This window comes from Gobio gobio (genome assembly GCF_949357685.1).
Source record: "Gobio gobio genome assembly, chromosome: 8".
Classification (NCBI taxonomy): domain Eukaryota; kingdom Metazoa; phylum Chordata; class Actinopteri; order Cypriniformes; family Gobionidae; genus Gobio; species Gobio gobio.
The window spans coordinates 50,076,990-50,220,519 of record NC_137114.1 but is presented as its reverse complement, the minus strand read 5'-3'; the positions used below and the strand labels follow the sequence as shown (position 1 = coordinate 50,220,519).

At 40.6% G+C, this 143,530-nt stretch overlaps 3 protein-coding genes and 1 long non-coding RNA gene across 10 annotated transcripts; all 4 read left to right on the top strand.

Annotated features, from left to right (window-relative positions):
- Window positions 1-56,703: 56,703 nt before the first annotated feature.
- Window positions 56,704-62,580, top strand: LOC307130003. The gene is made up of 3 exons (XR_013816983.1): window positions 56,704-56,850; window positions 60,547-60,775; window positions 61,027-62,580. It is a non-coding gene; the product is annotated as an uncharacterized lncRNA (long non-coding RNA).
- An 18,106-nt stretch (window positions 62,581-80,686) lies between these two features.
- On the top strand, window positions 80,687-97,645 carry LOC307129951 (uncharacterized protein). Of its 5 annotated transcripts, none has more exons than XM_079822763.1 (5): window positions 80,699-80,858; window positions 87,950-88,172; window positions 91,541-91,763; window positions 94,428-95,505; window positions 95,680-97,645. In XM_079822763.1, exons 3-5 carry the CDS (start codon window positions 91,679-91,681, stop codon window positions 95,687-95,689), a joined length of 1,173 nt encoding a protein of 390 aa, XP_079678889.1. In that variant the 5' UTR covers window positions 80,699-80,858; window positions 87,950-88,172; window positions 91,541-91,678; the 3' UTR covers window positions 95,690-97,645. The 5 variants fall into 5 exon arrangements, with proteins under 5 accessions (XP_079678893.1, XP_079678892.1, XP_079678889.1 ...); XM_079822765.1 differs by lacking the exon at window positions 95,680-97,645 and adding an exon at window positions 81,578-81,627 and having other exon boundaries at window positions 80,706-80,858; window positions 94,428-95,614; XM_079822764.1 differs by lacking the exon at window positions 95,680-97,645 and adding an exon at window positions 81,549-81,627 and having other exon boundaries at window positions 80,712-80,858; window positions 94,428-95,614.
- An 88-nt stretch (window positions 97,646-97,733) lies between these two features.
- Window positions 97,734-116,856, top strand: LOC307129952 (uncharacterized protein). 2 transcript variants are annotated; one of them, XM_079822769.1, is made up of 4 exons: window positions 97,734-97,906; window positions 98,443-98,535; window positions 112,472-112,685; window positions 115,407-116,845. In XM_079822769.1, the coding sequence occupies exons 3-4, from the start codon at window positions 112,601-112,603 to the stop codon at window positions 116,486-116,488; spliced, it is 1,167 nt and encodes a 388-aa protein (XP_079678895.1). In that variant the 5' UTR covers window positions 97,734-97,906; window positions 98,443-98,535; window positions 112,472-112,600; the 3' UTR covers window positions 116,489-116,845. The 2 variants fall into 2 exon arrangements, with proteins under 2 accessions (XP_079678895.1, XP_079678894.1); XM_079822768.1 differs by lacking the exon at window positions 98,443-98,535 and having other exon boundaries at window positions 97,742-97,906; window positions 115,407-116,856.
- A 12,177-nt stretch (window positions 116,857-129,033) lies between these two features.
- On the top strand, window positions 129,034-142,347 carry LOC307129953 (uncharacterized protein). 2 transcript variants are annotated; one of them, XM_079822770.1, is made up of 3 exons: window positions 129,034-129,212; window positions 137,043-137,254; window positions 140,618-142,347. In XM_079822770.1, the coding sequence occupies exons 2-3, from the start codon at window positions 137,161-137,163 to the stop codon at window positions 141,697-141,699; spliced, it is 1,176 nt and encodes a 391-aa protein (XP_079678896.1). In that variant the 5' UTR covers window positions 129,034-129,212; window positions 137,043-137,160; the 3' UTR covers window positions 141,700-142,347. The 2 variants fall into 2 exon arrangements, with proteins under 2 accessions (XP_079678896.1, XP_079678897.1); XM_079822771.1 differs by lacking the exon at window positions 129,034-129,212 and adding an exon at window positions 129,435-129,482 and having other exon boundaries at window positions 140,618-141,898.
- Window positions 142,348-143,530: the final 1,183 nt, after the last annotated feature.

Below are 143,530 nucleotides of genomic sequence, written 5' to 3'. Positions count from 1 at the left end.
TTTAAAAATTAAAATAAAATACAACTTAAGATTTAAATAGATGTTTATATTATATTATTAAAACATGTCTTTACACAAACATGATGAATACAATTATTATTTTTTTTGCATTTTATAATTATAGCCAATTTAATATTTTCGTTTTCACAAACTGTTTACAGTTACAACTTTTTTTTAAACTTTTTAATTTGTTTGTGCTTGGAAATGACTGGAACTATTCTTAATTAGGCTGAACATTTTGCATTTTAGGCTCATTTTAAGCATGTTTTCTGCTAATGTAATTGTTTGTTTGGTTTTCATATTTGAGTTAACCCTCCTGTTACCCTCAAATCTAGTAACATTTGTTACCCTAGCAATTTAAACCTCCAGAATATGATTTTTTTTTTTTTTTTTTTTTTTACAAAAGTTTATGTCTCAGGTAATTTATGTCTAACAGCATATCTGGTGGACCCTGGAACCATTTTGATGACATTAGCAGCACTATGGCTACCCTGTCACTCACGTGGTGGGGCAGGACCATAATAACGTGAACTACTAGTGGTTCTCGCAATAATACAGGTATGGTTTGGTTAGGTTAGATTAGAGCCCTAAATCAGAGGGAAGTTGTTTGAATGTTACATTGAATATATAAAATTATAGCATGTTATAGTGACCTCAAGAAAACAACCTAAACAAATGGGTGTAACATTTTTATATGTCTTATGTTTTATACAGCTAAAAGAGCCTAGGGTCAAATTGACCCCAAGGAACACAGATGCTACAAAATGTGTACAGGACATTGGAAAAATATTATCGTGTTATTTTTATGTTTACAGAGTTGTCCCCATTAAATTAGGAAAAGTCATTAAATCTAAAGCACAAAAAAAAATTATGTCAATTGTGTTTTTACAGACGTTAAATATGAATGGGGTCAAATTGACCCCAAAGATAATTGGAGGGTTAACCTTCACAACATGATATAGTTAAGATGTGTGCTTGCACTGCAAATAAATGCTTTTCTTATTTAGAATTTGTCATTTCCAGTCTAAATATCTAAACAATTCTTAAATCAAGATGAATTTACTAGATAAGTGAAATGACATAAGATATTTGTTCTTGTTTTCTGGAAAATAACATCAAAATGAAAGCACATATGTAATGACCTGATCAATATCAGTCTTTTTGTTATTTTGTTATTTCTGAAATATGTGGGTTATTGTATTTTGTTTGATAAAGTGTTTGATGCATATGCAAGAAAATTTATAATTTAATTATTTTGTGCTGTTCAGATGTGCCTGGTAATTTAATAGTTGTTTCTTTAAAATGTTTTAAGGATGGTTCATTACATAAGAGAAGCTCACTAATCAATCTGTTAATGTTAGAGATTTAGTGATTAATAAAGTATCCTATTGAACTATGTGAAATCCCGCAAGAGACGAGAACGAAAAAAACGGGAAGGGAAAAAACGAAACTGAGCATGAGAGTAACCAGGACGGCTAGTCTGCTATTAACCCAGAGTTTAACGTTTTAAGTTGGACTATAATTTGTTGTATCAGAAACCGCGCTCTCTGCGTAGGAGTTTGTGACTGAGGGAAAGTGAAATACCACCGGAGTTTAGGTCTGTCAGCCTCTCTGGCTAAATTAGCTCGTGGTTTTGCAGTAACGTGACTGTCATACGGTCGCGGGAGTGACCGCATACATATCGTTTGCCTGCTGGACGAGAGAATCGAGAAGAGATTCACTGGCTGACGCAGATGTTTTCTATTTCTATTTTTCATTGTGAGAATGAGATGTCGTCACAACACAGTGCCCCGCCCCCAAATATCACGGCATCCTCCCCCTTCCGCCATTTTGGGAGGATACCTGTCAGGTAATGGATTCGGAAAGAGACTGGAGAAGAGATATTCTGATGATTATTATGTACATAGTTTTCCAAACTCAACTGAACATTAAGTTTTAATCCACCCAAGCCGATCTGAGAAAGCAGCGGCTGGTAAACGTACGCCATTATTTCACCACAGGGTGTCAGTCATGGTCTAAACTAACGATCGCGATGCTGAAGTGTGAGACACTTGATCAATACGAACCTTTTTTTATTTGTATTAAACATGTTGATCACTATTCTGTCATTTTTCATTGTCAGTCATTTTACTGTATGTTATAAAGATTTTTATGCCCAAAACGCTTAATTAATATTCAAGGTAGGCCTTAACTGTCATTTTCCTCTACTGTGATTAATTCAATATTTAACATTGTTAACGTTACATTCATTTAAGGCACGTACTGAGCATTCATTCTACTTAAGAAGGCTGGAATAAAAGCACCAGCGCACACAAACGATCATTTTAATTTTTAGTCAAATTCATTTAAAAATGTAAACTCAACAGGTATAAAATATGATCAGTAAGAGAAAAACACTGCTAATGAGGACGAGCACTGGACTGCTGCAGGATAGTGGGGATATATATTTATTTATTATTCAGATTGCACAGGAAATATATTTATAGAAACATTTCAGTGCATGGTGGTAAAGAGTTCGGAGTTCTGCCGCAGCAGCTCGTATGGGTCAACGTTTTTGATATCAGTCAGCTTCTCTAAATACTACCTCAGCTTGGCGCTGGTAGTAAGTTTCTCCCTGTAAGAGACCTCTTCTTCTCCATTTCTTCTAAGTTTTCTCGTAATTTCTCCGCTTAAACGCCGCAATGATAATTCCTCGAGCCGTCTTTCCTGCTCTGATCTCTGTATCGCTCTTACAATGTTGCCCCTGGCAACCGATAGCGCGGCATCCCAGAATGGTGGACGGGCTCAGGCTCCGCCCAATTTGTCACTTGACAGCAAGCGACCATGACGTATCTCCTCATTCTCAATTGGGGACCGTTTGGCTGGCGATGCTGGACGGATGATAACGATTAACCCTCGCTGTGCCGCTTGCAATCGGAGTTCGCCTGACGAGAGATAGTTACAATCGAGGTAGGATCCGGGTTTTTTTCACTCTACATCAGGAGGTATTGTTGCTTTCTTCATTTCATGAGCTCCAACATTAACTTAATGCAGGCCTGCTAAAAGAACTGGAAAATAAGAGTGCACTCAGTTTACCTATTGACTTCATTACCCAGGGTTTTTTCCTTTAATTTGGGTTTTGTTTTCATATTTGCTCTTTGCTGTTCAACTGTTGTGTGAGTTTCAATAATACAAAAAGAGGAAATTGAGCTATGGCACTCTTGTTGTTTATTCTTTCACCAGCCATTGTATTTGTGTAGCTCTGCATTTTCTGTGGTAATATTCTATGTTTTAAAACCAAGAATATTCTTTCAGGTACCCATTGATAAGCAAAGAGATAGTGAGAATCATAGTGTTCCTAGACAGGGTTATTATACAATGGAATGTCTCTTTCACCATTTTACCACGCATTAGGGTTAAGAGGGTTCAATACTTTATGCGCTGCTGTATAACGTGCCTCGTCACGAGCCTATGGTAGAAAGGGTTACACATACAAACAATATTACTTTAATTTAACATGAATATTTAGTAGCCTATGTTACCTTGAAGCCGATAACGTTTCATTTGATATTTGACAGCGTAGGTCACAGTGCCATCTGGTGGTGACCATTCTTCTAGAAGCGCATTTGTGAGGTCAGGGACTGATGTTGGACGAGAAGGCCTGGCTCTCAGTCTCTGCTCTAATTCATCCCAAAGATGTTCTGTCCACAAGTTTCCTACGCCCCATGAAGCCTTGCGTCAAAAGTGGGAGGGTCTTCCGGTTCGAAGTAAACAAGCGGGACTTTATGCATTTCCATCGTAGTTTATGCGCATGTTTTTGTATTGGATACACTGTAAAAAATACTGTGCCCGTTTTACTCAATAGAATTGAGGCAACTATTTGCATCAGCTTTTTGAGTATTTTAAACTCATTTTTTTGTGTTTATCCTATTAGACTTTGCATGTTTTCAACTTGGACTCTAGTAATAGCAGTAATAGCAATAGCAGTAATAGCAAAAGTAATAGCAACTCAATTTGATCAATTTAGATAAAATTATAGTTTTAAGTATATCCAATATAATCCTTTAAAGCTACACTGTGTAACTTTTTTAGTTTATTCTTAGCTAAAAACACTTAGTTCTTTCAAAAATATATGTACTCATTAATTAGGGGTGTGCATTGGCACTGCCCTCACAATTCAATTCGATTACGATTCACCAGGTAACGATTCGATTCAATTCGATTCTACGATGCATTGCGATGCATCAAAATTCTACTGCACACAACAAGGCAAATTTTTAATCAGTCATGAGGCAATACAAGCAGTCAGATATTGAACAACAGATTGTATTGGCTGCTATGTGTGTATTATCACTCTCCTGTATCTTTGACATAAATGTCATTAAATAAAATAAAATTGAATGGTACAGGGTATTGTATATGGCATTTTCAAACCTGAAAAACAAAACATAAATCACTGCTTTCAGTGCTTTGAAGAGAAATGTTTCTCTTCTCTCTGCTTTAGAACCATTTGAAATTATATAGAGCAATAATAACCAACTAAGCCAACTTTTTCCAGCAGTGAACATAAGTGGGGTTTTTTTACACACAGTAAAAAGCTCTAAGACAGGGCACTTCATGTACACCTGTGCAAATATGAATCCGTAATTACAGTCACGTGAACATAAGTGGGTTTTTTTTACACACAGTAAAAAGCTCTAAGACAGGGCACTTCATGTACACCTGTGCAAATATGAATCCGTAATTACAGTCACACTATTGTAACAACAACCACCACCCAGCAATAAAAATATTCAGTGCAACACACAGTAACGTTGACACTAGGGACTCGCCAATTCTCGTGCTTGATTTTAGTGTGGCAGGCGTGTTAGCAGGGCGTAAGCAGGGCATATTTTTTTCGGCGCCCATGTTAACAGATTAGAGCATTCACATCGCACGCAGAGGCGGCGCGGCAGCGCATCGCAGGAGCAGAAGCAGCAGTGCCGCGATCGTTTCGGCACCGAGTCTATTTTTGCTGCGCTGCTCACGCTGATTTAAAGCCACAGTGGATTGTTCTTGATCAAAACTGACCAGATTAACATGGAAATGGATGTTGTGTATTTGATGGTTTAGTCGCGCACACAAAGCATATGTGCAAGTCGGTCCGTTTCGCAGCGTGCGTACACCAGTGTTGTAGTCAAGTCACCAACTGTCGAGTCCGAGTCGAGTCTCGAGTCCCAGTGTTCCGAGTCCGAGTCGAGTCCAAGTCGAGTCACCATTACCTGAGTTCGAGTCCGAGTCGAGTCCTGTGTTCGAGAATACAGAAAAAAATGTAATTTTGTTATATATTATTACAATTTACAATATTTGGTTTTCAATTTATTATACTTTAAATTATCATTTATTTCTGTGATGCAAAGCAGAACTGTTTCCAACACTCATAATAAATCAGAATATTAGAATGATTTCTGAAGGATCATGTGACACTGAAGACTGGAGTAATGATCCTGAAAATTCTGCTTTGCATCACAGAAATAAATGATAATTTAAAGTATAATAAATTGAAAACCAAATATTTTAAATTGTAATAATATATCACAATATAATTTTTTTCCCCCTGTATTTTTGATCAAATAAATCCAGGCTTGATGAGCTGAAGAAATTTCTTTCAAAAACATTACAAATAGTAATGTGTCCAAACTTTTGGCCTGTAGTGTATGCCATGTCGGCAAATATATTTGAAAGGATTGTTTATTGCTGCTTCCATAGACACCATTGTGTATTTTACAAACTATAAATGTATTGTTTTGCTATAAATTATATGTATTTAAATATCTGAAATCTAAAATAAACATAAGCGGGATTAAGCGCTGAGCGCATCTGTCTTTGGCTCAGCGCCAGCCATTGCAGAAAGCACAGTTTGAATCTGGCAGTTACGTCACGTTACATTCGCTTCACTGTATGTAGACATCGCAGACGTCTGATGCCAAATAGGCAGACATCGCCCAACCCTAGCTTCCTCTGTTTATTATCATATATGCATTGGTCAATAATAGTTTTTTTAAAGCTAATGTTAGCCAATGGAAAGCATTTTACCTGCTTTTCTGGGTGCATCCGTGACAGATGTCTGTTAAAGTTTGAAGTTGTCCCAGTCTTTTCCTCAATTGTGCGATTACACACACAACATTTAGCGCTGCTCTTTTCAGCATTAGATGCAAAATCCGTGTAGGCAAACTTCACGACAAATGTCAACATTTAGCCTGCGAATAATGCACAAGAATGCGGCGTAAAGTGAGTGACGTCAGTCAGTGAGTGTGTTGTCAAGCAAGGAGAGCGAGCGGTAGCAGTGTCTGTGAGGGAAAACATAGATCACGGCCGGTCTTGGAAGCCCGAAACAGGAAAAGTGTAACAACTTATGTCAAATTTTGATAACCTATTTAGTCAGAAACAACGTAATTAATTTGATGAATGCTCAAGTGCGATTTTATATATCCTCGAGACTCGAGTCCAAGTACGAGTCATCAGTCCGCGAGTCCAAGTCGAGTCACGAGTCCAGAGAACGGAGTCTCGAGTCGGACTCGAGTCCAGAGAATAAGGACTCGAGTCCGAGTCCAGGACTCGAGTACCACACACACACACACACCCGCCTTGAACTTGGAAACAGCGTCTATTGCACGGATTATTGTGCTTTTCATTTAATCAAACACGTTCTGCAATTTAGCCGAAGTGGAGAGTGCATTTGACAACAATCACGGATTGTGCTGAATCTGACGTTAAATGTATGTTTGGCAGTCCCTCCAGAAAAACGCGATTATGCGATCGCGTGATTTAACGCATAATCAGCCAAAGTCCGCATATTCATGCGGGGGCCGCATTTTTTCAAATACGCCGCACTTTCGCCGCATAAATTGCCTATTTCCGCATGCAAAATATGCGGGGCTATCATGATTTCATAATCCCCGCATTTTCGTTGCAAAAAAAGTCATATATATTAGCAGAAAGTTGAAAAATTTTCGTTTACTTCACACAAGAGCCGCCATTTCCGCCTATTGCCATGGGAACGTTTTGAAGTGACGTGATTACCCGACGCGAACGTCATCGAAAAGCTTCAAACCCCGTGGAGAAACCATAGATACCGGTGAAACCATGATGAAGCACAAACTCCCATTGGCCAACAAAAATAACAGCAAAAGAGCAAAGCAGTTTCCCTGTGTGCTGACTGATTTCAAAACACAGCTTTGAAGCGTTATGAATCAATGAGTCGATTCAGCGGTTTGAAGCGTTATGAATCAATGAGTTGATTCAGCGGTTTGAAGCGTTATGAATCAATGAGTCGATTCAGCGGGTTGGATCGCCAAAGTCACGTATTTCAGCAGTTTGACACGCGATCCGAATCATGAATCGACTCGATGATTCATAGCATCATGATGCTGTGTTTTGAAATCAGTCATCACTATATAAGTCGTTATTTAGTTTTTTTTGCACACAATAACTATTATCGTCGCTTCATAAAGTTATTGTAGAACCACTGTAATGAGATGGACTTTGTAATGACGTCTTTAGTAGGCTACCTTTTATGGGTCTTGAGAGTGTACATTGTGCCAATGGAGGCCTTTCTGAGCCATCGGAATTCAACTAAAATATCTTAATTTGTGTCCAACAACATAAAGGGAAGTCATTAATGACAGAATTTTCATTTTTAGGTGAACTAACCCTTTAAGAGATTGCACTTTGTGCATTGGAAGCACTCAAATGTCTGTTTTGTATAGCGACATCTGTAAAACAGGAAGTTATTTATTAATTTTTTCAGAAGTTGTAGCATATTCCTTTTGTAAAGCTACAGAACTTGATTGACTAAATGTTTTGTAAATTTGAGCCATTATTAAGGTCTTCAATAAAACAAGATGAGAACTTAAATATTCCAGCACTTTCTGTGATGTAGTGCTTTTTTTCTCTTTCTCATCAAACCGCAGTTTTTGCAAGTTCCCGCAATTTTATCGCATAAAATTGCATAAATATCCCGCATTTTTCATCGCATGTTTTAAGAAAACGTGCCGCATAATCAAGGATTTTTGCCCGCAACAATCACAAAAAAAAGCCGCATTTTTCTGGAAGGACTGGTTTGGGGAGAAATGACAGCGCGCGCTGTGAAGGGAAGGAAGTTGTGCTAGACGATGCGCGAGCATAGTTTATAATAGTTTTACCTCATATCTTCTTTTTTTAATCCTTGGAAGCGAAAATAAAATAAGATTAATATCACAGCCCTGTGATATTGTGAAAGTGTAAGCAGACTACATTTTTGTTTAGTTCTCTGGCCATCGTCAATCTCTCTCTCTCTCCTTTACAGTGTGTAAGTGAATGTTGTGATATTACTGATCATGTGAAGATTTTGTAGTGGCGCTTAAAATCCAGCGGCGGCGCTGCGCCATTGTGAATACATTGTAGGGGAAACACTGTAATAAATGTACTAAATGAAATGTTTAGTGTGTCATTCTGCAAATGTTCAGGCATGTGATTGGCTAAGGACAAAAAAGCAGGAAAATATACTGAGAGCCCCCATCACCCCCCCCCCCCCCCCCCACGCTGATCAAAATGGTGGCAGATCAATATGGACAGTAAAGCAGGACCCATAACAACTTATTTGAACAAAAAAATAAATTTTATTTTATTGCTAGATGTGCAATGTGCAACTTTTTTTGTACAGTATGAAAAATAACAAATTATTTGGTGGATGCATTTTTACCCAACTTTAACAGCTAAATGTGCAGTTAGCACACTGGTTCTCTAATTTTGCTAAAGCAATTGAGTGAGAAAGTGTTTCCCTCAACTTGGACAGTATCCAGCAACCAGCTCCATTTGAACCGATTCTTGACCCCCTGTTCGATAGACTTTAATTCAGGGCTGTTCAGTGCTAGCTTGGCCATGAGTCTGTGTATGCTGGAAATCAAAAATAATGGAACATTTTCATTAGAATGTAAGAATCCATAGATCCAACCAAGAAAGGTTGAAAACTAGAGCAGAGGTGCGCGAGCGCAGAATGGAATAACACTTGCTATAGCTTAGAAAGTTAATACTTTCCATGTCTGCTCTGCCATTAAACATATTGGATCCACAGGGTCACTGGGCTCCTCATGTGAACAGACAGGCACAGAAGTGCTGCGCGATTAAACTAAAACACCAAATAGACTTATGTCCCTCACATTAACCCTTAAATGCATACCTCGGGTCGTTAGTATTTTTCAAAGTTAGACATCCACCTTCTTAGTATTCCTCAATCAATCCATTTTAAACAATATAACAAGAAAAAAATAATAGAATTATAATTGAATGCCTGTTTTTTCACTAGTTTTTTGTCAAAATGTATAGGATCGCTAATGATCCGAGGTGTGTAGGATTGTACATATATTTTTTTTGCACAATGATAAATGAATCTATAATGATGAAATAGGTGCAATTCACCTTTATTCCACAGGGTGGCGATGTCTGATACACAATGATGAAGTGACGTTTCACTCATAGTTACCTCTGACAGAAAACGAAACAATAATAATTATAATCTGCAAAACTTGAAATGGCTTAGTGATTTACTGCAGAGAGCAAGTGCTGAACACAATCAAATATTAGTATCACTGTCTCTGATGATGGATGTGGTCAAGAAGCTGTCAGTGAGCAAAATATTGATTTTGAAGACGTTGAAAATGAGTTGGAGAATAAGCGTGAGATCGCGAATATGAGGCAGATGCTGAATGTACTGGTAAACGAGCTCTGACGAGGACATGTGATGATGGTATTAAACATCTGCTCAAACTGAACCCTTCCAAGCTCCAAAAGGTAACGAAATACGTTTTATTTTATTCTCCTGTGGCTGTTACTCTAACATCAGGAGTTTTATATATTATCGCGACAGGTAGAGGTCTATCCATGTTAAATATAGATCCGGGTCGCTAACGACCCCAATATGTAAGAATATTTGGCGAAACATGCATTTAAGGGTTAAGCTATGGAATGGCTTCAGATGACTTTGTCACCCAAACTGACGTGAAAAAGCGGGGGGCGCCGAAAAGCGCGCTGTTTGCTATAGCTAGTGCTAGCAAATACAAGTAACGTTAGCTGCTAAGTTAATGTTAAATGCAGCTTAAACATCCTGCCATAGTGGAAAATCAATCAAAATCGATCATCTAATCAATCGACAACAAAGTCAAATTAGTAACTTATAGGTTATATATAGACACAAGCAATAATACATACCCAGATCATCCGATCCGGCGATGTTCTTGTCACGATACAGTCCTTGTTGCGCATCCCGTGATTGTGGTTCCGTCCCGGGTTACCATGGTGACGGCTGTGAGATGACGGCCAACCCCCTCACCCCCCCCCCCCCCCCCTCCCCTTTTTTTTTTTTTTTTACAGATCTGCATGATTCACGTAGGTCACATTTTCAGGTTGGAAAATCCGGAATTCCGGATTAATCCGGAAAAATCACATCCCTGAAATGTTGCTTCACAGTAACCTTCACTTAACCCTTGTGGCACCATCTGATTAAAAAAAAAGGTAAAAATTATCATTTTGAAACCATGTCAATGATCCGAAAAACATTAGCCTCTCCACTACCTAGAACACAAAATACCACTGGAATACTACTTCCGCCGCCTTACCGGAAGTTGTACCCACATTCTTTTTTACATTAGCGCCCCCCGGAAACAGGTGGATAGGGTTGAGGTCAGGACTCTGTGCAGGCCAGTCAAGTTCCTCCACACCAAACTCACTCATCCATGTCTTTATGGACCAAACTGTTCCCACAAAGTAGGGTTCCCAAAATGTTTCCAAAATGTCTTGGTATGCCAAAACATTAAGGCCGTTTTCACACCTGAAAGTCCGCACCAAGGTCCGAACCGAAGTTCATGTTTTGATACATTTGATACTTTCGGTTAGTTATGGTTTGGTTTCACATTGCAGTTATGCGAGCGGACTAAAGAACTTTACACGACACACTTACGTCCACTCGTCATCGTCTATGTGGGCGGCATCTGGACATTGATTGGTTTGTAAACGAACGTGCGTCTGACGTCAGCATTTTTGACAAGAATGAACGAACGGACACATATGGTTGCCACTATTGAACAGTGCGCATTGCTTGACTATTTTCTTTTTGTCATGTTTAAAAGTGGACATTTCAAGCTTTATATACACATATTTCTTATGTTTGTGAGACGAGTAGCCTGCTGAATTTCGGTTTTTTTGAGACGCGCTCCAGTTCATGTGCAAAGCATGTGATCGCTCCCGCGATTATTGTCTTATTTATTAAATCCAGGCAATTTTCATAATCAATGTAGCCTAGATGAAATTTAAAAATAACATTAAAATATTTAAACATAAACAGGAACTTCCTGTAAATGGTCTGAAAGTACGAACCATACAGAAAATGCTTTCACACTAGAACCGAACCGAACCTTTGTTCAGTTTGATCCGGACCGAGACTACCTCTTTTCGTCGGACCAAATCTCGTCTGTTTGGTCCGTACCGTGGTACGGGGGAGGTTTCACACCTGTAATTTTGATCCGGACCAAACTGAAAAGTCCGAAAAATCCGGACCAAACAAGGTAGGTGTGAAAGGGCCCTAAGAGTTACATATTTGCACATGTTTTGACAACATTCACTGGAGTGTAATATGATTTATGTAATGAAAGTTCAATGACAAAATATTTATTATCCGAATCACCAGATTCTCTTGTTTAATTCTATAGTTAACTTCATGTCTGACATATTTATGAATCGTTTCAATTAGTTTAAATTAGGGATGTTAACCGATGACCGTTTGACAGATGGTTGACCGTATCAACGGATCAAAGTTGTCGATTAAAAAAAAAAAGTGATCTCTAAATTAGGCTATTATAGACAGTGGACTAAACGCTAGCCATCTCATTCCAAAATATTTTTGTGTGAAGTGAACAAATCCCTCACACGAAATTTTTCATAACTCGACTGTTTGTACTTAATAAACCAATAAAAACATTTGGCGCGAGGTCACAGCGTTTGGGTTTGCACGCTCACAAGGTTTGCGGTTAGAGCCAGGGCAGACGACAGTATGAAGCGTGCAAAGAAAAGTAGTGTGTGGGACCATTTCACCAAAAAGAAAGACACAGATGTAAGTTGCAACTTGTGTGATACAGTGCTTAATTAGAAGGCACACAGTGAGTTAGACCTGCCTTGGCCGGTGCGTCTTTTACGCTTTCTGAAGGTGCCTGTTTTATCCATTGGTTTTATCGTGTTGCAGTCTATTAGACAACACTCCGCATAAGATGGGCTTACATTTGGAAAATATTACATCTACATTTCAGTGGTAACACATAAAGTGTTGATCATCATCTTTCTTTATTATTGTTAGCACTACCTCGAACTAAAGCGGCGTCTCTTCGGAGCAGTCATTTTCTTAAATGAGCCGCGGCAATGTTTCAAATGAGCTTCTTACGCTAGACAAATGCCTTTATTTTCAACGCGATCACCTTGTACCCAAACCATTTCGAAACTAAGGAGCCATTTGTCCTCCGATTACAAACAAGCTCCTCTGCGCCGTTTTTGCGGGACTCATGTTTCGCGCTGTAGGGGATTTTAAAAAAGTGATGTGAGTGGAAGGCAGGCGGCGGCGCCGGGACAGTGTGTGTGTGTGAGAGCGGGAGGCAGAGTGGCAATGAGATGCGACAGAGATACGAAATTGCAGGCGTGGCTCGCGGCTGTTATTTCAAATAGCACAGCATATTTTAAACTAATCGGTTAACCGGTTTCAACCGGCTAATGAGGCTCGGTGGTCGGTCAAGAAAATTTTTAGTTTTCGCCATCCCTAGTTTAAATGCATGATGATAATGTTCTGTTTGACTTTGTTTATATATTGTTTGATACCAATCTTAAGAAAAATATGCAAATAATCTAGGAATATGACAAATGCATTTAGATCATAATCTTGTACAGCAGTTTTGACAGAACTAACCTTTGGCTCATTATAGATCTGATAGTTGATAGACAGACACATGATTTCATGTGACATGAATTGTTTTCTGTTGTTAAATCAGGGTTCACTTGAATCTTCACATTTATCCTCCTTGAACTGATTTTATTTCAGACCCGATGGAAGTGAAAGAGCAAAGACAAGAACTGGAGTGACAATTGAAGGTGATGATCCTGTAGTTTGCTTCAGCCTGTTAACACCAATAAAATGAGCTTAATGTGCCAATTTACAGAAGATCTCAGACATCACCATAATGAATGAGGTGAAAACAGGGAACTTTTGGCTTTTCAGCAGCTCAGTTAAACATTATGGCCTGTACTTTTTAAATTCAGATTGAATCAAAACACAGTGATCACAGTTCACACCTGCAGTGAAGCCCCTCCCACAACAATTCACCAATAAATACTGGGAATATCCACATCATCCTACAAGAGAAGGACAAACTCCAGGTGTAGCAGCTGAAATCTGTGTGAGTGTTAAAGATGGAGTTTATTAAAGAGGAGATTGAAGACATGAGTTATCCAGAACCATCCAGAATAAAACATGAAGATACTGAGGAACAAACAGGTTGGTGTCCATTCTTGATTCTTCATTGTTGACTGCTTTGGTAGATGCGGATTAATGTGCAGTATATGGATGATAAATTATAGATATACATGCATCTCAATGATCATAACCTTGTATATAGCAGTTATCAAACATATTCTAACTATATTGAAAGTAAATGATATAGAACACAAATACCACATGAAAGGTCTGACACCTGATCTCTGTTGCTTTCTGCTATTAAATCAGGGTTCACTTGAACTGATTCTAACTCAATTTGTATTTTAGACCAGGTGGAAGTGAAACGGCAAAGACAAGAACTGAAGGAAGTGAAGGAGGAACATCATGACTTTAAAACTCAAAGAACAAAAGCCAAAAAGCTGCACACCTGCACTCAGTGTGGAAAGAGTTTAACATATAAAGGAAACCTTAAAAAACACATGAGAATTCACACTGGAGAGAAACCATTTAACTGTGATCAGTGTGGAAAAGATTTTATTTCGTCATCAAATCTAAAACAACACCTGCATGTTCATTCAGATAAGAAGCCTCATGTGTGTTCTCTCTGTGGAAAGAGTTTTTCAAGGCTGGATAATTTTAAACTGCACCAGAAAACACATAATGAAGTGAGAGAGTATATGTGCTTTGACTGTGGGAAGAGTTTTACTACAGCTGGCCAACTGAAACGGCACCAGAAAACACATAATGAAGTGAGAGAGTATATGTGCTTTGACTGTGGCAAGAGCTTTACTACAGCTGGCCAACTGAAACAGCACCAAATAATTCATACTGGAGAAAAACCTTACAAGTGCTCATATTGTGACAAGAGTTTCACTCAGTCTGGAAACCTGAAATCACACGAGCGAGTTCATACTGGAGAGAAGCCGTACCGCTGTACTCAGTGTGAGAAGAGTTTTAGACACTCATGTAATCTAGTGACTCATATTAAAAAGTGTTGTTCTGTGTCACAGTGAGCAAATGTTTTCTTCAGATCGAAAACATTCCAGTAAATCTGAAGTTAACAAATAAACTAGTGTTGCTGTGAAATGCCACAGGATTGGTGCTTTATTGAATTATTTGTGTGAAAATCATAGAAATATTCTTTGATTTGAATTTGATTGACTGGAAGAGACTGGAAACCAATTGATTTAATTTTGAATTCATTTAATCATATTTTAGTAACCTGGATTTTTTGTTTTAGTCGACTCAAATCTAATGAGTTTAGTTAAATTGTAATGCATTAATTGAGCGTTTAAGCGTTACATAACCGAGTGTTACTTGAATACATGTCAAAACTGACATTTTGACATCTTTGTGTTTTTGACATTAAAAATAAAGAGAACTCAATTCACTTTTTTGTTTGTTTTTTTAAATGCATCTATATAGTTTTTATAATTTTGTATTTCTGTTTAAGTTATTATAGTATATCAAGTTTAAGTTATTTTTATTTCAGTTAACATTTATTTTATTTCAAGTAATGAATAATTGTAAGGGTTTTAGTGAACTATTGTAACCCTGATACTTTATTGAATAATATGCGTCAATCACTGTTCTTAGTCTTTCCTCCTGACTATGAATTAAATGGGAATTAAATTAAATACTTCTTAATCACCCTAACATTTCAATAACTTGAAGCAATTCACCCAAGAGCAGAGCAACCATTATTTACTGATATTAAGCAGGAAAGCTCTAAAACAACATTAATCTGTTAACTCCTTTTGTTGGGCAATACAGATTCGGTTGAGCTGGAACAGGATCCCTTGTGGTGTCCTACAACAATCCACCAAATAGTTTTAATGTTAAACAGCTTAATCCTTCAATACTTTTTAAAACATTATGTTACAGGTCCCGTACAGAGGGCTGTGTTGGCAGATTAGAAAGTCCCTGTGAAGACAGGAAAATAAATGAGGAGACCGGAGTGAACGTGTGTGTGTCGTTTCCAGTCTAAATATCTAAACAAAAAAAATCTTAAATCAAGAGGAATGATGTTGGAGCACGTAATCTTAAGACTTTGGCTATGTTGAAGCAATCTGGATATTCACACGAAAACACCATTTTAAGACTCAAACTCTTCACTTCTTCACGTGGATTTCCTTCACTGTAAACAAAACGTCTTCTTTGGATTTCATTGGCGGTTGATAAACAACGAAACAGTGTTTTACCGCCACTGACTGGCATGGAGTGTGGATGAAAATTAATTTTTTCCTCCCTTTTTATTTCCTCTCCCACAAATTAGTTACTATAAGATACTGAAAAATAAAACGATAACATTCATTTCCTGAGTTATTTTGTCAAATATATCCTAGTATAAACTAAGGTGACTAGATTTCTGAAATGGACACCGGGGACATTTCCTATTTGAGTGGGTTTTATATTAGAGATTCTGTGTTAGGCTATTATTAACATGAATAATTATTCAAAACTAGTTTGTTTATTAGGATTTTTGGTTTGGTTTTAATACAAATCACCAAAAAAAAGTTAATAATAAACACGGTAAATAGCAGTTTAAACAATATTATATGATTCTTTTAAATGTATTTACATAAACATGATGGGATAACTATTTAAAAATATAATTTTAGCATTTTATAATTGTATTAAATATTTTCATTTTCACAAACTGTTTACAGCAATTACAACTTTTTACATTTTTCAAATGCTTTATGTTTGTCCTTGGAAATGACTAACTATCCTTATTTAGGCTTAACATTTTGCATTTTAGGCTCATTATATGCATGTTTTCTGCTAATATAATTGTTTTTGTTTTTCATACGTCACCACGCGATATAGTTAAGATGTGTGTTTACACTGCAAAAAAAAAATGCTTTTCTTATTTAGTATTTATGTCGTTTCCAGTTTAAATATCTAAACAAATTCTTAAATCAAGATGAATTTACTAGATAAGTGAAAGGACATAAGATATTTGTTCTTGTTTTCTGGAAAATAACATCAACATGAAATCTGAAATTAAATTATCTGCCAATGGGGTAAGAAAATAATCTTGTTTCTGTTTGGGACAGAAACATGAATCAAGATTTCAATCAGAAACAAGATTATTTTTCTTATCCCATTGGCAGATAATTGTGCTTTTTTTAAGCAAAAACTCAACAAAACAAAACAAAAAAAACTCAAAAAAGAAAGAAAAACAGACCATTATAGAACTCATATTTGATAGACAGACACATGATCTCACTTGTTTTCTGTTAGTAAATCAGGGTTCACTTGAATCTTCACATTTATCCTCCTTGAACTCATTGTATTTCAAACCCGATGGAAGTGAAATAGCAAAGACAAGAACTGAAGTGAAATCTCAAAGGTGATGATCCTGTAGTTGGTTTCAGCCTGTTAACACCAATAAAATGCGCTTAATGTGCCAATTTACAGCAGATCTCAGGCATCACCATAATGAATGAGGTGAAAACAGGGAACTTTTGGCTTTTCAGCAGCTCAGTTAAACATTATGGTCTGTACTTTTTAAATGCAGATTGAATCAAAACGCAGTGATCACAGTTCACACCTGCAGTGAAGCCCCTCCCACAACAATTCACCAATAAATACTGGGAATATCCACATCATCCTACAAGAGAAGGACAAACTCTAGGTGTAGCAGCTGAAATCTGTGTGAGTGTTAAAGATGGAGTTTATTAAAGAGGAGATTGAAGACATGAGTTATCCAGAACCATCCAGAATAAAACATGAAGAAGATACTGAGGAACAAACAGGTTGGTGTCCATTCTTGATTCTTCATTGTTGACTGATTTGGTGGATGTGAATTAATGTGCAGTATGTGGATGATAAATTATAGATATACATGCATCTCAATGATCATAACCTTGTATATAGCAGTTATCAAACATATTCTAACTACATTGAAAGTAAATGATATAGAACACAAATACCACATAAAAAGGTTTGATACCTGGGGCCCGTTCTTCGTACCTCGCTTAATACATCTGAGATGATTTGACAGATCCCAGATCTTTTAATCGTGATAACTGATGTCTGGCTAATTTGATTCTTCAAACGAATTTGCGGATTGGATTAAAATATCTGGATTAAATGATCTAAGATCACAGCGCGTTCTTGTTTTCCCTGAAGAGGGCAGATGCATCGATACTCGAAACCATGATCAGCAATGCAGCGATTGGCTGGCGTCAAGAGAGCAACGTAATGACATCATATAATTAAAAAAGCCACCTGGCAAAAAACTTGGCAAATTACACAAAAAAAACCACGAATATCTGGACCTTTATAAGGAAACAGATAAACGACCAAACCAACATAAAAGTTATAATAGATCAATGATAAATGTTTTTTTTTACCAATTACCAATTATTTATATTTTCGATTTTATACAGTATTTGTACATCCTTTACATTTTTATTTCAATGTTGTAATTCAATTTTTAATTCAATTTGAAGCAGATTTGTAACGTGACAGTATTAAAGTTTCTTAAGGGTCAAGATCAAATTCTCTGCATCTCCTGCGCTGCATCAAGCCATCCCATAATATCCGTCACTTAAATTAATGTACGGCTCAGATTAACTGTACAACATGTGTGCAAACTTCCAATAAAATTATAAAGTAATTATTCCATCACAAATAAATCGCTTAATCAAGTGGCTGTGTCTATAGTATTATACACAACATTATAATATTATATACATTCTCATATACATATACAATTTAAAATTTGTATATTATTATTATTTAAAATGATTATTATTACCCCTGGTTCAGTAATGAACTCTTGTAATAAAGTAGCAGTGGCTGGGACAGATTTCAAGTATTACCTCAAGATGCAATCTAATCCTGTTTACATGAAAGAAGCCTGCTCGCGAGCAGGTTTAAGCTAACGGACCTGTTGCTATGACAGCAAGTCCAGGATGAGCGTCGAAGAACCAAACAATCCAAGATCATGCCAAATCGTCAACAATCAAATCCGGCTAACTTAGTTAGCGAGGTACGAAGAACGGGCCCCAGATCTCTGTTTCTTTCTGTTGTTAAATCAGGGTTCACTTGAACTGATTCTAACTTGATGTGTATTTTAGACCAGGTGGAAGTGGAAAAGCAAAGACAAGAACTGAATGAAGAGGAGGAGGAACATCATAACTTTAAAACTCAAAGAACAAAAGCCAAAAAGCTGCACACCTGCACTCAGTGTGGAAAGAGTTTCATGCAAAAAGGTCACCTTAATCGACACATGAGAATTCACACTGGAGAGAAACCATATACATGCACTCAGTGTGGAAAGAGTTTCACAGAAAAAGGAAGACTTAAAAAACACATGAGAGTTCACACTGGAGAGAAACCGTTTAACTGTGATCAGTGTGGAAAATATTTTATTTCGTCATCAAATCTAAAACAACACCTGACAGTTCATTCAGATGAGAAGCCTCATGGGTGTTCTCTATGTGGAAAGAGTTTTTCAAGGCTGGATAATTTTAAACTGCACCAGAAAACACATAATGAAGTGAGAGATTATATGTGCTTTGACTGTGGGAAGAGCTTTACTGCAGCTGGCCATCTGAAACTGCACCAGAAAACACATGATGAAGTAAGAGATTATATGTGCTTTGACTGTGGGAAGAGCTTTACTACAGCTGGCAATCTGAAACAGCACCAAAGAATTCATACTGGAGAAAAACCTTACAAGTGCTCATATTGTGACAAGAGTTTCACTCAGTCTGGAACCCTGAAATCACACGAGCGAGTTCATACTGGAGAGAAGCCGCACTGCTGTACTCAGTGTGAGAAGAGTTTTAGACACTCATGTAATCTAGTGACTCATATTAAAAAGTGTTGTTCTGTGTCACAGTGAGCAAATGTTTTCTTCAGATCCAAAACATTCAAGTAAATCTGAAGTTAACAAATAAACTTGTGTTGCTGTGAAATGCCACAGGATTGGTGCTTTATGGAATTATTTGTGTGGAAATCATTGAAAAATTCTTAGATTTGAATTTGATTGACTGGAAGAGACTGGAAATCAGTTGATTTAATTTTGAATTAATTTAATCATATTTTAGTAACCTGGATTTTTTGTTTTAGTCGACTCAAATCTAATGAGTTTAGTTAAATTGTAATGCATTAATTGAGCGTTTAAGCGTTACATAACCGAGTGTTACTTGAATACATGTCAAAACTGACATTTTGACATCTTTGTGTTTTTGACATTAAAAATAAAGAGAACTCAATTCACTTTTTTGTTTGTTTTTTTAAATGCATCTATATAGTTTTTATAATTTTGTTTTTCAGTTTAAGTTATTATGGTATATCAAGTTATTTTTATTTCAGTTGACATTTATTTTATTTCAAGTAATTAATAATTGGTTTTAGTGAACTATTGTAACCCTGATACTTTATTGAATAATATGCGTCAATCACTGTTCTTAGTCTTTCCACCTGACTATGTTAATTAATTAAATGGGAATTAAATTAAATACTTCTTAATCACCCTAAAGTTTCCACAACTTTAAGGAATTCACCCAAAAGCAGAGCATCCATTATTTACTGATATTAAGCAGGAAAGCTCTAAAACAACATTAATCTGTTAACTCCTTTTCACGAGTTTGTGTGCCCATATAATCTTGGCAAAAGTGGTAAATGGATTTGGCTTGCTGTCTGCTATAGAGGGGCTCGGAGAGGATATTCTACCCGAGCTCCGATTGCCCCCCTATAACAGGCAAAATTGTTCAAAAGGGAGAAGCCGGGGAGGAGGAGGGATGCTGCAAGAACTAACAACGGGAAGAGTTAAGCTGCTGGCTTTATACCTTGGTATTAATTGGAAGATTAGATGGGCGTACTTCCTCCCGAAATTACGTTTAGTAACTTCACTTCACGAGTTTGTGTGCCCATATAATCTTGGCAAAAGTGGTAAACGGATTTGGCTTGCTGTCTGCTATAGAGGGGCTCGGAGAGGATATTCTACCCGAGCTCCGATTGCACCCCAAAAACATAAATGCATAAATAGACAGCAAGCACGAATTATGGGAATTGGAACAGCTCATGATTACTTAAGAATCTGCATAATTATTTCAATAGTCCAGAACCCCCCCAAAAAATGGAAAAAGATGGAATGGAAAAAATGCCACTGCAGCAGCATTGAGGTAGGCAGGTAACTACTGTGGCAGTTTATAAAACAGCTGAGGTGTTGCAGCGACTGAATGGGAAAGAGTGGGGCACTGCAGCGGCAGTCTCAAATTGGCGGGGCACTGCAGCGGCAGTCTCAAATTGACGGGGCACTGCAGCGGCAGTCTCAATTGGCGGGCACTGCAGCGGCAGTCTCAAATTGGCGGGCACTGCAGCGGCAGTCTCAAGCCAGCAGTAGTATCAAGTGAAGTGGAGCACGACACAGCAGCATCGATAAAACAAGGTTTGCAGGCACAAGTTGGCTTGAGTTTCGAAGGGCATCTACCTTAAAGAGAAGTGAGATTTAGATGGGCTTGTTTGATGAGGCTGAGGTCAGATCGAATGTAAGACTGAAAGGCGTCTTGATTTGATGGTCTGGCAGACCTTTTTGGGCTGCGGTTGTGGCTGCTCCAATACGAAAGGAGTGAGATGAAAACAAGTGAGCTTGGATACCAGAGGTGAGGATGTGTTTAAGCTTTTTATGGAACCAATGCCTGGTGACAGGAAGGTTGTTCTCATCAATGAAAAGTGGGTCGAGCTGAGAGGAGATCTGAGCCTCCCTGTGTGCAAGGAAGAAGGAAAGAGATTGATATGGCTGGATGGGTGTCGGGAGATTGAAGATATGGATGAAATGACCGTTTTTTAATTGATCAGTTTTGCTGTGTTTGATCAGGAAACGGATGGTGTCCTTGTCTAAAACTTGGAGGTCGGAGAAGGTTGGATGGATGGCTGGGTTGAATTTAGAATTGGTTGTGTATTCAGACACTCTGAGGAATCCAAAAAAAGCCAGGGTAAACATAGCGTCTAGAGTTCTTGCTGTTTCTGGGGGCATGTGACCAGAGCGGAGGAAGGTCAGACATTTAGCTAAAAGATCAATGGTTAGAGGTTGCCTGGAATCAGGATGAGTAGGGTTGGTTTTTTGAATTCCTTTGATTAGGAGTGTGATCTGGGGGTTTGTTATGGCAGGACATGGATGGCCGTAGATTAGTTTGAAGAAAAATTGAATGCCACTGAGATAGACTTTGATGGTACTGGGTTGGATGGACTTGATCTGGTGGAGATATGAGATGAATGAAGAAATTGAAAGGAGGGAAAAGTTGGGGAAAAACTGGTTGTAGGAGGAATGGAATTGTTTGAAAGCTCTCCAAGCTGTCCAGTAAGATTGCAGTGTTCTGGGTGAGAGAGCGGGAAATATCGAATCCAGAGATGAAGTGTGGAGGTGTTTGAGTGGGTGAGTTACTGGAATATCAAGTCTGAATAGGGAGGAACTGGGGTTGGATCTGGGTCCGCCTCCGGGGCTAATGCTCTGAATTTCTGAAAGAGAAAGCGAGAGAGTGCGTCAGCAATTTGGTTTTGGTGGCCTGGAATATGGACAGCTTTGAAGATGAATTGTTTACAGGCAGATAACCAGGTGAGGCGTCTCAAGAGGGGCATGATTTCAGGGGAATTTGAACAGCCTTTGTTGATGCAGTGTACAGTGGCTAGATTATCACAGTGGAATTCTATGTTTTTAGAAGACCATTCGTGACCCCACAAATATGCAGCTATGACGATGGGATAAAGCTCAAAAAGAGCTGAGGATGCAACATGTTGGTTTAACATGGAGAGCTCAGGAGGCCAGGTTGAAGCGAACCAATGAGTCTTGTAGAATCCTCCAAAGCCTACTGAGGGAGCGGCATCTGTAAACAGCGGGAGATCACAAGGTTGAGATTGAAAGTCATCGTAAAAGAAGGTAAGGCCGTTCCATTGTTTAAGAAACATGATCCATAGATTTAGGTCGGCCAGACCGGGATTAAAACCTTCCTTTAAACCTTTGAGAAGATATTGTCTGAAGTTTTTTAAACTTCGGAATTAAAAAGGGGGAATTAAAAAGGGGGCACGAGGAAGGCTCGTGTGTGGTGGAATTACACAAGACACAAGAGACACTACGGCAGCCCAGAAAAACCTTATTGTATAGCTCCAAGTCAAGAGCTCCCCAATAAGGACATTGATTCCACTGGGTGACTCGAGCTGTGCATTTGGCTGAAAAAAGCCTGTAATAAGTGAAGAAATAGGTACCGCCGAAAGTGTGTGACAGTTCTGCAATGATAGTTAAAAAGTCATTCAACTCCTTGCGTCTAGAGGGGAAGACAGAACAAATAATTTCTGTATATCTACCGAAAGCGATACAAAATTCAGCCATGGTGAGTGTGCGATTTGATTTGGAATTTGTGGTTTTCAGATTGATTGTCATAGGACCACAGTCAAGGGTGCGATGGGGTTCACTTATTGAAACAGAGGGAAGGAGGGAAGAGAGGTCAATGTCTGCACCTGCTAAAATCTGGGAACGTAGATGGGTGGAGATGGGTGGTGGATCCATAGCAAGGGCGTTGGAAGGAACTGGAAGAGCAGAAGCAGTTGAGAGTGTATATGTTGGGAGGCGAGGAACTGTTGAGGAAGCAGTGGCTGGATGAAATAAGGTTGGAGAATAGATCACTTGGGGAGGCAACCCCATGCTTGGATCAGCTCCAACGGCGGCAGAAAAAGGAACGAGAGGGGGTGGCAGGACCGTTTGCGGAGGCAGCCTCACGCTTGGGTCTGTGCCAATAGCAGAGGAGAGATTACTGAGAGGGGGGAAGGGAGGGGGGGGCATGACCGTTTGCGGAGGCAGCCTCACGCTTGGGCCTGTCCCGATAGCAGAGGAGAGATTAATGAGAGGGGGGAAGGGAGGGGGGGGGCATGACCGTTTGCGGAGGCAGCCTCACGCTTGGGTCTGTGCCGATAGCAGAGGATAAATTAAAGAGAGGGAGGAAGGGAGGGGGGGGCATGACCGTTTGCGGAGGCAGCCTCACGTTTGGGTCTGCTCCGATAGCGGAGGAGAGAGGAAAGTAAGAGGGGGGGTAGGGGGGAAAAGGTGGCATTTGCACAGGTAGCCTCGAATTTGTATTTATTCCATGGCTAGATGGATTTAACTGGGGATGAAAGACCGGAGGAACAGAAATGTTGGAAGCGTGGGCAGAAGAAGCTGTGATAGACTCACCTGTGGCAGGAGGAAAGGTAACAGTCACAGTTGGAGAGGCCGCGAAATTATCGCGGGCAACCGCGGAACTAATGTTCGCGGCCGCGATAGACGGCCGGCCGCAATGAGCGGCGGACGTGGAAGCTGTGGCAGCTGCGGCTGCCGGCTGAAACTGTTGCGGGTTGGAGGCGAACCGTATGGATCGTACGTTTGCATGCGTTGAGGCTTGCGTGGTGCTTGGAGGACGCTGGGTGTTTTGATGAGAGCGCACGAGCAGATCATGAAGTTGCGCTTTTGAATTCTTCCGGGAGAAATGGATACCCGCGTTGGATAACGCTTGCCTGAGCGCATTGACGGTCCATTTCTGGACAGGAGGGACTGAAGGGCTTGCTGCAGATGACGGTGATGCTGCTGCTGCTGCTGCTGATGATGATGATGATGATGATGTTGAAGGACGAGATGAATCACGGCGAGGATTAGCCGAGCCCCGTGATGATCTAGATGGAGGAGGAGAAAGAGGTCTCCTTGAGCGAGGTTTTTTATGCTGGTTTGTGGAGCGGAGAGACCGGCGACCTGGACGATCAACAGGTGAAATGTGCAGTGAAGGAGGATCCAAACTGTTGGGAGAAACGCGTGCAGGTGTTTCTGGCACGTTAGAAAGTTCGTCGTCGGAGGGAAACAATTCGATTTCTTGGAAGTCAGTCATGATGCGGTTTGGGCGGGTCAAATGCTGCAAGAACTAACAACGGGAAGAGGTAAGCTGCTGGCTTTATACCTTGGTATTAATTGGAAGATTAGATGGGCGTACTTCCTCCCGAAATTACGTTTAGTAACTTCACTTGTTGGGCAATACAGATTCGGTTGAGCTGGAACAGGATCCCTTGTTTTGTCCTACAACAATCCACCAAATAGTTTTAATGTTAAACAGCTTAATCCTTCAATACTTTTTAAAACATTATGTTACAGGTCCCGTAGAGAGGGCTGTGTTGGCAGATTAGAAAGTCCCTGTGAAAACAGGAAAAGAAATGAGGAGACCGGAGTGAACGTGTGTGTGTCGTTTCCAGTCTAAATATCTAAAAAAAAACAAAAAATTAAATCAAGATGAATTTACTAGATAAGTGAAATGACATAAGATATTGTTCTTGTTTTCTGGAAAATTACATCAAAATGAAATCTGAAATTAAATGATCTGCCAATGGGTTAAGAAAATAATTTTGTTTCTGTTTGGGACAGAAACATCAATCAAGATTTCAATCAGAAACAAGATTATTTTTATTTTTATTTATCTGCCCCCATTAGCAGATAATTGTGCTTGTTTTAAGCAAAAACTCAAACTTTTTTCACAAAAAGTGAAAAACAGTCCTTTATAGATCTAATATTTGATAGACAGACACGTGATCTCACTTGTTTTCTGTTATTTAACCAGGGTTCACTTGAATCTTCACATTTATCCTCCTTGAACTGATTTTATTTCAAACTCAATGTAAGTGAAAGACCAAAGACAAGAACGGAAGTGAAATTTTAAAAGGGATGATCCTGTAGAAGAATATTGAAAGGAGTTGAGATGGACAAACAGGAAATTGCAGCTGTTGGAAATTTTAACAGTATGGAAAATCGTGCCTTTAGTTGTTGTGTTTATATATATATGCAATGCATGAGCAGGTGAGAATTCATGCACTCTTTCTTAAATTTTACTTTTTTGACTGTGATGTAGGTCCAAAATTACCAAATGCCTTTCATTTTGCAGCTTCGGATGGCAGTGGCTCACTTCAAGAGCAGGTGAAGCAAGTTGGGACAATGTTGACGACGTTTGCTCGTACTGGGCAATCAGGTACAACTTGCAAACAACACCTGTGGTTGTTGGTTTAATTCCCACTGGGGCCACCTGTACATGTAGTAGACCTAGTTGTAAATGTCATAGTTTAGTAGTTGAGGGACCAGGACTGACTGCGTTATTCTTTTATTCTGTGAACCCCTGTCGGTGCAGATCAGACTCTAATGCTGCGATGTCTTGGAGAGTTTGGCGATGTTGTGCATAGCATGGACAACAAAATGGACACTATGCTGCAACATTTCAGTGCCAATGTGTCTTTTGGAGAGTTATCCCTGCCAGGGGGTCTGTTACTCCCCCTAGACAACCCATTTGGTGTTGCTTGACAACAGTTTGAGGCAGGATAAAGAGCTCCAAGAACAATTTGTAAGTGTGCTGATTTTGTTTGTAATGCTGTAGGGTAATCTAAAAAGTAAAATTTAAGATTGTACACTGCATATTCTACAGTCTGAATCCACAGCCTGTCACATTTTTATATTTATGTATGAGAAGCTTCAGAGATATGTAATTTGTAACACTTTTTTGTATTTTCAGCTTCGGTTTTTGGCAATCAAATGTGGGAGGGACCTAAAGACAACCGTGTGGCGAATGCTTCAGAGTATCTTCTCTAATCACCTTTCCATTAATACAACCTGGACGGGTGTAGGGGATAAAGCATGTTTTAGAGACATGTTCCTGAAGACCATTGTTCAAATTAATATATATAAATATATAAATTTGTTATATATTTAAGTAGATGTGTGTGGCCTTATGCCATTCAAATGGAATGACAGATCTGTATTTTCTACAGGAGCCATCCGGAAGAACCCGGCAACCCAGGATGCCACTGATGAGGCGGTCCAGGTTAACGTTATGCGTTACCTGAAAGGTGCATCTGATCGTGAAGGCGGAAAAAGATGCCGCACAGCTGAGAGGGACCCACAGCCGACCTCTTACACCTAGGCTGACTACTGACACCTGGAACCCTTTCTTTATCCTGCAGTCAGTAACATCAAGACCCCTAAAGAAGCCAGAAGTTTCAGGCTACACTCACCCAATCCACACTGTTCACTGTGGAAATTACTTTTTTTTTATTCCCTGTGACCCTGCCTTGAAGGCAGCTCCTTGGATAGATATGGGATGGCGAGGTTGTTTGTCCTTTATATAGGTGCACAAGAAATCACTGAAGATAAGCCAATTTGCGCTGCCTCATTCTGGAGGTCGGGGAAAACCGGAGAACCCCATAGTCAGGCTTGTTATAATGGTCTGTTCTACTACTGTTCTATTCTTCTCCAGAGCTTTACTCTAAATTATTACCATTTATCCTATTGTTAGAAATGGCTTGTTAAATGTGATGTTATACCTCAATTTATTTGGTATCCTGCACATTCTTTGGTACGAAATATCCTCATTATTTGATATAATGTTTAATGGTAATTCTTTTCATCCCAGAGCTGACCTCTTTGTTATTAACAAATATTGTAAGTGTTATAATTTGCTTGTAAGGCTGTTTTTTTTTTTAAACCAAAATTTAATTGGAAACATGCAGGTTCTTTAGTAAAAATGTTTTTTTTTGTGTTATTTATAGGCCTATTTAAGCTTATTTATTGTCTGTTATTTATATTTCATCTTATTTATATTTCATTTATATTATCTTGTATCATTGACAGTTACTGTACTTTGAAATGTGGAATTAAAATGCCAAATGGGAATTTATCTGGTTTGTTCAATCATTATCCATCATAAACTACATGTTACAAATATATGAATAATAAATAAATAAATAATATATATTTATTACATAATAAGCGGAGGCAGATCGCTCGAAAATAGCGTTTGCCTCCGACGGGCCGCCTTTTGGTATAAAGGCGGCGGAACGGCGGTTTGCCTGCGGGCCGGCGGCGGAACGAAGGTGGTAGGAAGCCGGCTGCCGCTTTTAAAAAGCGGCTGCCGCCGGCGGTGCGCCGTCAAACGTTTTTGCGATTACGCAATTCTGACGCTTCTACTGCCGTCGGATCACCGCCGGTGGTCCGCCGACTCATTGCTATCTGGGTAGTTTGTTTCAGTCTGTCGACACCAATAAAATGTGCTTAATGTGCCAATTTACAGAAGATCTCAGACATCACCATAATGAATGAGGTGAAAACAGGGAACTTTTAGCTTTTCAGCAGCTCAGTTAAACATTATGACCTGTACTTTTTAAATGCAGATTGAATCAAAACACAGTGATCACAGTTCACACCAGTCTCACCACAACACATCATTCTACAAGAGAAGGACAAACTCCAGGTGTAGCAGCTGAAATCTGTGTGACTGTTAAAGATGGAGTTTATTAAAGAGGAGATTGAGTTATCTAGAACCATCCAGAATAAAACATGAAGATAGTGAGGAACAAACAGGTTGGTGTCCATTCTTGATTCTTCATTGTTGACTACTTTAGTAGATGCTTTGGTATGTATCAGTAATCAAACCTATTTTAACTATATTAAAAGTGAATGGTATAGAACAAAAAATGCCTCATGAAAGGTCTGATACCTGATCTCTTTTGCTTTCTGCTATTAAATCATGGTTCACTTGAACTGATTCTAACTTGATGTGTATTTTAGACCAGGTGGAATTGAAACAAGAACTGAATGAAGTGAAGGAGGAACATCATAACTTTAAAAATCAAAGAACGAAAGCCAAAAAGCTGCACACCTGCACTCAGTGCATGTTCCGGGGCGCTGTTCGGCGGCTGACCCAGAGTCTCACGCATGTTTGTTTTGCTTTTTTTCTGTTTACGGTCTTGTTTATAGTCGTGTCTCGTTACATGTTTTAGTCTGTGATTGTGCGTGAAAGCTTCCTACACTGTGGACTATGGAGATAACTAGGAAATGGCTATTTCTGAATGCCTTATTTTTGCTGTTTCTCGTCGGAAACTCCTTGCCTGGGTCTAGGCAAGGTTTGACCTACTCCAGAGATCACTTGATGTCTCTACATGGATATGCAGGACAGCTGGACTTTGAGACCATAATGGGCGATTGCTCAGAAATCGTACGGAAACCCAAGTTTGTGGTGAAGAAGCAAAAGAAAAGGGGTTCGAGAGGTGGTATTCGGAACAGGCTCCGGAGGCGAGGTGCGCGTTTTCCTCTTCCCATGATAACGCTATCAAACGTGCGGTCGCTCAATAATAAGATGGATGAGTTGATGGTCAGGGCTAAAGTCGAGAAGGAATTTAAAATGAGTAACCTGATCTGTTTAACGGAGACATGGCTCAAAGAAGAGACTGAAGTTGCACTTCCTGGTTATACCATGATAAGAGCTGACCGGGATAAACATAAATCAAACAAATCAATCGGTGGAGGTATGTGTATCTTTGTAGATGGTAAATAGGCAACACAATGGTGCATTCAAGAGAAAGTGTGCACTCCGGACTATGAATTGCTTTCTGTATCATTCAGACCCTTTTATCTTCCAAGAGAATTTGGACAGATTACTATCATTCTGGTTTATATTCCCGGACCCAAATATGAGGAAGCTACTGGACGGATAACTGAGAGTTTTAACAACGCACTCTCTCGTTCTGTGGATCAACCTGTCTTCATACTTGGGGATTTTAATAACTGTGAACTTTCCGGTCATCTACCAACGTTACAGCACTACATAGACTGTCCTACAAGGCTTTCACGAACTCTAGATCAGTGTTACGGTAATATACCTAACGCTTATAAGGCAGTGTCCCGCCCACCATTGGGTAAGTCAGACCATAATGTTATTTATTTGCTGCCTACATATAAAGCCAAACTGAAACAAGAAAAGCCTACTGTAAAAGAAGTGGCGGTGTGGTCTGAGGACTGTAAAGAGAGACTGAGAGACTGTTTTGATGATACAAATTGGCACATTTTCTTTAATAATTGTGATAATGCAAATGAGCTAACAGAAACAATAACATCTTATATTAGTTTCTGTGAGAATAATGTAGTTTAAACAAAAATCGTTAAGATATATCCTAATAATAAGGTTTGGGTTTCGTATGAGATGAAGAAATGTCTAAGTGAGAAAAGGGTTGCTTTTGTTCAAGGTAACATGGCACTTTTTAAGGTTAAAAGAAGAGAACTTAGAGCGATCATTAGGAAATCTAGACAACAATATAAAGATAAAATGGAGAAACAGTTTGCTACTGGGGATGCTCGTAAAGCATGGAGCTGTTTGAATAATATGATGGGCAGAGACACCCAGAGACAACATAAGTATACAAACACTGGTCTATCTGTGAATGAGCTAAATCAATTTTACAGTAGGTTTGATAAAACCATATATCCCCATAGAACAAGCCAAGTGACTAGTTATGTTAGGAATACAATTATTCTCTCGGAGGAGGAGATAGCTGGCTGTTTGGCAAGGGTGAACCCCCAAAAGGTACCTGGCCCAGACGGTCTTCGAGGGAGGGCAATAGTAGGGTGCATCTACCAACTAAAAGGTGTTTCAACTAGATTATTCCAATTCCTGCTTGACACACATCCCTCTGTCTTGGAAAAAAACTACAATCATTCCTGTCTCAAAAAACAGCAAGCATGTATCACCTAATGATTTTAGACCTATTGCCCTCACCAGCATTTTAAGCAAATGCATGAAAAGGGTAGTGTTAAGGCATCTGCCAAACACCCATTTGTCAGATCAACTACAGTTTGCATATAAAGCACAGAGAGGCACTGAGGATGCCATTTTAACTTTGCTCCATACGATTAGCAAGCATGTACAGTATCCTGGCGCTTTTGCCAGAATTTTATTTATTGATTTTAGCTCGGCTTTTAATACTGTTAGGACTGATATTTTATTAGATCGATTAGTAAACCTTAATACCAATGGACAACTTGTGTTATGGATCAAGGATTTTTTAACTGACCGTTCTCAAAGAGTTTCTGTACACGGTACCATGTCTGACGAAGTTATTTTGAATACTGGAGTCCCTCAAGGTTGCATGTTATCACCTGAATTATTTTCCTTGTACATAAATGAAATGCAGGTTTGTGAAAGTAACTTTATGTTACATAAGTATGCTGATGACATGGCTATGGTTGGTCTTATGGACAAAGGAAATGGGGACTTAGAGAGGGCCTATTTTGACCATATAGCCCGCCTGGTAATGTGGTGCGAGGAGAGTGTGTCACGTTTAACACAAAGGAAAATTGGTGCGAGGACTCAAGTGCAGGAGAATAGAAATTTATTATAAAATAAAACATAAACTCAAAACAAAACCCACGAGGGGAAAAAAAAAAAAAAACATAACAGAAAACTGAACATACCAGGGAATCACAGGGAACGGAGGACGTAGACATTACAACGTAACCACAAAGACTGTGAGCACATGGGAACTATATAAAGGGGAAGAAATCAGGAGGGAACAGGTGGAGGAAATCAAACACTAATCAGATAACAAGGGGGAGGGATCAAACAATGACAGAGGCACATGGCCACACTAACAAAACCCACATGTGCACACAAGACAGGACAGGGATGTGACATAACCCCCTCTCTACGGAGCGGCTACCAGACGCTCCATCAGCCGAGGGCGGGGCAAGAAAGACAGACCAGGGAGGGACGGGAGGGACAGACGAAGAGGGACAGACCAGGGCGGCACGGGAGGAATGGACCAGGGCGGGACGGGAGGGACTGACCAGGGGGGGACGGGAGGGACGGACAGACAAGGGAGAAACAGAAAAGGAAGGGGAAAACAAGGGAGAGACGGGGATCACAAAAAGTTCAGGCGGCCGGGGGGGCCGGGGACACCAGCAGAGTTCAGGCGGCCTGCAGAGTTCAGGCGGCCGGGACGGCCAGGGTGGCTAGCAGAGTTCAGGCGGCCAGCAGAGTTCAGGCGGCCGGGACGGCCAGGGTGGCCAGCAGAGTTCAGGCGGCCAGCAGAGTTCAGGTAGCGCAGGAAGAGCAGGGCGCCGGGGCGGCGCGGGAAGAGCAGGGCGCCGGGGCGGCGCGGGGAGAGCAGGGCGCCGGGGCGGCGCGGGAAGAGCAGGGCGCCGGGGCGGCGCGGGAAGAGCAGGGCGCCGGGGCGGCGCGGGAAGAGCAGGGAGCCGGGGCGGCGCGGGGCGCCCAATCGGCACCTCAGGCACAGCAGAGTCCGCCGTCCCTGATACCACTGGCACGGGGACCACCGGCACAGGGATCACCGGCACAGGGACCACCGGCACAGGGACCACCGGCACAGGGACCACCGGCACAGGGACCACCGGCACAGGGACCACCGGCACAGGGACCACCGGAACACGATCCACCGGAACACGATCCACCGGCACAGAGACCACCGGAACACGATCCACCAGAACAGGGACCACCGGCACAGGGACCACCGGCACAGGGACCATCGGCACACGATCCACCGGAACAGGGACCACCGGAACACGATCCACCGGAACAGGGCCACCGGAACAGGGCCACCGGAACAGGGACCACCGGAACAGGGACCACCGGAACCACCGGAACAGGGACCACCGGAACCACCGGAACAGGGACCACCGGAACAGGGACCACCGGAACCACCGGAACAGGGACCACCGGAACAGGGACCACCGGAACAGGGACCACCGGAACACGATCCACCGGCACAGGGACCACCGGAACAGTCACGGAGCGTGCTTTCCCTCTCCTCCTCCGCTTACGGACCCCAGGGACAGGATCCACCGGAATGGGGACCACCGGAGCGTGGACCACTGGAAGGGGGTCCACCGGAGCAGGGACCACCGGCACAGGGACCACCGGCACAGGGATCACCGGAACACGATCCACCGGCACAGGGACCACCGGAACAGAGTCCGCCGGAACACGATCTACCGGCACAGGGACCACCGGAACAGGGTCCGCCGGAACCGGGATGGAGGGGAACTTTCTCCTCCTCCTTCGTTTCGGAACCACTGGAACTGGGTCCACCGGAACAGGAACCACCGGAAATGGAGCCACCGGACTCAGGGGAGGGGCCCCTTTCCTCTGGCCAGTGAAATAATCCACCGCCTCCTCGAATGTTGTCCCCTCCAGCGCTCTCATTACGATCCAATCAAATGGTTCGTCGAGGGCATAATTGAAGAGCTCCTTAAGAGACTCATCTCTGTATCCCAGTCCTTTAGCAGCCCTCTTAAACTCCCGTGCAAACTCTCATCTCAGTCCCCTCTTGCCGCATAGTGCTCAGGGAACTGAACTGGACTATGCGGTCCCAGAGGGGACAGGAGACAAAAGAGGAAGGTGCTTGCGGTGACCTCCTTCTCTGCTGAGTCCTCATAGTGGTGGTTACGTTCTGTCACGTTTAACACAAAGGAAAACTGGTGCGAGGACTCAAGTGCAGGAGAATAGAAATTTATTATAAAATAAAACATAAACTCAAAACAAAACCCACGAGGGGGGGAAAAAAACATAACATAACATAACATAACATAACATAACATAACATAACATAACATAACATAACATAACATAACATAACATAACATAACATAACAGAAAACTGAACATACCAGGGAATCACAGGGAACAGCGGACGTAGACATTACAACGTAACCACAAAGACTGTGAGCACATGGGAACTATATAAAGGGGAAGAAATCAGGAGGGAACAGGTGGAGGAAATCAAACACTAATCAGATAACAAGGGGGAGGGATCAAACAATGACAGAGGCACATGGCCACACTAACAAAACCCACATGTGCACACAAGACAGGACAGGCATGTGACAGAGTGCTTTGTTACTAAATGCTAGTAAAACTAAAGAACTGATTGTTAATACTAGGGAAGGACCATCTACACATCAGCCGGTTATAATTGGGGGCCAACATGTTGAAACTGTTAATAGCTTCAAATATTTAGGGATCATCCTATATTGTGGTCTTACTTTTATTGAGCACACAGACTACATATATAAAAAAGCACTCCAGAGATTGTTTCTTTTAAGGAAACTAAACAGTTTTAATGTGAGTAAGGAAATCTTTTTAGGAAGGAAAAGTTTGCTGGAAAGTATTATCTCATATAACAGCGGTTCTCAACCTGCGGCCCGCGGCCACGTTATGCCAACCACGTTTTAAAAATAAATTCCATTTTTACAATTATTTTTTTATTTTATTAAAATGCATGAAACAAAAATAAGTTTGAACTATAATGTCTGTTTGTTTGTTTTTTTGTCATATAAAATCACTTTGTTGATCATATATTATTTGCAGATCATATATATATATATATGCGCAGTACTGACGCATTTACGCAGTTAACGAACACTTACATGCGTGCGCTTTTGCAGAATTCCAACAGTATCAATAGTAGACATAATTTTTTTTTAATTTCGGGATCAAAATGGACAAATTTGTTATAAGAGGAGAAAAACGAAAGGAGGAACATACCAATGAAGGAACACATGCAAACAAGAAGAGTCGTGGCATCAGCAGTCAAGGTAGAAGAGTGCTGGAAGACTGGAGGAATCAGTTTGCGGTCAATGAACGAGACGGACAGCCTTTCTGTTTGCTCTGTAGTAAAGTACTAGGCATATGCAAAACTTACAACGTTAAAAGACATTTCGATACCACCCATCCAACATTTGACAAGAACTATCCACCTGGATCTGAGGCCAGAGCTCTCAAGATAACTAATCTCGAAAAAAATGCAGCTGCTGAACTGAATACAATGCATGCTAGCTTAAAAGTGTCCCAGGCCGTGACATTAGCAACGTTCAAAATTTCGTGGCTCCTTGCCACGGCAAACCATTCAGTGATGGGGAACTAGTTAAAAACTGTTTTCTGGAATCACAATGTCTTTTTGATGATCTGAGCAACAAGAAAGAGATAATCCGCAGAATAAAAAGTTTACAGCTCAGTAATGACACAGTTACGCGTCGAATTTCTGAAATGTCTGAGAGCTTGACAGAACAACTAAAAACTAAGATAGCCACTGCTTCAGCACTCAGTTTGGCTGCAGATGAATTGACAGACATCGGAGACGTTGCTCAGCTTTGCATTTGGGTGAGATGTGTGAATTCAGAAACTTTTGAAATCACGGAAGACTTATTGGCATTGAAATCGCTACATGAACGAACAAGGGGCGAGGATATTCATAGAGCACTCAGTGAAGCACGCAAAGACATGAACATACCAGCATCCTCAGTTGTCTCCATCACTACGGATGGTGCACCCTCAATGACAGGAAAACACAAGGGTCTTGTTGCTGAAATGCGAAAAAGCTCTCCTGACTTGTTGGCATTTCACTGTATTGTGCACCAGCAAGCACTATGCAGTAAGTTAGCTGATGGATACCTCACGAAGGTTATGGACACTGTAGTCAAGGTGGTCAACTTCATTCGCGCACGGCCCCTAATGCATCGCCGCTTTATTGCGTTGTTGGACGAATTGGATGGTGCCTACGAAGACCTCGTTCTGCACAGTGAAGTGAGATGGCTAAGTCGGGGAAAAGTCTTGCATCGCTTTCTGGCTGTACTCCCCGAGATAGTTCACTTTCTGGATGACATTGGTGAGGGAGAGAGATTTCCAGTCTTGAGAGATAAGGAGTGGAGAACTAATCTTGCTTTTCTTGCAGACATGACAGGTCACCTAAACAAGCTAAACTTGCAACTTCAAGGTGACGGAAAACACGTTGATGACCTGTTGGGCTCTGTTGACAGTTTTAAAATGAAGCTAGGACTGTACACTGCACAACTCAACGATGGCGATTTAGCTAATTTCCCACAACTGAATGACGCGTGTGAGGGTGTATTGGGCGTACAACAGAGAGAGAGATTTGTTACAACTGTCAATCAAATGAAAGAAAAATTCATCTCTCGGTTTTCAGATTTTGAGAAACTAAAATTTGTGGGACATTTAATCAGAGAGCCATTCACTTTCCCTGTGGAAAAAATCAAGGACTTGGCTGCAACTTTCGGTTTGCCCCGCCACTCTCTTGAAGATGAATTGATGCATGTTCAAGCAAGAGGAAACACCCATACCGTGCAGCAATCATCCTCAGTCACAGAAATGTGGCGAAACATCTCAGGACAGAACCTTCGAATATTAAGTTCGAAAGTGCTTTCCATATTCGGATCAACATACATCTGCGAACGCACATTTTCTGCAATGTCGCGCATCAAATCACGCTTCCGCGCACGTCTAACAGACAGCAATTTACAGTCACAACTTCATTGTGCTGTTACTCCTTTCGAGCCGAATTTCACCAAATTGGTCAGCTCCAGACAACATCAAGTGTCCCATTAATGGTGAGTAAAAGTACTGTATACTCTCTAATAATAATAACAATAATACATACCGTAACATAACATCTGGTTGATTTGCATGGGTGATGTCATATGTAAATAATATGCGGCCCGTGAGACTTGGACTTGGAACATAGTGTGGCCCAGTGGAAAAAAAGGTTGAGAACCACTGTCATATAACATCACTTGCTGGTGTGGAGACTTGGGAGCTAGAAGTAAAAGCAAGCTCACAAAGATTATTAATACAGCCAATAAGATTATCTTGCACCCCCAGAGGCAACTCAGGGAAATTTGCACAAATCAGTCCAGGAGGAAAGCTCTACAAATAACTCAGGACCCTACTCACCCTCTCTATTATGAATTTGAAAAACTCCCATCAGGCAGACGATATAGGGTACCCATAGCAAAAATAAATATTTTTAAGAAATCATTCATACCATCTGCTATTATTTTATTAAATAAATGACATATGTCTGTGTATTATGAAACTAAGGGTGCTTATTTTTTTCCTAGTAATTGCAGTTATTGTCTCAGTGTAATAAGCTTTTTTATATTTTTTTATGTGTTTTTTATGTGTTTGTAATTGTAGATCTGAAAATTCAGCTTTTGACCCCGTTATGATTGAATCACAGGACTGGATACCAGTTGCCTTGTCAAAAAACTCTTTATTGTAATATGTCTCGAGACACAGGAGAGAAACTTGTTGTTATCGTGCCAGCTGTATGTTTCTCTGAGGTTGTACATTAACAGTGAGCATTATATACCACTGACTACAGGATTTGCAATTCCTTACAAGGTAAAGAAACATGTTGGTCTGTTTAAAATAGAATGTATACTTCATGCTTACATCAGTTGATAATATAAGCTACTGTTACATCATCGGAAACAGGTGCTACATATACAGTAAGGTCCTTCATACAGTCCATGACAGAACATGTACACACATTCTTGTATGACCAAAATTATCTCCCTGTGTCCTTCTCCATGCCATATGACAGTAATATGTCATGCAAACTTCAGCTCATGCAGTATATAACTTTCTCATGCACTTAAACTTCACAAATACATTATAGATTTAATTATGCATATAAATAATATTAAAATAACAAATTTCTGATCTACAGCTCCCTCCATTGGATCTACCGGCCGTCAGTTCCACACCATCATCGCCACTTAATGGAGTGATAGTGAGGAGAGAAAAGCAAACCAAGAAACAAAAGACATACGAAAGACAGAAAAGTAGAAACATGAGGAATCGGGAATAGAATAAAACAAAACAAAATGACCCCAACCCATGATATGTTCCCGCATACTATGTGTGTAACTTGCGTCTATGTGTACGTATTTAAAATGTACCCCATACATCTAAGAAAGGAAACATTAATGAATCTTCACCAGTACCTGAACTCGTTCGGTATATATACCTGAATTCCTTCAGTTCCTGGCTTAAAATAACAAACTAAAACAAACGTTGATATTAAAGAATCCCATCCCTTGGGGTTGTAAATCAGTAAGCGGGTGTTGATTGTTTGTGGGGTTGTGTTTTGTAAGTGGTGCAATGTATAAGATATCCTATTTTACTCTGTATTTTCCATTTTCGGCTTTATCCATATAGTTAATCAATGTCAATGGAATTGATTCCTAAAATGGAAGCAGAGAAATCATTAACACCACTCCTTGTTACCCAGTCTTTAAAAGTTACTGATGAACATTGCTCATTTTCAGGCCATAAGCTATCGCTATCATTTTGTTCCTTCACTAAACAACGTTTAACTTGTGACCAATGATACCATCTATCTGTCCCTACACCCTTCCCTTTAAGACAAACACTCGTATCTGTAGTTAAGAGTATCTCATATGGTCCTTCCCATCTAGCCTCTAAACCTTTCCTAGCAATTCGTTTGACCATAACAAAACTGCCTAACTCGGGAATGTGTGGAATATCAGTAGTGGTGTGTTTTTCATCCCACTGCTGCTGAGCTTCTCGCACTTTCTGGTTGTTTCCTTTGGTAGCTTTGTCCAGCATAGTGAGATAACGTTTTAACTTTTCTTGGAACAGAGTGGAATCTCCTCCTGTTCCCGCAGGGGGCGGAGCATCAGGAGGTAGAACCATTGCTCTTCCAGTCATCAGTTCAAAAGGGGTTAGTCCTGTTACTCTGTTTGGAGTTGCTCTTAAGTTCCATAGAATGGCAGGCAATAACTTGTGCCAACCTTGGCCAGTCTGCAGAATAGCCTTGGTAAGTGCCGTTTTAACGAGCGGTTCATGAGTTCTACGAAACCCGAACTTTCTGGCCTGTAGGGGATATGGAACTTCTGTTTGATCCCAATCAGTTTCATTGCTTCCTTCATCAATTTTCCAGTGAAGTTAGTTCCATTGTCAGAATCAATTTCATATGGAAGGCCCCAGCGTGGAAAAACTTCCTCCACCATTACTCGTGCTGCAGCTTCAGCAGTGCAAGTTTTTGTCGGAAATGCTTCCACCCATCTAGTAAATCGATCTATGATTACTAGAATGTATTGGTATCCTCCACTGGGTGACAATGGTCCTGTGAAATCAATTTGGAGATATGTCCATGGCCCTGTGGGTCTGGGTGCATGTGACATTCTCACCTTTACAGATTTTCCCACATTTGCTTTTATGCAGATCAAACATCTCCTACAATAGTCATCAATGTCTCTCATCATTCGCGGCCACCACCAAGTCTCGCTGATTTGAGCTTTCATTGCTTTTGCTCCAGCATGCACTTTTCCATGATACAGCTGCATTAGTTCTTTCCTTGTTCCGATAGGCATTACCACTTGTCCTGTTGGAATTCTCCAGATACCTTGATCATCTTCTTTTGCTCCTGCTTTTTTCCATTGTTCTTTCTCTTCTTCTGTCTCTGTGTGATATGACAGAAGATGCAGCTCAGGACTATCTTTTCTGTTTTATTGAACCAAGGTAACAGGAGTAGGGGAAAGTAAAGCCGCTTCTCTGGCTGCCGCATCAGCTGCAGAATTTCCTTTGCTTTCCTTGGACTTGTCAGATTGATGTGCTTTTACTTTGACCACAGCTGCTTCTCGTGGTAATTGACATGCTGCAATTAAGCGATGAATTATGGAAGCATGTTGTATTATGCTCCCACTGCTGGTGATGAGTCCACGTCTTTTCCATAGGGCAAGGTAGTCATGGACCACTCCGAAAGCATAACGACTATCTGTATAGATGTTGACTCGACCTCCCTCCGATAGCTCAAGAGCTTCCGTAAGCGCTATGAGCTCAGCTACTTGTGCTGAAAATTGCCCAGGAAGAGCTCCTTGCTTCACAACAGTTCCATCAGCCTTTACTACAGCCCATCCAGTATGTCGTTTTCCATCAATGTAGTAACTGGATCCGTCGACCCATAACTCATTATCTGGATTTTCAAGAGGGATTGGATTAACTGGACCAAGGCTTTCTTCTTCTACCTGTTTTTCACACTCATGTGGTATTCCCTCATGCGGTTCCAGCATCATTGTTGCTGGGTTAAGTGAAGTGTCTCTGATGATTTCCACTCTCAAGTCCTTGTTCAGCAAAGTTGCTTCCCATTTTGCTCTCCTCGCATCAGTGATAGTCTTGATGTTTGTGTTGTTCAACAGCGTTACTATACTGTGTGGAGTGTGCAGTGTGACAGTTTGTGCACCAATCAGATTGTCCACAGCGTTCACTGCCCACGTGGCACCATCAAGGGCTTGTATACATCGTGGTTGACCTATCATGGTGACAGGAATCTTTGTGGAAAAGTATCCAACTGGTTTGTATCGATCACCTGGTTTTTGACACAGTACTGCCGAGTAGGTCTCATCTCCCACCCTGGTCCACAAATGAAATGGCAAACGACCATCAGGAAGACCCAAGGCTGGGGCTGAAATACGTTTCTTTTTTCATAGCAGTAAACGCTTCCTCAGCTTCTGGTGTCCATTCCAGCTGTTCCACTCCAGGCTTTCCCCCTTTATACAGATCAATGAGAGGACTAGTGATGCTGGCAAAATCAGGGATATATTGACGACAAAAGTTAAAAAGTCCCATCACCTTCCGCATCCCTGTAACTGTCAGAGGTTTTGGAAGTTGCTGCAATGCCTCTACACGCTCTGTTGTCATTCTTCTTCCCTCAGCAGATATTTCTTGGCCTAAATAAATAACTTTAGCTTTAGCCAGCTGTGCTTTGTCGGGGTTAACTTTAAATCCACCTTTTCTTAGAGCTTGCAGAGTAATATTTAGAGCAGATAGATGGCTTTTTTCGTCTGGGCTTGCAATCAACAAGTCATCAACATATTGGAGGCAAACACTTCCTGAACTCTCAATTTCAGCTTTTCGCTCAGTTAAGAATTGGTCCAGGGCTCTATGAAATACAACTGGAGAAAGATTAAGACCTTGCGGAAGTCTGTTCCAAACATACTGGTTTGCGCCAACAGTGAAGGCCAATTTCTCTTGAGATTTTTCATCAATAGGTATAGACCAGAAAGCTGACAGCACATCCAAGACCGTGAAGTTTCTTGCATTCCCTGGAATATCATTCAAAATGGTAGCAGGGTTAGCCACAATAGGGTGTGGTTTTGGCGTTACACTGTTAAGTCTTGTGTAATCTATGGTTAATCTATATGAATTGTCTGACTTTTTGACAGGCCAGACAGGGCTGTTGGTAGTAGAAGAAGTTCGTCGAACAATTCCCTCAGCTTCCAAGTCTGCCACAATCTCAAAAACAGCTTGTCTTGCTTCTGGTCGAATGGGGTATTGTTTATGAGGGGTATGTATCGGTCCCTCAATAATAACAGGGTCAATGTTGGCTTTACCACAATCCAATTTGTGTTTAGCCCAAACATCTGGATATCCGCTACACAGAAGACCCCACACACCGTCTTTTCCCCAGTCTCTGGTAATTGGTTTTGCGATACCAACAGAACTTATATTACATGTGCGATCTTCATGTGGTATTATTCCAGCTGTTGTAGTAATTTGACGACTGTCGGTAAATATGATCATGTTTAACAATGGTAAAAAGTCCATACCTATAAGGCTTCCTTGTGAATTCGGCCCCACCCAGAAAGGTGTCCATAGAACTTCATCTTCATGTATTTGCAGAGGAACTGGTATACTTTTGTGAAATATCATGATATCTCCTCCAACTTCAATGGTTTCATGTGTTGTAGGTAGGTTCAAATCAGTTATGGAGAGTGAGGCTCCTGTATCGATTAGACAGTCACATTGATGGCCCCCTATCAAAGCAGGGATGAAAAGTCGATTGTCTCTTTTGTTACTCTTACAGGGGGCCGCTAATTCCTATTGCGGACGCATAATTCCCTCAATGAGCTGACGAACTTGTGCTTCAGTCCACGTCTTTCCTCGCAAGGTTTTATAATTGTTTTTGGCATTTACCTGTTTAAATGATGGGCCTTTACCTTCTGCTCCACCTCCTTTAGCCCAGCAGTCTTTTACGATGTGGCCAGTCTTTCCACAATTGTGGCAGAACTTCAACATCCTATCTGCGTCGATGTTGGATTGAGCGAATGCCACTCTTCTTCGATTTGGTTTGTTTCCTTCATCCTTGTTTGATCTAATAGCCATCTCTAGACGACCAGCCCATTGCATAATTTGGTCAAACGTTTCTCCTGGATTGACTCCAAGTGATAAGGCTTGTTGGTATTTTGTGCTAAAACCATCCACAAGTGTGTCAGTAAACTGTACATCATCTCTGTCTGGTTCTTTTTTTAGCACAGAGGGCCCATCTTTCATAAGCATTCCATTTACGCAAGGCATATTCATCTGGAGATTCATCATCTTTTTGCTTAATCAATGTTACTGATGTGAAAGGAATCTTACCACTGCCCAAGATCTCTTGGATTTCTTTTGGAACACATCTAAGGCTTGCCAAAGACCCAGGGGTCGTCCCTGGCCATCAACCCACTAGTCTATCCATTGGGCTGTTGTTATTGACGCTGGCAAGCGTTCCCATCTGTCTCTTGGGATTTTAGCTTTCACAATGGTGTGTATGTCTCTTAGTGTCATTTGATGTGCTTCAACCAAGGAATCTAATTCTCGCCAAAACTCTGTGTTTGGATCTTGTCTCTTCAGAGGAGGCAAGGCTGTGAGAATGGCTTGACGTTCTCCTGGTGTGAATGGTCTTTCCTCCATCATCATTTCAGATTGTACTTCTTCCCTTTTAATAGCAGGTGAAGAGAATTCAGGACCAACCTTATCAATTGTTATCATGTTGTCCTCTCTTGTCTCATTGCCCCAATCAGAGGCAGGTGCTGGTATACCTCGCAGCATGTCTCTGTTTGGCTGGGTTGATTTTGATCTGGTTATTACTGGAGCGGCCTGTGCAGATGCAATAAATATTTTGTCAACTGGCCCTCCATTTGGCTTACAAGAACTTTTACATTGTTCAGGCAAAGTTGGATAAATTGGGTTGAAAGGAGGAGGCATTACAGTTTTTGCTGAGTTTACTGGTGCTTGCAAAAATTTACTTTCAGCCTCGGCTATTATATTTGTCCAATCTGGATCAAATTAATCATCAGTGATTGTTGTATCTTTTTCTGAACATGTAATAGACATGATTTTATTCAACTTGTTATATGCTTCAATCTGTGGCTTCATTGCTTCAACAAGTGGAACTGGACTCCCATCCGCACTGCAACAAATTCCACCTTGTTTCACAATCCAGTTTGCTGCAAGGATCTAAACTGTTCATCCAAAGAGGCATCAATGTCCAGTCCTTTCTTCAAAAACTTGGCTTGTTTTTTGTTCTTCTTTTCTAAATACCAAGCAGATATTGTTCTGCTATTATAGACACTCTCTGCCATTTTGCAGATGGTCTGTGTCTCTGTGCTTCTCAGCAGCAGGGCTACGTATAGCTTTGTGTGTGCGTGTATGAGTGTGTGTCTATGTGTGTGTGTGACTGTGAAGGGAAAGGTCCTGCCCTCCCCTCTCTCCCTCTCCCTCTTTCTCCCTAGCTGACAACTCAGAAAACAAAGAAAGAAGAGAAAGAAAACAAAAGTTAAATCCTAAATATTCTTATAATTCTTACAAATTTACAGTTGAACTCAGATCAGTTTCTTCCCCAAATATTGAACAGCTTTACAGTCAAAATCAGAAGGCCAACGATTCTAGCCACTTTTATTCATCAAGGCGCCTTTATACCTTTAGCGTGTTTAAACGTTTTAGGGTTTTCTAAAGCTGCGCAACCTTTAGCGCAGACCCGCCACTTTAAACCGCTTTAATCTCACAGTTCGTTGCACTTCCCCGTACTTCTTCTAAGCACGGCTCTATGGCGTGAAGGACACTTTAGAGATTTTTCTCTGCCTAAAAATAACAAAATTTTAAAATAAAACAAAACTGCAGTCTCACCGTGTTCCGACCACCTTACAGTCACAACGAACTAATTGCTAAATCGCATTACGGATTAATCTCCCGAAAATTTGACTGAATGGTCCACTTTTACCCAGCTTTATTCAATATTTTGGAGGTCCACTGATCAGAACTACTCAAGTAAATCACATCAAATTAAATTACTTACAATGTAACTATGTCTGACACATATTCATTGGCAACACAACTGGTATTTCAAAATAACACAGTTCTTTTTAGCAGTTTCAGTCACTGTCTCAACAATATATATCATCAGGCAGACTTAGAATCTTTAAGAAAAAGAAAATGTCTTACCTGATGAATTGATTGAGACAAATGTCTGAAATGCAGATCCTGTTCGTGTGACGCCAAGTTGTAGATCTGAAAATTCAGCTTTTGTCCCCGTTATGATTGAATCACAGGACTGGATACCAGTTGCCTTGTCAAAAAACTCTTTATTGTAATATGTCTCGAGACACAGGAGAGAAACTTGTTGTTATCGTGCCAGCTGTATGTTTCTCTGAGGTTGTACATTAACAGTGAGCATTATATACCACTGACTACAGGATTTGCAATTCCATACAAGGTAAAGAAACATGTTGGTCTGTTTAAAATAGAATGTATACTTCATGCTTACATCAGTTGATAATATAAGCTACTGTTACATCATCGGAAACAGGTGCTACATATACAGTAAGGTCCTTCATACAGTCCATGACAGAACATGTACACACATTCTTGTAAGACCAAAATTATCTCCCTGTGTCCTTCTCCATGCCATATGACAGTAATATGTCATGCAAACTTCAGCTCATGCAGTATATAACTTTCTCATGCACTTAAACTTCATAAATACATTATAGATTTAATTATGCATATACATAATATTAAAATAACAAATTTCTGATCTACAGTAATGTATGGAGCATGTCAATTTTGCACTTTAGGTTTGTTGTACTTTATTGTAGTCAACTGTATATGTTTTTCTTGTGAGACTAAAGATGAATTTCCACATGTGTGGACACTAAAGATTTTCAATTCAATTCAAAGAGTTTCACACAAAAAGGAAACCTTAACACACACACGAGAATTCACACTAGAGAAAAAACATTTAACTGTGATCAGTGTGGTAAAGAGTTTATTTCATCATCACATCTAAAACAACACCTGATAGTTCATTCAGATGAGAAGCCTCATGTTTGTTCTCACTGTGGAAAGAGTTTTTCATGGCTGAGCAGTTTTAAACGGCACCATAAAACACATGAAGAAGTGAGAGAGTATATGTGCTTTGACTGTGGAAAGAGCTTTACTACAGCTATAGATCTGAAACTACACCAAAGAACTCATACTGGAGAAAGACCTTACAAGTGCTCATATTGTGACAAGAGTTTCACTCAGACTGGAACCCTGAAATCACGAGCGAGTTCATATTGGAGAGAAACCTCTGTACTCAGTGTGGGATGAGTTTTAGACACTCAAGTAATCTAGTGGCTCATATTAAAAAGTGTTGTTCTGTGTCACAATGAGCGAATGTTTTCTTCAGATCCAAAACATTCAAGTAAATCATGAGATTCACATACATTAAATGTGTAGTTAACAAATAAACTACTGTTGCTGTGAAATGCCCCAGGATTGGTGCTTTATTGAATTATTTGTGTGAAAATCATTGAATATTCTTTGATTTTACTCAAAGAAATAACACAATTAAAAGAGACTGGAAACAAGTGTTAATTTTGACAGCAGATTTTGTTTTAGTTTTAGTCTTATTTTAGTTACCTGGATTAGTCAACTAAAATCTAATGAGTTTAGTTAAATTGCAATGCATTAATTGAGCATTTAAGCATTAGATAGCCGACTGTTACTTGAATACATGTTACAACTGAGATCATTATGTTTTTGATATTAAAAATACATGAAAGAGAACTCTTCACTTTTTTTTAAATATCTATATAGATTGTATTATTTTGTATTTCTGTTTTAGTTAGTAGGCTAAATCAGGTTAAGCTAAAGCTTCAAATAAGTTTACAGTTTTTTTTTTTTTACAATCGCTTCAATACTTTTAACAATTTTCTTAAACTCTTAATGCAGTTAGCACAACATCGGTCTGTTTAGGCTATACATTACATTTACATTTACATTTAGTCATTTAGCAGACGCTTTTATCCAAAGCGACTTACAAATGAGAGCAAAAGAAGCAACTAGAACAGTCAAGGGCAACAGTATGCAAGTGCTGTAACAAGTCTCAGTTAATCTAGCACAGAACAGATTTATTTTATTTTTTTTAATAAATAAATTAGACAGACAGAAAATGAATAGAATGATAAGTGCTATTCTTGATTGGTCAGGTGCTGCTTGACTCGGCCGCACAAATTGAGATAGGCAGGTCATTCCACCAGGTGGGGGCGGTCCAGGAAAAGGTCAGTGAGAGCGATTTCATGCCTCTCTGGTATGGCACCACAAGGCGTCGTTCACTGGCAGAACGTAAGTTCCTGGACGGTGTGTAAGTCTGAACGAGCAAGTTTAGGTATATTGGTGCAGAGCCAGTGGTTGCTTTGAAGGCGAGTACCAGAGCCTTCAATTTGATGCGAGCAGCTATAGGCAGCCAGTGCAGACTGATGAAGAGCGGCAAGACGTGCGCTCTGTCAGGACTCCTGGGTGATCATGTGTGTGTGTATGTTGTCTTACCTGTTGGTGGTGGTTCCTCACGGGTCCACTGGCTCCTCCCGCTCGTTTCAGTAATTGTTCACCTGTCGTGTCTCATCAGCTGTTCTCTTTTTATAGCACTCTGTCCTGTCTCTCGTCGCGTGCTCATTGTCTTGGTTGGTCTGTCATGCTGTCCTTGTCCAGTCGGTTCATCTTGCTGTTCCTCTCCAGTTCCTCAGGTTCGGTCGCAGGCATCTGGAGGCTCGTCTTAGCCCAGAGTTCACACGCCTGTGGATATCGTGAACTTGACCTCGAGTGAACTGTGTTCTGTTTTCCTGGTATTACTGGTGCGCTTTGTTTTTAGGCGAGATCCAGTATCGTCCAGGTTCCGGTGAGCGTCCTTTTCTGTCGGGCGTTGTTTTCCCTTCTGTCCAGTGTTCAGACGTTATCGTCAGTCTCCTGCTGTGTGAGGATTTCTTCCCGGTCTACCGACCAGAGTGGATTACCTCGTGGAACGCCGCGTGTGGTCTCTGTTCTGTGGACTGTGACTTTTGTGCTTCATCTGACCCTCTCTTGCCTCCTTCTAATAAACATTTGTGAACTTGCATTTGGCTCCGAGACTCATTATGACAGAATGAGCACGCCAACAATGGAGTCAGCGAGTTCGGAGGGTTCGGATTCGGTGTACGCCGCCCTTCATCAGCAGGAAGCCATTGAACAGCATACATCTCTGTTGAGTAAAGCTTCCAGAGATTTTCGTGTCCTGTCTGAACGATTCACAGAGCTCAGCACCCGGGTAGACCAGATTGGTTCCCAGGTCGATGAGCGTTTTCCGTCTGCACCTGTTGATAATGCACCTGCAGACCGTGAGCCACACGCGGCGACACCTCCGTCCTTCGACGGCGATCCCAACTCATGCCTGGCCTTCTTGCAGCAGTGTTCCCTTGTCTTTGCACTTCAACCACGGCGGTTCGCCGCTTCATCATCCAAGGTGGCGTATGTTTTGACACTACTCACCGGAAAGGCGAGACAGTGGGGAATGGCTGTATGGGGAGCCAGGGCTCCGTGCACGGCTTCGTTTGAGGCTCTTGAAACGGAGATGTTGAGTTTGTTTGATCGCTCGGTTCGTGGGGACATGGCAGCAGCCGAGCTAGTGAGACTACTGCAACGGACCTCTTCCGTCACGGATTACGCCATCGCGTTCAAGACGCTAGCCATCACCTGCGGCTGGAATGACGCCGCATTACGGCCTCAGTTTCTCGAGGGTCTCAACCCTGAGATTCAGGATGAGATCGCTGCACGGGATCCGCCGACATCGCTAGAGACGGCGATCGACCTAGCGTTGAGGATCGAGACCCGCCACCGTCAACGTGACATCCGCCGGTCGTTTCGTCATCTCGCCGTCTCTGAACCGGAGGAATTCACCGCATCTTCTCTCCAAACGGAGGAACCCAAAGAACTGGGAAGGCTCCGTCTGACCACCACCGAAAGACATCGTCGTCTGGCCTGTGGTTTGTGTTTGTATTGCGGTAAGGCGGGGCATATTGCCGTCGCGTGTCCGATAAAGAGAGACTGCCCGCCAATGACTTTGAGAGTTTCGGTGGGCGTGTCGTCATTGAAGTCTTCCGTGAACTGTACTACACTCCCAGTAATCATAAACTATAAACAGTCTTTTCATTCACAGGCGTTGCTGGATTCTGGTGCGGAGGCGAGTTTTCTGGATGCCGGCGTGGCCGAATCATGGAATATTCCTTTTATTCCTCTGTCTTCTTCCCTCTCCGCCTGGACTTTAAAGGGACAGCATATGGCTGTTATCACCCATCGCACTCCCCCTGTGAGTTTGTTTGTTTCTGGCAATCATCGTGAGGAGATCGAATTCTATCTATTAGAACATTCCCAATCGCCGGTCATTTTAGGGCATGATTGGTTGACCAAACATAATCCTCACTTTGATTGGCAGAACGGTGTTGTGTTATCGTGGAAGTCTTCGTGTCATGTTTCATGTCTCGGTCCTGCTCCTTCTCCTGTTGTGTGTTCTACTTTTCAGGTTCCGGATGTTGATCTCTCGGGAGTTCCGGCGGAGTATTCTGATCTGTGTCGGGTGTTCAGTAGGGCCCGGGCTACTTCCCTGCCTCCTCACCGGTCGTATGATTGTGAAATCAAACTTCTCTCAGACACTTCTCCGCCTAAGGGTCGCATATTTTCCCTTTCTAAACCAGAGAGAGAGGCTATGGATAAGTACATTAATGAGTCTCTTAATGCCGGTCTCATTCGCCGCTCCTCGTCTCCAGCTGGCGCTGGATTTTTCTTTGTTAAGAAGAAAGACGGGTCCCTTCGTCCGTGCATTGATTACAGAGGGCTGAATGACATTACTGTTAAGAATAAATACCCCTTGCCTTTAATGTCGTCAGCGTTCGAGTTACTTCAGGGAGCGCACGTGTTTACCAAGTTAGATCTGCACAACGCTTATCACTTGGTACGTATCAAGGAGGGCGATGAGTGGAAGACAGCCTTTAATACACCATCAGGGCACTGGGAATACTGCGTTCTTCCGTTCGGTCTTTGTAACGCACCGGCTGTCTTCCAAACCATGGTCAATGAAGTGCTGGGTGAAATGATTAACAAATTTGTCTTAGTGTATCTCGATGACATTCTCATCTTTTCTCCCTCTATGCAGATACACACCCAGCATGTTCGCCAGGTTTTACAACGGCTGTTAGAGAATCAGCTCTTTGTTAAGGCGGAGAAGTGTGAGTTCCACAGGGAGTCGGTTTCGTTTCTGGGTTTTGTCATAGCCGAGGGAGAGATTCGTCCCGATCCTGCTAAAGTTAAAGCGGTCGTCGAATGGCCAGTGCCCGACACTCGTAAAGAGCTTCAGCGATTTCTGGGCTTCGCCAACTTTTATCGGCGTTTCATCAGAAACTTTGGTCAGATCGCTAAACCTCTTACCGCTCTTACTTCCTCTAAAATGTGTTTCCGTTGGAATACTGAGGCTCAGGAGGCCTTTGATGAATTAAAGTCCCGTTTCATCTCTGCACCTGTTCTTTCTATTCCCGATGCGGCGAAACAATTTATAGTGGAGGTGAATGCATCTGATGTCGGGGTTGGCGCCGTTTTATCTCAGCGATCCTCTGTTGACGGGAAAGTGCATCCGTGCGCTTTTTTCTCTCATCGGTTAAACCCAGCGGAGCGAAATTACGACATAGGTAATCGGGAGCTGCTGGCGGTTAGACTCGCTCTGGGTGAGTGGCGTCACTGGTTGGAGGGAACCTCGGAACCCTTTCTGGTCTGGACGGATCATAAGAATTTGGAATATATCCGTTCAGCCAGAAGATTAACATCTAGACAGGCTCGCTGGGCACTTTACTTCGAGCGTTTTAACTTCACCCTCTCGTACCGGCCGGGTCTAAAAACACTAAACCTGACGCTCTCTCCCGTCTGTTCGAGGGTTCCGGCTCGGAGCGGACCGAGACCATTCTCCCGGAGGGGAGGGTGGTCGGTGCCCTCGTGTGGGGAATCGAGCAGCGGGTGAGAGAGGCCGGCCGAGAGGGGGAGGTCCCGGAGGGGTGTCCGGCGGGTCGTCTATGGGTTCCTGAGCGTCTACGTTCCGATGTCATCCGGTGGGGTCACGAATCCAAGTTTGTCGGCCATCCAGGAATTCGGAGAACGTTGGCTGCCATCCGTCAACGTTTTTGGTGGTCTTCTATGACTTCGGACGTCAGACAGTTCGTATTAGCCTGTTCAGTCTGTGCTTGTAATAAAGCATCTAATCAACCTCCCGCTGGTCTGCTTAAATCTTTGCCCGTCCCCTCCCGCCCCTGGTCTCATATAGCCCTTGATTTTGTCACCGGCTTACCGGCGTCGAATGGTAACACTGTCGTATTGACTGTGGTGGATCGTTTTTCTAAAGCGGTTCATTTTATTCCCCTGCCTAAACTTCCTTCTGCCAAGGAGATGGCTCAGGTTTTGATTAATCCCGTCTTTCGGTTACACAGCATTCCGACTGATGTAGTTTCAGATAGGGGTCCTCAGTTCATCTCTCGTTTTTGGCAGGAGTTTTGTAGACAGATCGGCGCTACAGCCAGCCTGTCTTCTGGTTATCATCCGCAGACCAATGGGCAATGCGAACGGGCTAATCAGGATCTTGGTCGAACGCTTCGCTGTCTGTCGTCTAAATATCCGAATTCTTGGTGCCAACAGCTTCCTTGGGTTGAGTATTCTCATAATTCTCTTCCCGTCGCATCCACTAATTTGTCTCCGTTCGAATTATCTGTCGGATATCAACCTCCCTTTTTCCCATCACAGGAGCCTGACGCAGCGGTTCCGTCTGCTTTAGCTTTCGTACGCAGGTGCAGACGCACTTGGAAGAAAGCTAAATCACTCTTGTTACAGAACTCCAGACGAACCAAAGCTGCGGCTGACCGTCACCGGCGACCTCCACCCCGTTATGTGTGTGGACAAAAGGTATGGCTTTCCACCAAGGATCTGCCTCTCCGTGAGCCTTCTCGTAAGCTGGCTCCTCGTTTCATTGGGCCATACAGTATATCTAAGGTCATTAATCCGGTAGCGGTCAAGCTTAAGTTACCTCCTATTCTTGGTCGGGTTCACCCAGTTTTTCATGTATCCAGGGTTAAACCTGTGATTTTTGCCCAGAACAATCCCCCTGTCTCTGCCCCTAAACCCCCCGCCCCTCGTCTAGTGGATGGTGCTCCTGCCTATACTGTTAGGAGATTACTAGATTCTCGTCGCAGGGGCAGAGGTTTTCAGTATTTAGTGGACTGGGAGGGTTACAGTCCGGAGGAGAGGTCCTGGGTTCCGGCCCGGGATATACTGGATCCTGACCTGATCGAGGATCTCCGTCGGCGACAGGGTGAGTCTCCTCCATGCCCGTCCGGTGCCGGTCATGGGGGGGGATACTGTCAGGACTCCTGGGTGATCATGTGTGTGTGTATGTTGTCTTACCTGTTGGTGGTGGTTCCTCACGGGTTCACTGGCTCCTCCCGCTCGTTTCAGTAATTGTTCACCTGTCGTGTCTCATCAGCTGTTCTCTTTTTATAGCACTCTGTCCTGTCTCTCGTCGCGTGCTCATTGTCTTGGTTGGTCTGTCATGCTGTCCTTGTCCAGTCGGTTCATCTTGCTGTTCCTCTCCAGTTCCTCAGGTTCGGTCGCAGGCATCTGGAGGCTCGTCTTAGCCCAGAGTTCACACGCCTGTGGATATCGTGAACTTGACCTCGAGTGAACTGTGTTCTGTTTTCCTGGTATTACTGGTGCGCTTTGTTTTTAGGCGAGATCCAGTATCGTCCAGGTTCCGGTGAGCGTCCTTTTCTGTCGGGCGTTGTTTTCCCTTCTGTCCAGTGTTCAGACGTTATCGTCAGTCTCCTGCTGTGTGAGGATTTCTTCCCGGTCTACCGACCAGAGTGGATTACCTCGTGGAACGCCGCGTGTGGTCTCTGTTCTGTGGACTGTGACTTTTGTGCTTCATCTGACCCTCTCTTGCCTCCTTCTAATAAACATTTGTGAACTTGCATTTGGCTCCGAGACTCATTATGACACGCTCTCTTCGGCTCGTTAAAGACCACCCTCGCCGCTGCATTCTGGATCATTTGCAAGGGTTTGATAGTGCATGCCGGAAGGCCCGCTAGAAGAGCATTACAGTAGTCCAGTAGGAAGGGTCTAATCTTCCTAATGTTGTATAACGCAAATCTGCAGGACCGGGTTGTTGCAGTAATGTGGTCAGTGAATTTTAGCTGACCATCAATCACAACTCCAAGGTTCCTGGCTGTCCTGGACGGAGTTATGGTTGATGAACCTAGCTGAATGGAGAGATTGTGGTGAAGTGCTGGGTTGGCAGAGACAACAAGCAGTTCTGTCTTTGCAAGGTTGAATTGAAGGTGATGTTCCTTCATCCAGGCAGAAATGTCTGTTAGGCAGGCAGCGATACGCACACCAACCGTGGGATCATCTGGTTGAAATGAGAAGTAGAGTTGAGTGTCGTCGGCATAGCAGTGATAGGAAAAGCCATGTTTCTGAATGACAGATCCCAGTGATGATATGTAGATGGAGAAGAGAAGTGGTCCAAGTACTGAGCCCTGGGGAACTCCAGTAGCTAGATGATGTGACTTAGACACTTCACCTCTCCATGACACCCTGAAGGACCTACCTGAGAGGTAAGACTTGAACCACTGGAGAGCAGTTCCTGAGATGCCCATCTTCATGAGAGTTGACAGGAGCATCTGGTGGTTAACTGTGTCAAAAGCAGCAGACAAATCCAGTAAGATAAGTACTGTGGATTTGGAAGCCGCTCTTGCCTGTCTCAGTGCCTTCGTAACCGAGAGCAGGGCAGTCTCAGTGGAGTGGCCGCTTTTGAAGCCGGATTGGTTGATGTCCAGGAGGTTGTTCTCTTCAAGAAACGTGGAGAGCTGGTTAAAAACCACTCGCTCAAGTGTCTTTGCAATGAAAGGAAGAAGGGATACCGGTCTGTAGTTTTCTAAAAGTGCTGGGTTCAGAGAGGGTTTCTTAAGCAGTGGGGTTACCCGAGCTTGCTTAAATGCTGTGGGGAAAGTCCCAGTGTGAAGAGAGGTGTTGTCAATGTGAGTGAGTGCAGGAGTAACAGAAGAAGAAATGGCCTGAAGGCGGTGGGTGGGGATAGGATCAAGCGGACAGGTAGTGGGATGATTGGAAAGGATGAGTTTGGAGACATCCGCTTCAGAGAGCAGAGAGAAGGAGGGGAGTGTGTGTGTAATGGTTGTTGAGATGTGCGTGCCGGTTTGTGGTGTGGAGAATTGGCTGCTGATGGAGGAGGTTTTGTTTGTGAAAAATGAAGCAAAGTCTTCAGCAGTAAGAGTTGACGAAGGGGGGGGGGGGCAAAGGAGCGAAGAGAATGTTTTGAAAAGTGCAAGAGAGTCAGAGCAGTTGTTGATTTTGTTGTGGTAGTATGTAGTTTTAGCAGTGGAGACATTAGTAGAGAAAGAAGTGAGAAGAGACTGATACAGGGTTAGGTCAGTAGCGTTTTTAGTTCTGCGCCACTTCCTCTCTGCCGCCCGGAGTCCAGAGCGATGTTCGCGGAGAACATCAGACAGCCAGGGGGCAGAGGGGGTGGTGCGGGCTGGCCTGGATGAAACGGGACAGAAGTTGTCTAAGCAAGATGTTAGAGTGGAGCAAAGAGTGTCAGTAGCACTGTTAGTGTCTAGTGCTGAGAACTGAGCAGGTGGAGGGAGTGAGGATGAAACCATAGTGGATAGACGGGAGGGAGAGAGCGAGCGTAGATTACGCCGAAAGGTGATCTGTGGAGGAGTGCGTGTTGTGTCCGAAGTCAGTATAAGGTTAAGAGTGATGAGAAAGTGATCTGAGGTGTGCAGTGGAGTAACAAAAGTGTTGTCTGTGGAGCAGTAGGATGTGTAGATAAGGTCCAGATGGTTACCTGATTTGTGAGTAGCTGTAGTAGATACTCGCTTAACCCTTAATCGTCCCTTGGGGTCCAGCTGACCCCAATGGACTTTTCCTCCATTTTTTAAAAGTGTTCCCTTCATCTCAGGGCCATGAGACTCTGTGACTTTTCCTAAATAATCTATCTAAACATGCACACAAAATCTGGGCTTGATTTGGTTGTTCTAAAGGTGTGTAAAATTTTTTTTACCGTTTAAGTCCCTCTGGGTCAGATTGACCCCACATTGAAAATGAATGGGAAAGTGTAAAAAATACATTTTTTTCACTTTCTTTGTAAAAAAAAATTAACTAAATCCAGTATAAATCTGAAAATTTCCACATTTATATCAAGGTCTGGTCCTAGAGCATAAACACAAAATAGAACAAACTTTCTATCTCATACACACACACGTACACACACACACACACACACACACACAAACACACACATGTGTGTGACTGCAACAGAGAGTATTTTTATTGAAATTGGCAAATAAAATCAACAAAACTGGCATAAATCTGAAAGATTTTCATACATAAATGAAGTACTAATACTAGAGCACAAATGCAATATGGAACAAGCATGTTCACTCACTCACACACACACACACACACACACACACAAACACAGGTGTCTGGAGCATTTTTTTGGATTTTGGCAATGAATGGGAAAATGTAAAAAATGCTTTTTTTTCACTTTGTTTGTAAAAAAAAATCAACTAAATCCAGTATAAATCTGAAAATGTCTACATTTATATCAAGATCTGGTCCTAGAGCATAAACACAAAGTGGAACGAACTTTCTGTCTCATGCACACACGCACGCACACGCACACACACACACACACACACACACACACACACACACACACACACACACACACACACACACACACACACACACACACACACACACAAACACAAACACACACACGTGTGTGACTGCAACAGAGAGCATTTTTATAGAAACTGGCAAATAAAATCAACAAAACTGGCATAAATCTGAAAAAATTCCATATATAAATGAAGGACAAATACTAGAGCACAAATGCAACATGGAACAATCATGAGAAAGAGAGGGAAAAGGGCAAATAAAAGAAAGATGAAAGGCAGCTTAACTTTTGCATAACTTCCCTATGGACCTCTATTGGATAATGTGGTCATTGCACTCTCTTTCTCTTTAACTATAATTCCTAAAGTTTTTTCCACAAACCTACAGATGGCGGTATTCTATCCCTAACACATAGAGCAATGTCCAAAAACTATTTATATTTATTTAAGATCATCATTCAAGTGATTTTTTCATAAAAAAAATAATTTTAATGAGCCAATTTAAGACATAGTTAAGTATTTGTGCAGTATATAGGTCGATGTCTGTAGCATCGACGCAGGGGGTTAGGACTCGCCACTTCATTCCCCTGCTGGTGAGGAGCTGATGGATGTGCTGAGCCGAGCGGTGGCCAGATTACATATTGACTGGCCACCTGAACAACATGAGCGAGCTGCCGTAAAAAGCAGACTCGACGAGCGCTTTCTCCCCGCGCGCTCTGTTCAGCCTCCACGTAGGAGTCTGCCGTTTTTCCCGGACCTCCACACCGAGGTGTCGAGGTCTTGGAAGCGGCCCGTGTCTGCACGCATTTTCACCCCGCACACTTCCGTGTACAGCAATATCGCGGGGTTGAAAAGACACGGTTATGGTCAGATGCCCCGGGTTGAGCAGACGCTCGCGAGCCATCTCTCACCCGAGTCTGCGTCTGCCATAAAGGCTCCGACTTTGCCCACAAAACCGTTAAAAGTGACATCATCTTTTGTGGGCAAAGCGTACTCGGCAGCAGGTCAGGCCGCTGCGTGTCTGCACACTATGTCAATCGTGCAGGCATACCAGGCTGATCTGCTGCGAGACCTGGGTGAGAGCCACGAGATCGGAGTTGATACCATCAATGAACTCCGATCTACAGCTGATCTCGCTCTCCGTGCCACCAAGGAGACGGCCCGATGCGTTGGCCGTTCTATGGCAGCCCTGGTGGCCACCGAGAGGCACTTGTGGCTCAATCTTACGGAGATTAAGGAACGTGATAAAAGCTTTTTGCTTGATGCGCCGCTGTCTCCGGGAGGCCTGTTCGGTGACGCTGTCACCACTGTTACCGACAGGTTCCTGGAGGCAAAGAAACAGGCGGCGGCGCTCAAGCAGTTCCTTCCCCATAAGGAACATAAGTACCCAGTGACTGCCCTCCAGAGTGCCTATCGACACCTGAAGGATCTGCCGCTGCCTCCTGTGGACAGGGTAAAGCCATTTCTCCTTATCGGGTCAGATAATCCCCACCTTCTGACTCCAATTCAGCCCATACGCAAAGGCCCAATAGGAGGACCCATTGCTGTCTGCACACAACTTGGATGGTCTCTCCAGGGCCTGATGAGTCCAATGCATGAGGGAACCAGCAGTGTCTCCACATATATTTGCTCATATCAGCGCATAGACTCACAGGCACACTGCAAAAACAAAACAACGCAATTCACAAGCGCGTATTGAACCGTGAATGCCGTACCAAACGGTTTAATATTATAATGAGAATTGTGGCATCCCTAAAGCGCTCTCACCGGGACAAGTGTGGGTTTTATAACACCCACATCCCCAACGGGTGCGACACCCCTGGCCACAAGGATCAGTTGAGCTCTTCTGGATTATTCATTATCATATTTTTACCTTTTCAATTTCTTAATAAAAGATCCATGTTTGCATGACATTTGAGAATATACAAATTGCTAGACAAAAGTTTTTCCAATTATCTCAGCTGATATTTATACAATTTTATGAAAGGTTTTAAATGTAAAATGATGCCATAGTGTTTATAGGTTAATTTTCTGTTATTAATGTTGCCTTCACGTGCTATCGGAAATTTGATAATTCCGATTTCTGAAGTCGTGATTACGAGCTCATTGCATTCAAGTTTCAAAATGTGAGGGCATTCATGTGCAATGTTTACCTATATTACTGTAGTTGTACCACATGACATGGAAAGTGTACCAACCTACCCCATGCATGAATTTAGCAGTTTTTACAGTATTTGAGAAAGATCAACAAACCTTTTCACACAAGGATCTGTTGAGCTCTTCTGGATGATTCATTATCACGTTATTACCTTGTCAATTCATAATAAAAGAGCCATATGTTTGCAGTTGAGCCACCATGACATTTGAGAATATACAAATTGCTTGGACAAAAGTTTTTCCAATTATCTAAGCTGATATTTATAACATTTTATGAAAGGTTTTAAATTTGAAATGATGCCATAGTTTATAGGTTAATAAGGTTATTAAGACGTAAGATACATTTTAAATAATTTTCTTAGTCTGTTAATTTTATTCGTTATTGTTGACTGCTAACAAACACTGAGGTAACAGCTTAACCACTAAAACAATAATCCCCCCATACACATTCTTTATGGTTTGAATAGTTTTTTTGTTTTGTTTTTTTATTGTGTATTACTAAAGTGCCTATGCATTTCTCCTTTTTTTTCCCATACACAAAATTCTCTATACTCCAGTAGGAGGCGCAAACGCTCCTTCCTGCCATAAAACACAGAGTTGGTGGTTTCGAGGATGTGTAGAAGAAAAGAGACGCGAGCAGCCGAGCACTGAACGCTTGAAGACCGATGAGGGTCGACCGTCTGAGAGTTTGAATGAAGGACAGTTGTGGAGTATTTTCGTTGGATGCTGGATATTTCCAGACTACAGTTTGCCACACGTAAGAGATGCATTTTTCTCTAACTATCTGTTTATATTGTGTATGAAATAATGGGCAATTCACTGTTTTGCAGACGAAAGAATCGATTCAAAAGAACAATGATTCAAATCGCTCATTCAGTCGATAATACAACAGAACTGGTGATTGGCACAAATATCGATTTCGATCTTGATTCAGTATCAATTCATATAGCCTACTGTACATATAAAGAAAAATAGGTTTTAATTTTTAACACTATTTTAAACTTTTCTTGGGTTAAATTATATTAGTTTGCATTGCTATTCACTTGTGTGTGCTTAGGCAAGTATCATTAAAAATTATAGGATTTACAGAAGACACCCTCTAAAATGTCATTCAGTGTAACAATATTTATGTATCAGAAAATCTTATTAGGCATATTGTTAAACAGGAATCATTTGATGACATATTAAAAGACTCTATTTAAGTATCAAAGTCCAGCCCACAAATACTAATTAATGGTCATTTATTAATCTTTATACTTTGCCACTATCCTTCAAACCACTTGGCCCATTTGCCTGCAAGACGTTTTTGTAAGGAAGTGAAAATCATTTAAAATAAAATTAAAATTAGTACGATCACATTATTTTATATGTTTTAATGATTACAGTTTAGAATAAGAATATTGTTTAATTTTTACACTGAATGACCATGGTGTGTTACTCTGAATGACATTTTGCCAAAAAGGGAGATAATATTGCCATTGTTCCCATAATTGCAATGTTTCTAGTATTAGTCTGTATCATTAAATTAGTTGTAATAATATTCCTGAAGTAAATGACGGCAGAAGCAGATGTTGAAAAATAATAAGCACTTTATTTTACTGTTCTGATGCTCTCTGCAATGCTTGTTGAGTTTGTCACGTTGTTTCTGACACCCTTGCCTCCAAAAGTGACTCCTTGCAGCTATATTTATGAATACTTTTTATTTTCCAAAATAAATGATGTAATCAGGATGGGTATTTTGGGTGGAGAATTTAAAGCAGCAGACGACAAAACTGCAGTACATGCTTAGAATGAACAGCGTTATTGTTTAGATGCTGATATGGTCACCATTATAATTATCATAATAGTTATTGTTATTTGCAGCTGTATCATACAAATAAATAGTTAAAAAATCATACATTGTGATTTCTGGATTTTTTAAAAATTTAGATTATGTCTCTCACAGTGGATGACAATTTCAGACCCCTCCATGATTTCTAAGTGGGAGAACTTGCAAAATAGCAGGCTGTTCAAATACTTATTTTCCTCACTGTATATATATATATATATATATATATATATATATATATATATATATATATATACACACACACACACTTTTCAAAATAACAAATTAATTTTAAGATGTAACATTATCATGACAGTAATTTAAATGCTGCCTTTGTAAAAATATAAAGCAAAACATTAAATGTACAAAAATGACTAGTATTTTCCAAGTCGACTAGCAGCAGCGCTATCATTTAATCGACTTGTCTCGCTCATCCCTCATAATAACTTTGCTTAAAAGTTTACAAATATTAATTAAAAACTAGATTGTTATACACGTCATTCTTGACAACGGATGACATGTCAACAGAGTTTTTTTGTTATCCAGGAATGACAAAACAAATATGTTTATCTTTATTATCAGGCACTAACTTAACCACCTATGGTACACTACGACTTAGCTATCATCACTTTAAGGCAATCTTTTAGATCAAATAGATCGTTTTTTAATCTAAATGCATTATAAATGTTTTACTAGTGTTATCCAAAAGGACACGTGATATTGCTACAAAGTGCACCAGTGACTGAAAATATCAGAATATCAGCATTTGGCCTGTTTTGTGGGGTCCTTCAGGGTCTTTTTTTTGATACAATATTATGTCACATGACATACCAAAATGCTCTATGGTCCGAAATGGTCATTGATGTCTGTTATCCAGGAATGACATTAGAGAAATCACAATTTGGAGACAAAAGTGTTTCTGTCATATAAATGTAAATTAGCTTAGAATTATCACTATATTTGTAGGCATCATTGAAAACATCAATACAATTTTGCCCAAGTAAATATTTTTATTCATATTTTAGTTTTTGAAAATTTTTGCCGTATTTTGGTATTCAGATTTTAAGCCGGGACTAGGGCTGTGCAATATATCGAAATTATCAAAATATCCCAAATGTACATATCGCGATATGCATTTCGCAATGGCACTCAATATCTTAAAGGGTTAGTTCACCCAAAAATGAAAATTCTGTCATTAATTACTCACCCTTATGTCGTTCGAGACCCGTAAGACCTCCGTTCATATTCGGAACACAAATGAAGATATTTTTGTTGAAAGCTGATGGCTGAGAAAGGCTTCAGATAGGCCTCCATTGGCATTCAGTACACTTATACTCCCAAGACCGATAAAAGGCACTTAAAAATTCATTACAAAGTCCATCTCACCACAGTGACTCTACAATAATCTTACGATGCGACGACAATAGTTTTTGTGCGCAAAAAAAAATCAAAACACCTTTATCCAGCTTGTTATTGCCTTCCGCGTGTGCCTCCACGACGCATGCGCGAGAATATGACGTAGCGCCGGGGCTCGGGATTCCATGAAATGCACACTCTAACCCCATTTTGAGCACTACGCCGAGACCTAAAGCACGATCAATGTAGAATCCAACAGCTGAGATACGCGCGTCTTCCTCTGATTGTAAACAAATCACTTCTGGGTCATCTGTCCGAACGCCGGATCTGCGTCATATTCTCGCGCATGCGTCGTGGAGGCACACACGGAAGGCAGTAACAAGTTGGAAAAAGGTGTTATTTTGATTTTTTTTGCGCACAAAAACTATTGTCGTCGCATCGTAAGATTATTGTAGAGTCACTGTGGTGAGATGGACTTTGTAACGATGTTTTGAGTGCCTTTTATCCGTCTTGGGAGTATAAGTGTACTGAATGCCAATGGAGGCCTTTCTCAGCCATCAGCTTTAAACAAAAATATCTTCATTTGTGTTCCGAATATGAACGGAGGTCTTACGGGTCTCGAACGACGTGAGGGTGAGTAATTAATGACAGAATTTTCATTTTTGGGTGAACTAACCCTTTAATGATTTTAATAGGCTACTTCAACATTGTGAAAAGTGTACAATTTAGGTCGATATAACTATATATTACCAAGTCAAGCAAAGAGTTTTTGGTATTTAAATATTGGCATTACGATTTTTGTTTACATTGATGTTAAAACTATATTGTCAGATTTGTGACATATATTTTTGCTAAAACACTGCTGGTCACTTTAAGAAGTTGTAGCGATGCTTTCTTTTCCCAGAAAGAATGTGAAACACATAAATGGTATCATTCTCAGTTTTTAAATATTTAGTTTTAATATAATTTAAATAGATTTTACACTTAAAGCAATATCGTATTGCATATCGAATATTGGATGACGGTATTGCATATCACATTTTTCTTCAACATTGCACAGCCCTAGCAAAAATATATATTTTTACTAAGGAAGATGACAAAAATAGTAACTCACAGTGACTTGGATAAATTACTTTAATCTAATTAGTGGTTTGGAAATAGTAACACATTAAATTACTCGTTACTGGAAAAAAGTAGTCAGATTAGAGTAACGCGTTACTAAGTAAAACAGCTCAGTTAAACATTATGGCCTGTTCTTTTTAATTGCAGATTTAATCAAAACACAGTGATCACAGTTCCCACCTGCAGTGAAGCCCCTCCCACAACAATTCACCAATAAATACTGGGAATATTCACATCATCCTACAAGAGAAGGACAAACAGTGTAGCAGCTGAAATCTGTGACTGTTAAAGATGGAGTTTATTAAAGAGGAGATTGAAGACATGAGTTATCCAGATCCATCCAGAATAAAACATGAAGATACTGAGCAACAAACAGGTTGGTGTCCATTCTTGATTCTTCATTGTTAACTGCTTTGGTAGATGTGAATAAGCAGTATATTGATGATAAATGATAGAGAAATGATCATAACCTTGTATATAGCAGAAAGCAAACATATTTTAACTACATTAACAGTAAATTATATAGAACAAAAATACCACATGAAAGATCTGATACCTGATCTCTGTTGCTTTCTGTTGTTAAATCAGGGTTCACTTGAACTGATTCTAATTTGATGTGTATTTTAGACCAGGTGGAAGTGAAACGGGAAAGACAAGAACTGAAGGAAGTGAAGGAGGAACATCACAACTTTAAAATTCAAAGAACAAAAGCCAAAAAGCTGCACACCTGCACTCAGTGTGGAAAGAGTTTCACGCAAAAAGGAAGCCTTAGCAGACACATGAGAATTCACACTGGAGAGAAACCGTATACATGCACTCAGTGTGGAAGGAGTTTCTCACAAAAAGGAAGCCTTACTACACACATGAGAATTCACACTGGAGAGAAACCATTTAACTGTGATCAGTGTGGAAAATGTTTTATTTCGTCATCAACTCTAAAAGAACACCTGACAGTTCATTCAGATGAGAAGCCTTATGTGTGTTCGCACTGTGGAAAGAGTTTTTCATGGCTGAACAGTTTTAAACTGCACCAGAAAACACATGATGAAGTGAGAGAGTATATGTGCTTTGACTGTGGAAAGAGCTTTACTTCAGCTGACCATCTGAAACAGCACCAAAGAATTCATACTGGAGAAAAACCTTACAAGTGCTCATATTGTGACAAGAGATTCACTCTGTCTGGACACCTGAAATCACATGAGCGAGTTCATACTGGAGAAAGACCTTACAAGTGCTCATATTGTGACAAGAGATTCACTCAGTCTGGATCTCTGAGATCACACGAGCGTCTTCATACTAGAGAAAAGCTGTACCGCTGTACTCAGTGTGGGAAGAGTTTTAGATACTCAAGTAATCTAGTGAATCATATTAAAAAGCATTGTTCTGTGTCACAGTGAGCAAATGTTTTCTTCAGATCCAAAACGTTCAAGCAAATCATGTGAGATTTACATAAAGAAAATGTGTAGTTAACTGATAAGATGTTATACTGGTCTCAGCATATAAAGGAATATATGGTTTGTTTACAGGAATCATTCCCATAGAAGGAACAAATAGGATAGAAGGGGAGCCAGGATTATGGTCCCAGCTTTCTCTTGAAATACATGATAGGGTCCTCTAGGATCATAGGATAAGCTTGTTTAGCATTCCTAGACCATGAGCTGCTAAATGATGTACTCTCTGTCTCATTGGTTAAAAGCATGCTGCACCTCCTGTTACTCTGTGTATATAATCTGGATGTGGCTTTTAATGAAGTGAGATGTTTTTATACTCTCCCTCAGACTGAGACTATTGTATATTCAATTGCCACTTGAAGGACTGAGAAGCGAGGCACTTCATGGGACAGAAAACCTAACATTAAAAAATAAACTAGTGTTGCTGTGAAATGCCACAGGATTGGCACTTTATTTAATTATTTGTGTGAAAATCATTGCATATTCTTTGATTTTACTCAAGGAAATACCAAAATTAAAAGTTTTGAAACCAGTTTTGATTTAATTTTGAATTCATATAATATTTTAGTAACTTGAATTTTTGTTTTGTTTTAGTCGACTCAAATCTAATGAGTTTAGTTAAATTGTAATGCATTAATTGAGCATTTAAGCGTTACATAACCGACTGTTACTTGAATACATTTCAAAACTTGTCATTTTTTACATTAAAAATAAAGAGAACTCAATTCACTTTTTGTTTGTTTGTTTTTAAATACATCTGTATAGATTTTATATTTTGTATTTCTGTTTAAGTTAGTATAGTATATCAAGTTTAAGTATTTTTTTTAATTTCAGTTAACATTTATTTTATTTTATTTCAATTGATGAATAATTTTAATGGTTATAGTGAACTATTATAACCCTGATACTTTATTGAATAATATGCATCAAACACTGTTCTTAGTCTTTCCTCCTGACTATGAATTAAATGGGAATTAAATTAAATACTTCTTAATCACCCTAACATTTCAATAACTCTAAGCAATTCACCCAAAACCAGAGCATCCATTATTTACTGATATTAAGTCAAGTCAAGTCAACTTTATTTATATAGCGCTTTTAACAATGTAGATTGTTTCAAAGCAGCTTTACAGTGTTAAACAGGAAAATAATGCAGCCTTATTTTATTCAGCTGTATAGCCATGGAGAAAGTGACAGTTTGGGCTTTAGATCAATAATTAGATCAGTAATTTAGTTTATATGGTTAATTTAGTTTATTAATTAGATTTATTTTGGTGTTTTTAGTTGAAAAATTGAGTGTCCCCAACTGAGCATGCCAAGCCAGAGGCAACAGTGGCAAGGAAACCAAAACACCATCAGGTGACCTAATGGAGAAAAATAAACCTTGGGAGAAACCAGGCTCAGTCGGGGTGCCAGTTCTCCTCTAGCCAATTAACAAACAGCGTATGATTATTATTCTGGCAACTTTACAGGTCAGAGGTCATAATAGATCAGAATATTCGAATGATCGGAGGCAACACGCTGGAGACGGGTTTATTGAGGATGAAATATCGATTTAAGTATTATTTAATTGTAATATTCGAACAATCGGAGTCAACACGCCGGAGACGGGTTTATTGAGATGCCGTGTCGATGAGGCAGTTGCAGGGGGAGTCTAATCACGGTCTCTGCAGACACTTCAGGGTCCTGTGTTGGTCTTCTCTGAGCGCAGGTCCACCATCTGAACTGGATACGGCCCGGATCCGGCTGGCTGCAGTAAACCTCTGGATAAAACAGAGAGACTATCATTAGCGTAGATGCCATTCTTTTGATGATGTAACGAGTACATCAGGTGTTATGGGAAGTGTTCCCGGTTCTGGCTGACCTAGTTAATGCAGCCTAACAATAATTTCGTTGAAAAAGTGTTTTATGTGTATGCCACAGTAAAGAGATGTGTTTTTAGTCTAGATTTAAACTGACAGAGTGTGTCTGCTTCCCGAACAATGTTAGGAAGACTGTTCCAGAGTTTCGGAGCTAAATAGGAAAAGGATCGACCGCCTGCAGTTGATTTGGATATTCTCTGGATTATCAACTGGCCAGAATATTGAGACCGCAGTAGACGTGATGGAGTATAATATGTTAAGAGCTCGCTCAAGTATTGGGGAGCTAAACCATTTAGTGCTTTGTTAGTAATATTTTAAAATTTAAAATAGATTTTAGATTTTAAAATTTATGCGATGTTTAATAGGCAGCCAGTGCAGTGTTGACAGAACTGAGCTAATATGGTCATTCTTCCTGGTTCCAGTAAGAACTCGAGCTGCTGCGTTTTGGACCAGCTGGAGTTTATTTATCAAGCGAGCAGGGCAACCACCCAGTAGAGCATTACAATAATCTAGCCTTGAGGTCATGAACACATGAACTAACTGTTCAGCATTTTGCATTGAGAGCATGTGCCGTAATTTAGATATATTTTTAAGATGGTAGAATGCAGTTTTACAGATGCTAGAAACATGGCTTTCATACGAAAGATTGGTATCAAAGAGCACACCCAGGTTCCTCACTGACGACGAGGACTTGACAGAGCAGCCATCAAGTGTTAGAGAGTATTCTAGGTTACTACTTGTGGAGCTTTTTTGTCCAATAATGTAAGACCGCATGAATTCGCTCCAAGGATCGGCAGCGAACCGCGGTGAAGGCCGCACGCGTTCAGTGTCTCAGCTGGAAGAATGGATTTGATTATAATATTCTTTATCTGACTCCATTAATCATAGTTGTCGCATTTAGAAGAGAATCCCAACCGGTTGTTTGGTCATCTATATTTGATAGTCAATCATACATTTAATCGTTCCGTTTTGACCCTTTGTTACAATTATAACGTTCCACATTGGAGATAGTTAATAATTACAGATTAATTCAGAAAGGATCAAAATGTAACAATTTATTAACAATCAAGTAAATGTAAAATGTCAATTACATAATAGACATAAATCTCTTCTAAAAGGAAACACAAATTCTGGTTATGGTTACACTTAAAATAGCTTCAAATAAATGTAAACCTAAACCCTTAATTATGCTCAGTAGGCCTCTGCCTAGAATGTTACCTGTGAGAGAGATAGAGAAAGAGAGAGAGAGAGAGAGAGAGAGAGAGAGAGAGAGAGAGAAAAAGAGAGAGAGAGCTAAAGAACAGCTCTCTCCAGAGAAAGCCAGAGAATCCAAAGCGAGAGCCCTCTCAAGAGAAGGCAGAGAATTAAAAGAGAGCGAGCTACAGTTGAAATTCTCTTTTATCCTCTTTCCTGATGTCACCAAATTCAAACCTGATTCTTGTAAAACTGACCAATCAGACCAAACCGTGAGACATTTGAAAATAACCAATCAGACCAAAAAAGGAACATAATTGTGAAGACACTGCCTTTTCAAGTATTTTTGACAGAAAGGGTAGATTTGAGATTGGTCTATAATTGGCTAATTCTGTAGGATCAAGTTGCGTTTTTTTAATAGGTGGTTTAATAATAGCTAACTTAAAAGTTTTCGGTACATATCCTAATGACAAACATGAATTAATGATATTAAGAAGAGGATCTATGACCTCTGGTAGCATCTCTTTTAATAGCCTAGTCGGTACAGGGTCAAGCACACATGTTGTTGATTTTGATGATTTGATGATGATTTGATTTAGCCAATTCTTCTTCTCCTATAGCAGTGAATGAGTGTAATTTTTCCTCAGTGACGCTACAATGCTCTGTCTGATGTGATACTGTAGTAGAAGGCTGCATGGTTAAAATTTTCTTCCTAATATCAATCTTACATGTGAAGAAGTTCATAAAGTCATTACTGCTGTGCTGTTTACAATCATCAGAAGTTGAAGCTTTTTTTTTGGTTAATTTAGCCACTGTATCGAATAAATACCTTGGGTTGTGTTTGTTTTCTTCCAAGAGAGTTGAGAAATAAGCAGATCTAGCAGTTTTTACGGCCTTTCTGTATGTGATCATGTGCTCTTTCCACGAATTACGAAATACCTCTAATTTTGTTTTCTTCCAGCTGCGCTCCATTTTTCTGGCTGCTGTTTTAAGGGCCCGGGTGTGCTCGTTGTACCACGGCGTTGGACTATTTTCTTTAATCTTCTTTAAGCGCAGAGGAGCAAATGTGTCTAAAGTACTGGAAAAGAGAGAGTCAATAGTTTCTGTTGCAACATCGAGTTCTTCTATACTATCTGGGATGCTGAGGAGATGATACTGATGAGGAAGATTATTTAAAAAGCAATCTTTAGTAGCGGCAATGATTGTCCTGCTATTTTTGAAGCGAGGGGGTGGCTTTGCAACCTTAGCTAAATTAAGTATACATGATACAAAGTAATGATCTGAGATGTCATCGCTCTGCTGCAGAATTTCAATGGTATCAATATTTATTCCATGGGACAATATTAGGTCTAAAGTATGATTATGGCGATGCGTGGCTCCTGACATGTGTTGCCTAACACCAATAGAGTTTAGTGTGTCTTTAAATGCTAATCCCAATACGTCTTTTCCGTTGTCTACATGGATATTAAAATCACCAACAATTAGTACTTTATCTACGGCCAGTACTAACTCTGATAGAAAATCAGCAAATTCTTTGATAAAGTCTGTATTATGCCCTGGTGGCCTGTATACAGTAGCTAACACAAATGTTGAACGGGTTTTATCATGTACACTACATAGCATTACATAAAGCACCAAAACTTTATATTTGAATTATATTTGAAACTAGACTTCTGAGTAATACTGAAGATATTATTATAAATTACAGCAACCCCTCCCCCTTTACCTTTCAGACGCGGCTCATGTTTATAACAATAATCTTGGGGGGTGGACTCATTTAAGGTAATGTAGTCGTAAGGTTTTAGCCAGGTTTCTGTCAAACAGAGCACATCTAGATTATTATCTGTAATAATATCATTAACAATAAGCGCTTTTGGGGAAAGGGATCTAATATTCAGCAACCCAAGCTTTATCAATTGTTCATCTGTATTATATCTTTTGTTTATTTGTTGGACATCAATTAAATTTTTACTGTTGAATGGTTTTGATGTTTTTTTTGTATTTACTAATTCGGGGAACAGACACAGTCTCTATATGATAATATCTAGGTGAAAGAGTCTCTATGTGCTGTGATTTATCTGACTCCGGTGACGTGAGACAGCTAGCAGACGGTCAGTTTAGCCAGTTTGTCTGCTTCCTGACCTGGGCCCTAGTGAGTCAAGGTTTAGCTCTAAGACTATGTGCCAAATTACTAGAGAGAAGAGCGGCACCACCCCAGGAGAGATGGATGCCATCCTTCTTCAACAGGTCAGGTCTGCCCCAAAAACTTTTCCAATTGTCTATGAACCCTATGTTATTTTGCAGACACCACTTAGACAACCAGCCATTGAGTGATGATAATCTGCTAACTATCTCATCACTCCTTTTAACAGGGAGCGGTCCAGAACAATAAACATCCTCTGATATCGTACTAAGTGGGAAAGCTCTAAAAATAACACTCTACAAACACAGACATTAATCTGTTAACGCCTGTTGCTGGGTAATACAGATTTGGCTGAGCTGGAACAGGATCCCTTGTTGTGTCCTACAACAATCCACCAAATAGTTAAATTGCTTAATCCTTCAATACTTTTTAAAACGTTATGTTACAGGCCCCGTGCAGAGGGCTGTGTTGGCAGATTAGAAAGTCAGTGTTAAAACAGGAAAAGAAATGAGGAGATAGGAGCGAACGTGTTTGTGTGTCGCACATAATCCCCACCAATTGTTTATTAAAAAATTCTCACATTGTAAACCAATAAGCTTTATCAATAAAATATATGTGATGTATGTTCGTGTGTGGAGAAGGAAGAATGCGGGGTCGGCGTGACTGGGACGGTCGCTTTATTACTCAGAACTTTTGTAAACAACAAAACAGGCGCTCGGGGCGCATCAAAGGCAACAATATACTCAGTTTCTCTCAGCTTAATCACTCAATATTTCTCTGCTTCACTCCTGCAGGCAGGCACTCGCGACGTCCCAGTCCAAAGCTCTCTCACCTCTCTCTCTCCAGACAGCTGCTTTTATGGTCTCTCCATGCCAATCACTGGAACGAGACACAGGTGTTAGTGATCTGCACTTGACCTACTTACTCACCGCTCGTCTCCGCAGTTCCTCGCTCCCGCTACAGACTTCGCAGAACCACGCCCCCTCCGCCACATACCCCCACCGCCCGCACCAGGCCGGGGAGCCATCCGGCCTGCAGCCCCCCCCCCCTTCTGGAGAGGAAGTCAGCCGCAGCCATCTGAGCACCCGGCCTGTGGATCACCTTGAATTTAAAAGGCTGTAAAGCTAGATACCAACGGGTGATCCGGGCGTTGGTATCCTTCATGCGGTGGAGCCACTGCAAGGGGGCGTGGTCCGAACAGAGGGTGAACTCCCGCCCCAGGAGGTAATAGCGGAGGGTGAGAACGGCCCACCTGATCGCCAAGCACTCCTTTTCTATGGTGCTGTACATCGTCTCTCTCTTAGAGAGCTTGCGACTGATGTACAGCACCGGCCGCTCCTCCCCCTCCACCTCCTGGGACAGGACTGCGCCCAGCCCCCTGTCCGAGACGTCCGTCTGTAGGGAAAAAGGGAGAGAGAAATTAGGAGCCTGTAAGAGCGGCCCACCACACAGAGCAGCCTTTATCTGGGTAAAAGCCTGCTGGCACCGCTCCGTCCACTGAACTGTATCTGGTACCTCCTTTTTAGTTAGATCAGTCAGCGGGTTAGCGAGGTCCGAATAATTAGGTACAAACCTTCTATAATATCCCGCTAGCCCCAGGAACTGTCTAACCTCCTTTTTGGTCTTGGGCCGTGGGCAGGTTGCAACGGCTGCAGTCTTGTCAATTTGGGGACGCACCTGTCCATGACCCAAGTGGAAGCCCAGATATCTTACTTCCACCCGCCCAACTGCACACTTCTTCGGGTTGGCCGTGAGCCCCGCCCTTCTCAGCGACTTCAGGACAGCGCGCAGGTGCTGCATATGCCGCTGCCAGTCCGCACTGTAGATGATAATATCATCCAAGTACGCAGCAGCGTATGCAGCATGCGGCCGGAGAATCCTGTCCATCAGACGCTGGAAGGTCGCGGGAGCCCCGAACAAGCCGAAAGGAAGGGTGACAAATTGGTGTAATCCAAACGGCGTGGTGAAAGCGGTCTTTTCTTTGGACATTGTTGACAAGGGGATCTGCCAATATCCCTTGGTCAAGTCCAGTGTCGAATAAAAGCGAGCGGTCCCTAGCCGATCAAGCAATTCGTCCACCCTTGGCATTGGGTACGCATCAAATTTCGACACCGCGTTCACTTTTCTATAGTCCACGCAGAACCGAACCGAGCCGTCAGGTTTTGGGACCAAAACTATCGGGCTCGCCCAGTCGCTGCTGGACTCTTCTATTACGCCCATATCCAGCATAGCCTCTAATTCCGCCTGAACTACCTTTTTCTTGTGTTCAGGTAAACGGTAGGGCCGACTGCGAACCACCACGCCCGGCTCTGTCTCAACATGGTGTTGAATGAGGTCCGTGCGACCAGGGAGGGGCGAGAACACGTCAGCAAACTCTGCTTGTAATGTTTTAACGTCAGTGAGTTGCGACGGCGAGAGATGATCCCCCCCCGGGGCCAGAGCGAGTGATTGAGGCTTTTGAACCGCCTCTGGCCCGAGATCATCCTCTCCGCTCACCACCGTCGCAAGCAACACTGACTCCGCCTCCGACCATTTTTTTAAAAGGTTGAGGTGGTATATTTGACGTGCTCCGTCCCTATCTGAGCGACCTCATAGTTGAGATCCGTGTGACCACAAAGGGTCCTTGCCACTTTGCGAGTAATTTAGAACTGGAAGTAGGGAGTAATACAAGTACCTTCTCTCCCGGTGCAAATTGATGAAGCCTAGCCCCTCTGTTGTAAAGCTGTCGTTGTCTGTCCTGAGCCTGTAACAAATTCTCCATTGATAGCCGCCCCAAAGTGTGGAGTTTTGTTCTCAGGTCCAGGACATACTGAATTTCATTCTTACTCGCGGAAGGTCCGTCCTCCCAAGCCTCCTTAAGGACATCCAGCACCCCCCGAGGCTGGCGCCCATAAAGAAGCTCGAAGGGGGAAAACCCCGTGGAGGCTTGCGGGACCTCGCGAACAGCAAACAACAGAGCTTCTAGCCACCTATCCCAATTTTTGGCGTCCTCGTGAACGAACTTACGAATCATGGATTTCAACGTGCGATTAAATCGTTCCACCAAACCATCTGTTTGTGGGTGATAGACGCTGGTGCGAATCGATTTAATGCCCAACAACTCGTACAGTTCGCGAACCGTTCGTGACATGAACGCCGTGCCTTGATCGGTGAGAATCTCTTTCGGAATTCCCACCCGGGAGATTAAGGAAAACAGAGCGCTCGCAACACTTTTCGCCGAAATAGTGCGGAGCGGGACTGCTTCCGGGTATCGCGTTGCATAGTCTACCAAGACCAATGCAAAGCGATGCCCGCGTGCTGACCGTTCTAATGGCCCGATGAGGTCCATACCAATTCTCTCGAAGGGGACCTGCACTAGCGGGAGTGGGCACAATGGTGCTTTTGGGGTGGCCGGTGGGTTTACCAACTGACATTCACGACAAGACGCACACCACCTGCGTACATTCTCGTGAATGCCCGGCCAGAAGAAGCGGGCCATTAGACGGTTAAGCGTGGCCGTTTGTCCTAAATGCCCGGCCATCGGATTAGAATGAGCCGCCTGGAAAAGCATTTCCCGGCGGCTTCTAGGTACTAACAACTGGGTTGTATTCTGTTTTGTCTGGGCGTCTTGGGTCACCCGATACAACCTGTCTTTTAACACACAAAAATACGGATAAGAGAGCGGCTGGTCAGGGTGGAGGAGGTGGCCGTCGATGGAACGGACCTGCGTGAACGCATTTTTAAGCGACTCATCCTGGGATTGTTCCAGGGGAAAGTCATCGCGGTCTGTGAGAATGGGCATCTCACGAGCGCTCTGTTCCCCCGGAACAGCTCCCAGAGGTCCCGAATCCACCTCTCCCACCGGAGCAACCGACTCTTTCCAGTTTACCTGTTTATCCCAAGAAGCACCCGCACACCAATGTCCCAACAATTCATTAAAGGCTGTCCAATTGGTCCCCAAAATTAGCGGATGTCGGAGGTGCGGATTAACTTTCACCTCCACACTATGCTTTTGATCCCTAAATAGAATATCCACGGCCAGCAACGGATATTTCACCACCTCCCCGTGCACACAACTCACCGTAACCGTGCGGCCGGTACCCAATGCCTCAGGGCGAATCAGGCTTTGGTGGATAGAGGTCTGGTTACAACCCGAATCGACCAAGGCCTGATACGTACCCCCCTTGATACTCACAGGAATTAGGTACAGCCCAGCTTGATCGGGGGCGGCTTGTGGAGCGTCGGGGACTCGGACCAGTGTCCCGATCTCCATAACGGGACAGCGGTCGATGAAATGACCCGGATCCCCGCAGCGCCAGCAAGTCGGCCCAGACTTCCCCGCCGCCCTAGTGGCTGGAAGTAGGTCTTGTGATTGACGTGGAGAGAACGCTGAGGCAGATGGGGAGGCGTAGGGTTCCGCGACTGTCGCCCCTCCCCTCTGGAGCGGGCGGGCTGATGTTGGCGGATCAATGGGGCCGCCCGTCCTCCACCGTGGGGCCGGTCTGGGCGGCAACAGCCCACGCGACCTGGGAAGGGGAGGCTTGGGGAGGAAGGGGAAGAAACAGAGGGGGAGAGAGAAAGAGAGAGAGAGAGAGAGAGAGACACAGATGGTAAGGGCTCTCCGACCCCGTGGCACGCCACCATGTGGTCCTCCGCCAACTGCGACGAACTGCTCCAGTACCACACGGTCGATGATTCCCTCGACGTCGCCTCCGCCGGCCATCAGCCACTTGCGGCACGAGTCCCGGAGCTGGTGCGCAAAGGTGAAGGGTCGACCGGATTCGCCGAGGGTCAGGCTCCGGAAGCGCTGCGGTGGTTGAGGCATGGGGACGTAATGTCTCCGTTCCCTTCTTTCAGGGAACAAGGGTTACATACGTAACCGATACGTTCCCTTTCAGTCAGTACACTATGAGTTACGTCAGTACTGATGGAATGGGAGTCCCAATTCAATCTCGCCACAACGGCTGTCTTCCAGCGTCCTGCGCTGACCTGAGCTCCCTGCCTTGAGTCTTAACACAAACGAGGGGCAAGGGTCAGCGCCTGTACCAAGGTACACTGGGAAGCATATCCCACGTGGAGAAATGCAACACAATGCCTGCCCGCAGGGAGGACTTAAGAATACAAATATGACCCATGTGTGGTCTGCAAATGGAAACTCTGGGGTATCCAGCCGCAGTTGGAATATTTTAACCCCAGGAGTGACAATTTTAAGGTCAATTAAGCTCAAGTAAGCTCGGCACTGTTGTAATATTACAACATCAAGTTTAGCTCTACTAAAATAAACCTGTAGATATTTTTTTTCTCTCTAAGACCACATTTACACAACTAATCGGTCCTATTGTTCAGTCTTGCAATGCTATTGGATGGAAAATTTTGTGAATAGAACTGTTTACCTGCCCATGAACTCACACAACCTGCGGATTTGACTTGAAGTAGATCATTAAGTTTTACTGGACTGGATAAATCAACATTCAAGTAAGTAAAATTCCCCAAAATATTTTTTTATGTGATTAGTTATATGTCTAGATCATGCAGATATTAATGTACTGTTGAGTACTTTAATCATATTAGATTTTGAGCTTGTAATGTCAATGTTGTTATTTTACAACATTGGGTGAAAGGGGTAAATTTTAGGGCAAAATTTACCTGTGCACCTTTCATATTACATGGATGAAATGTACTTCTCACCTGTTCTGTGTTAAGTAAATACTAAAAGAAACAATGTTTTTGATCATTTACAAGTTTTAAAATGTCATCTTTGTTACAATTTTGAGTTTTAACCAACATTTAATTATTATTAAATAAGTTCAAGTTGAATTAAGGAATACATTATTTCTGTGAGAATTTGAAAGTATTTGTTTAGCAGTATTTGAAACTATCGGTCTCTTATCATTTATAAAACACGCTTAACTGGTTTTCTTTTATGGGCTTTGTTTGCCCAAATATCTGCTTCCTGCATGAGGGACAGGTGATAATGTTCATGAATGTGGGGGGTAATAGTGCTATTAGCATGATAGAAGAGGGCACAATAAGCTAGCCAGACGGTATTGTGTGAATTATGTGGAACGTGTGAATTCTTTATATGTGTAAGTATCATTGGGATATGAAAAATAACCAGTGTTTTTTTCCATTTCAGAATGTCACCAGCCAGGAAAGACTGTATTATCTACAAAGTGTATGATGTCATTGATGGCATCCAAAATGGGAACAGTGATTTTGAAATGGATTCTGATACAAGTTAAGAAGATGAATGTGGAGATGCCTGTGAACTGGAAAAGTAAAATAAACAACCCAGTGACCAGCCGTCTAATGATTATGTGGACATCATGCCAAGAAAATCAAGTCCCTCAAGAACACAAACTATGCCCTGTGACAGGTATCGCTGGCTGATAAAGGATTTTATCAGCCAGCGATACCTGTAAAGGATTGTATCAGTCCAAACACTGATTTTTCAGGTCATATCACTAATCATGCCGAGCTTAATACACCACTGGAGTATTTCTGAAAGTTTGTGTCGGAAGATATGAAGAAAATAGAGGATGCCGCTGACACTGTGGTAAAGGCTACACCAACACACTTTGCAGCAAGTGCAATGTCCACATCTGCTTCTCTGAAGACAAGAACTGCCTTTGGGACTATCATAACTGAATATGGCTATGAACATAGCTAAATGACTTAAATGCCAAAGTTTTCATTCAGTTCATCATGTTGTCCATTTATTAATATTGTGTGATTATTAGTGTATACATATGCTACTAATATAATCATTACACCCTGCAAATTAACCCTTAGATGTTCTCTACATTTATTCAGACAGTGAATTAAATCACTGAAATTCTGCTACCCAACAGACCCAACGTTGCATTACAACATTCCCCTAAAAACTTACTAAAATGTAAAAAAAAAACATTTATTTGTGCATTAGAGACCTCCTACAACAAAGTATAAGGTGGTAACAATTTTTTACAGGTTTTTTTTCTATATTTGGGTCTTACAGGGTTAAGCTCTTGCCGAGGGTGCTCGAAGAGACTTACCGTGGAATACATATGTGGTGATTACCCAACTGGACAGAGCAGTGCCAAGGGGCTGGGTTTGCCTCCTCCAAGGCAGCGCTTGCAGGTTCGGTACCTGAAGTGGTGGGAACCTTGGGCACGTATCCAGGCCGGGGTCTCAGGATCACGTGAGAGAATGCCTGCAGGTCCCATACCCCCTTGATAGAAACCAGGGCATTCAAGATCGTCACTTTCATTGAAAGGAACTCAAACTCAAAAGGACTGCAAGGGCTCAAAAGGGAGCTCTCTGCGGGGTAGATAACACCACTGCAAGGTCCCAAGAGGGCATCTAAGGATCCTGCGGATCAGGTTGTGCTGTCCTACCGTTTTTGAGTCCACTAGTGGCCACCTAAACCTCAAGGGTAGAAGGAGACAGCCATCGCTCCAACCCTACTTGGAGGAAGGAGAGCACATACCCGAACGGACATTTCCTGGGGTCTTCTGACCAAGCATTAAGAGTTTAGGAAATTTGTTAAAAATATAGAAAAAAAGTCATAGCGATTGTAAAAATGATTCCATTTGTTACTGAGAATGCACAGACATCAAGAATCAGAAAAGTGCTGAAGTAACTCTGTTTGAAATTAAAATACAAATTAAGATTTAAATAGAAGTTTATATTATATTATAAAACAGACAGATGTGGCGGTGACCAGGGTGGTGCAGGCCGGGCAGATGACCAGGGTGGCGTAGGCAGAGCAGGTGGCCTGGGTGGAGTAGGCGGCCAGGACGGAGCAGGCTGGGCAGATGACCACCACAGCAGCGCCGATGGTCTATAATACCCCCCACAGCAGAGCAGACAACCTTGAAGACCCCCACGGCGGAGCAGACGACCACAGTAGTGCAAACGGTTAAGGAGGCCCCCACGGAGGAGCAGACGACCACCACAATAGCGCAGACGGCCTATAAGACCCCCACAGCGGAGAAGACGACCACAGTAGTGCAGACGGTCTAGGAGACCCCCACGGAGGAGCAGACGACCACAGTAGTGCAGACGGTCTTGGAGACCCCCACGGTGGAGCAGACGACCACAGTAGTGCAGACGGTCTAGGAGACCCCCACGGTGGAGCAGACGACCTCAGTAGTGCAGACGGTCTTGGAGACCCCCACGGCGGAGCAGACGACCACAGTTGTGCAGACGGTTAAGGAGGCCCCCACGGAGGAGCAGATGACCACCACAATAGCGCAGACGGCCTATAAGACCCCCACAGCGGAGAAGACGACCACAGTAGTGCAGATGGTCTAGGAGACCCCCACGGTGGAGCAGACGACCACCACAGCAGCGCAGACTGTCTATAAGACCCCCACAGCGGAACAGACGACCACAGTAGTGCAGACGGTCTAGAAGACCCCCACAGCGGAACAGACAACCACAGTAGTGCAGACGGTCTATAAGACCCCCACAGCGGAACAGATGACCACAGTAGTGCAGACGGTCTAGGAGACCCCCACAGCGGAACAGACGACCATAGTAGTGCAGGCGGTCTAGGAGGCCCCCACGGCGGAGCAGGCGACCACAGTAGTGCAGACGGTCTAGGAGACCCCCACAGCGGAACAGACCACCACAGTAGTGCAGGCGGTCTAGGAGGCCCCCACGGCGGAGCAGGCGACCACAGTAGTGCAGACGGTCTTGGAGACCCCCACGGTGGAGCAGACGACCACAGTTGTGCAGACGGTCTAGGAGACCCCCACGGTGGAGCAGACGACCACAGTAGTGCAGACGGTCTTGGAGACCCCCACGGTGGAGCAGACGACCACAGTTGTGCAGACGGTCTAGGAGACCCCCACAGCGGAACAGACCACCACAGTAGTGCAGACGGTCTATAAGACCCCCACAGCGGAACAGACGACCACAGTAGTGCAGACGGTCTAGGAGACACCCACGGAGGAGCAGACGACCACCACAGCAACGCAGACGGTCTATAAGACCCCCACAGCGGAACAGACGACCACAGTAGTGCAGACGGTCTAGAAGACCCCCACAGCCTGGCAAATTATAAAGTGAAGCGAACGAACAAATTCAGACAAGACTAGGGTGACATGAAGGGATAATAATCAGGGCTTGACATTAACAACCGCCATTTGCGGGTGTAACGTTATTTCGGCTGCACACTAGTCACTCTAGCTGTTGAACTTATTATAGTCTTCTCAAAAGCCGTCTGTTATAATCACGTTGCGCATTATAACCACTCACACGTGTTTATATTGAGTTTATGAATGCAATGTCTCATAATCAGAGGCGTTCAGATTTGTTCAGAGCGCGCGCCGCTCTCTCTTGCTGTAATCTAAACGTGCAATGTATGCAGGAGATTCACTCATCATAGAGTGGTTGACTCTTTTTGTTCTATTTCAGCAGCGAAAATAGTTTAAAAAAACACTGCAGAACCACAGCGCATCTGATATGACTGGCACAACTCTGGCGAATTTAGGCGCCGTCTCTAAAGTTACACACAACATTGGTAACGTTATACACGTTTCAAACTTCAATAGCATTTGAAGAGAATGACAGTCATAAAACTGACTGTAAAATATGATCATTTAGGTGTCAGGTATGATGCACACATTTTGATATTTAATAAAATAAACTGTCAAATCATATGGAAATATGGATATGCATTATTTCACCAGGATACTGTTTGGGCTCTAACACAAAACATGCTAGATTTAAATGCATCATTGCTGAACACTGATGCGAAATATTGCCTGAGAATATATTTACAGAGATAATATTAGAGATTATATTTACGACAAATTATTATTATTTATGCATTATGCGTTGCTATTGACGACGGCCATTAAGGAAGGAAATCCCACAGAATCAAGCTTAAAAAAGTGCATAGAGCTGCTTTAGTTATTTGTTGTTTGTTGAATTTCAAATATAAAACGTTTTAACGTTAAACGTTTAACGTTTTAAGTGTGTGCATCTGTTCTTTTTGAATACTTTCATCTCGTTTGAACAAAACCATGATAATATTGATAACCGTGATAATTTGGGTCATTATAATCGTGATGTTAAATTTCCATACCCTTTCATCCCTACTCCGATCTTTTGAATATTGCACTTTAATAATTGTTTAATCAATACGGCATCCTCAATAAACTCAATAAACCCATCTCCGGCGTGTTGCCTCTGATCTTTCGAATATTCCGATTCTATTAAGACATCTGACCTGTACAGTTGCCAGAATAATAATCATACGCTGTTTGTTAATTGGCCAGGGGAGAACTGGCACCCCGACTGAGCCTGATTTGTCCCAAGGTTTATTTTTCTCCATTAGGTCACCTGATGGGGTTTTGGTTTCCTTGCCACTCACTGTTGATGATAAACAAGATGACTGTTTGATATTTGATGATAATGACGCTCTGCTCTCAGTTCTTCATGAAGTAGTTGCGCACACAACCAAGTAGAGTCAGCGTAGGTCGCAGCTCCATCTGATGGTGAAAACCAGCGCACACAACCAAGTAGAGTCAGCGTAGGTCGCAGCTCCATCTGATGGTGAAAACCAGCGGACTGGTGTATTATACACTATATTGCCAAAGTTTTGGGACGCCTGCTTTTACATGCACATGAACTTCCCATTCTTAATCCGTAGGGTTTAATATGGAGTTGGCCCACCCTTTGCGGTTCTAAAAGCTTCAACCCTTCTGGGAAGGCTTTCCACAAGGTTTAGGAGTGTGTTAATGGGAATTTTTGAGCATTCTTCTAGAAGCGCATTTGTGAGGTCAGGCACTGATGTTGGACGAGAAGGCCTGGCTCACAGTCTCCGCTCTCATTCATCCCAAAGGTGTTCTATCGGGTTGAGGTCAGTCAAGTTCCTTCACACCAAACTCGCTCATCCATGTCTTTATGGACCGACGCTTTGTGCACTGGTGCACAGTAATGTTGGAAAAGGAAGGGCCTGTCCCCAAACTATTCCCACAAAGTAGGGAGCATGAAATTGTCCAAAATGTCTTGGTATGCTGAAGCATTAAGAGTTACATATTTACAAGACAAACATGTTTTGACAACATTCACTGGTGTGTAATTTGATTTGTGTAAGGAAATTTCAATGACAAAATATTTATTATCCGAATCACCAGATTCTCTTGTTTAATTCTATAGTTAACTTCGTGTCTGACATATTTATGAATTGTTTCAATTAGTTTAAATGCATGATGCTCACATGCTGTTTGACTTTGTTTATATATTGTTTGATACCAATCATAAGAAAAATATGCAAATAATCTAGGAATATAACAAATGCATTTAGATCATAATCATGTACAGCTGTTTTATTCACATTTTGAAAGAATGACAGAACTAACCTTTGGCTCATCATCTGATATTTGATAGACAGACACCTGATCTCTTGTTTTCTGTAATTAAATCAGGGTTCACTTAAATCTTAACATTTATCCTCCTTGAACTGACTCTAACTACTTAATATGTTTATTTCAGACATGATGGAAGTGAAAGAGCAAAGACAAGAACTGAAGTGAGATTTCAAAGGTGATGTTTCAGCCATGTTGGATAAAATGTGCTTAATGTGCCAATTTACAGCAGATCTCTGACATCACCATAATGAATGAGGTGAAAACAGGGAACTTTTGGCTTTTCAGCAGCTCAGTTAAACATTATGGCCTGTACTTTTTAAATGCAGATTTAGTCAAAACAGTGATCACAGTTCACACCTGCAGTGAAGCCCCTCCCACAACAATTCACCAATAAATACTGGGAATATCCACATCATCCTACAAGAGAAGGACAAACTCCAGGTGTAGCAGCTGACGTCATTAAAGCAGGGAGTACAGGGATGTAGTCCAAACAGGCCGTTCGCTGTAGGCTTTGAAAGGGAACTTCTGTCAAATAAAATATCTCGCTTGGCATTGAACTTTGAGCTTTATAATTTTACAGGTATTATTTATGCTCTAACAGCAATATTACACACTAACTAAAGTTTGAAAAATGGGATCACGAAGAACAGGACCTTTAATATATAATACGGGTTCTTTATTTAGCCTACAAAAAACAGTAGGCCTATATTAATCATTATTAATTAAACTATCAGCTGTTCTGTTCCTTGCACTTCACTTGCCGCGGATGCCCTGTCAGAGAGCGAATTCATAAACTCAGCGCCTCAGCATCCAAAAAACAAACTATTTAGACACTTAGCAGCCATTAAATGTCTTTAAAATAAGATGGATGTATAGGCAGAAGGTGGAGTTAGGAAACAAATAAACTGTTCCTGAAATGTCGGTGATGGCACAAAGAAATCCACACAGAAATCGGAACCCGGCTTAAGTCGCCGTTTTCTTGCCTTTCCCGACACTGATCTGATCCTTGGTCGTGCGGATTGATATTATGGTCTGTTTGCACTTTGTAATTGTAAAAAATACGTTTCTGAACCGAATGATATAAGAATCAGCAGTTGTTTCTGCGTCGAAAGTAAACATTAAATCAATATTTAAGAAGCCCACGTCCGGTATTTTTTGGTGCAAAATAATAAAACGTAGTGTCAATAAAATCATTAATTTCAGTATTTATAATATTATAAATGAAAAATTGAGTACTGCATCTCAAAGCCCTTGGTATAATCTATCATTTACAGCACTAAACACAAATTGCCTGTTTTGGTCATTTTTATGGCTATGACTACTTTGACGCTCAATATCTCCTAATTAGATTATGCGACTTTAGCCGGGGTTTCACAGACGGGGTCACATTTGTTGGGAGCCCTGTCAGTCAGGGGCCCTTGGAATTGTCCTAACTTTCCCCCCTATATGGCGCCCCTGATACAACCTTAGAAAATCCCAAACCTTTTGTAAATGGTCTCTTCTTTTTTTTGACAAACGTTTTAATAACAATTTTACAAGACATTTCTTTAATGCTTTTCAAATGCATATAACTGCCCTAATATTATACTTTATTTCATTCTATATTTTAGTTGATGTTATTCTGTTCTACATACTCTGAACTGTACTACAATGTCTTATATTTGTTTTGTACAACCAAATAGTTGTATGTATATATTACTGTAGTTGTACCACATGACATGGAAAGTGTACCAACCTACCCCATGCATGAATTTAGCAGTTTTTACAGTATTTGAGAAAGATCAACAAACCTTTTCACACTGCCACAAGGATTAGTTGAGCTCTTCTGGAAGATTCATTATCAACTTGTCAATTCATAATAAAAGAGCCATGTTTGCAGTTGAGCCACCATGTCATTTGAGAATATACAAATTGCTGGACAAAAGTTTTTTCAATGATCTCAGCTGATATTTGATGACAGGTTTTAAATTTAAAATGATGCCATAGTGTTTATATGTTAATTTTATGTTATTAAGACACCAGTTTAAATAATTTTCTTAGTCTATTCATTTTATTAGTTATTGTTGACTGCTAACAAACACTGAGGTAACAGCTTAAGCACTTAAACAATAATCACCCCATATACATTATTTATGGTTTGAATTGTTTCTTTATTAAAGTGCAGTGAGAACCTCTTCTCCAGGTTCTGCTACGACTAAATAAAGCTGAAAGTAGACCTATGCATTTCTCCTTTTTTCCATACACAATGCTCTACACTCCAGTAGGTGGAGCAAACGATCCTTCCTGCCTTAAAACACAGAGTTGGTGGTTTCAAGGATGTGTAGAAGAAGAGAGACGCGAGCAGCCGAGCACTGAACGCTTGAAGACCAGTTCAAGTTAGAGGATGTAACAACCGTCTTTGAATGAAGGACAGTTGTGGAGTATTTTCGTTGGATGCTGTATATTTTCAGTCTACAGGTGGCCACACGTAAGATATGCATTTTTTCAAGAACTACGTTATCTATTTATTATGTATGACATAATGAGCTGTTTTGCAAACACGTTCACAGAAAGAATCGATTCAAAAGAACAATGATTCGAATCGCTGATTCAGTCGAAAATACAACAGAATTGGTGATTGGCACAAATATCGATTTCGATCTTGATTCAGTATCAATATATCCTGTACAGAAAAATAGGTTTGCATTTTTAGCACTATTTGAAACTTTTCTTGCGTTAAAATTAAATTATATTAGTTTGCATTGATTAATATTCACTTGTGTGTGCTTATATAATTATCATTAAAAATAATATGATGTAAGTTATTCACTTTTTAAAATTTCACATTTAAAGAAATCTACTGTTTAGTCGTGTCTATATATTTAATAAAATGCAAAACCTAAAAATAAGTAAGAAGTTATGATCTGCAATACTTTTTTAGCAACTAGACTAGATGCATGCATATTTATTAAAGAGACATACATGCACCTGTGGGTAATGGCATTATAAATGAAAATTATAATTTTTCCAGCCACAAAATGACTCTAATTTGCCTCTTTGCGTTGGAATTCTCTATTTTAACCTTAAAGGGTTAGTTCACCCAAAAATGAAAATCATTATTTTGTTATTAACCCAGTGTTTTGTATGTTAATGCTGATTTACGTGAATAATACCACAGGAGTGAAGCGCAAATCTTTGTTTACAAAGGAAATCAAGTTGCAGCCATGAAGGCTATGGATTCATGCCGAATGAGAGAGGTAGGCTGAGCCCAATTTAAGATTTGTCAGCTTTTTTATTCTGTTTTGCGATTTCCATGAATTTTAACAATAGGACTAACGTTAGTCCATTTTATCCCACTGGGCATGGACATACATCTCGTTTCTTTTCCCAAATCTTCACTCGCGTCGCACCCATTTTCGCAGGGAATTATAAACATTTCTTCCTTTTGTTTGTTTATAATTAAGTCTATTATACCCATTCACATCCTTTACTGTGGGAAAGTAGAAAAAACACTGTAGGACGAATAGGCTACATTTTTTCTTCACATTTTATTTAACACAGTTTGTGCTTGTTATTAGACTTGGTAAGGCGCGTCAAGTTTATTTGAATGGCGCATTTCACACACAGGCGATTTTGCTTTCGCTTTCTCTGGCAGTGCATAATCAAACAGCTTAAATGTCTTGACCCTGTGGAAGATAAAATTCGCTCTTCAGAACTTTCACAACAAGTGTTGCTTTGCAACATCAGGAGAAAACATGAGGACGGAGATATTTGTGAAGGTGTCTATCCGGCTCGTGTCCCATATTTTTTTTTAACTAATATTTACTTTTCTTATATTCTTTAGGTTACCATTGTTTGCTGTTAACTGCTTAAATGTTTTACAGCCTGTGGTTGTTTCACTGACGGAAGTGCTGAAATAAACAATCCCTGCAAAGTTTTTAGTTTAACTATAGAAGAGGATTTAGTGTGCGTATAGAGTCGGTGGGCGGGCTTAACATAATGACAGCAAAGTTGCGGTGGTTCTGTGTGCTACTTGTAAACAAAGAAGCTGGCGAACAGCGTTCTTTGAAACTGCTTTGGCCGCGACTCCGGAAGAATGGGAGTTAAGCTTTGCTTTGAGAAAAGAACAAAGAACGGCACTGAAGTCATTCTTAGGAAAGGAAGATGTGTTCGGAGTTTTGCCGACCGGATTCAGCGAAATTTTATCTATCAACTAGCTCCGCTTCACCTTCTTCGTTGCTCTTGTTGGTTGTAGCGCTATCGTATTAGCCTGGTTTTACCAGACTCTCATACATTTCATTTGTACATAGAGTCTGGCCACTCTCCATTGACAAGTGTTTACTTCCTTGAAGGCGGGCACCCCGTTGAATTGTATTGGATCTGCCAAGAGTCACTCTGATCTGCCATAACCAATCGCTAACGTTTGGTCGTGACGTATGTCACGCGCCGTTCGCCTTTGATTCTCACATTAACTGAGCACACCACCTCAGTGTCAGTGATAAAACCTTGTGCATTCGGATTGTGATTTATTCACGGTGGAGACGAGAGTTTTGTGATCGGAACGCACTGCTCTCGTGGTGCATATCTCGTGCAATCATAACATGATTGTATATGCTGTAAATAAAATGTCATATGCTTGGTATGATAAGAATAAATGCTGCCGTAAATAACAGCCCAATTCAAATGTTTACGTGCTTTTCTTTTCTTTTTTGAGCGGTGATGAAATATTTTGCTCTTGTAAACAATTGCCAGCATTTAAAGAAATACAAGTCTAGAAATGCAAATTACAGCTCACGCAGCCATACGGTGTTCTGCAGGTTTTTTTTTAAGTGATATATTCTTGAAAACACAGATGTGGATCCGGAGAGCAATTACATTACCACACAACCTTGGAGTTTGTCAAAAGCAGTCGGTAATTCAGCCTGGGTTTTTTTCGCGGCTGGTGGGAGACGGACGGCTTCAGTAACGGAGCGAGCTGAAAAACACTTTTCCCGGACCACAACATCATGGCCACCAACAAAACTCAGCAGTGATTGTTCTTGCTCCGTGTAACGGGAGTTCGTTTGTTCAGGGCAGAAGGAGGCGGGAACCGGCAAACGTGTAACAGCTTTTAATCAAATAATAAACACAAAATGAAAGTAAAAGCGGCAGCCCCTCACGGACGACTGCCGCGCACATGCATAACAAAATGTAAACAAAACACAACTTAAAATCCAGGCCAGGTCCTCTCTCGTCCTTCACCGGTGTCGCTCGTCCTTATATGCCTCCGTGCTCCCTCATGAGAGGACTCGAGACCGGTGAGTCTCCTTCTCAATCACGCACACCGATCTCGCTCGCTCGTCCACCTCGCCACACTCCGGCTTTAACTTCTGGACATTTGTCAGGTGCCACACACTCGCATCTTTCACCGCCGCCATTACTGAACTACAACTTAAACTAGCGCACGACATCAACGTCATCGCTCTCAGCCACTCCCTCTGTTCACTGATTGGACCGGTAAAAAATTGTTCGGGCGAAAACCTAAGCATATACAGCAGTCCCAGACGTAGTACTGAAGGAAAATGAAAATTGAGCGGAAGTACGTAGGAGGGCGGAGCCAGGCTACTATCGTTTTGCAAGCAGAGGGAATTTGAAAGACAACTGTTTTTCCCGCCCCTCGGATTTAGCGCTACTAATGATGTGTTCCCAGACCCAACATTTTGATATGTGTCTGGCTTGTCAGGCAAATCAAAAGCAGGTTTGCCGTGTGTGTGTGCGCGAGAGAGAGAGAGAGAGAGAGAAAACCTCACGAAACTAGGCTACTAGTGTCGCGGAGCGGGAGTGTTACGGATACGTGGTGTTGCCATAGACAATAAATTAATTAATTTGGTAAATAAATATAAACAATATATATACTATATTTCAGGGCTCAGTGCTAAGGATTTTTTTCAGGGGTTCAAATTTTTACTTGCCCTGTCAGAATTTTCACTGACCCTACCACAAAAAAAGACAAATAAAATAAAATAGGCCTAGTATTGTTTTTGAGCCATATAAGCTTAATAAATAAGGTTATGACTCTAAAAACTAATATCCTAACTCATATATTTTTTTTATATTGTTAAAGACCGTCAGTAATAAAATAAGAACACATAATCAAATTATGAGCAAAAGCACAAATAAATAAAGCAGAACAAACATATACAAATGAAATAAACAGTTCTTTTCATGTAGGTCAAAACTAGATTGTCAGGTAGCCTACAAAAATAGTAATCAAATGTAAAATATAACTGCATAGTCTGCATAAAATGATATGCCACTGCATATAAATATAGATGAACCCTTATTAAGTTATTCAGTCAAGAGCAGTGTGATTTTTTTTTTTTTTTTTGTCTTTTGTTATCTCAATATTTATATAGCCAATGACGATATTTTTCCGTCTTTCCATGTGTTCACTGTTATACGGTAGGGGGCGCTGTAGCGCATTTCCTGCACGAGAACAGAATCTCCTGATCAAAACACTGCAGAAGAAGCAACGTGCGATATCATGTGTAAGCAGATGCATATGTAAAATAACGCGATCATCACCATTAAACAGCATATAAATCACAACTGCCTAATGTTATTGAATGAAATGTCAACCCAGGACGAGTTATAGGACTGTCAAGCTTTGGGGTGTTGATGGACTCCATCTACAACATCTGTGTTTTGTTCATCGTTCGGACGTAACGTAGTCTTTTACAAAAACGTGATTTTTTTCAGCTTTATGCTCAAAATGTTGCTTTTTCATGAAACTTGCAACATTCAAGTGTTGATTAAAAAAATAATATATGAAGCTGGAATAAAACAGTGGGTCTGTTCTTTCTTTTGATATATTGCATGTTTAGATATTCTGTGGACCATTAAAACTTGTGAAAATGAGCATAAATGCTGGCGGTGACTGGCAAATTTCATGTTTACGTTCATTTAAAAGACCTAACCGACTATGTTTACAATGATACTCAACAAGACAGTCATTTTGATATAATTTTGTGTGAATATTCGCGCGCTGTGAGACGCGTGGCCGTGCGTGTGTGTGTGTGTGTGTGTGTGTGTGGTGTGTTGCTGCCCTTCGCGACGAGCAAACTGAGAGACACACTTTCTCGTCTATGTGCGCTTGAATATTTAAATTGGCAAGGCTTAAAAATGCTCAAATGATCAGTTTCCGTGAAGATGCAGCTTTGGCCCGAGTGTCTTTCACGCTGGCACTGAACCATCGGGCAATTCTTATTGCCGACCGTAATGACAAATAATTTTTGTCATTCATTCAGGGGGGGCGGGAGGTCGTTTTGGGAGGGCGGGGCGCCCCCCCAAAACAATGGTTGGGGAAACACTGATATATATATAAGGCTCAAACATGCGTGTTTATTTTAGTAGGCCTACTTCCGTCAGTGAAACAACAAACTACAGTCTGTAAAACATTTAAATAAATATCTGTAAATAATCGAAATATAAATAGTATAAGTTAAATATTAGTTAAAGAAAAAATTCGTTTATATTTCCTCAGCACAGACGTGCGTCATATGCCTCTTTACGCTGAAAGGGAAGACACGAGCAGGAAAGAAGCATCGTTTTCTAATATCTTAATGTTTTCTCCTGATGTTCCAAAACTGATAGGCTGCTTGTAGTAAAATGTGAAGAATGAAATTATCTTCCGCAGGGTCAAGAACTGAGGCTTTGTTTGATTATGCGCTTTGAGAGAAAGCGAAACTAAAAATCTCCGGCGTGTATGAAATACGCTATAGGCCTACACATAAACTTGACCAAGTCTAATAGCAAGCACAAACTGTGTTAAATAAAGTAAAGTTTGAAGTCAAATGTATCTGTCCTAATCCGTTTTCTACTTTACCACAGTAAATGATGCGAATATAGCCTAGGCTACTCCTAAATTAATCAAACAAGGAAGACACGTTTAATCCCCTGTGAGAGATGTAAATGAGGATTTGGGGAAACAAATAAGAGATTCCATGTCCAGTAGAATAAAATGGAGTAAGCGTTAAATTCGAGGAAAATCGTGTGACCAGATAGCAAAACGCAAGCGATCTTAAATTTGTCTCCCCACACAAAGCCTCTCTCGATCGGCATGAATCCTTATGTTTCCATGGCTGCGATGTAACATTTAATTGCAAACATATTTATTTTGTAAATTAAGCTTTGTGCTTCACTCGTGTCATTAATATTCACGTAAAACAGCATTCACAAACAAAAAAAGGTGTTTTGGCCAACCACCGCCGGTGCTCCCTGCTTAGTTGACGTGCAACTTTACATTCTCCTATGCGCTGATTTACTAGCCCAAGCGCCATTGGCCCCGTTGACGGCAGCTAAATATTTTATGTTTAGTAAGCAGGATTTGATGGCCGCATTCCTAGACTTATAAAATGCAATTCAATGCTTAGTTGACGTGCTGTTGACGTCCCTGCTTAGTTGACGTGCAACTTTACATTCTCCTATGCGCTGATTTACTAGCCCAAGCGCCATTGGTCCCGTTGACGGCAGCTAAATATTATGTTTAGTAAGCAGGATTTGATGGCCGCATTCCTAGACTTATAAAATGCAATTCAATGTGGAAGTAATCCAAGTATTCAGAATACGTTACTCAGATTGGCGCATGTAATAAACTGTTTTCCCTTATTCATCGGCTGGCTGTCGGTTGCGATGTGTTCATCGCGCGAGTTCATATCGCGATGACGATGAAAATTCGATGTATCGTTCAGCCCTATTGTGGACCCATTTGGGGAAGTAAAAAATTTCACAGCTTTATACCCATCATGCTTGAATATCATCATTCAAATTTTCAAAGATTTTTACTGTAGCCTTATGAATTTATGGACCAACGAATTTGACAAACGACAGTACAGTAAGAAGAGCCTTTGCATAAATGGCACCAGTGGCCCAATTGGAGGCGCTATATCTCGGCTGTCTTCATGGTAGCGTTCACATGTCCACAGGGGCATTATACCCAGTGTGCCAGACTGTCACCATGCAAAATTCCAGACATTTTTACTGTAGCATTTTGAAGTTATGGATTCATGAATGACATGTATGACAGTACAGTTAGAATAGCTATTGCATTATTGGCCCATTTGGAGGCGCTATATCTCGGCTGTCTTTATTGGTGCGTTCAAAGTTCCACTGGGGCATTATACCCAGTGTGCCAGACTGTCACCATGCAAAATTCCAGACATTTTTAATGTAGCATTTTGAAGTTATGGATTCATGAATTTGACATATATGACAATACAGTTAGAATAGCTATTGCATTGTTGGCCCATTTGGAGGTGCTATATCTCAGCTGCCTTTATGGGTGCATTCACAGTTCCACTGGGGCATTATACCCAGTGTGCTTGACTGTCACCATGCAAAATTCCAGACATTTTTTACTGTAGCATTTTGAAGTTATTGATTCATGAATTTGACATCTATGACAGAAAATGCAAGCAAAAAAAAAAAAAAATGAATCTTTGAATCCTAAATTTGAAAATCGAATACCAACCCATCAAACTAATATTTGAATATTCTGGTCCAGCCCTGATAATTCAGTCACTTATCTTTTGATTTTTCCAGATCTGGTCCTTTGGGGGTCTGTATCACGACCACAAATCCCACAACAATTCACCAATAAATACTGGGAATATTCACATCATCCTACAAGAGAAGGACAAACTCCAGGTGTTGTAGCTGAAATCTGTGTGACTGTTAGAGATGGAGTTTATTAAAGAGGAGATTAAAGAAATGAGGGATCCAGAACTATCCAGAATAAAACATAAAGATACTGAGGAACAAACAGGTTGGTGTCCATTCTTGATTATTCATTATTGGCTGTTGAGAAACATTTAGGCAACAAAGCTTCAGTTCAACACATTGGATGATAAATAAAGAATACAGAAAATGCATCTAAATGGTCAAAGGGTCATTCCATGTCAAATTTCAGAAAGTTCCCTGACTCAAATTTTTAACTTTGATTTGTAACTCCAGAAGTATTAAAGATAACTTAAAAAAAAGAATCTAAAGGATATTTTTTTTAACAAACATTTATTTTGGTGTCTTAATTGTAAAAGTCTTATATGGATCAATATCATAGATATGGAAATCTTAATGCGGTTCCATGAGAAAATTGGTAACCTGTACAATTGTATTTTTAGTGGTCAAAAACCAAATGGGGTTCACTTTGCACTTTAAATTAAATTAAAATTAATTAATCGAGTTTTCCTGTAGCCACTCCCTTGTTCTCTTGGCTGTGTGCTTAGGGTTGTTGTCCTGTTGGAAGATGACCCGTCGCCTCAGCCTAAGGTCCAGAGCGCTCTCGAGCAGGTTTTAATCCAGGATGTCTCTGTACATTGCTGAATTCATCTTTCCCTTAATCCTGACTAGTCTCCCAGTTCCTTCCGCTGAAAAACATCCCCACAGCATGATGCTGCCACCACCATGCTTCACTGTAGGGATGGTATTGGCCAGGTGTTGAGCGGTGCCTGGATTCCTCCTGACATGACGCTTGCCATTCAGGCCAAAGAGTTTAATCTTTGTTTCATCAGACCAGAGAATTTTGTTTTCAGGGAGGTGCCTTTTGGCAATCTCCTGGTGGCCTTTTACTGAGGAGTGGCTTCCGCCTGGCCACTCTACCATAAAGGCCTGATTGATGGTTTGCTGCAAAGATGGTTGTTCTTCTGGAAGGTTTTTCTCATGCCACAGTAGGCCTGCACGATAAATCATTATAAAATTGCGATCTCGATTCACCCTGTTAACAATTTAATTTTTAAATGACTTCGATTTAAAAAAAATTAATTTAAAAAATTGGCCTTTATTTTTAAAGGATGTACCGCTCTCACAAAGTTCAGGCTTCACCCTCAGCCAATGACAAAGCGCCTTTTAGTCACGCATTTCACTCGTCAGTTCAGGGCTTCACCCTCAGTTAATATAATTCAAAGGATTATAAAAAGAAGATGTGCTGTAAAACTATTATAAACTAGCCGTGTTCCGTCAAGTGCAACTTCCTTCCCTTCACAGCAGCAGCGCTGTCATTTCTTCCTAAACCTAAACTTAACGTCAGAATCAGTTATTGTTGTAAAAGGCAGTGTCTACTGTTGCTAAAATGCAGGACGTGTTTGGTGACAAAAAGAGCTATTAAATGCACAATAATCCACAGAAAAGACGCTGTTTCCAACTTCAAGGTGGCTTGTGTGCACACGCTGTGTGTGAAACGGACTGACTTGCACATACATTAGGCTTCATGTGCGCGTCTAAACCATCAAATACACAACACTTAGACTATGTCAAAATGACCGGATTGGAGAGCAGTCACTTAAACACAGTTTATGTCTTAAATGGCTGTAAATGGTTTGGAGAAATGGGAGAATATGATATTATTAGATCTGCATTCGGTCTTAAAGGGGCAGCATCTAATAAACCTGCTGACGATTGAGCCATTAATGTGAATCAAACAAAAGGCAAAGAGAAAATATGCCATACCCACATAACTCCAGTAGGAGCAAGGAAATAACAGAAGCCATTGCTTACCATCTAGCAAAAGATATGGTTCCAATATACAACGTAGAACGTGACGGATTTCTAAAGATGATCCATACATTGGACAAACGCTACTCAATACCATCCTGCAACTATTTTGAATGTTGTATGACGTTTCAATTAGCCTATTTAGAGCCATATTTAGTGCAGTGCGTTAAATTTCTATTTTTGGTAACCTAGTTGAATTGCCAGTTGAATGCTAATTGTACAAAAGGCAAGCAGTTAAAGAGTGTTTCTTCTTTATTCATTGAAGCCTCTCTGTTTACAGGCTTGTGGTGATGTACAATCTTCTATGTGCCAAAACAAATATTTTTGGTACTGGCAATTTTTGTCATGGTTCATGGGTGCAATAAAACATTACACTTCATGAGAAAAAAAATTGTTGCAGAGAATCGTGATATGAATTCTAAGCTAAATAAATTGTGATTGCTATTTTTCCCAGAATCGTGCAGGCCTATGCCACAGAGAAACGCCGGAGCTCTGTCAGAGTGAACATCGGGTTCTTGGTCCCCTCCCTGACTAAGGCCCTTCTCCCCTGATTGGTCAATTTGTCCGGGTGGCCAGCTTTAGGAAGAGTCCTAGTGGTTCCAAACTTCTTCCATTTACAGATGCTGGAGGCCACTTTGCTCATTGGGACCTTCAATGTTGCAGAAAGTTTTCTGTACCCTTCCCCAGATCTGTGCCTCGATACAATCCTGTTTCTGAGGTCTACAGACAATTCCTTGAACTTCATGGCTTGTTTGTGCTCTGACAAGTGTGTGTTCCTTTCCATGTACAATCAACTGAATTTACCATAGGTGAACCCTGCACTGGGACACCCTGCGGTCTCGTGGACTTAACGGACACACGCACGCAGCGGTCATTGTAAGTCCACAAGACCGAAAGTGCACATAAACTATGCCAGTTGGGGAAGGGCCCAAGTGGTAGAAATACCTCAAGGATGATCAGTGAATAACAGGATGCACCTGAGCTCAATTTGAGTGTCATGGCAAAGGCTGTGAATACTCATGTACATGCGATTCCCTAGCAATCCCACCATTTTTTGTAATATACATTTGCAAATATTTAAAAAAAAACAACAGTTTAACACATGGAACTGCATTGTGCCGTGTCAGTAAAATCGTTATTTTATAAGAGCCTGTCTCAAGGTGCAGCAGTCTTTCCTATTTATTTGCACTCTGTCTTACTTGCGCTCTCTCTAGAGTGTGTGTTGTGGTGCTTTGCTAGTTCTAGCTTGTGTGAGCATATCTTAAACGTGTTAAAAAACGATCCGTGTCACTTCAGAGTACTCGTCAATATTCATGGCAGGGAACACTAAGAAGCAAATATATTTATTAAGTATAATGAGGTTGGGTTCCCATTCAACTGTCCATCCTATTAGAAACTGCTAGGCAATAAAATAATTGTAAAAAAAACAACAGTATTGTATTTCGCTAGGTTATATATAGTGTAAACGTATGCAAGCACGAATAAGAACCGTTTGAGGGGGATGCCAGGTGTGCGTAAAAAAAAAGAATATTCAAATCCCAATTTTTAAAATCGAATACCAACCCATCGAACGAATATTTGAATATTCTGGTCCAGCCCTGGTAATTCAGTAGAAATTCAGTCACTTATCTTTGATTTTTCCAGATCTGGTCCTTTGGGCGTCTGTATCACGACCACAAATCCCACAACAATTCACCAATAAATACTGGGAATATTCACATCATCCTACAAGAGAAGGACAAACTCCAGGTGTAGCAGCTGAAATCTGTGTGACTGTTAAAGATGGACTTTATTAAAGTGGAGATTGAAGACATGAGTTATCCAGAACCATCCAGAATAAAACATGAAGATACTGAGGAACAAACAGGTTGGTGTCCATTCTTGATTCTTCATTATTGACTGTTGAGAAACATTAAGGTAACAAAGCTTTAGTTCAACACATTGGATGATAAATAAAGAATATAGAAAATGCTTCTAAATGGTCCAAGGGTCCTTCCATGTCAAATTTCAGAAACTTCCCTGACTCAAATTTTTTACTTTGTTTTGTAACTCCAGAAGTATTAAAGATATCTTAATATACTTTTAGATTCTTTTTATTTTTATTTTGGTATCTTCATTTTAAAAGTCTTATGGTTCAATATCATAGATATGGACATTTTTATGCGGTTCCATAAGAAAATTGGTAACCTGTACAATTGTATTTTTAGTGGTCAAAAACCAAATGGGGTTCACTTTGCACTTTAAATTAAATTTAAATTCACAGAGTTGTCCTGTAGCCACTCCCTTATTATCTTGGCTGTGTGCTTATGGTTGTTGTCCTGTTGGAAGATAAACCTTCGCCTCAGTCTGAGGTCCAGAGTGCTCTCGAGCAGGTTTTCATCAAGGATGTCTCTGTACATTGCTGAATTAATCTTTCCCTTGATTCTGACTAGTCTCCCAGTTCCTGCTGCTGAAAAACATCCCCACAGCATGATGCTGCCACCACCATGCTTCACTGTAGGGATGGTATTGGCCAGGTGATGAGCGGTCCCTGGTTTCCTGCAGACATGACGCTTGCCATTTAGGCCAAAGAGTTCAATCTTTGTTTCATCAGACCAGAGAATTCTGTTTCTTGTGGTCAAAGTCCTTCAGGTGCCTTTTGGCAAAATCCAGGCGGCCTTTTACTGAGGATTTGCTTCCGCCTGGCCCATCTACCATAAAGGCCTGATTGGTGGTTTGCTGCAGAGATGTTTGTTCTTCTGGAAGGTTCTCCTCTCCTCACAGAAAATGCTGGAGCTCAGAGTGAACATCGGGTTCTTGGTCCCCTCCCTGACTAAGGCCCTGATTGGTCAGTTTGTCCGGGGCGGTCAGCTCTAGTAAGAGTCCTAGTGGTTCCAAACTTCCATTTACAGATGATGGAGGCCACTTTGCTCATTGGGACCTTCAATGCTGCAGAAAGTTTTTTGTACCCTTCCCCAGGTCTGTGCCTCAATACAATCTCTGTCTCTGAGGTCTACAGACAATTCCTTGAACTTCATGGCTTGTTTAGTGCTCTGACAGGTGTGTGTTCCTTTCCATGTCCAATCAACTGAATTTACCATAGGTGAACTCCATTCAAGGCCCTGTCCAACATGGCACTCTAAACCCTCACAGTCTTCCTCTGAGTCTGCACTTTCACGATGTAATGCTGCTTTGACTGCCGGGAAGAAGTCCACTGCGTATCCTTCACCAGTGCGGGATCGGCAGAAGTGCGCATCGAGGGCGCATATCGACCTCAAAGTTCGCGAGCACCCTTCTGAGACCTAAAATGACAAATGGGACACCCTTCGGTCTCATGGACTTAACGTACACGCAGCGGCCATTGTTAGTCCACAAAACCCAAAGTGCACATTAAGTGTACCAATTGAAATATCTCAAGGATGATCAGTGGAGACAGGATGCACCTGAGCTCAATTTGAGTGTCGTGGCAAAGGCTGTGAATACTTATGTACATGTGATTTTTAAATGTGCAAATATTTCAAACAACAGTTTAATAATTTGTGTACAATTTAATAATTTACACATGGAACTCCATTAATGTGCCGTGTAGGTAAAATTGTTATTTTATAAGAGCCTGTATCAAGGTGCAGTAGTCTTTCCTATTTATTTGCGCTTGGTCTTAATTGCGCTCTCTCTAGAGTGAATACGTCTGTTATATCTGTGTGTGTGTGTGTGTGTGTGTGTGTGTGTGTGTGTGTTGTGATGCCTTGCTAGTTCTCGCTTGAGTGACCATATCATAAACGTGTAAAAAAAAAATCGATCCGTGTCACTTCAGAGTACTCGTCAATATTCATGGTACTATTAGTTATAAATATTATATTTAGTTAGCTACTGTTATGTTGTAATGCTAAATACTTGAAACAACCCAAAACATTCATTAAACATCTTACATTTGGGTATTTAAGATAGGTTGGAGGTTATCCTAACTTTAAGAAGTTATTTACAATGATTTTTAAGAACATTCTTTTCGAGAATATGAATACTTCTTAAATTTGATTTTAAGAACAAGACATGCAAACTTTGGGCAAAAAAACTCAAAAAACATTGAAGTGTTTTTCACCCATTTTTGAGCTGTCACTGTTGGATTATAATGCAATAAAAGTCTTAGCATTTTGCTAAAGTCAGCAGATTTTACTAGTAGACCTTTCAATCTCTGTGTAAAAATAAAATATTGATGCTGCCATCTTTCTGAAGTCATTTTACCCTCCTGTAATTTGGCTCCAAATCGCAGGTAAAAATTGTCATGACATTCATGACATTTTAGTATTTGGGCTTTCTTCTTCATATATGGATTTCTTTCACCAGAAAAGAAAGATCAAAATCAAAAAAGTTGAGTTGACATTGAATGACCCCAAAATCTTATATAGCTGTTATCATCCACATTTTAAACGGATTAACAAGAAAATTATGGAACTAACACATCAAAGATCTGACACTTGATTTTCTGTTGCTTTCTTCTGTTAAATCAGAGTTCACTTGAGCTTATTTTAACCACATAATATTTGTATTTTAGACTGGATGGACATGAACAAGCAAAAACATGAACTGGATGAAGCAGAGGAGGAACAGCAGAGCATCAAAACTAGAGATCTGCGCACCTGCTCTCGATGTGGAAAGAGTTTCAGACGAAAAGGACACTGTAACACACACATGAGAATTCACACTGGAGAGAAACCGTATACATGCACTCAGTGTGGAAAGAGTTTCAGTAGAAAAGGACACTTTAACAAACACATGAGAATTCACACTGGAGAAAAACCATTTAACTGTGATCAGTGTGGTAAAGAGTTTATTTCATCATCAAATCTAAAACTACACCTGACAGTTCATTCAGACGAGAGGCCTTACGTGTGTTCTCACTGTGGAAAGAGTTTTTCACGGCTGCACAGTTTCAAACGGCACCAGAAAATGCATAATGAAGTGAAAGAGTATATGTGCTTTGAGTGTGGGAAGAGCTTTACTACAGCAGAAAATCTGAAACAGCACCAAAGGATTCATACAGGAGAGAAGCCGTATTTCTGTACTCAGTGTGGAGAGAGTTTCAGAGAGCCAACCGGGTTAAAAATTCATCTCCTCCGTCACACTGGAGTCTCTGCATTTAACTGTGATCAGTGTGGTAAAGCTTTTATTTCTTCATCACATCTAAAAAAACACCTGACAGTTCATTCAGATGAGAAGCCTCATGTGTGTTCTTTCTGTGGAAAGAGTTTTTCATGGCTGAGCAGTTTTAAACAGCACCAGAAAACACATGATGAAGTGAGAGATCATGTGTGCATTGACTGTGGGAAGAGATTTGCTAGAGCTGACCATCTGAAACTGCACCAAAGAATCCATACTGGGGAAAAACCTTACAAGTGCTCATATTGTGACAAGAGTTTCAATCGGTCTGGAAACCTGAAATTACATGAGCGAATTCATACTGGAGAGAAGCCGTACCGCTGTTCTCGGTGTGAGAAGAGTTTCACTCAGTCACATCACCTGAAAGAACATGAGCGAGTTCATACTGGAGAGAAGCCGTACCACTGTACTCAATGTGAGAAGAGTTTTAAAAGTATATCAAACCTTCTCCATCACATGAAATTTTTTTGCAAGTGAGCAAAACTTTTCTGCAACCCTCTACGGACACAATGAAGCTTGCGTCGCCATTGGCTAGTAATTTGTAAAATGCATGAACAATGTAACTCAAAAAAATAAATAAACAAAAACATACATTATCTGTCTGAATTATAATTTTTAATTTAATATAATTAAATTTTTACTTACAGGTCCAGGTAGGACTTGCCATGAAGATCATTAGACACTCTTCTTTTCAAGTGTCTCCATTCCCCAGGGATTTCTTAAACTTGGCATCCAGATTGATCAAGCATCTCTCTGAGCCATTCAATGAGGACCTTCAGCTCCTTGTTGATATACAACAGTTCAAGTTGCTTTCTGTCATCAGGCCACTTGTCATGGTTGAAAATTGCAAATGCTGACCTCACAGCTTGTGCATTTTGATCTTTGTTAACTCCAAGCAGGTTATCCAATTTAGCATGAAGGTGTTTCTCACAGGCTGAACATGCACGCTCCATCTGTTGTCTCAGATTATCTATGAGGATCTATTGTCTCTTTCCCCTCTCAAGTCAATGCCCTGAAAAGTTGTGGTATGAACACCAGGTGTTTTCTTTTCCAGACACTGTGTGATGAAAGTTTCCAGCATAGCATCTGGGAGAGGGTTGGTTTTCATGTAGTCAAGACTGGTCAAACAGCTCTCCACTGCAGCAACAGCACTTGGTAGGATGAGGTCTGCCTTCTGTAGAGTCTGATGTAATGTTGCTATCTCCTGCAGCACATCAGCCAGGAAATCGACAAAACACAACAAACTGCAGATCCTTCCTTTGAAAACCTTTTCCCCTCTACCAGCAATGTAAGCATTGTGACTGGTCTGGGCCAAATTCTCCATGAGAATAGCAACAGCTACATACTGCCCAGCTTGGCTCACAAGATCATCTTTTCCTTTTAAGAAGACATCTAGTGCCCTGTCCAAATGAGGCACCCAACGTGTTCCTTTCACTGGCTTTGGTTTGTAGAACTTAGATTCAAGTTCTTCACACACTGTCTTAAGTTCTCTGTGGCTCTTTGGGCTGAAATGGTAGGTTTTCCAAATCAAGTTTTACTGGCCAAGCTAGGTTTTCTACAGTACTTGCATGTCATCACATCTTCATCTTCATTATACAAAAGCCAATCAAAGTCTGACAGCCACTGGGTTTGAAACTTTCGCTTTTCCATTGGACTTTTGGATTCCGAATGCACAATCTTTTTTGCCACATTTGACGTGCTTTGCTGGGGTTCACTGGTGCATTCACCGTCTTCTGTCTGGCATGACAATTTTTTTTTAGAATTGAGTTTTCAAAAACCATTTTTTTTTTCTATAAAAAAACTAAACTGTATTATTAATCTTTAATTATTTTGAGTTTTATATTCATAAGACAAGATTACTCAAAATAAACCCTCACCTTTTTATAATACTGATCTTACAATAGTACATTGAAACCCTTTCAAACATGCGATTACAAAACAAAAAAACTTTTTAAACAAATTTGAAAGTTTTCGAATTCATTGAACTGCCCTAATATTATACTTTATTTCAGTATTTTATTTATAATCTTTTCTTACATGCATGTTTATTTGTTGTTATTCTGTTCTATACTCTTAACTGTACCACAATGTCTTGTTTGTTTTGTACAACCAAATAGTTTGTATATAGTAATATAGTATGTATATATTTCTGTATTTGTACTACCACATGACATGGAAAGTGTACCAACCTACCCCATAGATGAATTTAGCAGTTTTTACAGTATTTGAGAAAGATCAACAAACATTTTCACACAAGGATCAGTTGAGCTCCTCTGGAAGATTCATTATCACGTTATTACCTTGTCAATTCATTATAAAAGAGCCATGTTTGCAGTTGTTCCACCATGACATTTGAGAATATTCCAATTATCTCAGCTGATATTTATACAATGTTATAAAAGGTTTTAAATTTAAAATGTGTTTATAGGTTAATTTTCTTAGTCTGTTCATTGTATTTGTTATTATTGACTGCTAACAAACACTGAGGTAAACAGCTTAAGTACTAAAACAATAATCCCCCCATACACATTATTTATGGTTTCTTTATTAAAAGTGCAGTGAGAACCTCTTCTTCAGGTTCTGCTACGACTAAATAAAGATGAAAGTAGACCTATGCATTTCTCCTTTTTTCCATACACAATGCTCTACACTCCAGTAGGTGGAGCAAACGCTCCTTCCTGCCATAAAACACAGAGTTGGTGGTTTCAAGGATGTACAGAAGAAGAGAGACGCGAGCAGCCGAGCACTGAACGCTTGAAGACCAGTTTCAGTTAATATTAATCGACGAGGCTGTAACGACCGTCTTTGAATGAAGGACAGTTGTGGAGTATTTTCGTTGGATGCTGTATATTTTCAGTCTACAGGTGGCCACACGTAAGATATGCAATTTTTCCCCCTGGAAATATCTGTTTATTGTGTATGAAATAATGGACGATTCACTGTTTTGCAAACACGTTCACAGAAAGAATCTATTCAAAAGAACAATGAATCGAGTCGCTGATTGACTGGCATAGTTTCTATATGGTTTATGAATAATTTTTGTAGACACATTAATTTATCAAAGGCTACCAGTAAAACTATGTAAATACGTTTATTAAGTGAATTCACGATATGCGCACATTCATTATCTTATGTTTGTTTACTTAAGGCTAGAAATGGAATAATATTAATTTACAATATACACATTCATTATTAATCTAAATGCCTAATCTGATGAAAACTGCTTTATTATTTCTTGTTTGTTAATTACATTATGAATCACAAGACAATTTTCAATTCAAAATTAGGCAAAAGGTTATTAATTTGCCTGATTATTTTTGTTATTTGTTTAACATTTCTGACTTTAAAGTAGCAGCTCAAATATGAAATGTTTAGTTGAGCTACTTACATTTCTCGCACTTGACATCCAGGGGCGGGGCCAGAGGGGGGCCTGGGGTGGCACGGGCCACCCCCAAAATGTAATTGGCCACCCCAAGTGCCCCCCCACCCATCAGAGTCGGAAGGTAATATGTTGTTGGACTTGTCAGTATTAATTCTTTACAAGTAGTTCCAGCGGTTTTCTTAACTAAAACTAATATTTTACAGAGCATTGATTTATTTATATTTTATTGTATGCATGCAAGTGGCCACTGCACTCATCCCCCTGTTGTTGTTGTGGTTGTGGAGCGCCTCTGCACTGGAGAGGAACCACTATACCGTCACGTGTTGTTATCGGAGTAAATAGTGGGCGCAAACGGACGGCGAAGTGCGGTGGTTGGTTTCTCTACTTTAAAGCTTATAAAAAAACATTTGAGCACAAAAATAAACTAAAAATAAGCCAATTCAGGAGCTAGAAGACGCGAATGAGAAGTTGTGCGCTGTGAGAAGAGTGTGTGTGTGTGTGTGTGTGTGTGTGTGTGTGTGTGTGTGTGTGTGTGTGTGCTCATCCGAAGCACGCAAACCCGCGTCTCAGATAGCGAGCAAATATTGAGTTCTCTTTAAAGTCTTCCGCCTAAACGGACAAATTCACACAAAAATTGTCAACATGATCGTCTTGAGTATTCTAGCAAACTAATATTCCTGCTGTCTGTGTTTTTAATGTTAATCAAACTACAAAAGACAAGGAAATCACTCACTGCTTTAGCTTTTATACCTTTAATAACAGTCTTTAATTTATACAGTCAAATAGGCTATGCAATGCAATTTTACATTTGATTACTGATATTCCATTTCTGAGAACTAATGTTAGATCTACCAGAAAAACCTGAAAAGCACTGTTTATTTTTTAAGTATCTTTGCTCTGATTGTATTTATTTGTGCTTTTGCATAGTTAGATCATTTGTTTTTATCTTCTTTATTTTTATTTGACAGTAGTTATTTTTTCCCTGAATATAGCACATACAGACTGAACCATGAGTAATTTGAACAGTTAGACCCTATAGCCTAAATATTCACATAATAAATATGTATTACAGGCCCCCACTAATTATTCTAGAAATAAGTTAATTCAACGAAGGTAACCTCTTTTGCTGTATATTTTTGATGGTTTGAATGCATACTCTCCATGTTTTACCCTTTATGAACTATCATTTATGTGCCCTATACCATCACCATTCATATCTATGCAACCAATAAATAAATAAATTACTACTAAAGTACAAAATTGTTTACAAAAAACACATTTCTTTATGGATAGTCACTTAATTTTTCTCTCAAAATGCACCAGATTTATGCATTTAAATTTAAAATGAACAATTTTCTTTTGGGGAGCAACCCCTAGCCTAGAGGGACCAATGTCTACCCAGCATAGTCTCAAAAAATCCTGTGGGAAACAAATATAATATATTTATAATGTAATATAAATATGAATAAACACTGCTACAGCTTCTTGTTGAGCTCAAAAGCCTTTCTACTCTTGTCAATTATGTTGGTCCATCTTGTTTACAACTATATACAATTATGATGGAAAAAAATCATGCTTGCATTGCATTTACCACAACCCATGTTCTTCTACTAATGTTGAGTTATTTGTTATTTCATATCAAATTTGAAGTTGCTCATTTTTAATTCATTTTCACTCATTATAATATGTTTTGTTATCAATAATATACAGTATTATTACCTCCAGTGTAGGGCTATTTATACTGGTTCACTGTTTACATGTATTTAAATGTGCCACCCCTCTCTGAGTCTGTGCCCCAGCCTGGCCCCCCCACGAAAAATTGTCTAGACCCGCCCCTGTTGACATCGAGTCGCACTGGTAAAATTATCTCTCAGCCTCAGCAGCTTCTGTGTGAACATAAAGCCTGCCTTCTCTGATTTGATTTGGTTTCTCAAATATTTTGACATTGATGAGCGGTGACAGACTTGTGCGCTCTGCTTGGCGCCGCTGGGGATTGAATAACACGCTGATTAACGCAGACTAAGACACTGGACAAAGCTTAAGCCTCCCACCAGTTTAATATATTATAAAGGGGAGTTAATTAGATAGTTTTTAGGGGGGCTGGGCAGAAATGTAGGGCCTAGGGCCTAAAAAGGGCCTAGTGACGCCCATGGTGTGCCCTGTTTTATCCTTATTTAACACTCTGGGTTACACAAAGATGAGTTTGTTGCTTATAGATCTGGGGCCAGTACCGTGATGGTAGTTGAACAAACTCAGGTTACAGTAATAGTTTCAGGTTGACAAAACCTAACCAACACAATCTGGCTTTATTGGTACCATGAGGCTGATCATTAACTTCTCTGTCAACGTTGTGACATCTGTAGTGAACAGCCATGCTGTAGATCAGTGAAACCAGGGTTGCCAACTCTCACGCATTTGGCGTGATACTCACGCTTTCAGGCTCTGTCTCACGCTCTCACGCTGCCCAACTTAATCTCACGCCAAATTGCCAAACCTTCTTTTGATATTAAACAAAGTCTAAGCTTTTAAATTTAAGTTTTAATGCGAAATTCAAACAATAAATAGCGTTTTGGCGCTTAAATGGCATAACAGTTAAAGCCAGAGTGTTGAATAACAGAGTTGCAACATGCTCTCTCATCTCCCGGGCGCGCGCGGTCACATGCTTCACGGAGCTCTCAATACTTCTAGCGCTGTTTCAATACATTTGAATGGCTTGATACACAACAACTCCACTTTACAGGTGTTTGCAGCAAGATTTGGTAAACAGTACAGCATAGTGTGCATTGATTATTACATCAACCATACAGGATCGTTTTATAATGGAGAGTGATGGAGATGCAACAATGTTAACATCAATGTTAATGTTTTTTTTAGTGCTGGGCATCGATTAAAAAAAATTAACTAATTAATCGCACTTTTTTCTGTAATTAATCGCGATTAATCGCAAGTTTTTAATATTTTACGGTTTTAATATTTTGATATTGTAATAATTTCAGTTACTCTCCAAATTAATGTATAAACAATTTAAAGACAGCATATTTTAAATATGTGTTGTATTGTCATATTTTTATGAATGAAGGCCAGTATCACTGATACTAAAGTGTCTATGAAACATTAATGACGTTACATTACAGTATAACTGAAAGCTCCCAATTTCAACATTTATTAGGCTTTAAAAAAACAACTTTTAATTTAAGTGAACTTAAAACAATCTTTACATAGACCCAAAATAATAAATGTTATATACCCATGGCCTTCCCTGTTATACATACAGAAATGTAATAGTTATCTTTCTTAACTGCATAAATAATAAATTAAATATAGATGAATCATCATTAAAGCTACACTTGTCTCTGTTCCCGTTGTTCTTTGATGAACATTAATGACAGGCATCATCAGTGCTCCTGTCACTTTAAAGGGTTAGTTCACCCAAAAATTAAAATTCTGTCATTAATTACTCACCCTCATGTCGTTGGACACCCGTAAGACCTCCGTTCATATTCGGAACACAAATGAAGATATTTTTGTGTAAAGCTGATGGCTGAGAAAGGCTTCACACAGGCCTCCATTGGCATTCAGTACATTGACACTTCCAAGATCCATGAAAGGCACTTAAAACGTCGTTACAAAGTCTATCTCACCACAGTGGCTCTACAATAATCTTACAATGCGACGACAATAGTTTTTGTGCGCAAAAAAAAATCAAAATAACACCTTTATCCAACTTGTTCTCGACTTCCGTGTGTGCCTCCACGACGCATGCGCGAGAATATGACGTAGCGCCGGCGTTCAGGAATCCATGAAATGCACACTTAAGCCCCATTTTGAGAACTACGCCGAGACCTAAAGCACGATCAATGTAGAATTCAACAGCTTAGATACGCGCGTCTTCCTCTGCTCGTAAACAAATCGCTTCTGGGTCATATGTCCGAACGCCGGATCTGCGTCATATTCTCGCACATGCGTCGTGGAGGCATACACGGAAGTCGAGAACAAGTTGGATAAAGGTGTTATTTAGATTTTTTTTTTGCGCACAAAAACTATTGTCGTCGCATCGTAAGATTATTGTAGAGCCACTGTGGTGAGATGGACTTTGTAACGACGTTTTAAGTGCCTTTCATGGATCTTGGAAGTGTCAATGTACTGAATGCCAATGGAGGCCTATCTGAAGCCTTTCTCAGCCATCAGCTTTCAACAAAAATATCTCCATTTGTGTTCCGAATATGAACGGAGGTCTTACGGGTGTCCAACGACATGAGGGTGAGTAATTAATGACAGAATTTTCATTTTTGGGTGAACTAACCCTTTAAGAACAGCCGCGGATCTCACGCGCTGTTCCGCGCATCTCATTTCCTCACAACTCTTTAAGTTCATTTAAGACGTTATTTAACTAATTTAAGACTCCTAATATGAGAATACTCAAAATCCTCTGTGTTATTGTTTGTTCAAGAGCAAAAGAGAACTCGATGTGAGCAGGAAACTGACGCGAGTCTATCTATGTGTCGAGTGTGTGTGTGTGTGTGTGTGTCCCTTGATTAGCTGACACGAGACGCATCCACACAGACAGGACACTGACACACACACACACACACAGACAGGACTTTGGCATACAGCGCGTTCGCTTGTGTCTTGTTACGCTTGGAAGCATTTACATGAATAAGAGCGTGATGATCATGTAATGCTAAGCAAAAATGGATATAAAAACGGACGCTGCGTTATTTGCGTTAAATATTTTAATTGCGTTAAGCTGAAAAAATTAATCGCCCGCGTTAACGCGTTAATTTGCCCAGCCCTAGTTTTTTTTATTGTATTTAGCCCTCGGGTATTCCTTACTAATTGGTCACACTCATACTCATTGATGGTCAAATGTGACCATACACCTTAACTATTTTTCAATTGAATAAATGTTTTATATTTTAGTTCAATAATATTTATTCAATATTTTGAGATATTTTGGTACTAAATACTATTTGTGCATTAATTATGGTCCATTATTGACCACTTAAAATATTTTTCTTCTAATATTTTTCTTATTTATATTACAATTAGTATAGTAATTTTGGTTAAATTAGAGAATTCTTATTCAAAGAGGCAAATTAAAGTCATTTTGTGGCTCGAAAAATAATAATTTCCATTTGTAATTAGTGATGCACCGATCATGATTTTACATGGTCGATTCCGATACCGTTTTTTTTTCAAGAAAACTGGCCGATTCCGATAAAAAAAAAAAAAAAATTTGCACAATAAAAGAATTAAAGTATACATGAACAAGATGTTTATTTGGTATTTAACAGGCTATATTGGCTTTTGACTAATGAAAACAAGTCCGCAATCTGAAATTAACGGGAAATTGAATTGGAAATGAAAAGGCTGAAAGGTGAAAATAAAGGCAACAACTGCATATTCTGCAATCCAAACAAAGATGTTACTTAAATCAGCATTTGTTTTTAAATTCAGTGTAAAGAAAAAATGTTCCTTCGGTGTATTCCGTCTCTTCCTTCAGTTCTCCAGTTTCCGTTTGTAACACACAAGTGACATGTTCGCGAATGATTGTAATATAGGCGTATGTGCACGCGGGCGCACTTCGGGCAAAATCGGCAGAAAAATACAAAGAAAACCGGCCGGTTGCCGATCGCGCGCTTAGAAGCAAAAACCGTTCGGTTACGATTTTTGGCCGGTCAACCGGTGCATCCCTATTTGTAATGCCATTACCCACTGGTGCCTTTATGGCTCTTTAATCAATATACATGTATCTAATCTAGTTGCTCCAAAAAGTATTGGAGTTTTGCATTTTAATAAATATTTTAATCAAACACTAAATTCCTTTAAATGTGAAATTTTAAAATGTTAATAACGTACATATTAGTGCTGTCAAACGATTAAAATATTTAATCGCGATTAATCGCATTAATGCCATAGTTAACTCACAATTAATCGCACATTTTTATTTATTCTAAATGTCCCTTGATTTCTTTTTGTCCCATTATTTTTTCTTATTTTAATGCTCTTATCAACATAGAAAAGTGGATCGGCTTGCTTTGTTCAAATGTTTGTTTTATTGAAAACAACATTGGCATACTGTAGTGTTCGATTTCACACCAACATTCTCACTTGAAGCAGTCATTCACACTTGGAGCAAATAATCGCTCACACAATGTAACACTGTCCATCAATAAAAGGGTGAAAAAAATACTTTGTTGCACAAACAGCCCCTTCAACAGCCCTTTCTAAGGGATCAAAACAGGGTGATACAAAATAAAATTACAAAGTGCACATGCAAGGTAAACTAGGACTCCGCCTATAGTGCAGTTAAACCAGGGGTCGCCAACTAGCGGACTCCGGTCCAAATCCGGACCGCGAAGCCTTTTGACGTAATGAAACAGTTAACGTTGCAATGCTCACTGTTGCGTTCAGACCCAGACGCGCGGTCAAGCATGCAGGTGCGTAACACCGGACGCGAATGACGCGACATGCACGCCGCTTAATTCGCGCCGCAGAATGTCTATTTGCGTCTTTGCATTGACTTAAATCACTCGCGCAAAACGCTTCATTCGCGTCCGGTGTGAATGCACCATCAGAGCAGAAAGCAGCGCTCAAGACAAGCACTTTTAGTTGAAGACCCCTGAGTTAAACCATGGCATAATACGTTTCTCATTTCGGCGTCTCACGCTTGCCATCCACGTCTACTCAAACACAAACAAGTGTGGGCAGCCGCAGCGTGCCTGATGTTTTGTTTCCGGTCTAGCTACATCCGGAGTGGTGTTGTAGTTTTTCAAACGTTACTAGTTGCTGCAACAGCATGTGAAAAAACTACAAAGTTTGTTAGACCAAAAAGAACGTTAATCTCGCGATAAAAAAATTGACGCCGTTAAAATAGGTTTGCGTTAACGTCGTTAATAACGCGTTTAACTGACAGCACTAGTACATATCCTTATTTCCTTATATGTACAGTGGGCTATGAATCGATACTGAAATCGATATACCCGTCAGCCCCTCAACACCCCCCCCCCCCCCCCCCAAAAAAAGAAAAAAAAATCTCACTCCAACTTGATCTTAAAAGTAGGCAACCCTGGTGAAACTGAGATTAGCTACTCGCGAGTTGAAGTAGCGAAGCAGCGCAAATCACTTATCTTCTGCTGAATATTATGAGATTGAAAGATATTAAAAATTTAAACAAATTTACACCGCAAGAAGAAAAGAGCTGTTTATGGAAAAGTACAACTAAAAGAAACTCTTGCTATATCAGTGCACGTAAAAGTTGTTAAGTTTATGTAGTTGCTTTTGAAGAGAGATTTGACCGTAACCAGGTCAAACAGAACAGTGAGCGAAATTCTAGGTCTAATTCTAGTTGGGAAATAATCTTTTTGGGACTATTTGTTAACAATATTTGCATTAATTTGCGTCAAATATATTATAAGTCCCGATATTCTTCGCATGAGTGAGTGAATTAATACATAGATCCGCGAATTACTTTTGAATTCCCTAGTGGTCTGGTGGTAGAATTTTTGTCAACCGTGTCAAAGGTTCTGGGTTCTAATCCGCTCTTATATCGTTTTTCTTCATTAAAATCAAAGATGTTCATCAATGCTTGTATAATAAGACCATGGACACGTTTGCATTTTGTTTTGTGATTTCACTGCAAGGAATAGAGTCTCTCTCAGCAACGGGATAGATTGACGCGCTCGTCTGTGCAGTGTGCACGAGCCAAAAGAGAACGTAAACCCCACCTACTTTGATTGGCCGCTTTGACGAGCGCTGTTAGACCACTTTCGTTTCAACTGTCTGATCAGCTTCGTTAGTCTGTTCCTGTCAATCACGCGGTGTTAACCAATTATACTGCACGAGGGAGGGGCGAGCCAACTCTCTCTCTCTCTCTCTCTCTCTCTCTCTCACAGACACACATACACACAAAGGAGGCAGCAAGCGTGGCAAGTGCTGCACACGCCACGACTCAGCAAAAAGGTGCTTTTCAGAGCAACGCGCGGGCCGCACTAATACTAAACTTTGATGTCAAGAAGGGGGCCACAAAATAGCGGGCCACAATTTCGAGACCCCTGTTCTAAGGCTTTTGTATATTACCTTTGTAGGGTATTTTTATGTTAATTTATCCTTCGTGCTTAATAATATAGTATTAATATTATATTCAGTGGGGCAAAAAAAGTATCTAGTCAGCCACCAATTGTGCAAGTTCTCCCGCTTAGAAAGATGAGAGAGGCCTGTAATTTTCATCATATGTACACTTCAACTATGAGAGACAAAATGAGAAAAAAAAATCCAGAAAATCAAATTGTCTGATTTTTAACGAATTTATTTGTAAATGATGGTGGAAAATAAATATTTGGTCAATAACAGAAGTTCATCTCAATACTTTGTTATATACCCTTTGTTGGCAATGACAGAGGTCAAACGTTTTCTGTAAGTCTCCACAAGGTTTTTACACACTGTTTCTGGTAGTTTGGCCCATTCCTCCAAGCAGTGATGTTTTGGGGCTGTTGCTGGGCAACACGGATTTTCAACTCCCTCCAAAGGTTTTCTATGGGGTTAAGATCTGGAGACTGGCTAGGACACTCCAGGACCTTGAAATGCTTCTTACGAAGAGCCACTCCTTCGTGGCCCGGGTGGTGTGTTTGGGATCATTGTCATGCTGAAAGACCCAGCCACGTTTCATCTTCAATGCCCTTGCTGATGGAAGGAGGTTTTTACTCAAAATCTCACGATACATTGGCCCCATTCATTCTTTCCTTTACACGGATCAGTCGTCCTGGTCCCTTTGAAGAAAAAAAAACTCCAAAGCATGATGTTTCCACCCCCATGCTTCACAGTAGGTATGGTGTTCTTTGGATGCAACTCAGCATTCTTTCTCCTCCAAACACGACAAGTTGAGTTTTACCAAAAAGTTCTATTTTGGTTTCATCTGACCATATGATATTCTCCCAATCCTCTTCTGGATCATCTAAATGCTCTCTAGCAAACTTCAGACTAGAGTTGTTCCGATTCCAATACTAGTATCGGAAACGTATCCGATACCACAACAAATTCTGGCATTGGTATCGGCGAGTACTTGAACCCATGTACCGATCCGATACCATTTTCTTAAACAAGACATAGTTATTAAGTTATGACCGCTAGCTTTGCCTAACTGCTGCACGGTTTTTCTTTGCTGCTCAGAATGCATTGCAAACACAGGAAGTTGTGCTGTGTTGCCACAAGCAACCACTGTTTAGAGCAACGAAGAAGAAACGAGAACGCGCTAGCAATTTGTCGGCTATTTGGCAGCATTTCCAAGGTTTTTCCTGGGTCAAAAATGGTCTTCGGTGGTGGCTGACAGACATGGTCATCCATATACACACACACGCACGGTAAAAAAAAAATACCCTACCCACTTGATCTGCAAGCGCAATAGACAATAAATTTGAAATAAATTCAAAGAAATTTTGTAACTTTTGCTTATCTTATTTTGATACCTTGATGTTTGTTTTTGTTCCTCATTTTTACACTATTTATGGATAATTGTTTTGGTAATCATATCAATATTAAAAAATAGTATTAAAAAAATGAACAAATAGTCTAATTTTCTGCCATATACAATTTTCTGCCATATACAATCAGCTAGCTAACAACAAATAATTTGTTCTGGGTTCACCTCACTCCAGTCTAAACTAAATGATTTTAGGCTATTTATTTTACTACACATTGTCCACATAAATAAGCTGAAAGACTGTTGATAATTAAAAATAATTCTTACTATCCACTCTTGCTAAATTGGGTAAGCACACTTGTGTTCTCATTTCAGGTGTTGTTCTGAGTAAATGATTAAACTGATTCGTGAGTTCATTGTTGGACAGATCAGTTCTAACCAGTCGTTAAAATGATTCGGTTCAAAGGAGTCATTAGGTGGCGAATCGGACATTAGCAGACGCGTTGTGTGTGAATCCCGTCTTTAGAACATCGCGAAAGATTTGTCAACACACAGAAAACACTTCATAACCGGATAGGATTTGTTTCCTGTTTATTTAAAGTATGCTTTTTGTCAGCTGGTCAGAGAATCAGTCAAAGTTTTGAGCGCATTTCACACCCAGCGGTAATTAAAGGAAGACGTCTGATAGCATCACGTGCAACATGGATTCGGTCTTCCGACCTTTTTATTTTGATTAACGTAATATGTGAAACATTAGAAAGCTAAGAATGCTTATTTTGAAGACAGAGAGCGTGCGAGCGGGGTAGGAGCTCACTGGTCGTTCTCTCTGTCACTCAGTTAACTCAAGTGCAGCAGTCATCTGTTCTACATCACTCATAAATCACAATAACTGATCAAATAAGGCTTTGGCGGCACAAAAAATTGTTTTGGCGGCCGCCAAAAAAATTTCAATGTAGGAAAAACCCTGATTTCAGAGTGGACCAACCAGCCAGTAAAACGGCGATATGTCTCATATGCCAGGCTGCAATTTCGAGGGTGTAACACCGGAAACTTAATAAAGCATTAAGACGCGTCACCCCGATTAACACGACGGCATGCACAGCGGTTGCACCCGGTGCAGTTTGCCTGGTCGCAAATACATCTGTGAAACTGCGCTCCCTAAGCTATATCAGCTATATCACAAAATTGTTTAGAGATTTTGTTTGTAAAGAGATTATTAATTTTCTTAAATATTTTTTATATTCCTAGATTTATTTGTAGCACTGCTTTGTTTTTTTTATACATTAATATTGTAAAACTAAAATACCCTTTTCAGTTTGCATGTTAGATTTGTGGCTGCATTTGAAGTTCTTTTTTCGCTTAAGAAAAAAAATATATTACTGTCAAATGTATTTCAGATAATAAAAAATACTGTAATACATACAGTAGATCATTATGTATTTGTTTGTATGTATTTTTTATTAAGGGATAAGTCTGAAGCACACCAAAAACTATATCTAGCAATTCATACAGGGCTAGTAGTACAGCTGTATACACACCCAGGTATCGTATCAATATTCTGTATTGGCCGATACCCTGAGCCCAGGTATCGGGAAGGGAAAAAGGGTATCGGAACATCTCTACTTCAGACGGGCCCGGACATGTACTGGCTTAAGCAGGTGGGCACGTCTGGCACTGCAGGATTTAAGTCCCTGGCGGCGTAGTGTGTTACTGATGATAGCCTGTGTTACTTTGGTCCCTGCTCTCTGCAGGTCATTCACTAGGTCCCCCCGTGTGGTTCTGGGATTTTTGCTCACCGTTCTTGTGATCATTTTGACCCCACGGGGTGAGATCTTGCGTGGAGCCCCAGATCGAGGGTGATTATCAGTGGTCTTGCATGTCTTCCATTTTCTAATAATTGCTCCCACAGTTGATTTCTTCACACAAAGCTGCTTCCCTATTGCAGATTCAGTCTTCCCAGCCGGGTGCAGGTCTACAATTTTGTTTCTGGTCTCCATTGACAGCTCTTTGGTCAGGGCCATAGTGGAGTTTGGAGTCTGACTGTTTGAGGTTGTGGACAGGTGTCTTTTATACTGATAACGAGTTCAAGCAGGTGCCATTAATACAGGTAACGAGTGGAGGACAGAGGAGCCTCTTAAAGAAGAAGTTACAGGTCTGTGAGAGCCAGACATTTTTTTGTAGGTGACCAAATACTTATTTTCCACCATAATTTGCAAAAAAAATATTTAAAAATCAGACAATGTGATTTTCTGGATTTCTTTTTTCATTCTAGCCCCGTTTCCACCAAAATTACCTGGAACAATTTGTACCAGGAACTTTTTTCCCCCAGATCTGCTACTGTCTGCATTTGCACTGCGGTCTAAAGTACCGTGAAGATTAGGGTAATTATTACAGAGACGTGGGACTGCGCGCGACTGTTCCTCCCAGTCACCGACGGACAGTAGGCTAATCATTTTTGTTTGATACTGTCTACAACAATAACAAGTATGGAGGAGATGCAAGCAGCACTGCTTTTGCTAGTTATGTATTGGTTTACTAAAGAGGTAATTAACAAAACGGCGGAAAAGAGACGAACACCGATACTAAAGCGTATTCTGAAAGCTTGTAAAGATAGATTTAAAATTATCAGCTATCACGGACATTGACCGTGCATTTTCGGAGACAACGCGCGCCATCGCACAGAGCCAGGCTGAATCCGAAATCACCCCCTAAACCCTCAATCACTATTCCCTACTTTAGTCCACTGATACAGTTCACTTGAAGGAGTGAATGAAAACAAGTGAACGAATTCGGACAGCCGCTGTGTGAACAACACTCGTTACTGCAGTGCAAAGTGGGATTGAATGAGTGCACTCAATAACGTCCACTATAGTTTCGGACACCACTACAAATGGCTGTCCCTTCAAATAGCGCCCTTTTTAAGGGTATAGGGGGCGATTTCAGATTCAGCCCAAGACTATTTACTGAACACAGAATGAACCTTGCAAAACACTTAAAAATGCTGGTTGAAATAAAATGCTGCGTGAGCTCAACCAATCAGCATGTTCAGCGCCTAAGTCCCACCCCGTAAAGTTCCTGAACTTTGAAAAAGTACTACCTCGCAAGCGGGGACGTTCGGAGGGGGAAATATTTAGAACTTCATTTAAACCCCAGTTCCTGCGGTAGAAACACACCAAGTACCACCCCAAAGTTCCTAGTTTCTGGGGAAACTCAGCTTAAGTCTCTCACAGTTGAAGTGTACCTATGATGAAAATTACAGGCCTCTCATCTTTTTAAGTGGGAGAACTTGCACAATTGGTGGCTGACTAAATACTTTTCTGCCCCACTGTAGACCTTTTTCACAATAGTACAGTTCAAGTATTTGCACAAAAGACGATTCCCCCTTTTGAATTCTTGTAGCTTGTCCAGTGCAAAGCAACTGGGACTGGCTCGCGCGCACACACACACACACACACACTAGGGGTGGGAATTTTAAGGCACTTTCCGATCCGATTCCGATTCTGGGAGTAACGATCCAATTCCCAAAACGATTCTTAACATACTTTTTTGGCAACTAATTATCCTGCTGTGCAAATACATGAACTTTACATTTTAACCAACATTTTAGTTACTATGCTGTATATAGTTAGAATATCTGTTTAACAGTATTGCCATATTAAAAAATGGTTATGAAGATTTCTTTCAATATTTTTTTTTATTAACAAAGTTATATTCAGGATTAACAAGCTCTGAATGAAACATGGTAAGCCATACAATGGCAAAGAACAATCATTAAGAATAAACAGTTCTCAATTTACAACTAAGTGTGACTATTTTTCAGTTTCTTTAGAACATTTTAACAAAAAAGTCTTTAAACCAATAAAAAGTTTCCTTTCAAGTCAAGTCCATTTTTATTTATACAGCACATTTAAAAGCAGGTAAGCAGGTCGTAGTTTGTCCATCTTCTCTTCAAATTCACCCTTCACCGCAAGTTTGATTGACAGGCGATCTGACCAATCACATCGCCAAATCTGTCAGTTTGTCCGACAAAGCAGTCAGGAGAGTTAGTAGATTAACGTCGATGGACTTGAACTTGAAAAACTGTGTTTTATTGACGTCTTTCCGCGGTTGAAACAACATTTCGTTTAGTGTTCATTCTTATTAATTTGATGCTTATCAATGAACTAGAAGGAAGAGATGATCGGTTCACGAGCAGCTTTAACTGGGGCGCTACAGCGATCACGACGCATTAAAGAGCCACAAAACACTATTTGACTTTATTTATCCAGAGATATGTCACTTTGCTCACAGAATTGATCCAATTTAAATGTAAGATCTTTTATCCAGAACATAACCTGCCCTGGAGCAGGTTATTCATGGAGCACAAGTTACTATGGCAATGAACACTGCTAAATTCCAAACCACTTTTATTGTCCCTAAAACCAATCTAAACTAAAACATACATAGCTAGCCACATAAACCAGCTTCATTGTATAGGCCTCTTTTTTATATGATGATGATGATGATGATGATGATGATGATGATGATGATAATAATAAACAACCTTGTCAAAACACTCTGTATTTTTAACAGCAAATGTGTTTAGGCAACTTACAAGTAATTCTGTATAAATTCAGTCACTTATCTTTGATTTTTTCAGATCTGGCCTTTTGGGCGTCTGTATCACGACCACAACAATTCACCAATAAATACTGGGAATATTCACATCATCCTACAAGAGAAGGACAAACTCCAGGTGTAGCAGCTGAAATCTGTGTGACTGTTAAAGATGGAGTTTATTAAAGAGGAGATTAAAGAAATGAGGGATCCAGAACCATCCAGAATAAAACATGAAGATACTGAGGAACAAACAGGTTGGTGGCCATTCTTGATTCTTCATTGTTTACTGTTGAGAAACATTGGATAATAAATGAAGAATACAGAAAATGCATCTAAATGGTCAAAGGGTCATTCCATGTCAAATTTCAGAAACTTTCCTGACTCAAATTTTTTACTTTGTTTTGTAATTGCAGAAGTATGAAAGATTCATTAATATCCTTTAGGTTCTGTTTTTTAAAAAGCATTTCTTAATCTTAATTTTAAAAGCCTTATATGGTTCAATATAATAGATATGGAAATCTTAATGCGGTTCCATGAGCAAATTGGTAACCTGTACAATTGGATTTTTAGAGGTCAAAAACCAAATGGGGGTCACTTTGCACAATTTTAATTAAATTCATTCATTCACAGTTGTCCCATAGCCACTCTTTGTTATCTTGACTGTGGACTTAGGGTTGTTGTCCTGTTGGAAAATGAACCTTTGCCTCAGCCTGAGGTCCAGAGAGCTCTCGAGCAGGTTTTCATCAAAGATGTCTGTACATTGCTGAATCTTTCATCTTTCCCTTGATTCTGACTAGTCTCCCAGTTCCTGCCGCTGAAAAACATCCCCATAGCATGATGCTGCCACCACCATGCTTCACCGTAGGGATGGTATTGGCCAGGTGATGAGAGGTGCCTGGTTTTCTCCAGACATGACACTTGCCATTCAGGCCCAAAGAGTTTAATCTTTGTTTCATCAGACCAGAGAATTTTGTTTCTCTTGGTAAGAGTCCTTCAGGTGCCTTTTGGCAAACTCCAGGTGGCCTTTTACTGAGAAGTATATTTTGTCTGGCCCGTCTACCATATAGGCCTGATTGGTGGAGTGCTGCAGAGATGGTTGTTCTCCTCTCTCCACAGAGAAACGCTGGAGCTCAGAGTGAACATCGGGTTCTTGGTCCCCTCCCTGACTAAGGCCCTTCTCCCCTGATTGGTCAGTTTGTCCGGGTCGCCAGCTCTAGGAAGAATCCTAGTGGTTCCAAACTTCTTCCATTTACAGATGATGGAGGCCACTTTGCTCATTGGGACCTTCAATGCTGCGAAACGTTTTCTGTACCCTTCCCCAGTTCTGTGCCTCGATACAATCCTGTCTCTGAGGACAGGCAATTCCTTGAATTTCATGGCTTGTTTTTTGCTCTAACAGGTGTGTGTGGCTTTCTGTGTCCAATCAACTCAATTTACCATAGGTGGACTCTTTTAATTCATCTCAACTCTTTAAATGATCTCAAGGATGATCAGTGGAAACAGGATGCACTTGAGTTCAATTTGAGTGTCATGGCAAAGGCTGTGAATACTTGTGTATATCCCCACCCCCCCCCAAATACATTTGCAAATAGTTCAAACAAACTACAGTTTCACAATTTGTGTACAATTTACTAATTTACACATGGAACCACATTAAAATAACCATGTATCTGGGATTGGACCATCAAGGGCCTTTAAAATGAAGACGCCTACAGGAAAGTTTGATAAGATCCAGGGGCCAGATTCACGAAAATTTTCTTAAGAAAAAAGGTTAAGAAAATGAAGATAAATTCTAAGAATAAGTTCGTAAGACAATTTTTTGAAAAATTCTTGAACATCTGAAAGTGAAAATGAAAGGTGTTATTTTATTGAAAGGTATTGCTGAAGACTGTATACAAATTTATTGAAGACTCACTGAATGAAAAACACCTCAAACCCTTCCTGCAGATTAGCGTAGATATCATAATAAGTGTGAAGACTATTTTTGACTGTGACTGACTTGACGGGAGTTAATCACTCAGTGTCGTGTTTTTAATGTGCCGTGTCGGTAAAATCGTTATTTTATAAGAGCCTGTCTTTCCTATTTATTTGCGCTCGGTCTTGCTTGCGCTCTCTCTAGAGTGAATACGTCTGTTATCTGTGTGTGTGTGTGTGTGTGTGTGTGTGTGTGTTGTGGTGCCTTACTAGTTCTAGCTTGAGTGAGCATATCATAAACGTGTAAAAAAAAAAAAATCTGTGTCACTTCAGAGCACTCGTCAATATTCATGGTACTATTAGTTATAAATATTATATTTCGTTAGCTACTGTTAAGTTGTAATGCTGAATATTTAAAACAATCCAATACATGAATTAACCATCTTACATTTGGGAATTTAAGATAGGTTGGAGGTTATCCTAACTTTAAGAAGTTATTTACAATGATTTTAAGAACATTCTTTTTGTGAATATGAAAACGTCTTAAATTTTATCTTAAGAACAAGACATGCAAACTTTGGGCAAAAAAACAAACAAACATCTGAAGTGTTTTTCACCCGTTTTTGAGCTGGCACTGTTGGATTATAATGCAACAAATTTAGCTAAAGTCAGCAGATTTAACTAATAGACCTACCAATCTCTGTGTAAAAATAAAATATTGATGCTGCCATCTTTCTGAAGTCATTTTACCCTCCTGTAATTTGGCTCTAAATCGCAGGTAAAAATGGTCATGACTTTCATGACATTTAGTATTTTGGCTTTCTTCTTCATATATGTATTTCTTTCACCAGAAAAGAAAGATCAAAATATTTTTTTTTTTGAGTTGACATTGAATGACCCCGAAATCTTATATAGCTGTTGTCATCCATATTTTAAACAGATTAACAAGAATATTATGGAACTAACACATCAAAGATATGACACTTGATATTCTGTTGCTTTCTTCTGTTAAATCAGAGTTCACTTGAGCTTATTTTAACCACATAATATTTGTATTTTAGACTGGATGGACATGAATAAGCAAAAACATGAACTGGATGAAGCAGAGGAGGAACAGCAGAGCATCAACACTAGAGATCCGCGCACCTGCTCTCGATGTGGAAAGAGATTCAGTAGAAAAGGACACTGTAACACACACATGAAAATTCACACTGGACAGAATCCGTATAAATGCACTCAGTGTGGCAAGATTTTCTGTAGAAAAGGACAGTTTAACAAACACATGAGAGTTCACACTGGAGAGAAACCGTATACATGCACTCAGTGTGGAAAGAGTTTCAGTAAAAAAGGACCCCTTAACAGGCACATGAAGATTCACACTGGAGAAAAACCATTTAACTGTGATCAGTGTGGTAAAGGTTTTATTTCATCATCAAAGCTAAAACAACACCTGACAGTTCATTCAGATGAGAAGCCTCATGTGTGTTCTCTCTGTGGAAAGAGTTATTCACGGCTGAACAGTTTTAAACGGCACCAGAAAATGCATAATGGAGTGAAAGAGTATGTGTGCTTTGACTGTGGGAAGAGATTTACAGGACCAGAAGGTTTGAAACAGCACCAAAGGATTCATACAGGAGAGAAGCCGTATTTTTGTACTCAGTGTGGAGAGAGTTTCAGAGGGCTAAACGGGTTAAAAATTCATCTGCTCCGTCACACTGGAGTCTCTGCATTTAACTGTGATCAGTGTGGTAAAGCTTTTATTTCACCATCACATCTAAAAGAACACCTGAAAGTTCATTCAGATGAGAAGCCTCATGTGTGTTCTCACTGTGGAAAGAGTTTTTCAAGGCTGAGCAGTTTTAAATTCCACCAGAAAACACATGATGAAGCAAGAGATTATGTGTGCATTGACTGTGGGAAGAGATTTGCTAGAGCTGACAGTCTGAGACTGCACCAAAGAATTCATACTGGAGAAAGACCTTTCAAGTGCTCATACTGTGACAAGAGTTACACTCAGTCTGGAAACCTGAAAGTACACGAGCGAGTTCATACTGGAGAGAAGCCGTACCACTGTACTCAGTGTGAGAAGAGTTTTATAAGTTTATCAAACCTTTTCTATCACAGGAAAAAATGTTGCAAGTGAGCAAAACTTTTTTTCTGTCAGGATGGATTGTGTGCTAAATGGGTCTAATTTGAATTAGATACACTGATCAAGCACAACATTATTATAATATTGTGTTGGTCCCCCTTTTGCCCTGACCCGTCGAGGCATGGACTCCACTAGACCCCTGAAGGTGTGCTGTGGTATTTGGCACAAAGATGTTAGTAGCAGAACTAGAGATGTTCCAATACCCTTTTCCCCTTCCCGATACCGATTCCAATACCTGGGCTCAGGGTATCAGCCGATACCGAGTACTGATCCGATACCTGGGTGTGTATACAGCTGACTTGCTAGAATAATTTTATGGTGTGCTTCAGACTTATCCCTTAATAAAACATGAACAAATACATAACGATCTACTGTATTTATTACAGTTTTTTTTATCTGACATGCATTTGACAGTAATATTATTTATTTTTCTTAAGCGAAAAAGAACTTCAAATGCAGCCACAAATCTAACACTGCAAACTGAAAAGGTATTTTAGTTTTACAATATAACTGTATAAAAAAACAACAAATAAATGTAGGAATATAACAACCTTCTAGGTATTATTATTAGTAGTAGTAGTAGAGACTTATTATTATTACATATAGACGTAGCTAAATCTACTGTAGGCTACAACAGTAGCCTAATATATTCTGTCCATTTCTTCATGTTAAACCAAACTTTTATTTTGACGGGTAGCCGTGACACATTTGATTGTCTGTGTTCATTATATGACACAGTACATTCGCATGAAGTGACGGTTTATGTGTTCGTGTCCTCATATAGTGACCATAGACTGTAAAAACGCACGTAGAGAAACTGGGGGAGGACAAAGACAGCGAGCGAGTGTCACGCGCGTGTGCCTGCCATCCACACAGAGACGAAATACTGCTAAACAGCGGACATACTGCTAACCATGATGTCTATGCTGCTAACGCGTTTTCATTTCTTCTTTGCTGCTCTAAACTGTAGCAATTATGGGTGCAGACATAATTAATGAATCTTCCAAATGATTCGATCAAATGAACATCCCCTTCACAAAGCCCAATTCAGCTCCAGACCCCAGGAAATCGACCATCGATCACGAGAGAGATGGGGGCTCGATTCTGCCCGGAGCTACTAGTTGTTGATAACTGACTTCCTATGGACTCATGACCAAACTCAGTTAAAGAGGACAAATGACTCGTTGTGGTCACAAGACAAAGAAACAACCAGACCTCTGTCTTTTGCAACCGGTAAATGAACTCCACGACACAGCTAAAACTCCAAGCAAACTCACAGAAACTATTCCATTCTGATTACATATCAAATTACTGATTATTGGACTTTCATTCAAATAGCCTTCGACATAGCTTGTTAGTGTGTTTGCAACTGAATACACGTGACTATTAGGCATGTATATTACTCACAATTCATGCAATTATGTAACTATTGAATGAGTGGATGAAAAGGCATCGTGTTTGATACCGGTGTGTTCGGAGCTGAATTAGATTAGATTAGATTAGATTAGATTCAACTTTATTGTCATTACACAAGTACAAGTACAAGGCAACGAAATGCAGTTTAGGTCTAACCAGAAGTGCAATAGCAGCAAGTGCAGGATATACAACGTTTGCATAAGTGCAGGACATGGATATGTACTGAGTATATATAAATATATCTATAAATAGAGAGATGGTTATTACTATAAACAGAATTTACAGGTGAATATGTACAGTGAATAATATACAGATGGTTAATACTATAAACAGAATTTACAGGTGGATATGTACTATGAATATAATATAATATACAGATGGCTATTACTATAAACAGAATTTTACAGATAGAGGTATACAATGATATGTTAGGCTAAAATGAGGAATATGGCAGTGGATTAAGGTAGTGCAATAAATTATGGACAGAAGCTATCCGAAAAAAAGTGTAAAAGTGCAGTGGAAGTGATTGCATATTACAGTTAGAAGTACGGTGCAAAATGCAAATGTAAACAGTTGGTACTGTAAAAACAGTCTGCAGTGCAAATGAGCATAATCCAGTTACGGTGTGGTAGTGCAAAATGCATAAGTAAACAATTGTTACTGTAATAAACAGTCGGTAGTGCAAATAACAAAGTGAAGGTGGATGTGAGGTAGGAGAGTTATCAGTATATGAGGGGAGTGGATCAGCGGGGGTTTGAGTTCATTAAGGAGACAGCTCTGGGGAAAAAACTGTTCCTAAGTCTGCTGGTCCTGGTCCGGTGGATCATGAAACGCCTGCCGGAGGGCAGGAGAGAAAACAGTCTGTGGGCTGGGTGAGAGGAGTCCTTAAGGATGCTGCGAGCTCGATGCAGACAGCGTTTCCTCTGGATGTGCTCGATGGCAGGTAGTGGAGTCCCTGTGATGCGCTGGGCAGTTTTCACCACCCGCTGCAGTGCCTTGCGCTCCGCAACAGAGCAGCTCCCATACCACACTGCCACACAGTTGGTCAGGATGCTTTCTATTGCGCAGCAATAGAAGTTCACCAGGATAGCCGAGGAGAGCTGATTCTTCCTCAGTGTCCTCAGGAAGAAGAGGCGCTGGTGAGCCTTCTTGACCAGGCTGGAGGTGTTGGTTGTCCACGACATGTCCGCCGAGATGTGGATCCCCAGGAACTTGAAACTGGAGACACGTTCAACAGCCATTCCATTGATGTGGATGGTGTCGTGTGTGCCTCTTGACTCCTTCCTGAAGTCCACGATGAGCTCCTTCGTTTTGGTGGTGTTGAGGAGCAGGTTATTTTCGGTGCACCATGTGGCCAGGTGCTGGATCTCCTCCCTATAGGCAGTCTCATCGTTGTTGCTGATGAGACCAATCACCGTAGTGTCGTCCGCAAACTTGACGATAGAATTAGATCCATACACAGGCTTGCAGTCGGCGGTGAAGAGGGAGTAGAGAAACGGGCTTAGCACACAGCCCTGTGGTACACCAGTGTTAAGAGTGATGGATGTGGAGCAGGTGAATCCTGAACGAACATTCTGGGGTCTGTCAGTTAGGAAGTCCAAAATCCAGTTGCACATTGAGGTATTGATGCCCAGGTCTCCAAGTTTGGCTATTAACTTGGTTGGGATGACAGTGTTGAATGCTGAGCTGAAGTCAACAAACAGCATACGTGTGTAAGTGTTCTTATTGTCCAGGTGAGTGAGCACAGAGTGCAGTGCCATGGAAACGGCATCCTCTGTGCTCCTATTGCTGCGGTAGGCAAACTGGTGTGAGTCCATGTGGATGGTAGAGAGTCTTTTAGGTGTTCCAGGACCAGCCGCTCAAAGCACTTCATGACGATGGGTGTGAGTGCTACAGGGCGGTAGTCATTAGGGCACCTCGAGTTAGAGTGTTTTGGCACTGGCACAATGGACGTGCGTTTAAAGCATGAAGGTACAGCTGCTTGGGCAAGAGACAGGTTGAAAATGTCTGTAAAAACCCCAGCGAGCTGCTCCGCACATGCCCTGAGAACACGACCAGGGATGTTGTCTGGTCCAGCAGCCTTGTGTGCGCTGATCCGGCTCAGTGCCTTGCAGACATCTGTGGAGGAGAGTGTGATTGGTGGGTCAGCTGAGGGTTTGAGCTTGGTGGCAGTTTCTCTGTTGTCTCTTTCAAAGCGAGCATAAAAGTGATTTAGCTCGTTCAGGAAGTTGACATCAGTGGCTGCGGGGGTGGAGTGGGGGGGTTTGTAGTCACTGATGGCCTGGATGCCCTGCCACATGCGTCGAGGGTCAGAGTTGGAAAAGTGACCCTCTATCTTTAGCTTGTAGCAGTGCTTGGCCTTTTTGATGCCCCTCTTCAGGTTAGCTCTGGATGTACTGTAGGCTTGTGCATCTCCTGATCTGAAGGCAGTATTGCGTGACTTCAGCAGGAGTCGCACTTCCCTGTTCATCCATGGCTTCTGATTTGGGTATGTGGTGATCATTTTCTGGGTTGTAACACTGTCAATGGTGGTATTGATATGATCCAATACAGAGGAGGTGTAGAAGTCAATGTCCATGTGAGCGCCACTGGTGGCTTGAGAAGCAAACACACTCCAGTCTGTGTGTAGAAACCTTTCCTGGAGTGAGGAATCAACCCCCGCAGGCCACACCTTGATGGTCTTCACTGATGGCTTCACACGGTCGATGAGGGGTGCATATTTGGGGATGAGGAACAAAGAAAGGTGATCTGACTGTCCCAGGTGGGGGAGGGGTGTCGCAACGTAAGCACCAGCCATGTTTGTGTAAACATGGTCTAAGGTTTTGTTTCCTCTGGTGTGGCTGGAAACATGCTGGTGAAACTTGGGTAGCACTGACTTTAAGTTTGAATGATTAAAGTCACCTGCAACAATAAAAGCAGCTTCCGGGTGATCAGTCTGTTGTTTACTGATGGCTGCATGAAGTTCTTTCATAGCAAGCTTGGCATCAGCATCCGGGGGAATATAGGCTGCAGTTATAATGGTGGAAGTGAACTCCCGCGGTAGATAAAACGGTCTACATTTAACCATGAGAAACTCGAGGTTAGCTGAACAATGACTCCCAACAATAGCAGAGTTTGTGCACCAGGCTTTGTTAATGTAAATGCACAATCCACCACCTCTGGTCTTACCGGAGCCATCTAGTGTTCTATCCGCCCGGAGCGTGTGGCATCCCGCTAGCTCAATAGCGGTGTCCGGTATTCCGCCGTTTAGCCAGGTTTCCGTGAAGATTAGGACGTTACAGTTCAAAAGTTTCTTGCTGTGTGTGATGCTGAGTCGAATCTCCTCCATTTTGTTCACTAGCGACCGTATATTGGCAAGAAAAATACTGGGTAAAGAGAGCCGATGTGGGGTTAGCCTTAGCTTTAGCCTTAGCTTAGCTCTCAGACCACCGCGTTTTCCCCGCCTTTATTTACGATCTCGGCGCCGCCTGCGAGCACTTCCGCCCGGCCGGGTAGAGTGCATAGCCTCGGGTGTCCTAGCGATCTCAGGAAGGAGTCGAAGATTGTCCATAAAACTGAATGAAATCTTTATAGAATTGATCATGTCCTTATAGTAAGAAATTAGGTCTAAATTTACTCCCTGCTTAAGAGCAGGAAACTCAATTACTATAGATGACCCAATTTTATGGGAGGGGTGGAGACACCGTCACCCCTGAAGCCTAATTGGCCAGAACCCATCCAGGGGATGGGCAAATATTTGAGTTTAATCTCAGAACACGAACGAAGAGTAGAGTTCAGAGTTTTAGTTCAGTTCACGTTCTGTTCTGTTCAAGTCAGCTCAAGTTCGGTTCCAGTTCGGTTCGAGCTGGTTCGCGGCCTGTTCGCAGTTCAGAGATGAGCTAAGTCCTAGCAGTTTGGCCAGAGTTGAGTTCTGAACGGAGAGCTCCCAGGAGACGATCTAACGATCGTGACAGACCAACATCAGAGAAAATGGGTTAACAACGAGTTCATTCAGGCCATCTGTCTTTCTCTCACTTTCCTTTCTTTTACTTAAAGTTTATTTTATTTCCGTTAAGTCTCAGGTTCTGTTAAGTTTCGCCGCAAAAGCTTCTCAACAACGAGTCTCCAACCGCGCGCTTCAACTTCAAACAACGCCCACAAGACTTTCATCCAGCCAACACGCCACGTGATTGGCTTCCCCAGACGTCGATGAGAATGGTATATATGGACTTCTCTAACTCTGGGGGATACGGTGAATAAGCTTAAGTCCTAAAAAGTGACAGTGAAAGGGGTTTTATAGCATATTGACCATGGTAGGTTTTAAACATGTGCTTTGGCATGTCACAACATTTCCTGCTGTACTAAAAAGTCTCTCTGAATGTGAACTAGTTGCATGTATACAGAGATACTTCCGGGCTAGTTTACTCAGGTGTGGGAAGTTGACCTGATGGAGTTGCCACCAAGTGAGAGGGTCCATCTCATGGTCTATGGTGGGAGACACCAAGTAGCTGTTCAGTTAAGCCTCCACAGTGTGCGATGGTACCATAGATGACGGAGCTGGGGATGTCTTGAAGAAACTGCCCAGGGATTTTTTGGCCTTCTTTAGGAGGACATCTGATGGACCCATGCCCTGGTGATTTTTGATTACTTAGGCTTTGCTCCTAAAATAGGGAAATGAAAGTAAATATTGCAATCAAATCTACAGGGAGTGCAGAATTATTAGGCACGTTGATTTTCTGATCATATTTTTTTTCCAGGCACATTTGACCAATTCCAAACCACAGTAATCCTAATAACTACTATTGATTTAGTATTTAATAATGTATAAGTGATATATAATTGTTCATGAAGGCTGGAAATGAAAATCACCTTATATTCAGGTGTGCAGAATTATTAGGCATGTTTTCTTTTACAGATAAATTGAGCCAAAAAAGAGATTTAACTCGTAAAAAGTATTAAATGCCCATGAGAAGGATGCAATACTAATGCAATACTAGACATTGCAGTTAAGGCATGACCATTGGACAGTGAAATGCTCGTTGGGTCAGCAGGATCTGACAAAAACAGGTGGTGAAGAAAAGACACCTGTTAACTGCAAAAGAATTAAGAATTAAGGTGAAGAATTAAGGGTGAAACCATCAGGAACCCTTTAGTCTCCAGCGCCACCATTTTCCAAAGCTGCAACCTACCTGGAGTCTCCTGAAGTGCAAGGTGTCAGGATCTCAGAGACTTCAGTTAGGTAAAGAATCCTAAAAAATGACCCCCACTAAATAAGAATCATAAGCTGAAGTGTTGTAAAATACATGAAGCCTGCTTTTTTATAGGCTTTATAGGTTTTATAGGTTGAGAATGACTCTTGAAGGACCAGCACCACATCCTCTAGTACCACTGTTTGAAGAATTCATCTTCCAGATTCTGGCAGTACGTTTTGGGAGTTCATTTTTAGTCCATCTCTGCAAAACGGACTTCAGGATGGACTAAAATGAACTCCCAAAACGTACTGCCAGATTCTGGAAGATGAATTCTTCAAAAAGTGGTACTAGAGGATGTGGTGCTAGTCCTTCAAGAGTCACTCTCAACCTATCTGTCCATAAAGCCTATAAAAAAACCTTCTTCATGTATTTTACAACACTTCAGCTTGTGATTCTTATCTAGTGGGGGTCATTTTTTAGGATTCTTTACCTAACTGAAGTCTCTGAGATCCTGACACCTTGCACTTCTGGAGACTCCAGGTAGGTTGCAGCTTTGGAAAATGGTGGCGCTGGAGACTAAAGGGTTCCTGATGGTTTCACCCTTAATTCTTCACCTTAATTCTTAATTCTTTTGCAGTTAACAGGTGTCTTTTCTCCGCCACATGTTTTTGTCTGACCCTGCTGACCCAACGAGCATTTCACTGTCCAATGGTCATGCCTTAACTGCAATGTCTAGTATTGCATTAGTATTTCATCCTTCTCATGGGCATTTAATACTTTTTGACTTTTCAGTCTGAGTTAAATCTCTTTTTTGGCTCAATTTATCTGTAAAAGAAAACATGCCTAATAATTCTGCACACCTGAATATAAGGTGATTTTCATTTCCAGCCTTCATGAACAATTATATATCACTTATACATTATTAAATACTAAATCAATAGTAGTTATTAGGATTACTGTGGTTTGGAATTGGTCAAATGTGCCTGGAAAAAAATATGATCAGAAAATCAACGTGCCTAATAATTCTGCACTCCCTGTAGTAATAGTGCATTATTATCACTTACTATTGTCATATAAACATTTACCTTTGACACAGTTGCTTCAATTTCAGACATCACCCTGGCACTGATGTATGACACCTTGTCACTGCTGATGTAGCCGACTTTGAATCTGGGGTCCATAAAGGAGGTAATGTCCAGAAGTTCTTGAGTTGCTGGGTTGTCGTACTTACTGTTCATGTAGTCTAGAATCTTCATCTTTATGGACTTTGTTAAATCACTTCTTCCTTTGCAGCAAGAACTGAGGTGTTCATCAAGTGAAATAAAAGTTTCACATATGAAACACTTACATAACTTTAGCGTGACAGAGCATCTGTAAATTCTTGCAGAGGCTAAAATGCCTAGTTTATAGACTCAAGTACATCTAGGTCCTGCCAAGAAGGAACCAAATGTCTTGACTTTCTGTTTGCTGACAGGACGTCGCTTATGGCCCGCTGCTGCTCCAGAACTCTGAATCATTTTCTGTCTCGAACCCCACCTTGTAGGGCATTCTGTGATGAGGAAGTGTTCCGGGAGGTTGTGCTCTTTTTGTGCATTTTTTCAGGGCCATCTTCTCCTTCCAACTGTGGGAGAAATGTCCCACTAATCTTTTGCAAAGACCAACAGCTCGAGTAATGCACTCATCACCTTTAACAGCATTTTCTGAAGAGAGAAGACAAAACAAAACAAGGATATACAGGGTTAAATGGTAAATGGACTGCATTTATATAGCGCTTTTAACAGACCTACGACCATCCTAAGCGCTTTACATTTGCCTCACATTCACCCATTCATACACCGATGGCGTCAGCCATGCAAGGCGTCATCCAGCTCGTCGGGAGCAGCTGGGGTTAGGTGTCTTGCTCATGGACACCTCGGCACTTGGTCAGGTGGAACCGGGGATCGAACCACCAACCTTCCAGCTTGTAGACAACCTACATTAACCACTGAGCCACTGCCGAAATAACATTGCAATATTATAATTACAATTTTATGTAACAGCATTTGAGATAGAAAACAGTCAGCTACAATTTACTATATATTTACTAAATAAACATGTTCTTAAATATTATATTATAAAAAGGAAATTTAAGATATTATAATATCCAAAATCATGCCTATATACTACATTCAGCTATATAATACAAACTATACCTATTTCTGTTTTCATTTAATTATTGCAAATATAAACATTAGACACTCACAGATGACCAGTTGCAAGCGGTGACCAAAGTATTGTGGTCGGACCCAGTTGATAAGTTCGGTAGCTTTCACCACATTAGCGCCATTAGTGGCCGTCTGTAGTGATGGACACTTGATTCTCTTCTTTTAAGTTCCAGCTGGCTAAAACTTCCCGCAGTCCATGGGCTATGTTTTCACTGGTATGGGATTCGGGGAAATATACAACACCCAAACAATGTGCTTTTAATTCAAGTCTTGAGTAATAAAGTAGGGCTCAGTCGTCCGACTGGACCACAGGTCAGTGGTGCTCGCGTAAAAGTCCATTTGACGAAGCTCGGCGCTCACCGTCTTCACGCATGTGTCGTACATCTGTGGAATTGCAACTTGAGATAAATAATTTCTCGATGGTAGCTGATATCTCCGGTCCAATTTGTTAATTAGACTCACAAAGCCTTCTCTGCTCACTGTGTTAACAGGCATCATGTCTTTAGCTAAAAAAAACGTGTGATCGCTTCTGTTAATTCCCTGTGGCGTTTCAACGTTTTTTCATAAGTAGTTACGTTTGCAAAACTGTGATCAATGCTTGTCTGCGAGACAATGTTTTTTTATTTTACTTGGCATTTCTTTAGGAGTTTTCGGCTTACTTTTGAAGTCGTTATATAGCTCTCTGTGGTTGTGTTCCAGGTGACTGTGGAGATTAGTAGTATTTCCTCAGGATGTGGCCCTAGTTGACCTATCGGTAAGCCCCTCCTATCGAACGCCGATGAGCCAATGGCAGTTGAGTATCAGTTGCGCTGGGACCGGAACTCGGACATCTTTAGGTGTCAGCGCCATAGAGATGCATTGGAAAATCCGAACCTCTCATCGTTTTGATGGTGTTTATGCTACAAAAATGGTAAACGTCGTGCCTGAGGTACTGCAACAGCGATTCCAGGGATCCTGAGAGGATTTTCTGGTTGTCATACTCTCATTAAGTTACGATTAAAGTTAGTAATTCCCTGCTAATGTACAAACTGACTAACTATAACTAACTGTTCTCATGCAACGGTGTAGGTCAGAAACACGACGGTCTACATTTCAGTGCATCTCTCCATATTAAACTGATTAAATGTGAATTTATGTTATCTTACCCTGCGGTACATGAACAGTGTTGATCCTGGATGTTATCATCTGCGATTGTAACAAGAGGCTTCTCCCGTTTGCATTGAGATCTGTAAACCATCCCTTCCAAATTAATCTCTCACCATATTTATTTTATTCCCATTTTATTTCTGTGAGTTTAGATATGTTTAAAGGAAGGGGTATACGCTACATTCTGTGTCCAAAAACATCTTGGGATAAGGTTTTCACACTGACAGCTGTACATTGTAAGATATAACAACTCCGTTTGTTTGTCCGAGTTAGCAACAGTAACTAAGGGGGGCGGGGCTTTCCGATAGGTCAATTGCTTGGCATGACTTGCACAGGACCTGCATTTGTGATACGTCTCCTCTCTTGAAGCCAAAATATTGGCATTTTTCAGATGTACAGTTCTTTTTAGCCACAAGTTCTTCACTGTCATTATTTTCCTCACTCGTCTCAACACCCGCCATTAGTTTTGATTTTCCACCATCTGCTCTGACTGAGCCATTATAGGTTCCTCTTACTGGGGAGGCGGGTATAAAGAAAGTAAGGCCGCATAATTTTTCGATATATCGTGCAGCCTTACTTCTTTTCCTAACTAAAGTGAGATGTTAAACTCTTCCTCGGCGCTGAGTCATTGCTCATTCAATTGCCAATAAAGAGGACTGATATGAGGCACACTTCAGGGGCAAAAAAATCACTCTGCAAGAGTCTGAAAAATTCCTCCAGGATCAATGTTACTGTTCCTGTATACCAATATAATTTTGCAAATTGAATTTAATTGACTACTGGAAAGCATGGTCCATCGCAATGTTTTACTGTTAACATCGTCAACTGCCAATTAGGGGACATCGCCCAGCCCTACTGTGTCATAAATGTAATTTGTAATACATTGACTGAATATATTGAACATTTATTTTTCTATTGCCCTTTTTCTATTTCTTTTTGGACTGATTTTAAAATAGACATGACAAAAAAAATTTAATTGTGAGTTTTCAAAAAAAAAAAAAATTCTGACGAAACTATATTATTAATCTTTTTAATTTTTAATTATTTTGGCTAAATTTTATATTCATAAGACAATATTACTCAAAAGAAACCTTCACCTTTTTATAATACTGATCTCACAATATACATTGAAACTAGCCTGGATGCCAGCCGAATTTAGCCCCGCCCACAATTTTTTTTGCTCGGGCAATTCGGTCTGGACTCGCTCCATAGAGGAGTAATTATGCCCGAACAGAAACTGTTCGGACCAATGAAATTGTCAGGGCGGGCTTTAGACGATGATGGACAGATGATCAACAGTAACGTAATCATCCACGTCATCGAAGGCTCTTGGGTTGAATTTGCTCTTATCCTAAACGGAGAACTTGTTCGTATATGCATTCACCTTCACTATTTCTCTCAGAAACGATGATCGTGTTGGTAAGTACTCTGTGTATCCTTAAATAATTTTATTCCTGGCAAAGATCATTTACACTCATCTTTTTCTTGTAACGTTACTTAATCCAGCGTGCGTGCAGACAGGGTTTCCAAGTGTTTTTGCAATGTCGCGCACATTGCTACTCAAAACTATAGCCCAAAACAATAACTTTCCGGGGTGTTCTCCGGAAAAAAATGGCGTTTGGTTGGCAAAATATGTTATTTTGGCAAGGTTGCCTGCTAAAATTCGCATTCCTGGGTTTATATAATCACATAATTGGGGTCGCTTCAACCCGCGGACATGGAGAAAAACACGGACTTGGCAACACAGTGCAGTTGAGTTCTGTTGACATTTGACAACTAACGTTACGCGTCGCTCCGTTGCTCTGATTGGTTGTGGGTCTATCCAATTGAGGTCTTTCCTGGCTCGGTTGAAACACGCCCCATAATCAAAGCTCAATGGAGCGGTACCAGACTCAAATTCTGACTAGAATTGAGTATGGCCACGCCAGGCTACATTGAAACCCTTTCAAACATGCAATTTACAAAACAAAAAACATATTAAAACAATACTAATTTTAAAGCTTTTCAAATTCATGTAACTGCCCTAATATTATACTTTATTTCAGTATTTTATTTATTTAAATACATGTTCATTCCATATTTTTAGTTGATGTTATTCTGTTCTACATACTCTGAACTGTACCACAATGTCTTATATTTGTTTTGTAAAACCAAATAGTTGTATGTATATTTCTGTATTTGTACCACATGACAATGGAAAGTGTACCAACCTACCCATAAAAGTTTTTCCAATTATCTCAGCTGATATTTATAACATTTTATGAAAGGTTTTTAATTAAAAAGGATGCCATTTTGTTTATAGGTTAATTTTATTAAGACACCATTTTAAATAAATGTCTTAGTCTGTTCATTTTATTCGTTATTGTTGACTGCTAACAAACACTGAGGTAACAGCTTAAGCACTAAAACAATAATCCCCCCATACACATTATATGGTTTGAATTGTTACTTTTTTGTGTATTACTAAAGTGCAGTGAGAACCTCTTCTTCAGGTTCTGCTACGACTAAGCTGAAAGTAGACCTATGCATTTCTCCTTTTTCCATACACAATGCTCTACACTCCAGTAGGTGGAGCAAACGCTCCTTCAAACACAGAGTTGGTGGTTTCAAGGATGTGTAGAAGAAGAGAGACGCGAGCAGCCGAGCACTGAACGCTTGAAGACCAGTTTCAGTTAATATTAATCGACGAGGCTGTAACAACCGTCTGAGAGTTTGAATGAAGGACAGTTGTGGAGTATTTTTGATGGATGCTGTATATTTTCAGTCTACAGTTTGCCACACGTAAGATATGCATTTTCTTTTTCCTGGAACTATCTGTTTAATATTGTGTATGAAATAATGAGCGATTCACTGTTTTGCAAACACGTTCACAGAAAGAATCGATTCAAAAGAACAATAAATCGAATCACTGATTCAGTCGATAATACAACAGAATGTTTGTGTGGAAAACGTTTCTACTTTTAATTGAAATGTTAACTTAAGGAATCATTATGTGTCCTGCAGGGGCGTTTCTAGGATTCTCATTGTAGGGGAGCTCAGTCCCCAGTGAGGGTATGAAAAAATTATAATATTTACTAGCTTATTAGCATGCATATGATATTTGCTGTTTATTATTAGGCCTAATCATAAAATAATTCTATTAATGCCTTATTCTGCGTGACCATATTGTACATCCTTAATAGTAACCAGGAATATAGGCGGGATTTTATAATAAGCGAGATCCTAAATGTGAAGTATAGTTAGGGGGGTTCGGGGATATGCTCCCCCAAGAAAATGTTGATTTCTATGATCTACATATGTGCATTTTAACTAGTTCTTAAGGACAAAAAATTTAAAACAATAGCTTGAAAACCATGTCAGTGGGCAGTAGATTATTTGTCTTTCTTATTATCTTCACACACCGCTCTCTTTTACTCTTTTTACTCGTTTTATCTTCCCCTCCTAAAGCTGAGCTTTGACTGATATAGTTTGTCCATCTTCTTCAGTGAAGAAAGTAAACATAGTTCATTGATATTTATATGTTTTATGAATCATTTTCATAGACACATTAATTTATTAATGCCTAAATTAATTATAAATAAACATAAAAACTAGTAGGCTATTTGCAGTATACTAAATCGTTTTTGACCTAATTATTTTGCACTGAAATGAGTCTGACACATGAGTCTGTCGGCTCTGACAGCGTTGCATCACGTGCACCTGCGCAATATCATAGCCTATGATTTCCGAAAGTATAGTAGGCTACTATGTTGTCACCTAGTGAAATCATCACAAGAACTTATGAGGAATATGCTACATAATTTAGACAATTGTTTTTGTCATATGTAGGCTATTATAATAACTGACAGACACTATCATATCAGCCGCTCTGTGCAGCTCGAACATAGGATCAGCTCAGCTTCGCGGCTGAGACACGAATAGACTATTAACTTAAAGCTTTTACTCTTAAACACAAAAGGCACATCCACTTTAATAAAAAAGGAATATTTATTAAACAAGCCAGATCAAGAGCAGAAATGAAATAAAGTGCATAACTGAAAAATAAAGCATAGGCTCAAAACTAATACAAACAGCGCATCGTCCATTAGGCTCCAAATAAAAATTAAAATAAAGTGCCCAAATCCAATAAATAATAGGGGAGAGCGGGGCACAACCTAACGCTTTTTGACTTTCTCAGTTTGTGTAAATCCACTTGGGGTTCAGAGTATTTATTTTTTTCCCACATAAATTGCACACGTGTAGCACAATTATGTGGTTTTGTTTCATTAATACAGTGTATACTTTTTTTTTATTTAACCCGAAAGAATGAAAGTGAAATGTGACAACATGCCCCATAGGTGAGGTACATTGTAACATGTGGTGGGGCACAATGTAACATGACCAAATGACAGCTTAAAATGTTATCTGATATAATCAAAACAATATCCAAGACAAACTAAAATATTTTGTTTAAAAAATACAATTATTAACTTTTTTTAAAAATAAAATAATGGCATTTTTTAATCATTAAAAATATATTCATTTTTGAGTTTGACAACAAACTCATCACTAAATACAGCTAAACAGCATAGTTAAAAACATAATAATAATTAATAATTTCTGAACATTAACTCTCAGTCATTATTTACCCTTTTCTCATGATTTCTAAAAAGAATTCATAAAAGTATAGAATATAATGGCATATTTCTAATAGGGGCTCATTGTAACGCAGTGTTTCAACACACCCCATCTGCACAACTGGGATTTCAATCGCTGCTCGTGTCTTCTGCTGTTAGATCAGCATTAAAGAACCATCTCAACTTTTAAATAACAGATATAAGATTAAAATAATATTGGATTTGTCTTATTTTAAATAAACACAAAACTTTTGCTATGGTTAAATACATGTTCAGTGATATCTTCCAGAGATTTTTTAATTTTGGCGCTATTTTTTCTCTAAATAATGTTGATATGGCAACTAGTAAATACACTAAGTTTCGTCATTCTGGCATGTGTGGAAAGGGTTAAAACATGCGTGTTACAACTAACCCCGCGTTAGGTCGTGCCCCGCGCTCCCCTACTAGAAATAAATGTGCAGTTTGCACAATAATAAAAGGGACGGGGCAATTCAAAACAGATGGGGCAACCTAACACAGACAAGTTAGCTTACCGTTTTTATGTGATATGACATGTTTGTTGTCCAGCTGTGATGTGCAAACTGTTGCTTGCAAAATTTCCATTCAACTTTTTTCCCATTTTCTATTTAAAAAATATTCTGCCAGACTGCCGATATCTTTGTTGACATGGTAGAAGAGGACTGACTAGGAAAACGCTCTCACAATTAAATAAATAATAGGCCTATACAGCAAAGTAGCCTAATGTTACTTCAATCTGTCTCTCTTCTCCAGCGGGTTGGGCTAATCCAAAATAAGTAAAAACAAGGGGGGTGTTCTGAAGACAGACTGTTACCTGTGAAACAGGGGTGCACTGAAAACACCCCCATTAGCAATTAGTGCTTTCCACCTGATGAAATGAACGCGGCCAAACTGAGGAAATGAACGCGGCCAAACTGATGAAATGAATGCGGCAAAAAATCGACCAATCAGAATTTTGGTCTAGCCAGAACGTATCAACTAAAAATCAACTAATCGACTGGGAGATTACAGCCCTAGATATTAGTTGACAAACTCTGGGTTACAGGATTAGTTTCAGGTTGACAAAACCAAACCAACACAATCCGGCTTTAATGGTACCGTGATGCTGATCATTAACTTCTCTGTCAACGGTGTGACATCAGTAGTGAACAGCCATGCTGTGGATAGGCATGTGCCGCTATCAAATTTTCATGTTGCGATTTAATTGCTGAAGCTTTTATCACGGTATACAGTATTATAACGAAATTGAAATAAGTTGCAAAAAAAGTGTTGTCATACTATAACAGGTTTAATAACTTCCTTATAACCCTAACCCAAACCGAACATTTAAATACAATAAATCAAGTAAACAAATATTTAAAACAGATTAAAGTACAACAGAATTATAAAGAATAGGTAACACTTTACAATAAGGTCTCACAAGTTAATGCATTAACAAAGAACGAATAGGTACATTTTTACACAAGTTATTCTTTGATAATGTAAGTTAAAGGGGGGGGGGGGGTGAAATGCTGTTTCATGCATACTGAGTTGTTTACACTGTTAAAGACTTTGATTCCCATGCTAAACATGGACAAAGTTTTTTTAAAAAAAAAGACTAGTGTGAGAGAGCAAACGCACGCCCATTAACGTGCTTTGCCCGGCTTTAGGGAAACCGGGACTTCACGAAATCAACAATGTCACCAAAGATGTTTGTTTTTGGTTGTCCGGGCAAGACAACCCTGTACAGCTTCCCAAAGAACCCAGCGTTAATGGGACCCCTGCATTTTGGCGACGATCGTTTTATAAACAAGGCCCAGATCAACTCCGGATTTGTAGCTCGTCTAATGCTGAAAGATGGAGCGGTTCCACCGATTAAGGTTGGAAGCAGGCGGTGAGTAAAACTGCTTCAAATGTCTTTGTGTTGTTAGCTATCGACTCGTTCATTCAAATGCGCTATTATTCCATTGTTTTTCTATGTAAACACGCACTAGTCTGACGTGCAAAACCGTTCCGCTAGCTACTGCTAACATTAAATCACATACATAAACCACAAGTAAACACCCAAATGTTGTAAAACTCGCGTGTGACAAACCGCCAAGCAAATATACAGTTACAGTAACTTACATACCATTGAGACATCCTGCTGTAGTCGTTGTTGTTTCTTCTCCTTTTCAATTTCAGCCTCTAGATCCGATTCTGGATCATATATGAATGGCTAAATCCGATTGATCTCCATGGTTTATTTAGGATAACGTTTTTTCCACGTTTAAGGATGTCACAGCTTTCAGCACTCAACACAATCGCTGCGCGCACTCATTATTCTTTAGCTCCGCCCACACGATATGCCTCCAGCCGCTCGGTTGTTTTTTTTTTAGAAAAAGACTCTGTACAGCGTATCTTTCTTATATAAATATAATAAAACTAAAGACTTTTCAGAGTCATGAAGGATGCAATAATACTCAATAGGCACTCAAGATTGACTGAAACTGAGTGTTTCACCCCCCTTTAAACGGTTGATGGGTAAAGTATTCTTAAAATGCATTCCAAAAATCTGAATAATTCGTAATAAATAATTATTCACAGTATTTTGAAGTGCTCATGATAACACAACATTGTGATATATCGTATTAGCGTATACCGGCACATGTCTAGCTGTGGAGCAGTGAAACTGAGATTCACTTCTCGCGAGGTGAAGTAGCGAAGCAGCGCAAATCACTTCTCTTCTGCAGAATATTACGAGATTCAAAAATATTAAGAATTTAAACAAATTTACACCACAAGAAGAAAAGAGCTGTTTGTGCAAAAGGACAACTAAAAGAAAATCTCTTGTCCCTACTTGTCCCTGAAACCCAGGTTTGATTCAATCTAAACTAAAACATACCTAGCTAGCCACTAGTGCTGGGCGGTATGACCAAAAATGTATATCACAGTATTTTTCTAAATTATATCGGTTTCACGGTATATGACGGTATTTTTTCCCCTATGCATGACCGGGTGTTAAAGGTCCCATGGCATGGCATTTTTCTATTATTTTATAGTGTTTGCTGAGGTGTACTTATATTGTTAGTATGATTTTTACATCATAAAATGTCATAATTTAGAAATAAAAGGCATTTTTTCTATACTGCTGTTTGCCCTGTGGCTGAATGCCCTGTTTCAAGAGGCGTGTCTGCTGTGAGACTTCAGTGAAAACGTCCACTGTTGTGATTGGCTGACATCTTTGCATTTGAAATGAGCGGAGGGGGCGTGGTTTAACGAGGTCTGCGACGCACGAGCTGCTGCCAGAGAGACGGACCTGAGTTCACTTCACATCAGTTCTCTCAGCATGTCTCAGTTCAGGGTGAACTGTTGTAGTTACAGCATATACTTCAGGTTATTTGTTTATTTCTAGTCGGAGGGGCTGTCACTCATGTCAGAAAGTCAGTAACTTTAGTAAATTATGGATCAGCGCTGACTCGAGACGCGAACCGTTTAGAACGATTCAGTTCGATTTGGTGAACTGGTTCGGTTCACTAAAAAGAACCGATTCAAAAGAATGATTCGTTCGCGAACCGGACATCACGGAGACGGAGCGATTTCTAACAAAGTTATTTATAGTAACTACTGAGTTATGAGAGCGCTGTCTGTCAGCACGAGTTTATTGTGTTTGTATCTGAGAGTTCTGAATAAACATGAGTCTCAGTCACACCGAGTCCGTCTTCATCATTATTCTACCAACTTTGTAACACATGCAATGTACCATTATAGCGAGATGAACGAGTTAGTAAGTTTGATTAAAGCATTATTTCTAGATATGTTCCAATCATATGAAAAGCGCCAGTGACGCGCATTGAGTACACAGCGCAAACAAAGACACAACAGCAGTAATCGAATGTAATCCAGTTTATTGTGGGGAAAGCTGGCTAGCCTAGCCGGATACCCTCACGCTTACCCCCCTTCTGCTTAATCTCGCGCCACGTTTGGTGCCTCCGCTGTGGGCCAGATGCAGTACTGGGGGTCGGGGATGTTGAAGGCCGAGCTTCGGCGTGCGTGAGGTTTATCTCTAAAGATGTGGCTCTGCCGATTTTGAGCAGAAACTCCCGACTGTATGCACATTTAAGAACAGAGACTCGACGAGGACGTACAAAAACACTGACTCACAAGATAGAAAACACGAAAACACCGTTCTGTCGGGAGAGAGAGAGAAGCTGCAGCGTTTGCACGAATAATAAATAATTAGCTACACATCAGAAATCACTGATCACAGATCAGAAGGAACTGAAAAAAGACTTCCGTTTTCATTTGTACATCCAAACACTGAGAAACTGCCAGCGTTCACTCGTTCACAACCCATGATCTCTCGAGCGTTTGCATGGGCGTGCCAGATTCTCTGGGCGGAGGAAAGGGAGGTAACCGTTCCTGCTTGGACGTCAAACCAGGAGACTTCAGGATTGGCTCGTCTAGCCTGTCATTTTCTCAAAGGCAGAGAAAGACAGCCACAACTCGGTTTTACACCGATCAACATTTCTATCCACTTGGGGACAATATTCAGGCTAGGGGAACTCATATTAATGTTGAAATACCTCATAAAATGAAAATTTCATGCCGTGGGACCTTTAATCACATTTTCTACTGATTGAGGGAGGAAATACTGCAGGAGATTGACTAGAATACCCTATTTTACTGTCATGACGAGTGAATATTGTAGAAAAACTCCACACTAGAGTTAATACAGGTTTACAAAGCCCCACAAAATGAAGCTGTGGAGAGACAACAACCAATAAAACACAGAACTGCAACACACTCAGAGTCATACTTACAGACACCTGAATATTAAAAGTTGAGTGAGGGCACCTTAAGCATTTTAAAAATCTAACCTTATATAACAACAAACTGCCAAAACAAGGGAGAAACGCCGATATTTGCAATACATTTAAGAGCACTCGCTGAACGAATGACACACATCAGTTTAACACAGAAAGAATAAAGCAGTTACTTTTTGGCCAATTCTTCTTTGAATTGTCAGTTTATTTATTAATTTACATCATTATCTTCTGTGTAGCAGAATAATCCATTGTTTCATCGCGTTCGTGATCAGACATAGGCTGTTGTATCAGTGTAATCAGTGCATACATTTAATTTTAATAAGATGTGATGAAATATGCGCGCATACACAATTCTGGTTCATGTCTAGAGCACTATAGTATATGAAATATGTCCATAAAAAATGTAAATGCGATCGCTCCGGTCTATATCAGTGCTATATGATCCATGTGGAGAACGCTGTTAATCTCATCACGGCGCTCCGCGCAGAAACCGCTCTCTCTCGCGCGCCGCGTGTAGTTTGAATTCTCAACTGTAATCAAGGGTTGAATCTGAAATCGCCCCCATAACCTCAAATAGGGCATTATTTGAGGGGACAGTGCTTTGTAGTGGTGTCCGAAACCCTAGTGGACGTTATTGAGTGCACTCATTCTATACCACATCGCACCGCAATAACGAGTGTGCAGCCGATGTACACACATTGCTGTCCGACTTCACGCACGTTTTCATTCACTACTTCAAATAAAGTGATAACGTAGGGAATAGTGAATGAGAGTATAGGATTCAGCCAGGCTGTGCTGTAATGCGATCTCAACTGTGCTCTGACTGCCCTTAATACAGTGCATTAATGAAATGGGTCCCCTCTCAAACAATGACGCACTGCGCCGCGTTCCGAACGTCGTTTAAGCGGCATACCGGTATTGCGGTATCATCAAAATTCATATCATAAAAAATAATACCGGTATTCGGTATGAACCGGTGTACCGCCCAGCACTACTAGCCACCTAAACTAGCTTCATGGTATAGGCCTCTGTTTTATATGATGATGATGATGATGATGATGATGATAATAATAATAATATACAACCGTGTCAAAACACACTGTATTTCTAACAGCAAATGTGTTCATGTAACTTACAAGTAATTAATGTAATTCAGTAGAAATTCAGTCGCTTATCTTTGATTTTTCCAGATCTGGTCCTTTGGGGCGTCTGTATCACGACCACAATTCACCAATAAATACTGGGAATATTCACATCATCCTACAAGAGAAGGACAAACTCCAGGTGTAGCAGCTGTAATCTGTGTGAATGTTAAAGATGGAGTTTATTAAAGAGGAGATTGAAGACATGAGTGATCCAGAACCATCCAGAATAAAACATGAAGATACAGAGGAACAAACAGGTTGGTGTCCATTCTTGATTCTTCATTGTTGCCTGTTGAGAAACATTTAGGCAACAGCTTCAGTTCAACACATTGGATGGTGAATGAAGAATACAGAAAATGCATCTAAATGGTCAAAGGGTCATTCCATGTCAAATTTCATAAACTTACCTGACTCAAATTTTTGACTTTGTTTTGTAATTCCAGAAGTATAAAAGATATCTTAATATCCTTTAAAAAAAACATTTCTTCATCTTAATTTTAGAAGCCTTATATGGTTCAATATTATAGATATGGAAATCTTAATGCGGTTCCATGAGCAAATTGGTAACCTGTACAATTGGAGTTGTATTGATCAAAAACCAAACGGGGTTCACTTTGCACTTTAAATTAAATTTAAATGAATTCACAGAGTTGTCCTGTTGCCACTTCTTTGTTCTCTTGGCTGTGTGCTTTAGGGTCATTGTCCTGTTGGAAAATGAACCTTTGACCCAGTCTGTGGTCCAGAGCGCTCTCGAGCAGGTTTTCATCAAGGATGTCTCTGTACATTGCTGCATTTATCTTTCCCTCAATCCTGACTGGTCTCCCAGTTCCTGCCGCTGAAAAAACATCCCCACAGCAAGATACTGCCACCACCATGCTTCACTGTAGGGATGGTATTGGCCAGGTGATGAGAGGTGCCTGGTTTCCTCCTGACATGACGCTTGCCATTCAGGCCAAAGAGTTTAATTTTTATTTCATCAGACCAGAGATTTTTTTTTTCTCATGGTCAGAGTCCTTCAGGTGCCCTTTGGCAAACTCTGTCAAAGTGTCCATCGGGTTCTTGGTCCCTGTTAGGGTGGTGCAGAGACAACAGGGACCCAAGAGCAGATCAATTGAGAGTAGAATTTATTGTCCAAAAGATTGAAGGAAAACAAAACAAAACATAGAATAATTGGTAGCCGAGCCACCAAGTAAGAGGGCAAGACAAAGGCAAAATCCAATGGAGAGGCTGGGGTCAAAACCAGAAGCAGACCAACAGTTACAGGGAAGAAGCCAAGGCAATAGTCCAGGACGAGAGCAGGGAGTCAAAATCCAGGTGAGCAAGCTGAGGTGAGATAGGGAACAGGAACTGGGCAAATAAACAACAAAACAGGATTAAATCATCAGACAAAGCGTTTAAAGGTTTATAAGCAACCAAAACAAGGTTTTCAGGCAAGGGGACAGTGGTGAAGTGGACGGAAACCAAGACACACTGACAGAGAACCAAAGAAAAGAGAAAAGCATATGTAGTGGAGAAAATAAGTGCAGAAAATGGGAAACAGGTGTGTGTGAGTAATGACAGTGAGAGCCCTGATCAGGATGTGAATCAGCTGTGATGGTAGAGTGAGGTGAACTGACAATCAAGACAAACAACAGAAAGGCTGAAGATCAAACCAGAGTCCTGGCAGTCCCCTCCTTGACTTAGGCCGTTCTCCCCTGTATGGTCAGTTTGTCTGGGTGGCCAGCTTTAAGAAGAGTCCTAGTGGTTCCAAACTTCTTCCATTTACAGATGATGGAGGCCACTTTGCTCATTGGGACCTTCAATGCTGCAGAAAGTTTTCTGTACCCTTCCCCAGATCAGATCCTTGATACAATCCTGTCTCTGAGGTCTGCAGACAATTCCTTGAACTTCATGGCTTGTTTGTGCTCTGACTGGTGTGTGTGCCTTTCCATGTCCAATCAACTGAATTTACCACAGGTGGACTCCAATCAAGTTGTAGAAATATCTCAAGGATGATCAGTGAATAACAGGATGCACCTGAGCTCAATTTGAGTGTTATGGCAAAGGCTGTGATTACTTAAGTACATGTGATTTTTATTTTATTTTTTACAATTTGTGTACAATTTACACGTGGAACCACATTAAGATCCCCATATCTCTGGGATTGGACCATCAAGGGCCTTTAAAATGAAGACGCCTACAGAAAAGTTTGATAAGAACCAGGGGCCGGATTCACGAAAATCTTCTTAAGAAAGAAGTTAAGAAAATTCTTAAGAAAAATTCTAAAAAGTTTGTAAGAATGTTCCTAAGTTCTCAAATATTTTCTTAAGAACATCTTAATATTTTTATTTAAGAAGAAAATTAAAGGTGTTATTTTATTGAAAGGCAAATATCATAAATGTGTAAAAAAAAATTGTATCCGTGTCACTTCAGAGTACTCGTCACATTAAGATCCCCATATCTCTGGGATTGGACCATCAAGGGCCTTTAAAATGAAGACGCCTACAGAAAAGTTTGATAAGAACCAGGGGCCGGATTCACGAAAATCTTCTTAAGAAAGAAGTTAAGAAAATTCTTAAGAAAAATTCTAAAAAGTTTGTAAGAATGTTCCTAAGTTCTCAAATATTTTCTTAAGAACATCTTAATATTTTTATTTAAGAAGAAAATTAAAGGTGTTATTTTATTGAAAGGCAAATATCATAAATGTGTAAAAAAAAAATTTATCCGTGTCACTTCAGAGTACTCGTCAATATTCATGGTACTATTAGTTACTGAGTAAGCTAGTAACTATAAGCTACTGTTATGTTGTAATGCCTAATATTTGAAACAACCCAATAAATTCAATAAACTAGGGTGACCAAATGTCCTGTTTTCCCAGGACATGTCCTGTCCCTAATATAACAATGTTCTATCCATACAGAGGGGGCACACTTTATATGTATTGAAATGAATAAGGAATCTTTGAGTAAACTTCGAGTATCATTTGAGTATCTCATTTCCGGGCCGAATGTCCTGGATTTCAGTAATCAAAATATGGTCACCCTACATTAAACATCTTACATTTGGGTATTTAAGATCGGTTGAAGGTTATCCTAACTTTAAGAAGTTATTTACGATGATTTTTAGGAACATTCTTTTCGTTAATATGATTACTTATCTAAGTTTATCTTAAGAACAACACATGCAAACTTTGGGCAAAAAAGGTGGTTTTCCCCCATTTTTGAGCTGTCACCGTTGGATTTGAATGCAACAAAGATGGCTGAAGTCAACAGATTTTATTAATAGACCAATTATCAATCTCTGTGTAAAAATAAAATATTTATGCTGTCATCTTTTTAAAGTCATTTTTACCCTCCTGTAATTTGGCTCCAAATCGTAGGTAAAAATTGTCATGACATTTAGTATTTTGGCTTTATTTATTTATTTCACCAGAAAAGAAAGATCAAAATATTTTTCTTTTGAGTTGACACAGAATGACCCAAAAATCTTATATAGCTGTTGTCATCCATATTTTAAACTGATTAACAAGAATATTATGGAACTAACACATCAAAGATATGACACTTGATATTCTGTTGCTTTCTTCTGTTAAATCAGAGTTCACTTGAGCTTATTTTAACCACATAATATTTGTATTTTAGACTGGATGGACATGAATAAGCAAAAACATGAACTGGTTGAAGCAGAAGAGGAACAGCAGAGCATCAACACTAGAGATCCGCGCACCTGCTCTCGATGTGGAAAGAGATTCAGTAGAAAAGGACACCGTAACACACACATGAAAATTCACACTGGACAGAATCCGTATAAATGCACTCAGTGTGGAAAGATTTTCTGTAGAAAAGGACAGTTTAACACACACATGAGAATTCACACTGGAGAGAAACCGTATACATGCACTCAGTGTGGAAAGAGTTTCAGTAAAAAAGGACCCCTTAACAGGCACATGAAAATTCACACTGGAGAGAAACCATTTCACTGTGATCAGTGTGGAAAACATTTTATTTCGTCATCAAAGCTAAAAGAACACATGAGTACTCATTCAGATGAGAAGCCTCATGTGTGTTCTCTCTGTGGAAAGAGTTTTTCTCGGGTGAACAGTTTCAAACGGCACCAGAAAATGCATAATGGAGTGAAAGAGTATATGTGCTGTGACTGTGGGAAGAGCTTTACTGGACCAGAAGGTTTGAAACAGCACCAAAGGATTCATACAGGAGAGAAGCCGTATTTCTGTACTCAGTGTGGAGAGAGTTTCAGAGAGCCAAACGGGTTAAAAATTCATCTGCTCCGTCACACTGGAGTCTCTGCATTTAACTGTGATCAGTGTGGTAAAGCTTTTATTTCACCATCACATCTAAAAAAACACCTGGTAGTTCATTCAGATGAGAAGCCTCATGTGTGTTCTCACTGTGGAAAGAGTTTTTCACGGCTGAGCAGTTTTAAATTCCACCAGAAAACACACAATGAAGTGAGAGATCATGTGTGCATTGAATGTGGGAAGAGATTTGCTAGAGCTGACTATCTGAGACTGCACCAAAGAGTCCATACTGGAGAAAAACCTTACAAGTGCTCATATTGTGACAAGAGTTTCAATCAGGCCGGAAACCTGAAATCACACGAGCGAGTTCATACTGGAGAGAAGCCGTACCACTGTACTCATTGTGAGAAGAGTTTTATAAGTTTATCAAACCTTCACTATCACAGGAAAAAATTTTGCAAATGAGCAAAGGATGGATTGTGTGTTAAATAGGGCTGTGTATCACCAACAATGTCACAATATGATATAGAGCAATTTGCTATTTAAATTTATTTTGAGCAGAGTTTAGTAACTGTTCATATGTTTTTATTGAATAACTAGTGTTATAACTATTTTGTTTTTGTCATTTAAAAAAACAATTAGTTAAATGAAATAAAATTGTCTCAAAAAAAGCTTGGAATGGCTCGATTCAATGTCGATTATTTTGGGTGTATATATCAGGTACACACATCTCTCAACTGCTGTAGATTAAACTGTAAACGAGTCTAGTATAATAATGAATGTAAAAATGAACCGATTTGTACAAACACTTAATGGGGCACTTCAGCGCTGAGAAGATGAATATGTATTTAAACTGTCAATTATGTAGTAGAAATGTGAAATTATTTTTGAATTTGGTGCCCTCTAGACTGAGAAAAGACAGAAAATGTATTTTTGTCTTATGTGGATGAAAGACAATCACAGAATGCATTTGCTTCGCTTCCCTATGGGGCCACTCCCAAAGCCTATTGGCTATTGGTTATCACTTACCCACCGTGGCACCGCCCCCAACATCGTTTTGATATTCATAGTAATAAAATAATTTTGTTCATTTAGAGAATAAACACTACAATTAAAAACAGAATGTGTCTTTTCAATAGAGTGTGAGTGAGCTGAACGAAAGTCACGTCACAGACGCAGTAGGAGTCCGATTTCATTCATCACAAGAGAAGAATTGAGGTAAGCGCGGGCACAGTCATTCTTGGCGCGTGTCCAGTCTGGCGCGTTATCAGATTGCATATGGAAGCTAAACTTTCATAGGAATTAAATGAAAAGTTGAAACATTCACTTTGTGTTTGCGTTGTCATGCGCATTTACATTCTGTGAGTGAGATTCCTCCCCTGTGGGCGAGTTGAAACATGCAGAACTAGCTCCTGTAGTCTCTAGCCTCTGGCCAAAAATAAAATCTGGCCTTTTTTTCCAGAAATAAAATGCATAATTCTCGTCTCAGGGGGATATGAGGGGGGAAAGTACCATAATTTGAATATACTACCGGGTTTCTACTGATACAAAGTGTAATGCTAAATCACTGAAGTAACCCTTTAAATTAATTCTGTTTTTTCTTTAAATAAAGTTATAATATTAACTTTACAAATTATATAATCATATTTCTACTCTATTTCATTTCTGAAATATAAACATTTAAATGGTGGCTGTCATAAACTTGCCAGATTAATTCAAACATGCATGAAATATTGGGGAAAAAACGTATTATAATGAATGTGTAATATGGTACATATATCTATCAAAATGCTCCTCTCTAGAGTTAATATTTCTAGCTGAATAATGAGTTTATGGACACTGCATATGTTTTTTATGAGGTTTCACTGGCGTCTTTCCACGTTTGAAACACTGAGAGATACATGATACTGATTTCGGTAAGTTTTACTGAATCTTTTAACACACTTTCAGATGCTCATTCATGTTTATTGCGCACTGTATTAAGGCGGAGGGGAAGTGCGCTGCCGCTTCTCTTGAGCAGAGCTGCGCCAGAGTGATCTCGCGCCATGTTTTTAGATTTCGTAATAAAATAGACATAATTTGAAATCTGAGACTTTGTTTCACATCAATGGTAACAAAGCTCAAAGATTATTGCGAGGAGCACTGCAATGTTCCGTTCACTCATCACCTGAAAACAAGAGGACTATTCTTTTAATTTAAAGGGGTCATGAATTGACAAATCAACTTTTCATTCAGCCTTTGGTACATAAAAGTTCATCATGATATAAGAATATCCAGCAAGTTTCGGAGCTGAAAA

Excerpts from the sequence above, each read along its gene's own strand:
- LOC307129951 (XM_079822763.1), top strand. The coding sequence starts at position 91,679 with ATGGACTTTATTAAAGTGGAGATTGAAGACATGAGTTATCCAGAACCA. Across the intron at positions 91,764-94,427 it reads AGATACTGAGGAACAAACAG|ACTGGATGGACATGAACAAG; the intron begins GTTGGTGTCCAT and ends TTTGTATTTTAG.
- LOC307129952 (XM_079822768.1), top strand. The coding sequence starts at position 112,601 with ATGGAGTTTATTAAAGAGGAGATTAAAGAAATGAGGGATCCAGAACCA. Across the intron at positions 112,686-115,406 it reads AGATACTGAGGAACAAACAG|ACTGGATGGACATGAATAAG; the intron begins GTTGGTGGCCAT and ends TTTGTATTTTAG.
- LOC307129953 (XM_079822770.1), top strand. The coding sequence starts at position 137,161 with ATGTTAAAGATGGAGTTTATTAAAGAGGAGATTGAAGACATGAGTGAT. Across the intron at positions 137,255-140,617 it reads AGATACAGAGGAACAAACAG|ACTGGATGGACATGAATAAG; the intron begins GTTGGTGTCCAT and ends TTTGTATTTTAG.